This window comes from Pinus tabuliformis, chromosome 7 (genome assembly GCF_031772625.1).
Source record: "Pinus tabuliformis cultivar Carrire ecotype Pingquan chromosome 7, CPIR1, whole genome shotgun sequence".
NCBI classification, from domain to species: domain Eukaryota; kingdom Viridiplantae; phylum Streptophyta; class Pinopsida; order Pinales; family Pinaceae; genus Pinus; species Pinus tabuliformis.
Window position 1 is genome coordinate 106,106,144 of NC_142293.1, and position 144,179 is coordinate 106,250,322.

The following is a 144,179-nucleotide window of genomic DNA, read 5'->3' on the forward strand; positions in this document are numbered from 1 at the left end:
GAAAGTTTGGTTTTTAGTGCAAAATTGGCAGATTCAGAAATTCCCGTAATAGCTCTATGGTTGATATGGTTGTAGGACACTTGGGCACGAATTGAATGCATGTATGGACAGCTTGGGAACTAGGACTAAGCCATCTCTGCTTAGTTTGAACAGAACAAGCCTTATTAGGCCCATTTGGTTCTAGTCAATCATGACTAGTCATTCAGAAATCCCATAGAAATAGGGCAATTTTGAGATTCTATGGGATTGGTCATATTTCTTGGGATGGGAGTAATGAATTCGACTTAGATAGGTGGATGAGAAGTAGATGGGTTTGTTTGAGTGAATATAGATCAGTTTGTTTCATGAGACTTCTTATTTAAGGGCCAAAACTTTGATGGCTTATGTATTGACTTATTATACTTTTATGTTGTGACACCTTTGGATTGAAGAGTTAATCTGAAGACTTGTGTTGTTATTATTTTTTTGTTCAATTCTATGGATGTGTGATTGAATTTGAGCTTCTGATATCAGCTCTCAAGTGTGCAAGGCAAGGGTGGAGGCCCCCCATTCCAAGCTAAGAACACTTCCTTGTTAACTAGTTTCATTTCTTGTAATCTGGTTATTGTAGAACTGGTTTTTCAAAGCTTTATTTCAGATTGATTTATGGTTCATGCATGGTGATTGATTTCATTATTTCTTAGCTTATTCATCACTTTATTAAGTTGGAAAAACAAGTGTTCAAGTTGAGCATCCCTTCTACTAAAATGATGAATTAAAACTAGTTTCCTTTGTTTGCATGCAAGTAGTTTCTTATTGAGATTTTGATATTGAGATGAATGAATTATGATGAAATACCTTATGTGTCTCTTAAGTTAAGAGCTTCTTTCATTAATAATTTATCCATCTTAAGTTCTTGGTTTTAACCTCTGATTCATTAAGTGGTAATTGAGGCAAAAGTGGACTTCTTGAGTCAAGAACCATTTCAATGTTTTTCCTCTTTTAAACTAATTGAATTAGAGTTGTAGGATGTATTACTTTAAGCTTTTGAACAACTTATCTTGCAAGGTTTGATTACATCTGATCTTCACATATAGTGAACTTACCTCAAAGCATAAACAACCCGGATTGATAAGAAATAATTGTGTTAATTTAGGTAAACAAATTAGCTCAACATTTTGGCGTCGTTGCCGGGGATCGAACCCGGGTCACCCTTGTGACAGGCGCGAATACTCACCATTTGAGCAATGGGAACTTGACTTTGTTGGACCTATCAATCCACCATCAAATGGGAAAAGTTACATCCTAGTATGTGCAGATTATGCAACCAAATGGGCAGAGGCTAAAGAGTGAAAGAGCAACAGAAGATACAGTGGTCACCTTTCTCTTTGAAGAAATCTTTGTCAGATACAGAGTACCTAGACAAATTGTAACATATCAAGCGACGCAGTTTACATCAAAGCTAGTACAAGATCTAACATAGAAATACAAGATCAAACACAGGAAATCTACACCATATCATCCTCAAGAAAATGGGCAGGTTGAATCAACAAATAAAGTCCTAGAAAATATCATGACTAAAACAGTACAGCTGAACATAAGAGATTGGTCTGAAAAATTAAAAGATGCACTATGGGCCTATAGAATCACATGGAAGAATACAACTGCTTTTAGACCATACCAGTTAGTATATGGAAAAGAGGCCTTATTGCCTATAGAGTTTCAGATACAAACATACAGACTAGCAGCTGAACTAGGACTAGACCTGACTGAAGCACAACAGCATCGGATCATGGAACTGAATCAATTAGATGAGCATCGTCAACAAGCCATAGAACATAATACATTTGTGCAACTACAAAGAATGAGGCGACACGACAGATATATCAAAACAAAGACATTTCACAAGGGAGACTGGGCATTACTTTTTGACTCCAAATTCAAAGACTTCAAAGCAAAGTTCACAACACACTGGCTAGGCCCATATGAAATTGACGAAATCTTTGACAATGGAGCAGTAAAGATCAGGACAATTGACCAGGACTCCACTTCATTTATAGTGAATGGACATAGGCTCAAAGTTTATAATAGGCCTATCAGTAAAGAAGCATTTATGAAACAACTGATAGAAGATACAGAACTGGAAATCATGGCACACCAGGCTCATCCATCTTCCAGTCCTGTAGTTGAATAAAAAAAAAGATAAAAAAAAATATATATATATATATAAATAATTTGTTTGCTAGTGGAAACCAGGAAACTGACACTAAGCAAACACGAATTCATAGGGGAAAACCAGGGCAACTTGGACTCTATGAATTCATTATTCTTGTTCTCCTGTTCTCACATAATTTCAATGTAGGAACTCTCCACAGACAACTTGTTGGCATTATGATTCAGGTGTTGTCCTTGATGGCAACCCATTCAGGTGGTAGATCACTATTCTTGATGATCAGCTCTCTATTTTTAAGAAGGACGCAGGAAATCTGTTCAGAAAGTGCGTCCCCGCAGGTATACCATGCAGAACCCGCGTCCAGGGACGCAGGCCAGCCGTTCAGGGGGTGCGTCCACCCAGTGCACACATTTCAAGACAGAGAAAAGCACGAGGGGGTTTCTTGTGTGGTATCTAGCCGACGGTTTTGTGTTTCTATGGTGTCGGCTCGTGGTATTGTTCCATGTTTTGGGGAGGAGCTTGCCTATATAAAGCAAAGGAGTTCATTTGGATTAATGATCATCTTTGGTTGAATATCTTTTGGTGTGATCTAGTCCAGATCTATGAGGGCGAATCTTCTAGTGGACTGTGATCTCTATGGCGCATGATCAGATCTGCAGATCTGACTGTTTGGGCTAGTTCTGAAGTCTTGATATCTTTTATATCTGAAGGGACGCAGGTTCAGTGAAGTGCAAGTGCGCCGAGACGCAGTACAGTAAGGGCTCAGGTGCGTCTCTGAAGCAAAAGACGCGGCGCGATAGTATTATTGGGTGCGTCTCTGAAGCAAAAGACGCGGCGCGATAGTATTGTTGGGTGCGCCGGTACGCAGAGCAGTTTAAAGGAACAGTGCGTCGGTACGCAGAGCAGCAGAAGGTAAAACTGCGTCCAGTCGCAGGCCACAGAAAGAAAAATTGCGTCCCTGTCTTAAGATGATCTGTTGACTGTATTTTTCTGTTCATAAGGTGTTCTGGGTTAGTTCTGTGATTACTGATCTGATAACTGTAGTGGACTGTAACTGTTGTATACTTGTTGATCATTTGATTCTTCATGAAAAGAAGTAGGGGGTTGTAGCTCCCTTCCAGGAGAGACTGGAGAACGAGAGAGAGTTGTAGCTCTCTGCAGGTTGCAGCCTGCGTACTGGTAAAGGACTGCACCAGTACAAAATCATTGTAAAAGAATTTCTAAATTGAAAGAAGATAGAGACATATTGCAGCAGGTGGTTTTCTCCCACATTGGGTTTCCACCTTACATCTTGTGTTCTTTGGTGTGACTGTCTATTTTCTTTGTTCATGCTCATTATTTTATGGTACTGATATGCAAGAATAATTCAAAAGATCAAATAAGGAAGATTTGTTAAATTGCTAGATAATACTGATTCACCCCCCCTCTCAGTATTATTTCCAACAATTGGTATCAGAGCAGGTCCTTCAGAAAAGCTTGATCGCTTGAAGGTAGATCGTTCATCATGAGCAACTACGAGAGAGAAGCATCAATCAGGCCACCGGTTTTTGATGGGACAAACTTCAATTATTGGAAGGTAAGAGTTACTGCATATCTTCAATCTCTTGGTACAGAAGTTTGGGACATTGTAGAAACAGGCTATGCTTTTCCTTCAGCCACTCCTACAGATCCAGCTGAGAAAAAGAAGTATGAAACAAATGCAAAAGCAGTCAGTACTCTATTAGGAAGTATATCCCAAACAGAATTCATGAAGGTAATGCACTTCAAATCAGCAAAAGAAATATGGGACAAAATGATCACGAGCTATGAAGGAGATGAACAGGTAAAACAAGCTAAACTTCAAACTCTCAGGATTCAATATGAGACTCTCAAGATGTATAATGATGAAAGTGTGGCTAATTATTTTCTTCGGGTAGATGAGATTGTTAATTGTATGAAAAATTTGGGTGAAGAAGTAAAAGAGTCTATAGTAGTTCAAAAGATTCTAAGATCATTATCCCCCAAGTTTGAATCTAAAGTATCTGCAATAGAAGAAAAAGAAAATCTCCGTGTTCTCACTATGTCTCAGCTACATGGAATTCTAACTGCTTATGAAATGAGAAAGGGAGGTCCATCAGACAGAAGGGAGGCTGCTTTTAAGGCATCAGGCAAAGAAGATCACTATGAAGCAAGCCATGTTCCAGAAGAAGAGGAAGAAGAATCAAATTTTGTCAGAAATCTTCAAAGGGGTTCTGGAAGGTTCAGAGGTAAGCTACCCTTCAAATGCTTTGCTTGTGGAAGAGTAGGTCATTATGCTGCAAAATGTCCTTATAAGGATAAAGGAAAGGAACCAGCTAGATGGAACAAGAAACAAAGTGCAAATAAGAAAAGCTACTACACCCATGAAGATAGTGATGGCTTATCAAACAGTGATGAAGATGAACAAGGTAATAAATATAGGTTGTTAATGGCATTTGAAGATGATGATTATGAGGATGCTGTAGATGTGGATAACCTTTATGATGAAATTACTAGACTCAAGAGATGTATAGAAGAAAAGAACATGATCATTGATACTCTACAATTTCAAATTGATGAAAAGGAAAAACATCTTGAAAAATTAGAAGGTGAAATTGTTGGTCTTAGAAAAGAAATTGAGAAAACAAAAGCTATTAATCTCAAGTTTGTCAAAGGATCTGAAACTTTGGATGAGATTATCAGTGTGCAGCGGTCTCCACTAAATAAGACAGGTCTGGGCTATAATGGAGAAACTTCTCAAGCATCCACTTCAAAAAGTTATCTTGATGCAGCAAGAAGAAATGAGCAAAAGCACAATGAAGATCATCAGGTAAAGCAGGGACAAACTTCAAACAGAAACTATCAGGGGCAATCCAGCTTAAGGGTGAACAAAAGCCACAACCAGCCACAGGTAAAATCTTCCCAGTTTGGTTCAAGAATAGATGAAAATAGAAATTACAATCAGTTGGCTGGTAGATTCAATAACCGCAGAAGCTTCTTCAATGGACAATGCTTTTCTTGCCATAACTTTGGTCACAAAGCAGCTCAATGTGTTGCGTATAAAACAATCATGACTAGGGAAGCTCAAAAACAAAGAAGTATGACAGGGATTACAAAAAAGACCTATAACAGCTTTTCGGCTCTTGAAAATGAAGTTGAATGTTCTATTTGCAATAATTTTGGTCATGAAGACTTTGAATGCAGAAGCAGGTTTCAGGAAAGAAAGGAACAAGAGCGGAAAAAGGAACAAGCCTCAGGAACCAAAACATGGAGAATAAAGGAACCTCAAACAGAAAGATGTGGGATAGCATTTTATGCAGAAGGACAGGAAAATCTATGGTACATTGACAGTGGATGTTCGAAGCATATGACAGGTGATAAAGAAAAACTTGAGTCTTATTCTATTTTAGAAAAGGGAAAGAAAGTCTCTTTTGGAAATGATACTCCTGCAACTATAAAAGGAAAAGGTATTGCTCCTTTAAAAGAAGATGTTAAGGCTGGAAATGTTTTGTTTGTTGATGGATTGAAGCATAATCTACTAAGTGTCAGCCAGATGTGTGATCAAAGAACCGAGGTTATATTCAGATCAAATGGATGTCTTGTTCGTGATCTTGATACAGGAAAAACAGTTCTCAAAGGGAAAAGAACTCCAAATAATCTCTACATATTTGAAGAAGGACAACAACAATGCTATCTAAGCAAGGATGAAGAGCACTGGTTATGGCATCGAAGATTGGGACATCTAAGCTTCTCACAAATAAGGAAAGCATGCAAATATCAGGCAGTTCGCGATCTTCCAGATATCAAAATTCCTGACAACACCATATGCAGATCATGTCAGTTTGGAAAACAAACCAGGACTAACTTTCCAGAGAAAGAAGGATCAGCTAGCATGCCTCTTGAGCTAGTACATACAGATGTATGTGGACCATTCAGGAAAAGAACACCTAGAGGAGAGGAATACTTGATATTATTTATTGACGATTTCTCCAGGTTTGTTTGGTTAGGACTTATGAAGCACAAAGATGAAGCATTCGAAAAATTCAAATCCTTCAAAGCCTTGGTTGAAAATGAATCAGGTCACAAAATTAAGTGCCTCAGATCCGACAGAGGTGGGGAATTTACTTCAAATGAATTTTTCGATTTCTGTGATGAACATGGGATAAGGAGAGAATTCTCTACGGCTAGAACTCCTCAGCAAAATGGAGTTGTTGAAAGAATGAACAGAACAATCCAACAAATGGCTCGTGCTATGCTTGATGAATCAGGAACTCCCGCAACTTTCTGGGGTGAAGCTGCACATGCTGCGGTTATTATTCTCAACAAGACAAATGTCCGGGTGAACAGCACTCAAACTCCTCATGAGCTCTGGAGTGGTAAAACTCCTTCGGTAAAGCACTTCAAAATCTTTGGGAGCAAATGCTATATCAAGAATACTGAAGAGCAGCTTGGCAAACTTGATCCTAGAGCAGATGAAGGCATTCTTCTTGGCTATTCTCCACATAGCAAAGCATACAAATGCTACAATAAAAGACTTGGCAGAATTGTTGACAGCATTGATGTAGTGGTTGATGAGAAGGGATACATTCCTAGGCAAATACATCGTGAAGACATCGAAGAAGATGAAAGCTACCCTCAAAGACAGAATGATGAAGAAGAAGAACCTCAAGAAGAATCTCAAGAAGAACCTCATGAAGACGCAGAAGAACGAACAAGAATAGAAGAAAAGACTCCATCCAGATATGTTCAGAAGAACCATCCAGAATCTCAGATCATGGGACAGAAAGAAGCAGGTATACAAACTAGAAGAACAGTTGCAGAAGCTTCAAGCTATTTGGCATTACTCTCCTCTACTGAACCACAAAATGTGAAAGAGGCATGCAAAGATGAATGTTGGGTGAAAGCAATGGATGAAGAACTTGAGCAAATCGAAAAGAACAACACTTGGGAGCTGGTTCCTAGACCAAAGGATAAGAATGTTATCGGAACAAAATGGGTCTTCAAAAATAAATTGAATGAAAATGGAGAAGTAATTAGAAACAAAGCCAGACTTGTTTGTAAAGGGTATGCGCAGCAAGAAGGAATAGACTTTGAAGAAACTTTTGCTCCTGTTGCAAGACTTGAGGCCATCCGAATGTTCCTTGCTCTCTCAAGTTTTCAGAACTTCAAAGTATTTCAAATGGACGTAAAATCAGCCTTTCTGAATGGAGACTTGGAAGAAGAAGTGTACATTGAACAGCCAGATGGGTTCATTCTTGGAAATGATCCAAATCTTGTATGCCGATTGAAAAAGGCTCTCTATGGTCTCAAACAAGCCCCAAGGGCTTGGTACTACCGGTTGGACAAATATCTTCATCAACAAGGTTTTTCAAAAGGTTCAGCAGATAGCAATCTGTATATAAAAGTTGAAAATGACAAATTGCTAATACTTGTTGTGTATGTAGATGACATTATTTTTGGCAGCAATGAAGAAGCTATGAGTCAAAGCTTTGCCTCGGTCATGCAGAAAGAATTTGAAATGTCCTTACTAGGAGAACTGACATACTTCCTTGGTTTGCAAATCCAACAAAAGGAAGGAGGAATCCTTTTATCTCAAACCAAGTATCTCAAGCAGATTTTGAAGAAATATGGCATGGAAGATGCAAAACCAGTATGTACACCCATGGTCACAGGATGTAGTCTCAGTGCAAATGATGAATCTGCAGCAGTACATCAACCAACCTACAGATCTATGATTGGAAGTTTACTATATTTGACAGGTACCCGACCAGACATCATGCATGCAGTTGGAATAGTTGGAAGATTTCAGGCAAATCCGAAGGAGACTCATCTTCAGGCAGTGAAGAGAATTTTCAAATATCTTCAAGGGACTCAAAATTATGGCTTATGGTATCCTAGAGATACAGATCTCACTCTTCATGCTTATACAGATGCAGATTGGGCCGGAAGCGTGGATGACAGGAAAAGCACAAGTGGTGGTGCGTTCTTTATGGGTTCCAGACTGGTATCTTGGTTCAGCAAGAAACAGAGTTCAATTGCCTTGTCTACAGCTGAAGCGGAATATGTTGCTGCTGCATCTTGTTGCACCCAACTCCTTTGGATGATGCAGACCTTGCAGGATTATCAAATCACTTGTACACCTCCAATCCCTATCTTATGTGACAACACAAGTGCAATCAGCATCTCAAAGAATCCGGTTATGCATTCAAAAACCAAGCACATACCAATCAAGTACCATTTTCTCCGGGAACAAGTACTTGAACAGAAGGTCAAGTTGGAGTATGTTCCTTCTAAGGAACAAGTTGCTGATATTTTCACCAAACCGTTGCCCAGGGACACTTTTGAATACCTCAGGCAAAAACTGGGGGTTGTTGATGCATCATCTTGTTGAACCTCTTCTTATTGGTGGTACAGGCTCAGGGGGAGCACATAATGCATTGTTGGCATTATGAAGAAGGAGATCTTGGAAATAGCTGCAATATGTCTCTATCTCTTTCATGGTGGATTTCTGGTTATTTGCAGATCTGGAGGAGCATGAGCGTAGGGGGAGCATACCCTTTGCCCTTGATGTCAAAGGGGGAGAATGAAGCTGAAGATCATGAGGTTGCCATCAAGTCCAAAGGGGGAGATTGTTGGCATTATGATTCAGGTGTTGTCCTTGATGGCAACCGATTCAGGTGGTAGATCACTATTCTTGATGATCAGCTCTCTATTTTTAAGAAGGACGCAGGAAATCTGTTCAGAAAGTGCATCCCCGCAGGTATACCATGCAGAACCCGCGTCCAGGGACGCAGGCCAGCCGTTCAGGGGGTGCGTCCACCCAGTGCACACATTTCAAGATAGAGAAAAGCACGAGGGGGTTTCTTGTGTGGTATCTAGCCGACAGTTTTGTGTTTCTATGGTGTCGGCTCGTGGTATTGTTCCATGTTTTGGGGAGGAGCTTGCCTATATAAAGCAAAGGAGTTCATTTGGATTAATGATCATCTTTGGTTGAATATCTTTTGGTGTGATCTAGTCCAGATCTATGAGGGCGAATCTTCTAATGGACTGTGATCTCTATGGCGCATGATCAGATCTGTAGATCTGACTGTTTGGGCTAGTTCTGAAGTCTTCATATCTTTTATATCTGAAGGGACGCAGGTTCAGTGAAGTGCAAGTGTGCCGAAACGCAGTACAGTAAGGGCTCAGGTGCGTCTCTGAAGCGAAAGACGCGGCGCGATAGTATTATTGGGTGCGTCTCTGAAGCAAAAGACGCGGCGCGATAGTATTGTTGGGTGCGCCGGTACGCAGAGCAGTTTAAAGGAACAGTGCGTCGGTACGCAGAGCAGCAGAAGGTAAAACTGCGTCCAGTCGCAGGCCACAGAAAGAAAAATTGCGTCCCTGTCTTAAGATGATCTGTTGACTGTATTTTTCTGTTCATAAGGTGTTCTGGGTTAGTTCTGTGATTACTGATCTGATAACTGTAGTGGACTGTAACTGTTGTATACTTGTTGATCATTTGATTCTTCATGAAAAGAAGTAGGGGGTTGTAGCTCCCTTCCAGGAGAGACTGGAGAACGAGAGAGAGTTGTAGCTCTCTGCAGGTTGCAGCCTGCGTACTGGTAAAGGACTGCATCAGTACAAAATCATTGTAAAAGAATTTCTAAATTGAAAGAAGATAGAGACATATTGCAGCAGGTGGTTTTCTCCCACATTGGGTTTCCACCTTACATCTTGTGTTCTTTGGTGTGACTGTCTATTTTCTTTGTTCATGCTCATTATTTTATGGTACTGATATGCAAGAATAATTCAAAAGATCAAATAAGGAAGATTTGTTAAATTCCTAGATAATACTGATTCACCCCCCCTCTCAGTATTATTTCCAACACAACTGACTTCAGGACAAGTCATATCCTAAACAAGGGGGAGAATTGCATAAGATCTTTAGCTGGAAAGCTGAGGTATAAAAGGAACTTGTATTGTCAACAGAGGGACTTGAAATAAGAAATCATTGTAGAGGGACTTGAAAGACCTGCCAATGTCAAAACAACATGTACATATTCCATAAGCATTGCAGAGGGACCTGAAATAAGAAATCATTACAGAGGGACCTGAAAAACAATTCAAGAATGAGAGCATGAAGAACAAGGAGAAGCAATAAAGTTTACTTTTCAATCCATCTACAACATTTGATCAATTGATTTCATCCCACTTGTACAGACATCATCCAGGGGAGTATATGTATAGTCATTTTGTGCTTGAAAATTCAATTTTTTCTTAGAAATTTTTAGTCTTTGTTAAGTTGAAATTAGTACCTGAGGATATTCATTATCATTCCCTATACATACCCTATAATCCTTATACATCATATTCCATTACATTTCCATACATATTCCCTATTTATTTCATGATCATTAACCCCTAAGTATTTTTATTTAGAAGCATAAAAAGACCAAACTGGGACAACTTTTCAACCTGCACATACAACTCAAGAATTAGTAATGGTGATAATTTTAAATATGACCCAAGATTGTCATTTTGAAATTATAAAGATGTGCATATAATCAAAACAAAAAAATCATGCGCTATATGAAAATCAAAGCAAATATATGCCATATGAAAATATATGCCATAGTCCAAATGGTTTGCATGCGCTATAGTCATACATATATCATAACCCAAAGCGCATGTATATGATATAAATCAAAGCATATATATATATATATATATATATATATATATATATATATATATATATATATATATATATATATATATATATATATATATATATATATATATATATATATATATATATATATATATATATATATTATATATATATGGTATAAACTAAAGGCATGTAAGGAAGGGCGCATATAATATAAGGTATGGTGTATAAAGGGAAGGCCGCGTGCAAACCATATGGCACGACTGCATATATAAGTTAGGAGTATTGCATATGTGGCAGCGGGGTATTGTTTAAATGATAACTGCACATCAAACTCATTGCAATACGAATGCATTGTTGAACATCATTGCATATGAGAATGCATGAGGAGCACGGGTATGAATACATGACGGTGGAAATCATATTGTATGCAGCCACAGGTTAAGCACTGAATGACACAACATCAACAAAACGACAAATCCCGGCCAGCACACAGGTACGGGGTAAACACTGTGGCATGGCGATTGTTTGTTATTGGACTGTGCACTTTACACGAGTTATGCGCATGACTTTCAAACTAAAAATATGATTCAACCATCCTCATGACACAGTCAGGCGACTGGTCAAACAGGACACCCATACCAACCACACACTGTAACACCAATAAACAAGAGTGCACAGTACACCCATGAAACGGTCATGAACTGACCGACGGTTCTTGCACTGTTTAACCTCATTCTTCATTGCCGAATAGCTCAGAACGATGGTGTTTGGAGCTGCAAACTAGTGAAAAGGAGATTGAAGCGGGTTTGAGAGGATTTAAGAAGGAAAATTATCCCGGCTTTAACGACAAGTGATCACTGATTTTCGGGATTCATTCAGGTAATGGAATAGTTTGTTTAAGCTCGGCAACTGTGGAGTATAGTTGTAAACTGTCTGTTATTAATGGTTAAATTATTCTGCCCTTGCCACCAGTCAGTTGAACGAATGAACAGGGATTTGGAGCGCCGTTTAACATTCCTCAGCGCTCGTTGACAACCAGGTAACGCCGAAACCACTCATTAACTCTAGCAATAAGTCGGTTGATTCACAGCATAAATTATGGCATAAAACACTAGTGAATCGCGCAGAATTTAAATGTAAACTTATTGCATGAATAACACGTTAGGGTATGGAATCGCATGTGAAGTTTTAACGGCGTGCAGTGTTGTAAATCACAACAAAGTCTATACACAGAGGAGGCACCAAAATGTGATTTTTATCGCATGTTTGTGTTGAATGGCGCTGTTGGTTGAATGGCACTATTTGTTGCATGGCACTGTTGGTTGAATGCGCACTATTGTTTGACTGCGCATTGTTTTGATTGCACATTAATATACATCCTTTGTTTTATTGCGTGTTGTCCTCATTCATATAACTGATATATCATATGCCTGTGCATGGAAACGACCGAATGGTAAACAAACTTAATGGATGTGTCTCTGTTATGAACCCTTTTTGCTGTTGTGCATCTTTGTTTTGACCAAAACAATGGATTGAAGTTTATGTGGGCCGAACGAGCTATGTCATGCTTAAAAGAAGAGCTGTGCGATTTAGTTGCTGTGTAATGTGTCTAAGACCGAGCGTTGATTGCCAAAGGGAGTAGGGCCGAGCCATTTAAAATTCATTTTAAATGCGCTATTTTTTTAAAATTTGTTTTGAGGCCGAGAGAATTTTGGCGATTTTCAAATTTTTATGATGAGGCCGAGAGCCATGTGAATGCGCTGCTAGTCAAAACACTGTTTGTTTTTAATGATTGTATATACACAGTGAAAATATGGCTTGATTTTGGTGACAGTATACACAGTGTAGGGTGATGAGCATACATGGAACAGTATGAAAAATTGTTTTCATATGTATTTTGTTTACCAGAACAGAGATTAGCATATTGACAGGGATATAGAGGTGTTTGATTACTTGAACAGGGAGTTAAAATAGTGCTGGTGCAGAGAAAGAGTAAACAGAGGCTAAAGAAATCAAAGTTAAATTGTTGTGAAGAGGAAGGTAAGCTTCTCTGCTTTCAGAATTTCATTTTGAAAAAGAACAATAGTCATAAATTTTTATTGTCAAGATGAAATTAGTAACAGCAGAAGCATACATTCACTGGTTTTCAGAAACAATGTCAGCCAGAGTAGAGCCAAAATTTCAGATAGAGAGCTGGGGGAAGGAAACTATAGAAAAACTTTACCAAGCGGGGATGATAGGCTTTTTACAAAAATTTGATGGCCACTCTGAAGAGATAACCAGGGACTTTATAAATAATTTCAGTCAGGACCAGACACGGGTAGGAGATGTTATTATTCCTGTGACTCAGGAATATCTTTCCCAAGCTTTAGATCTACCAATGATAGGTGAGAAATATTACAAAGGCCTGCACTTCAAGGAGAAAGCATGGACTTTCTTTCTTGAGAAGAACCGGAAAGGGACTTTTGATAGAACAAAGGGGATACCAAGGGAATGGTTCAATGAACCATGGGGTGAGTTGGTTTTGGTCATCCAGAAGTTTTTGACTTGTGATAGAGGATATAGTGTTGCCCACTTGTATCATGTCAGGCTTCTACAACATATTAAGGGAGAGGATAGGATTAACTTGCCATATTTCCTATATAGGAGCCTCTTGAGAATGATTGAAACAGTGAGACATGAACACAGGCCTAAAGCAGGACAGATTTACCACCAAGGATTGATCAAAATCCTAGTTGAGTATCAGGTGAGGTCACAAGGCATAGTATGGAGAGAGTTCATGTCTAAAAATCAGTTCATTGAACATATTAATGAAGTACAGGATAAAATAGAGCAGGAAAATAGAGGATTGATGAATTCACCCTTGTATCCTAGAACAAGAGCTAAACAACAAAATAACATGTCCATGTAGGAAAATGAAACATTTGTTATGTCTATTCCTAGAAGATTTAGGAATAAAAGTCCCATTGACTTAGACAAGGAAGTAGAAACATATTCTCCAAGAAAACAAGAAGAAAATGACATTGCACAAGAAGTATTTGAGATGGATTCTTCATATGATGATGCAGCAACAGCATCATTAATGTAAACAACACAAGATTTTGAAAAAGAAATCAATTTGGGAAGAATCGGGGACTTAACTCACCAATTGGAAATTAGCAAAATCCTGGAAAAACAATTAAAAGAGGAAAAAAAGGAAAATAAGAAAGATAATGCTAGGTTGGTCAAGGAAAATGAAAAGTTAAATGAAGAGTTAGGGAGACTGAACGGAAAAATGATCTACTTTCTAAGCAAGCATTTAAATGGTTAAAGGAAAAGAATATGTGGCAGGCAAAGTATGAAAAACAGAAGGTAAAAGCAGCTTTGTTTAGGGAAAGACATGACACAGGTTTGGATTGTTTGGTCAGGGCAGCACAATAGCAAGCATCTACAAGTACAACATCTACTACAGAGAGAAGAAGATCAAAGAGGAGTAAGCAAGCATGGGGACATGCTTGATGATAAGCAAGGGAGAGATGTTGGGCCTTAGTTTTGGTCTTATTTTTGCTCTAAGAAACTTACTAATCCATCTATTTGCCATCCATTTTCCCTTCATTCATCCCATTTTGATGTATATTTGATATCCATTCAGGTATTTAATTTTAATTTTTCAATTTCTAAAGTTTTTATGAAAGTTTGGTTTTTAGTGCAAAATTGGCAGATTCAGAAATTCCCGTAATAGCTCTATGGTTGATATGGTTGCAGGAAACTTGGGCACGAATTGAATGCATGGATGGATAGCTTGGGAACTAGGACTAAGCTAGATATTCTTAGTTTGAACAGAACAAGCCTTATTAGGCCCATTTGGTGCTAGTCAATCATGACTAGTCACTCAGAAATCCCATAGAAATAGGGCAATTTTGAGATTCTATGGGATTGGTCATATTTCTTGGGATGGGAGTAATGAATTTGACTTAGATAGGTGGATGAGAAGTAGATGGGTTTGTTTGAGTGAATATAGATCAGTTTGTTTCATGAGACTTCTTATTTAAGGGCCAAAACTTTGATGGCTTATGTATTGACTTATTATACTTTTATGTTGTGACACCTTTGGATTGAAGAGTTAATCTGAAGACTTGTGTTGTTATTATTTTGCTGTTCAATTATATGGATGTGTGATTTAATTTGAGCTTCTGATATCACCTCTCAAGTGTGCAAGGCAAGGGTGGAGGACCCCCATTCCAAGCTAAGTACACTTCCTTGTTAACTAGTTTCATTTCTTGTAATCTGGTTACTGTAGAACTGGTTTTTCAAAGCTTTATTTCAGATTGCTCTATGGTTCATGCATGGTGATTGATTTCATTAGTTCTTATCTTATTCATCACTTTATTTAGTTGGAAAAACAAGTGTTCAAGTTGAGCATCCCTTCTACTAAAATGATGAATTAAAACTAGTTTCATTTGTTTGCATGCAAGTAGTTTCTTATTGAGATTTTGATATTGAGATGAATGAATTATGATGAAATACCTTATGTGTATCTTAAGTTAAGAGCTTCTTTCATTAATAATTTATCCATCTTATGTTCTTGGTTTTAACCTCTGATTCATTAAGTGGTAATTGAGGCAAAAGTGGACTTCTTGAGTCAAGGACCATTTCAATGTTTTTCCTCTTTTAAACTAATTGAATTAGAGTTGTAGGATGTATTACTTTAAGCTTTTGAACAACTTATCTTTAAAGGTTTAATTACATCTGATCTTCACATATAGTGAACTTGCCTCAAAGCATAAACAACCCGGATTGATAAGAAATAATTGTGTTGATTTAGGTAAACAAATTAGCTCAATAGATGGAATAAAACAACCAAGGATCATCTAGAAGAAAGCAACTGATTAATATGGCAATAACGAGATGTAAATCAGGAATGGGTTCATTTTTACAGAAGCTTGAACCATGGAGAAGTTTGCATGGATTTAGTTTCATGTTTACACAAGCTTGAAACGAAAAACTATGCTTGAGATAAGTTTGCATGCCCCGGACATAATGACTCAATTCGAGGTACATGCCCCCCAAGCTTCATTTCATTCAAGTAGGTGAATTGAATGAAGGTTCACTTTTGATATCCAAGAAAGACTCGACCGAGATTTTATGAGATCTTAATCAAACACTCAATTTGGAAAATGGAGGTGCTTCATTTTTTAATGAGGTTGACACAGTAAAAGAACTATCCTCGAGACCCTTGTTTCATTTTTTTTAACGAGCTTGACACAAGACAAGGAACTATCCTCATGACTCCTTGTTTCGTTTTTTAACAAGATTGACACAAGACGAGGAACTATCCTCACCCCTTCTTCCATTTTTTAACGAGGTTGACACAAGACCAGGAACCATCCTCGTGACATTGGTTCATGGACCATATGAGAACATGGCCCCCAAGAGGTACTCAATGGACAAGAGAACTATGCTCTAGGAGGAACACGTGTCAACTGGTACAAATGAAAAATTAGGTTCCAATGCCCCCAATACATAATGTACTATACCATTTGTGTGATCATCAAGAGATGTGGAGATAGAATGGGTATCCACATAATTGACCTGTGGCGGGGAAGGTACTTCTTGAAAACAAGAACCAATAGGGGATGATGGTTGCATAGGAGGTACTTGGTAACCAATGAATGACAATTGATCAATGGTAACTATTCTCCCTTTGTGTGGAAAACAAACCACATGGAAAAATGAAGAAATAATAGCTCCCATGAGATCAACATAATCGTGTCCAAGGAGAAGATTGAAATATAAGGGACCTTGGGCTACCATCATGTCTATATAGACGGTCTTTCCTCCTAAGGTAATAGGGAACTTCAGAAGGATCCCTAAGGGCTAATTAGTTCCTCCATTGAAATCCAACAGATTCTGGGAGACAAGCACAAGATGTGGGGAACCTAAAGCTTCTCAAGTAGTACAATACATGATTCTAACATATGCACCTTCATCTAATATAGTCCCATGTACTACTATATTATAGGCATGTATTGTGATCTGGAAAGGCACATAAGAGGAAAGGCCAAATGCACTCAATTGACTCCAATCAAAATAAACGAAAGAATTGCTTGGTGGGGGTATCATATGATTGCCCCCATGCTCTACAGAAATGGGAGAAGGACTCTCCTGAAAAGCCAGGATGAGAGGGTCACCCTTTGATTGATGAGAATCTGAGGAGATGAGAAGAACATGAGAAGTATGATCACCACTGAAGGCGGAGCCAAGTCGACACTCTTTTTGACCAATGGTTGGTTGAGAATAGACACAAGAGAGTCATGCTGAAGAAGAGTAGGATGTGAAAGAGATGAATCCAGGTTAATCTCTTTACCATCGAGGAGAGGGTTAGATGAAAGTCTTTGATAACCAATAGGAAGTTGGGGTTGAGGAGTTGTAAGGTTTTCCAAAATTTTGGAAGCTTTACCCATAAGTGGACAAAGGTTAAGAAGATGCTTCCCTTCACATAATCTATAGGGGAATCTAATATTTCTCTTCTTATTACCATCATTAGCTGATGGAGTAGCATCGACATGATCTCAGGAGGTCGACAGGGATGGTCGATTCTAGTCTTGAGACCATACCTCTAAGGTTCTAGGAATACAAGGACAATCTAGAAGGAGATGGTCAGACTTACATAGCCTGCAAGGGAATTTTACCTTTCATGCAGGATTAGAAGCTTTGTCTATGGGAGGTGCATTTGGAGTAACACTTGCAAGGTTGGCCTCTCGCTTATCTTTCTTCTTCTTCTTCGTCTTCTTATTCTTCTTCTTAACCTCCTGTTTACTGGATTTCAAACTTTCACTAGGAAAAGTAGAAGAGGAAGGTGAAGAAATATGTGAAGAAGGTGAGAGGTCAACCTTAGAATCAACATGATGTGGTTCAAATCAAGGAGATGGCTGGGAAGGGGTCGAGACACTCGGGACCATCGAGGTCGAAAATAACCAAATAAATAAACCAATGGTTAACCTAGGGAGGGATAACGTTGCCATATAAGGATCACCAGGGTTTCCAAATGAAGGAAAAGGACTAGGATTCCAATCCGAGGGGAATCCTTGACTAGTATACTCTTGAAATGTTGCCATTGGAATTGACCCTAAAGAATTACTAAGGAAGATAACTTTAACCAAGAATATTTCATGGGAAGTTAATTTTAAAACACTGAAACAAAACTTTGTCTTTTCATGTTTTAAGAGTCGAGAAAAGGGAAAAAGGAGACTCTAGTCTCTTTTAGTTTGAATGAGCTTAAAAGGACAAGTGCTCGATGATCTTTTAAATTCAAAAAGTTAAAAATACCAAAACAACTGCTCGGGATCATCTAGGCAAAAGGATTAACAGGTAACCGTGAACTGTAGAATACTTCATGGCGAACTGAGAAGTATGGGCAGGGAATCTCCCCAAATGTTGTGTTCGGTGTATCATGTTTACAAGGAGGCAGACTTGGATTCCTACGGATAAAGGATTGTAGAACTAGTGGGGTCCACCTTTATATACATGATGGTATCGGGAGCACAGGTCCGTACTAGCGCTGTCTAGTGCCAAAGAGAATGAAAACTACTAGGTTTTAAGATGTTGGAACACGTCTCTAGCCTAGAAATATAAATGTAAGCGTTAAGTTTCAATGATTCCTTATGTTAATTCAATAAATTTTAACATTTGATCTTGAATTAGGTTTCAATTACAAGGCTCTATTGCTGTCATCTGACAAAAATCCTACATGTAGCTATATGAAAAAATATGTTTGTCTTCGATGAAATTTAACACTAATTGAGAGATAGGGAACACACAATCAATGCAACAATCAAAGAATAAAATCTTTCACTAATAGATCTCCAAAATGCACTAAATATTCTTATGGAATGCACTTCAACTAGTTCTTTTAACAATAAAGAGAATTCATTTCTTTTTGAATACAAATGATGATGTGACTCTAGTCTTCAATGATGCTAATTAATGTAACATATTTATTCAAAAAACTAGAATCATGTATTTTTCAATGGAATGATAACATGAATCTTTCACAAAGAATTCAATGAAATTTTTTCAAAACAATCAACATCAATCAAATGGAAAGCACGAAAAGAGAAGTCCTTCCAAACCAATGATACAACTATTTGATCAAGAACAAGACGAGCAATGTAATCTATGCCCGAAAAGAGATGCTTAATCAAGAGAAGAACAAACGCATATTTCCGAACTTGTTTAATTGAAACCAAAGCGATAAAAGGACTAAAAAATGAAAATGCATGGAGCAGCTAACCAACAACTTGACTTGCTGAGCACACAAACCACTGAATGGATGATGACCTAGATGCCATATGGCCACAAACCATCCAAAGACTCCAAAAATCAAGTAACAGAAGGCAAACCAAATGAGCACACAAACCAAGCCAATGAAGCTTTCTAGTCAGGGAGAACAAAGGAAAAACGAGCTAAGAGGCAGAAATCAAAAGGGCAAGACACACTGGTTATGATCTAGGGGAAACCATGATGTTCGCCTATAGGAATCGACATGACTGCCTAACTGACAACAAGTGTTGATCGGCATGATCGAAGTGACCGCCTAACTGACAAGAAGCGATGATTGGCCTGATTGGTGTGATTGTTAGAAAAATAAATGCATTGATCGGGGATTCAGGGAAAAAAATAAAAATTTTCAAAGGCTAAAACTAGACTTGCCGCTCTAAATTTTAGGCTCAGAGAAGTAATGGAGGCAAAGTGGAGAAAAATAAAGCGAAATGTTGATACTAGAAAAGTTCACACAAAACCATAAAATGAGAATCAATCAAAAAGAAGGGTTGGCTACCCAGTGGAGTCACCAATTTGTGGTGCAAGTAAATTCTGAGTGTGGACACAAACAATTCCTCTAGCCCAAGAGAGCCAGTCTAGCCACAAACAAACAATCTATGGAAAATCTCCTCAAGCTAGAATCGGCCTACCTCTTAGAACGCTATTCTGCTTGATGATGATCCTACTTCCTCACTGCAATTATCTCGTGTTTCCTTCCTTCGAATACCTGAAATAAGAAAACAACAACAACAACAACAAAAAATGTGATATCATACAATATTGTATTCATCCTACTTAATAGATCAAGGAACATTAAGCCATAAAGATTTAAAATGACACTTGATATAGGAAATCAATCAATAATTCCGTTTATATAAACCAAAAAGAGATTACAATCGGTGGCTTGACATTGTTGGTCTCCTCCGACGTATCTGGGTTCCCACTCTTCTGGTAGCACTTCATGGATAACCTCAACAATGAACGTTTTATGGCCTCTTTCCCTCTAGTCTCAAACCAAACCAAAATCACACTATTCTCCCTCAGACATAAACTAGAAAGCTACAAGCTATAGATGACTTGTTGCTTATTCAAACTTGCTCCAAAACTCCAATTATCTTTTTCTTGGGAAAAGGAGAGGTTTTTATAGCTTGGATGGATGGGAGATGGTTCCTCTCATAATGGGAGAAGGTCTTATCTCTTGAGGTTGTTCCATCCTAATAGGGGAAAGGAGCCCAAACTCAGTTCCTCAGCTCTATCTAGCCCAACCATCTACCAGACTTATGTTACAAAGCTTCTAGACATGGAAGCTTCATCTCGTTATCTAAAAAAAACTTCCAAAAGAGTATCAATGCAACTGCAAAAGGGCTCAGTCACTTCATATGGTGTGAGGGCTAGTTCTAATCTCTGCAATCGGCACGACGATGAAACTGGTCAGTAGCATCGGTATTGTAAACTGGGATAAAAGGAAGATTCTTTGGAAATGATGCAAAGGGGAATTATTCTTCTCATGAAGAGGGACATATTGGGAGTTTCTTCATGATGGGAAAGCATATCGGGTACATTGTAGAGGTCCTCCAGGACCGTAGACGGGGAGTACGGGGACAGTGACAAAATGTTGTGTAACAGGGGTTGAACAGTGATTGTTGTCCACTATAGTTATATTTAAATTTCCAGGCACCAGTATAGTTTATTTTATCTTGGTGATTGGTATGTTTCTTCCTTCATTTACATGGAGAGTGAAATATCTGGCATGATATTTAAATTCCTTGTAGCAGACACACCTAAGAATTGATGATTTGTGTGTTCATAACTTTGGGATTCTGTGGCTCTTATTTTTCCATTACAATTTTTATTGTAAATTTTTTATTATGTATAAATTTGGTTGGAGCCATATAATACTCATATTTAGTTTGAATTTGTTTGTTTGTTGTGATCCCCAAGGAAAACTAATCATTTTGCAGTTGACAAAATGGGAATTTATTAAGCAACTGGAAACTAGATGTTGTTGCTAGTCATTTTTTTAACTCTTTTCCATTTGGGTTATGGATAGACTCATCTATAAAATTATTGAATTTTTAAATTTTAACAAAATACACATGAAGATTATCGACCATTTCTGCAAAGACACAATGTACTAATTGTATCATTTGTCTGTTGCCATCTTTATAGGACCTTGTATTTTGCTGGTGTAGATGTATGTGAAAATTTAGAAGCATCTGTCAGTATTCATAGGTATAATCATATGATATTTCTTTGGTATTCCAACATCACTTTCCAGACTTAATGTATATGTAGAATGATTCAATTTGGTTTTAGAGTGCTTCTGGTCCATGGCTGTGAAGGAATATTGTGGTCACTCATCCTCAAGTGATGCTCCAAATATTTACAGGTTAATATAGAATCTATATTTCCTATTGGGTCTCTGTGCTCGTTGAGCACGCTACCTACATTTGTTTCTTCATTACTATAACAAAGTATACAATCATATGTTCTAATTAGTATACAATATCTAAACATTGCTTGTAATCTTCTTACAGTTTGGTCTCTGCCTTGTTTGCAGGTTGTGTATTGTGTTTCTCACATTTAGTTGTATAGGTTATGCCATGCCATTCATTTTGTGTGCGACAGTATGTTGCTGCCTACGCTGTATAATACATATTCTTGGGTTTCGAGAGGACCAGAGTCAGACAAGAGGAGCTTCACCTAAAGTGATTAATACTTTGCTAACTTACAAGCTCAAAGTAAAAGGAACAACCGAAAGTAATGGAAATAAAGACAGGTGCAATAAGTTCTTGATTCTGCACAATTGGATAAAACCATGTATACATAAGCATGTATACATTCAATTGGCATTTGGTCTAGCCCACACCCAAATTTGTATTTGGAGTGTTATGGCTTGAATGTATGTTGAAGGGTAGATATATGGCTGAACCGGATCAGGTGTTGTGATTGAAAATTCAAGCTAGAACATAGTGCTTAATGTTGACACAAAATAATTGAAATCGTTTTTCAATTGTTTGAGTTTCAACTCGTCACAAAATTGTAACATGTAGAGTGTATTTGGCATTGTAAGAAAGAATAGTATTTCTTTTAGGCAACAATTTGTAAAACAAGAGTAGGCATCACTTTCTTAGAGTTTTTCCCCATAATTGGGAATTGGTCTTGACACCATAAACAAAGAATCCAAGCCCTACATAGAGTTTGGAAACATAGCTCGTTCATGCTTGCTGGAGAATAGCCCAAAGAGAATCATGAACTCAACATAACTTAGTATTGCACTAATATAAATACAATGATATAAGGTGGCTAAAGAGTTGTCACAATATCTAAAAATCCCACTTTTCATTTAGGAACAAACTGTTTGGATGGTTTTTGCTTGGTAACAACTTAGTAGTTAAAGATAAGCTTCAACATTGTCTACTAGAGGGTTGTTGTGTCATTTTCATGAGATAAACGCAGTAGATCAATGCATTTTGTTTGAATTCCATCACATTAAATTGATGGGTTAAGGAACTGAATGGTTGACTTTGCCATGCTATGGGTGTATGATAGAGCACTTTAATTTTTTTTTTTTGAGAAACAAGTACTCAAATTTCTTGTCTGTTAATGACATTGCAACATGCTCTTTGAGCAAAGGAAGACCATTAAACCGTTCTTAACCATCCTTAAAAAATTCACTAATGTATGTCAGATCATGATTTTTTTTCATATAGAAATGTTACTTAATATCATATTTCAATGAAATTTTATACACAAATATATCACATCTCATGTCTTGTACATTATTCTGTGCAAATGGTTCTTATTTGAATTTTTTTTGTTCGATGCAACACAATTCATTTGATTTCTGATATAGTGTAGGTTTTGGTTTTGTTTTGAATTTAGATTTTTAATATTGATGTTACCTTTGGATAATGTAATGCTTAGAAATGAAGTCATAGAAAAAATCAGAAAGACTTGTTTTAAATTCCTTTAATAAGGGAAGAAAGAAAATGAAGGACTCCCACTGGTAAAAGAGGATATATCAGATCGAGTGATGAAATGGACACTCTTGAATAGGTTAATAACAAGCACAGCGAAAAAATATACATCTCACCTTGAATGCAAAGCTTTGTTTTTTTATAGAATTTCAACAGGCAACCTGGAGGTGGACACATATCTAGCAATGAAAATCCCCCAAGAAGACTCATCTTTTTATGGTCAACATTGATAAATAGGGAATTGGGATTGGAATTCATGTAGAGGCGGTGTAGATAGGGACCACATATTTGAATTTGTGTAGAGAGTAGGAGCATAATATATTACACTAGTTAACAAAATGTCCTTATGCTCACAAATCTCGAAAGAGTGAGAGAAGATCTTGGGTATCTCAAATGTTGGAAAGAGAAGACAATGTAGTAAATTTTGAAGAAGTGATATATCAAAAAATAGTTGAAAGAATTTATAGCCTTGACATGCCTAATCATTTGGGAATCTAGATGGCTAGGAAGAGTCAAATCTTTGAAGATAAATACATTCCTCACCTTTCGAGTCTTCTCGCAATTCAGATTTAATTCTGACAAATCAGATCAATGGTTTCAAATGTTAGAATGCCTTTCAAGCAAGATGCTCCTCATCAGTTGAAGGAGCTGGGACTAGATAATATTCAAGCTTGGGGGATAAACACATTCCCCACCTCTCAATTTTTCTCACCAGTCAGACCTAATTCTGACAAATCAAATCAATGGTTTCAAATGTTGGAAGCAAGATGCTCTTCATCAATTGAAAGAACTGAGACTAGACAAAATTCAAGCTTGGAGTCTTTCTGATGTAGCTAGGCAGGGTCCACTAGAGTTTAGCAATGCTAGAGGAGTTCCGTTTGTATATGATTCTCATCATGTCACATTTAAAGCAGGCATTGAGGCAGGATCCAATAACTATGTAGAGCTTATGACTTTGAGGTTATTGCTTTAGTGTGCACTAGAAAGTAGAGTCAAACATATTCATAATGTTGATATGCCTCGTTTGTCATACACTGGATGAAGGGAAGTGTTGAGTTCCATAATATCCTGCTTAGACTTAAAAGAGATCAATTACATGAGATAGAAACCACCTTCGACATAATTTTGTTTACTCAGATGTTCACAAAAATAAATGAGGAAGTGCACACATATCGAAATAGGGTTAGCAATTAGCAGTGGGGTCCATGGCTATGGAGAAAATAAGAATGGATTCTTTGTTGTTGCCCTAATTTATGAACTATTTATAATGCTTATGTTTCATTTATTTTTCTGAAGATGAAGGGTTTTGTAAGTCTTGCATCTGATGTTTAGCTAGAACGAGTCTCTGAAGGCAATGTTGGAATTGATATTTTTCGTTATTTTGTGATTGTTTATGATGTAAAAGCCTGAAACTATAAAAGGACTATTGACAGATATGTTTGATGGTATATAACAGCTTTATGTTGGGAGACAAATTTTGGGTTTAAGGGACCTAGTTTTTGCTAGGCACCGTTCTTGTTTTCACATGCACCTAGACAATGAGGATGGCAATGTACTGCTTAGAAATATTCTAGATAATCACAAAGCTAAAGAGTTTAGTGATGTCAGTGATGAATATGGACATGCAATTACATAAATATATTGAGACCATGAGCCTATACTTTTAATTTATGATTTCAAATGTCTCTAATTGATATCATGTTGCTTCATTTGTTCTTTCATGTTAAAAACTTGTGTATTGATTTATTTTTTTAACACTAAGGATTCTCGTAAGATTAGTGAGGGAATCAAGATGATGAGATCATATATGTCACATTGGTATGTGTTATGTTATATTTCAACTTGGTTTTCAATGAAGAAAGACTGTTAGTTTAAAATCTTAGATGCTTTATGTATATTTTTTAATTTTCTAAAAATTTGGGGATGCATGTTTTCATATCTATAAAGATGTCTACTTCGAAGTTTTAACCACCTTGAATTTTTTGTTGTTTCATATTATCTCCAATGTTCCACGGGGACCTGTCCCCCATGTATCTCATGCTATGCGTGGGACCAAGGGAAACATTTCCCAATGTGGGGGACACATTTCCCCAAAATGGGTGTATCTAGGCACCCCCTCCCCATCTCCCCACCAACTCTAGGAGGGGATGCCTAGCAGCCTGGGTGCCATGACCCCCAATTTTTTTGTTCAACAACCCTTTAAGACAAAAAGAAAATATGGGATAGAAATTTGAGGAGTTTGTGTAGTATACCTAGGGGGGATAGTATGGGGTATAGAGGGAGGTACCCAAGGGAATAATGTAATAATGGGATGGACCATAGTAACTATTGGGCCTCCAAAATGTCTTCAAAATGACATCCACTTTCACCTTTATCACCACCATTTCACTCACATGTCACATCTCCATAACCATATAACCTTTCATTAGCTACCATTTTCATAAATATATGGGTTAGGATCCTTATTTACCAAAGTTATTTATTTTATGTGTTTAAAGTGAACTTATGATTAAAAACTAGGAGATTAACATGATTTCATGTATCTATATATGTGGCTTGAGTTTTATGACATGTGTAGGTCATTTGGAAGCTCCCAAGGCACCCTTATGTGGCCTCCAATGCTCAAATTCGAATTCCCTTCAAAGGAGATTTGGATATGTGTCCTATTTGGATTGTAACTCTATGAGGTGTCTCATCATTTCCTAATTGGATTAGAACTCTATGATACACCTAGGGGATATGTCTCTCATTATGAGCTATTTGGCTGTAACTATATGATATTTTAGTGGAACTTCATTAAATAGGGTAGCTTCTTATGTTTTTGTATAAATAGGAGAGCCTTTTCCTTTGAAAGGCATGTGTAAAGTTGGGGAAATGCTCATGTTTTGAATATGGAATTTGGATTTGGAACCATGCTCATGAGTAATGTTCACTTTGATTTGGTTATGCTTGTATATGGAGCTTCTTCACTTTCTATCCTCATACACCATTGGAATGGCCATCTAATGATTGTGAGATTTAATTTCTTTTATAGATTAAACTTCATTTGATTTCTTAGTATTAGCTTTAGCATAACTATGAAGCTTTCTAAAAACATCTCAATAGGGAAGATTCATGTATTTCCTAATTGGATTATGTTTGAGGTAATGGATCATAGTTATTTAGTTTCCTTTCATGTTCTGTTATTTAATTTCTTAGATAAAACCATCAATTCATTATATAATTGAATTAAAGATCAAGACAAGAAGGTGACTTCAAATTGGGTGATTGAATGTTCAAATTGTGCAATCATTGAGCTTTACTTTTTCATTCCTTTATATTTTTCTTTCAAGATCCTCATTTAGTTGCATTAAGTCATATTCCTAAAGATCATTTCAAGAAATTGATTTAATCATATTTCAATATTGAATGGTTGAATATTGAACACATGCAATTACTAAGTTATTTTCTGCACACTTTACTTGTTTTTCTAGGACATTAGAATTTAATGTATAAATAATTGCTTACACCTCATCTCAAGAAGGTAACACTTCATAATTGGATGTTGGAGTAACTAAGTATACATTAGTTGTTTTTGATTTCATAGGTTAGTTGAATTTCATTTTTATTATTTGATTTCATAGATTAGATGAATTGGTTTTCATTATTTTGTATTTAGATTGATCTAAACTAAAAGATAATTTCTAGCACATATAGTTCACGCATGCTTCATAAGTTTACGAAACCCCCGGGTTAACAAATTAAATGATAGGCAATCACTTTGCCCCAACAGTATCAAATAAAGTGGTTAACCCGTATCATCTAGGGGACCTAAAGTAGTTAGAAATAATGTAATAAGCCCATTAGATAGATGGTATTGAGGGAACCATGGTAATGACACATGGTATTGTATGTATGAGGTCTATATAGAGGCTAGAGACTCCCCATTGAGAGGTGTGAAGGAATATTATATTGTCAAGAATATGGCTTGTGGAGTGTTCTCCTTCCTTAAGGAGTGAACGTATGGTGATACCATACCTTAAGGGTTTGATCAATAAAGAAGAATTTATATCTATATTCAGATCGATTACAACTGGTATCAGAACACTTTCTGGGGCAAAGCAGAATTTTTTATTTTTTATTTCTGCAAGAACTTTTTGGGGTGATGAGTTTGCATATCAGATATATATGTTCTAGCGAACAATTTGCAGAATATAATTGCTCATATGGGTTTTTCACAAGAAAATACCCAATTTGAAAAAAAAATCGGCCAAATCGGAGTCCGGATGAGGGAGATATCGTTGATTTAAAAATCAGCTGTGTTATAGACATTTTTCAGGGCGGAGAGTTTGTAGATCAGATTAGTATGCTCTATTGCAATATTTGCAGAATATAATTTCAGATATTTGTTGCCTGTGAAAAAATACCCAATTTCAGTAAAAACATCGGTCGAATCGGAGTTTGGATGAGAGAGGTATTGTTGATTTAAAATCAGCTATTCTTTTTTAGAAATTTTTGCGATGGTCAAACAACTGCAGCACGAAATGGAAATTGCAGTGCCTTGATGAGGATTTCAATCATAAGGGTAGATGCAAAATCATCATTCCATTTCTAAAAATAGCTCATAGTAAGGAATCTAAGCAATATTGACTGAACTGTGGCCATTTTAAATTTTCGCCAACAATATGTTTTAAGGAAAAAATGATGGGTCGACTATTGAAAAATTTATACAAGAGAAGAAGGTTGACTTTGCAGGGTATTGGAAGGAAAAAATAGGGTATTATTTGGAAGATGAGGCAGCTATATGGTGGAAATCACTTAACAGTGAGTTTATGAAGTTATGTAGTGTTGATGAAATTGAAAAACTATTGTTGGACAAATGGTCTCATACTGGAAAGAAGAAAACCAAAAAAACTAGATTTTATTTTTACAGGAAAAGATAATGGTCTTACAATTGAAGAATTCAAAAGAGATCTTAAGAAGAACCATCTGGAAAATTGGACAAGTTTGCTATGGCTTAATTTGAAAGAAGAGGTTGCCATATGGTGGAACTCACTCGACACCCAGTAGTTCAAATTTTTAGATCAAGAATTTTAAAAACTCCTTGTGGACAAATGGCCTCATGATAGAAAACAGGGGAATGAGACATGTAAGGAGTCATTTTCTATTGGTATCTCCTTATTACGGGTCCATGGATATATTCAGAAGGAGAAGATCATTGTGTCTATAAATCCTAGTTTCAAGAAAAATCTTATAAATGTCAATTTGACAAAAAATTTGCAAGTTCGAGCAAAGCAAATGGAGCACACACACGTTAATAATGAAGAGGTGCAAGTTTATAAAGGTTTGAAGATTTCTATGGACAAATATGTATTGCATTCTGATTTTTATGCCTCACATATGGCTAATGTGGATGTTGTTTTAGGATACCCTTGGATGGAATCTGTGGGTACTATCAATATTAATGTACAAAATATATTCCTGAAGCTCTAGTATAAAAAGAAGAAAATTACATTAGAGTTTATTTCTATCAATAAACATGTAGAGTCCAAGGAGGTTGAAGTAGAAGATGTTCCAAGGACTGACACATCAAATGATGGGCCCTTGATGGTCAACAACCAAACGCAAGCATCAAACCAGGTACAAGAAAAACAGGTAGAGTCCAAGGAAGTTGAAGAAGAAAATGTTATAGGTAGGGAATCCATGGTTGAAGTAATATTGGAAGATAAGCAACAACAACAGACACCACAAGATGCACCAAATACCAATCAGGCTCCATTGGATGGTGAATTAAAGAAAAATACACCATTGGTTAAAACTTCAGCATATCACCACCCACATCACCCTGCAAGAAAATAACCAACACGATGGCAACAAATTAGCCACAAGGACAACAACCCCCGCATGACAGATAGAGAGAGGTGACATTCCACCTACTTCACATCAACATAGAAGAGCCACCAGGGTCAACTTCCATCTCAAGTGAGCGAGGCACTAGCTAGATCGAGGGTTTACCTTTCTCTTAGATGGCTAGATGCATGTGCATGGTACCAGTGGACTACTCTTTTGAGTAGATCTTATTATTTGTGTTCTTCTTATGTTTAGGGGACGATACATGTTTAAGGGGGAGTATACCTAGGGGGGATAGTATGGGGTATAGAGGGAGGTACCCAAGGGAATAATGTAATAATGGGATGAGCCATAATAATAAATAAAGTGGTTAACCCATATCATGTAAGGGACCATAACTAGTTAGCAATAATGTAATGAGCCCATTAGATAGATGGTATTGAGGGAACAATGGTAATGACCCATGGTATTGTATGTATGAGGCCTATATAGAGGCTAGAGACTCCCCATTGAGAGGTGTGAAGAAATATTGTATGGACAAGCATATGGCTTGTGGAGTGTTCTCCTTCCTTAAGGAGTGAATGTATGGTGTTGCTCCACCTAAAGGGTTTCATCAATAAAGAAACATTTATATTTATATTTAGATCTATTACAATTTGTGACCTTGAAAATTAAGGGAAATATAAAACTCTTAAAATAAAAGTGACATTCTCCAAACGTTCTCAAATGAGACATTCTCATTTATTTCTACTTTTTCTATTGAAACAGTCTCATTTATGACTGTTTGGAGAATGTCCAAAGAATGCCACTTTTTTAACATTACCATTAATTGTTTTTGGGTGTTTGAGAGTGTTTCCAACCTCATTGGACTTATATGGAGAAAGTGGAATTTCATATCCCATCCAGGATAATTGATTATGAGATTGACTGGCTATCAAGACTTTCAAAAGAACACCAACAATAATTCCTTGTCAGATTTGCATAACAATGGGCACCATAATTTCAAATTTTTATGTCCATGGCATACATAATGATCAGGATTGACACAGATGGAAGCTTTCTCGTGTTCAAATAATATATATTGGTAGTTTACAAAATGCATCAACGATTGTTGTAAGAAAGGACATTAATGAAAGGTCAGTTTAAATTTTCATAAAGTTTCAAGAAAAAAATTAAATGGACATTAGAGCCATTAGCTTGGAGAATGATGCAGGAGCATTCAGCTCAGAAGAATAATTGTATTTTGGTAGGCATAGGGGGGTCTTGCATTTTAAGGAGTTGGTTTCCTAAGTGTTGAATTAATGTAATTATTAAGGTTTTGAGTGACTTTAAAGAGAGAAGCTAGAATAGGGATTTAATTAAGTATAGTGAGGCATATTTGTTAATGTTCTCGAATGTTGGAGAACATGAGAGATTTAAGATAGTTGAGAGATTTGAGAATCAGTTGTAAATCTTAGATTAGGAGTTGGTTTCATGATTTGTGGATTAAAGAGGATCCTTAGGGATAAATATGAGATTTTAGGATTTTGTTGAGAAGTTTATGGATCTAAACCAGGAATTGGTTATAGAATCCTTTTGTATAAATGTAAGTGAAAAAGACAATGAAAAATTTAGTCAAGTTAGATAGTTAGTTGGTTAGCTAGTTAGAGGTTTGATTGTAAGCCTACGAGAAGTTAGGAAAACAAAGGCCACTGATACAGAAGATCAGGCCAAGGAGAGAGTAATTGTGTAAATACCTATTTATTAATACAAACAACTCAATTTTGAGTTTGTGTGTGTATGGAGTAATTTAGTTGTAATCTGTGTGTGAGCTAGGGTAAGTTCTGTGTAACAGAGGTTGCAGGTGGAGTTCGAGCATAACAAAGAGACGAAGAATGATATGAAGGATCGTGATGGGACCTTGAATCCATTCGAAGGATCACAGTCAAGATCCAAGAGTGACTATGTTATGAGCATGCAGATTTAATCTCGGGAGGAAGTTGTGATGCAGGACGTCTAAAGACCGAAGCCTTGGAATAAACTCGAACCAATAGAAGAACACTGAAGAAGTGACATAAAAAATGAAGTAAAGGGAAGAATGAAGAAGTGAAGTGTCGATGCATAGGAGAAATTGGATCAGTTAGATCAATGGACGAGATTGTTTGTGATAAGCTGCCAAGATTAAGTCGCGTAGAATGGAGTCAAGTAACGAAGGTTGGAGATCAAACCCAAGTTCTTGCGGAAGGTGAATCGTGGAAATTGATCTGGATCATCAGATCAATAGATCAATTAGATCAACGGATATTAATGGTGGAAGAAGAATTGTGGAGGAATAGATATAGATCATCAGATTGATAGATCTGTTAGATCGACGGTGATCAACAACCGCAGGGGTAGGATAGTACAAATTTCCTTGATCGTGGCTGAAATCCCGCACTCACTCTTAGCCTTCAATATCATATTCAACTCTTAGATCACATTCAAATGTGGGGGTTAAGGCCATTTTAATCAGTGTGCTAGTTGAACTCCTGCAAACCATAGATTGATGTCCTCTTATATCTAATGGATATTGGGTCATAAAGTGATCAGAGGTTAATTTCTAAACCAGACCCGAACATTTATAGGTCAAGGATTTATATTCCTTATCGGCTCCGTAAGGGTGGGTAATCCTCATGCAAGTGCCTCAACCGATACCGTTGTTAACCATTGGATCAAGTGTGCTTTGATCAATGGTGGAGGATCATCGATTAGTTTCACATCGCAATATTTCATGAGTAGATGAACCTTGGCCTTAAGAAAATGCAATTTGCGATGTGCGATGCTCAGGTGTATCATCAACTGTCGGATTGAAGGGTGATATCAACGGTAGAGATTGAAGCTGATAAGACTTTTTCCTCAGCAGATCCGTGAAGTTTATCAACGTGAGTTAAGTGATTTGAGGCTGAATGCGATAAAGGTGAGCGTCAGAAAGAAGTGCAAGGTCGTGGAATGGAGGAAAGAGAAATCGCATATTGCAAATCGGGAGTTCTAAATGCCATATTCTTAAGAGTCCTTTGAATCTCTGTGATTATGATAAATGATGAGTTGGCACATAGATTTGGGGAATTTCTAACTTAAAACATGTTTTCCGCTAGATAGGTTGACTAAAGTTCAGACTATTGAATAGTCGAATAAACGGTTCCGTATGAGATTTAATTAAGGACCTTAAACCTTTATTTGAGAAGGTTTTCACCATGGATCAGGTGATTAAGGCTTGGGACCAGTGACACACAATTTTATTTGCATAATGTGGGTATTGTCGGCTTAGGCTAGCATCAAGTGGTATTAAAGCAGCATAAAGAAATTCTATGTGAAAATTTCTTTGAGAATAGTTAGAACATAATTATGTTTCGAAGGTGTGTATATAGGTGAATGGTGATGAAAGAAGGCAAGGGGGATTAGATTCTAATCTGACAAACAGTAGGAACACAGAGATAATGTGTAGTAGAACATGCAGATGCAAGGGAACAAAGGACAATCCATTCAAAGTGCAGGTGAATGGTAGAATAAGATCATGCAGAGATATTGAAGGTGAGATGATATGTTTTTAGTTTAATTTGATTTGAATATTGGAGAGCGTATGGTCTTTGCATTGATGCACAAGTAGCAGCATAATAAGGTTGGAAGATTGCAACAACCTAGAGCAAGGAGTGCTCAATTGGATCTAGAGGAAAGAACCAGAGAGATGGAAAAAGACTGAGCTCAGAGGAGAGAAGCTTAGTGAGGCATATGCAGCAAGAAGGAGACTTGTTACTGCAGAGGTATTGATGTAGCTCACAAATTCCATAGAGGATGTGAGTACGATTTCTAAGTAATAAAGGAAGCTAATAAGACTTTCTAAGTAAAAGATGAGGTGGTCAGAACCAATTATTTCATTGTGATTGAAATACAATATGACAATTGTGTTCTTAGAAGATGCAGATGAGTTGAAGCCTAGAAGGAGTAGAGAGAAGTGCTCAAAAGAGGATCCAGAGATAGAGAACCAAGGGCTTGCCAAAAGACCAAGTATATAGGAAGGTTGGTGAGGTAAGTGGCAGTAGGGAGGACTTGCTATTGTAGAGGCTGTAGTGCAGCTCATAGTAAGTGTGTAAGGAGCTCATGAAGATAAAGAAGGAGGAAATAACTACTGATAGTCATAGTAGAGGTTCTAAAGAAAACCATAGTAGAAGGAAAGTGAAGAAGGAGGATGCCAAGGAAAATGACAAGATAATGAGTCAAGAGGAAATTGACAAACAAATTGTTGAGATGAAAGAACAACTCAATGTATTGAGGATGATACTTGAGGAAAGCCAAAGACTAGGTCGGGTATTACAGAAGAAGCCACTGAAGTGGTCTAAGTTACAGAGAAGGCTACAACAGAAGCAAGTAAAGTGGATGATGGAAAAAATCAAAGAAGATGTGTTGGAAATGGAAGTTTCCATTTGTGAAGTGGAGCAGGGTGAAGTTCTGAGTGAAGAAGAAGGAATTATTGATGATTTTCTGAACTGTTGGAAAAATGCAGACCAACAGGGGAATGTAAAACCTTATATTGTTGAATCTAATAATTTTGATGTGATTACAGGTTTTGCAGAGGATGAGCAATCTTTTGAAGCCGTCAAAAGTATGGAAGAGTATCTTTCAGAAGATAAAAACTCTGAAGTAAAGAATGATGGAGAATGTCTCTTGAATGAGAAAAGCAATGAATTATTGCAGCAGAAAGAATTTAGTAATACATTGATTTTTGAAGCTCTGACAACACAAGAAAAATTTCTTGTGAAAGGAGATGCAATTCAGTCTAAAGAACTGATATGTGAAGAAACAGTTGAGACTATTGAACCTTGTAATTTCCAAAATGATAATTTGCATATAAATGCAAGAATCATAAGTAATGATGAAGTACTTATGAAATATCACAGAGAAATTCAATTGCTGGAGTATTTGCTGGGAAATTTAGAGTATGATAGTGTGATTATAGAGGAAGGAGTTCACTACAGTGGACAAGAGCAGAAATACATCATTAGAGCAGATGATGTGGAGGGGAGTCTAATTGATAGTCTTGAGAGTACTTTAGAGAACTCTTTAGAGAATTCTTTAAAGAGGTTGAATCAGCATAGTGATGAGCTGATAGAAGAGGAGAAATTAGAGTAGCATACTGAAGTGTTGCCAAAGGAAGAAGAGGTATTAAGGCCTTATCTCTTTTATTCTAATAATTGTTTTGTGAGTGCAGGTTTAGTTGCAGATGTTGGAGCAAATTTGGCACAGATGACAAGCCAAATAAATGTGGAAGAAGTAGATTTTGTGGAAGAATTTAATCCATGGAACAGATATGTTCAATTGCTGGAGATAATGCTCAAAATTCAGGATTCAATGCAGAAAGAGATAACCATGAAAGAGGGTAAGGATGAAAGGAAGGTAGAAAAAGTAAGAGTAAGAGTAATAATTCGACAACTTGAAAGAGAAGAACAACAGTTTGAAGAGTTAGTGAATAGTAGCAACAACCTGAAACAAAGATAAAGGGGTAACAGTAAGTGGTAGAGTATGGACCAGCCCAAGGATCTGCTGGAGATGGAGAATAAAGAATTATGGTAGTCGATGATGAAGCAATCCAAGATGAGGGAAATGACAACAGGAAGGATGATAAATTAGAACTTGAACCTGATTGACAAGGAGAGGAATATGAAATAGAAGACAACAGACATACAACAGCAGCAAATGTGCAGAGCATTAAGATAACTACAAACTAAAGTTTGGGACCTTGGAGGTTTTCTACCAACATATGAAGACACATGATTAGGAGATCATGAATGTTTTCTACTTTGGGAGTCTAATGCAGGAGAATTCAGCTCAAAAGAATCATTGTAGTTTAGTAGGCATAGGGGGGTCCTGTGTTTTAAGGATGTTGGTTTCCTATGTGTTGAATTAATGTAATTATTAAGTTTTTGAGTGATTTTAATGAGAGAAGCTAGAATACGGATTTAATTAAGTATAGTGAGGCATATTTGTAAATGTTCTCGAATGTTGGAGAACATGAGAGACTTAAGATAGTTGAGATATTTGAGAATTAGTTGTAAATATTAGATTAGGAGTTGGTTTCATGATTTGTGGATTAAAGAGGATCCTTAGGGATAAATATGAGATTTTAGGATTTTGTTGAGAAGTTTATGGATCTAAACGAGGAATGGGTTATAGAATCCTTTTGTATAAATGTAAGCCAAAAAGACAGAGAAAAAGTTAGTCAAGTTAGATAGTTAGCTTGTTAGGTAGTTAGAGGTTGTGAGTTAGAGGTTTGATTATAAGCCTACGGGCAGTTAGGAAAACATACGCCACTGATAAAGAAGATTAGGTCAAGGAGAGAGTTCCTGTGTAAATACCTATTTATTAATACAAACAACTCGATTCTGAGTTTGTGTGTGTGTATGGAGTAATTCAGTTATAATTTGTGTGTGAACTAGAATAAGTTTTGTGTAAGAGAGGTTGCAGGTGGAGTTCGAGCATAACACATAGAAGAATAATGATATGAAGGATCGTGATGGGTCGCTTGAATCCATTCGAAGGATCACAGTTGAGATTTAGGAGTGACTGTGTTAAGAGCATGTGGAGTTAAGCTCAAGAGGAAGTTTTGATGTGGGACGTGTAAATATTGAAACCTTGGAAGAAACCCAAACCCATAGAATAACATTGAAAAAACGACATAAAATACGAAGTAAAGGGAAGAATGAAGAAGTGAAGTGTTGATGCATAAGAGTCGTTAGATCAACTAGATCAGCGGATGAGATTGTTTGCAATAAGCAGCCAACATTAAGTCGCATAGAATGGAGTCAAGAAATGAATGGTGGAGATAAAATCCAAGTGCTTGCAGAAGGTGAATCGCGGAAATTGATTTGGATCGTTAGATCAACAGATCCGTTAGATTGACGAATATAAATGGTGGAAGAAGAATGGAGGAGGAATATATCTAGATCGTTAGATCGACAAATCTATTAGATCGACAGTGATCAACAACTGTGGGGGTAGGAGAGTACCAATTTCCTTGATCATGGCTGAAATCTCACACTCGATCCTAGCCATTGATCTCATATTCAACTCTTATGCTGCGGGGGTTAAGGCCATTTTAATCAGTGTGCTATTTGAAGTCCCGCAAGCCATAGATTGATGGACTCTTATATCCAATGGATATCGGGTCATAAAGTGATCGGACATTAATTTCAAAACTGGACCTAAACATTTATAGATCAAGGATTTATATTCCTTATCGGCTCCGTAAGGGAGGGTAATCCTCCTGCAAGAGCCTCATCCGATATCGCTGTTAACTGTTGGATCAAGTGTGCTTTGATCAATGGTGGAGGATCGTCGATTAGTTTTGCATTGCAATATTTAATCAGTGGATGAACCCTAGCCTTAAGAAAGTGCGATTTGCAATGTGTGGTGCTCGGGTGTATTATCAATTGTCAGATTATAGGGTGAGATCAACAATGGAGATTGAATCCGATAAGACTTGGGCCTGAGCGGACCCGAGAAGTTTATCAACATGAGTTAAGTGACTTGAGGCTGAATGCGATAAAGGTGAGTGTCGAAAAAGTGTGCAAGGTCGTCGAATGGCGGAAAGAGAAATCGCATATCGAAATCGGGATTTCTGATGTCATATTCTTAAGAGTCCTTTTAATATCTATGATTGTGATAAATTATGAGTTGGCACATAGAGTTAGGGAATTTCTAACTTAAAACATGTTTTTCGCTGGAAAGGTTGACTAAAGTTCAGATTATTGAATAGTCAAATAAATGGTTCCGCATGAGATTTAATTAAGGGCATTAAACCTTTATTTGAGAAGGTTTTCACCATGGATCAGGTGATTAAGGCCTGCGACCAGTGACATGCAATTTTATTTGCATAATGTGGGTATTTTCGGCTTAGGTTGGCATAAGAGAACATCAAAGAGAGCCTATTCCAAAGTAAGTATGTGGAAAGAAACGGCTGAGCTCATGTAATAGATAAAGCTTGAAAGGACTCTCTAGTAGTGTAGGCTAGCATGAAGAAACCTATCTAGCATGCTTTGATCTTTTGAGTGACAAAATGATAAAGGAAAAATAGGGTGTCGACAAGAGGTATGAATTTTCCTAAGAGAAGGCATTTAAATTCCATCAAAATGGAAAACTTCTATCCAAATTCAAAGAATAACCCATTCTACCCAGCAAAATGTCATTAAGATTATACAAAGTATAACAAAATCACAAGTATTAATGATAGAAGTAAGATTTTGCTGACTGTTTTGTTTCATAATAAATCTGCACACTAATGGATTTTTCAAACTTTCCAACAACTTTTGCATTTAACTGGCTATTGAAATATTATTGTGAGAAGTCAGAAGAAGTATATGAGAAAACTAGGAAGGATTGATGATCAATATGCCATATGCAGTAGATGACCTCATATCGAGTGCCTCAAGTGTAGGACATGGAATATGCATGGTGAAGAAAAAATTTCATGACTTTTATATCAAGATGCGAATAAAACAAGAATACTCATCTCTATAATCAAGCTATATGTGTCACAAACAAAAAATAGTAAATCAACGGTGGCCACCTAAATGGTGTTAAGTATGAAAATGATTAATTGTCTACAATCAATGAAACAATACAAGAAAAAGTAGTTACACATCAGCTGACTTTAACAATTAGTTCCATATTTGTACGATTTAGTCACTAGAATGGTCCGCTTGATGGTAACTAGTCAAGCTGGTCTAGTTCACCAACAATGTTGTTAATTTATTTTACAGTTTCTTCTTGAATACCCTCTAGGTGCGAAGATACTGCAACATCCCTTGTATTTCTTAGCGATTCACCATTTTGTACTAGTGATTCACTATGATTTTACAAGATAATATAATTTGGTGAGAAATTTGCCAAAAAAAATATATTTACATATTATATTATTAATAAAATCGCCTTCCATTTTTCCTAAGCCCTATGATGAATTGGTGTAGAAACCATTTAACTTATTTTCTGTGTCAAAGTGCTTTATAGTAGCTAAGAAGGATGAGGCCCCAAGCCAAAGCCAAAATATCCTCTTGATCTCCTACCAACCAGTAAAATGATTCTCAATGATTAGAAGAGGATTTATTCAAGCACAAAGACTAATTTTCGAGAGGTTTCTATTCAAGGGTTCTGGATATGTATGATCCAAAAGAATTTTCCTTGTGGTTTTGTGAGTACAAATACAACGATGAAAATGCAGTTTCATTTGTCACATTGAACAAAGTCACAATATTCTTGAAACGAAGCAATTGTTAGCATACATAGGGTAGTATGGGAAAGAAAATGTACATTATTCTGATATCTGAGTCAATAAAATGAAGGTCAAAACAATTTTAAATGATGGGATGGGTGCTCAATGCCCCTGCGAGTCGATAAAACAATCAACCGTTCAAAACAATCAATGCTTCATCTAACGGTATCCAATGGCACATTGCTTAAACAAATTTAATGGCTTATGTGATTTCAAGAGGTAGTTTTCTCAAACTACCCTTCAAAGAGATCGATGACCAGGATTTGTTCCCACACCACCATCCTCATATCCAGAAACCACCAGGGGTGTTCCAAAGGGCAGTTTATAGTTTTCAATGACTGCACATATGGTTTTGAACACGTGGATACCAACACCTGGGACCCTCAATTCTATTTTTGTGAGATCTAGGACACCTCCAACTTGGCTTCAGGTGGCATCAAATAATAACCAGAGACCCGAACATTTTTAGTGCTCGCTTCAAAATTATTACTTATATTATAATTGTTTTGAAACTCGTAATGTTTATAATAGTGTTGATGTTTGCGCCCTTACAAAATGTATACATATGATGTGTATTGATATTTTATTCTTGAATAGAACAAAGAGATGGAACTAGCATGGGCATGATCAACATGTTAAACACTTCGCTATGCCTAACAACTTTCACTCCCAATTAGTTTTCCATTTAGATTACAAACAATTTTTCTGATTTTTTTAATTTTTACTCTGTATGATATAAAGAATAGACATCATTAGTGCACACATGAGCTATGGAGGTGTCAATTGTACTTACATACCTTTCCTATAAAGTATTGTATTATTATAATATTATTGTTATCGATATGTAAGATGTTTGTAATGAAATTTAATGCTAATGTTAATGATTAATTATTAATCTTGATGTTAAAATAGGGAATTAAGGCTATTAATTTATTTTATTAATTTTGAAATATAATGCTAACAAGTAAAAGATAAATGTAAGGGTAATTATTGAATAGAATAACCATGTTAAAATTCTAGTGTTAAATGCTAATGTTATTTGGTAAATAATATAATTCATTTTAAAGGTGAATAATTAATGAATAAGGAATGAAGAATTTGATTTCATATAATTAGGAACATCTAATTAGAGATAGGGTTGGTGAACTAAAGGTAGTAATTGGACAAAGATGGATAACTTGGTGATGATATTTTTTTTTCTTGGGATAGGCCTTAGAGAGGAGGGAGGTGGAAGAAAGGATTTAAAGGGGGATGAGATGGGTGGAGACAATGGATTTTGTATTTGGATTTTATGGATTAACTTGATTATCATTGGGAGGAGGAATGAAACAAAAGGGTAGGACTAAAGTGGTTTGTCACAAGATAGAGTGTGAATTCAAATACTTATTTGAGAGTTGTTATGTTACACATAGTAGGTTGTGTAACATACCCCCTTACTTTACCTATGTAATACATTCATTAATGGTGAATCTGATCCCCATTTCTCGGTGATGGAAATAGGATTAGGAGGGTCACACCCTCAGTTTATCTCTTTTTTGTTTTTTTTTTCTTTTCCTTTTATTCATTATTATATCTTTCCTCAAGGAATGGAGGTCACCAATCTCAGGCTGCCTATGGTGGTTGACGACACGCTCGTCCAAACGACAAGTGAGCAGATGGTTGGGACGTGAACATTTCCTATTTCACTGCATTGTCTCATATCCCAACCTCCCACACTTTGACATAGTCGAACTCAAACTAATATGTTCCACAGAATTACACTTTTTGATATTGGGTGATAGCTACATTGATGGGTTCCTACCCCATGGGCCTTCCCTGCCTTTAGGTAGGGAATTCCTTGCATAGCGGCGTAGGTGCTCCTGAGTTTATTAAATTCTAGATGCTTGACGCAAGCTTCCAGTAGGCTCCCCCATCTCCTGCTACACGCCAACTATTCTACAAATAATTTCCCATCACCTTGTCATACTTATGATCTGAGGAAGTATTGCATGAGACCCATGTCCTTCATTTCAGTCTCTCTTGCAAGGTACTCCTTGTAAGATCTTATCAACTTCTCATTACCAATTAAAATCAAATCATCAACATATAAGACAATAATCAACAATTTACCTTTTACCAATATATGATAGATATTTGCATCAACTTCACTTTTAGTGAAGACAAAATCAGTGAGACAAATATTGATCCTAGTGTAACAAGCACAGAGTGCCTTCTTGAGACCATACAATACTTGCTTGAGTCTACATAGATGAGGCTCTTGATTAAAAGTCTCAAAACCTTCGATATACACCCGCTCCTTAATAAATCCATTTAGGAATGTTGTTTTTACATCCATCTAGGGGATCTTCCACACCATATGTGCAGCGAGAGCAAGAATTGATCTAATGGATGAACGCCTTGCTACAGGTACAAAGGTCTCCTCATAGTTAGTCCCCTCAACTTGAGAGTAACCCTTGGCAACAAATATGGCCTTGCATTTTTCTATGATTTTGTCTGTTGCATGCTTTACCTTGAAGATCCATCTCAAACCCACAACTCATTTATCTGATAGTCTTGGGACCACTTCCCAAACACTATTCTTTACAATGGATTTATATTCCTCCACCATTGCATCAACCCATATAGGTTGCATCAACACATTTGAATTTCTCCTCGAGAAAGCCTCAATTGATGTAATCATGCCCATAATCTGATGAGAACTCTGGATCTTCAAATAGACCATTGTGTTGCATGCCTTAACCCACAAATTCATAGGTAGGCCTTGATCATGCAACATCGCCCTTGTTCCTCCTAGAATGTCATAGTTATTTCTCTCAACCACCCCATTCTGCTGTGGGTTGTGGGGTGCTAAAAACTCTCATCAGATGCCCTCTTTTGCTCGTAAATTTTTAAATTCATTTGACACATAATCACCTCCATTATTTCTCCTAATAGCCTTCACCTTCACTCTTATTTCTTTCTCAATGAGTGCTTGAATTCTCCGAAGTTGGAGAATGTCTCATCCTTCTTCTGCATGAAGAATATCAGACACTTTTGTGAAAAGTCATAAATGAAAATGAAAAAGTATTTGTGCCTGACAATAGAGCATGTCAAGAAAAGTCCATAGACATGAGAGTGGATCATTTCCAAGACTGCAAGTGCTTTGTTGTCCTAGTCATGGAATATGGATTTTTTGTACATCCTAAAAGTAAATCCTTTGCATACATCATGTTTCTCAAGTGCTCCTTTTGGGATGCCTATGGTTATATGTTGCATGATCTTTATATGTTGCATGATCTTTAAAGCACTTTCATGTAAATGGAAAATTCTTATATGCCAAATTTCAACGACATCGCGGCTCTGCACCTCCTCTGCCTTTGTGCTCAATGCATCACAATCCTGCACATCTAACTTGTATAGGTTCTTCACATGAACCCTAATCTACTTCACCTTTCCCATGGATATGTGTCTCAGGAATTCCTTTCCTTTGTTGAAGATCACATGATAACCACAGTCTTCCATAACTTTAGCAGACATTATATTTTTCTTTAGGTTCGAAACAGGGTGCTTGCTTGAGACCATACAATACTTGCTTGAGTCTACACACATGAGACTCTTGATCAAAAGTCTCGAAACCTTCTGGTTGCTTGATATACACCCCCTCCTTAATAAATCCATTTAGGAATGTTGTTTTTACATCCATCTAGTGGATCATCCACACCATATGTGTAACCAGAGCAAGAATTGATCTAATGGATGAGTACCTTGCTATAGGTGCAAAGGTCTCCTCATAGTCAGTCCCCTAAGCTTGAGAGTAACCCTTGGCCACAAATATGGCCTTGCATTTTTCTATGCTTTTGTCTCCTGCATGCTTTACCTTGAAGATCCATCTCGAACCCACAACTCATTTATCTACTAGAATTGGGACCACTTCCCAAAAACTATTATTTACAATGGATTCATACTCCTCCACCATTGCATCAACCCATATAGGTTGCATCAACACATTTGAATATTTCACCAAGAAAGCCTCCACTGGTGTAATCATGCCCATAATCTGATGAGAACTCTCGTTCTTCAAATAGACCATCATGTTTCATGCCTCAACCCACAAATTCAAAGGTAGGCCTTGATCATGCAACATCGCCCTTGTTCATCCCAAAATGTCATAGTTATTTCTCTTAGCCACCCCATTATGGTGTGGGTTGTTGTGTGCTATCAACTCTCGTCAAACGCCTTCTTTTGCACCTAAATTTTTAAATTCATTTGACACGTAATCACCTCCATTATTTCTCCTAATAACCTTCACCTCCACTCTTGTTTCTTCCTCAATGAGTGCCTTGAATTCTCCAAAGTTGGAGAATGTCTCATCCTTCTTGTGCATGAAGAAGATCCAACACTTTTGTGACAAGTCATCAATGAAAATGAAAAAATATTTGTGCCTAGCAATAGAGTATATCAAGAAAGTTCCATAGACATCAGAGTGGATCGTTTCCAGGACTGCAAGTGCTTTGTTGTCTCGATCATGGAATATGGATTTTGCATACTTCTTAAGAGAAAATCCTTTGCATACATCATGTTTCTCAAGTTCCCCTTTGGGGATGCCTGTGGTTATATGTTACATGATCTTTAAAGCACCTTCATGTAAATGGAAACGCCAAAGTTCAATGACATCGCGGCTCTGCACCTTCTCTGCCTTTGTGCTCAATGCATCACAATCCTGCAGATCTAACTTGTACAGGTTCTTCACATGAACCTTGATATTCTTCACCTATCCCGTGGCTATGTGTCTGAGGAATTCCTTTCCTTTGCTGAAGATTTCATGATAACCATGGTCTTCCAAAACTGTAGTAGAGATGATATTTTTCTTTAGGTTTGGCACAAATATGACATCCTTGAGCCTGAGGGGGGAGCTTGACTCCCTTTGAATGGTGGCGGTACCAATCTCACTCATGTTATACCTTCCATCATCCTCCATATCGATGTGCATATGTAAATATTTCTCTTCTAAGTGACTGAAAAAGTCTCTATTCCCCATCATGTGGAACGATGCACTTGAGTCCAAGTACCACACGCTCCCCATCATTGTGTTGGTCATGCATGCAATGAGGCTAAAGTCAAGCTTGAACTTTGAAGCCAAAGCTTCACTTGGTGCTCGTCCTAGGTTCTTATTTCTTGTCTTCTTTTTTGCACACTTCGTGGTATAGTGCGTGACTTCATGACAAAGGAAGGATTATTTTTTGACAAATATTTCTTCTATCCCCCTTGATAGGATTCTGGTTTGGATTGGGATTTCTTCCCTTTTTCCTTATTTTACTTTTTAGCCAGTGAAAATTTTTCTTCATCCTCACCTTTGGACGAATTCCCATCTCTCGTATTCTCCCTTATTTCCTCTTGTACCAAATCAAATCATAAGCGCTCCCAAATCGGTAGTTTCTTCCTCCCAATCATCGAATACTGATAACTATGTCACGTTTTAGGAAGGCCTAGAAGGGGAAGGATTATCGGGTCATCCTTAGTGATAGTGACACTGACCTCACCAATTTCATCATAACATTGTGTGAACCTTCTCAGATATTGTGGTATACTGTCATTCTGTTGCATCTAGATACTTCAAAATTTATCCTTGAATGCCAACTTCTTGTGGTCACTACTATTCTCGAACAATTCTGTCAATGCTTTCCACACCGCGAACAAAGATCCCGTTCCATGGATATTCGGGACAATATGATCCCATACTCCCTCCAATATTATTCTCCTTGTTCTTGCTACATCTTTCTTCCACTAAGCAAGGTCCTAGACATCAGTTGTTCGTTGTCTTGGAATATTTGTCTTGACATATTCAAGAAATCCATTGTTCCTTCCCTACAATAAAATTTGAGGTTCCTTCGAAGGAATATTCTAGCCTTAGTTCATTGAAGGTCATCTTCTTAGCTCTAAACAAATCCCACTACACTCATCTTCAAATTCAAACTTCTCATAAACAACTTCGAATTTCCTACTCTAATGTGAATCATCTCCAATACCATGTAGAAATTATGGTATATATTTTCAATTCTCATGAAGTTCTAATAAAAATCACGAGACATAAACCTACTCTACTACCTCATGGAGATTAATTAACAATTTACAACAAAACTCTAAGAGATGCAGAATAAATATCACACATGCAACAAGTATTTTTATCTAGGGAAATAAATCTACTAAAAACCCCAATGCCTCCTTCCATTAATCAAATGAATAGAGATGTATTGAAATTTCTTTTCTCAATTGAGCACATCCTGAAAGTGCATAACCTATCTCTCTTCTCACTAAAAGCGTCTAACCCAGACTTAGTAAAATTTTTCCTTTGCTTCATATCTTATTTCCTTGCATTTTTCCTTGAGGAATTAACTCCTATTATTTAGGAAATTACTCTAATTGAATTGCACAATTCCTTAGGTTGATCATATGACTACATGCAACAACTGTACACTTAGGACTAGTCTAAAAGTGATGTTACACTACCTTCGAATCTCCACCTCAACTTGGTAACTCGAATTCTCTGCATACACTAGTTATTTTGGGATGATTGATAAGTTAATTGGATGATCATTTAGTTTGACTGAAGTCCCACTGCTTAACTGAGCTTGCACTAGTTCCTCCAAAAGTTAGAACTAGTTTAACTGAAAACAACCTCAGATAACTCACCTTGATTACTACAAATTAGCAATCATAGATGTTGAAGTCAACTCTAACTCCTCAAAATTGAATTTACTGAGTAAACTTGGCAGCACAATCCATGTCACACAAGTTAACATCATCCAAGTTTTATGTTGATGTGGAAATTCAAATTTTATGAATTTAATCAAGGAAAAATAAAATTGAGAATTTATTGGTGCATTTTTCAACATAAATGGGGAGGCCAAGGTAATACACATGATGAATGAATACTTCTTGAAAGATAAGACCATGTGCATAAAGCTAGACCATAATAGAGAAGTTGGAGTTCGACTAGTGTGTCGCCAAGCGTTGTTGTTGCTACAAAACCCTCCAAATTGTTTCCTATACTAGAAATGTGGAGCCTTCCTTTAATCATGGAAACTTTAATTTCTAGTTCTTAGAGTCATTCCATACTTGTTTTCTAAGATTCCAAGTCTCTTTGTCAATAAATTCCAGGTATCATTATTTGTCACACATTTTGAAAGGGAGGTATATTACATATTTAAGTGAAAATTTTAGTGTTTTCTCTTGTATTAATGGGTTTTATCTATCATAGATCTATGCATTAGAATTATTTCCAAAGTACCATGCACTTTCTTACTGTACATGACATTAGTGTCGCATGATGTATCTTAAGTGTTACACTTAGAGGTATCCATCATTTATTGTTTTTTAATTATTTCATATTGATTTTGGGCGTTAGGTGTCTTCTTTTCATGTGTTTTATCATTTCTAAGTGTCTCATATTGCTCTCCTCAACTGTGCAGTCCATAGTCTCAGGCCCTAGTTAGCTATCCTTGCCTCCTAAAACTATGCAGTATGCAGTCATTTCATTCCAAAACTATGCATTGTGTAATCCTAGTGCCCAGTCCCTACCTCTTTCACTTGCTAACTACACCATATTTGTTTAGTCGGGCCTCCATTATGCATTTCATATTCCTAGCCAGCAGTCTGGCCTTATCCTAGTCCTTGACTTGCTCATTTGCACAGTCAACTGTCTTAGTCCTTCAAGAGTTATGCACTATGCAATCAAAGTGATAAAGCCTACCTCAATGCATCTCTAACTCCCTTAACTTCATTATCTTTCCTCCCTATCCCTTAGTCACCATGCACTATGCATTCCTAGTGATTATACCTTCATCATTGCCTTCTATTTTTGGGCACTACACAATCCCTCCTCCTCAACTATGTACAATGTACTGGTTCAATCAATGTGTTGCATAAGAAATAATATATATTAGGATATTTGGAGACTAATGTCGTCTTTTCATGACCAAATTCCATTTGCACGTGTTGTTATCTTGACATGATAGGATGATGCTCAAGGAGGATGACAATGAGATTATGTAACAAGACACTTGTAAATATGTAGCTACAACGAGATCATGAAGTGAAGAAACAAAGGGGAACCACATTATGAGAAAAGAATGAATACTAAGATCACATTGAAGACTCCCTATCAATCAACCCCTTGGAGGATGAAGATGGATTACATGCAAGAACCACCATGGAGATACAACGATGGAAAAAAGGAGAAAATCTTGGCCTTGAGACATCACAATGAAGTTCCATGTCATCAATACCAAGTCATAGTTTGTCTAAGTCTCACCATAAGAGTCTAATTTTTCCATAGCATTTGTGGATGTAATTATGTAATTTATGAAAAAGGATAAAATGTAAACATGTGGAAGCCTAATGGTCACATATAGAATGTGAAGAGTCATATAGAAGCTCAAGGGTCCCATAGGAATTTGAAATGTCACATAGTAGCTCAAAAGTCACAAGGGAGGTGGTGAGTCACCTAATTTGTTATATATACACCCTCATAGTTCAAGAAAATGACTTTTCATCTTGGCTTCTCAAACTAGGTATAGGCGAGAAGATTAAGATTTTGAGAAGCAAGTATTTTCTTAACATTCCACTATTGGAACTAGTTGTTTATCATTGTAATAGTGTACCTTGGGACTTCAAATTCATAATTCAAATCTCTTGGAGTCGACACACTTTTCATACATATGTCGTGAATTATCATGATTCTATTATTTCATTGTTTGTGATGTATGTTTATATTTATAGATAATAATGAAAAAGAAATACTTTGTTTCCTTTAATATTCATCTTTGAATCATCTATCTTTTTATTTCATGATCGTTATTTATTTGTGAACTATATCACAACTTTATTAATGATTCTTTTAGATATATGTATGTTCTTTTATTAGGATAATATTATTACTTTTCTCTTAGAGGCTCACATTCTTTTCCTTTTCATGAAAGAATCGTTACACAATTTACAATTGAATACATTACAACGTTAACTTAATTGTTTATCTGGAAAGCATATGCATTTCTCTTTTTTCGTTTATTACAACCAAGGGAAATCTTTTTTTTTTTGTAAGTGTAGGTAGTGCCTTTCTTTTAAATTTATAATAACCCAAGAGACCAGATACATCGTGCTCGCGGCCTCAACTTGCCCCAAAGGGAAACCAGGTCTGTTGGCCACCTTAGTTTGTTGTATGCATTCCAAAAACAAAATTTAACAAGTCTTTCCATCCTGGCTATATGCACTATACAACTGAAACTACTTAATAAGCTACTAGCATGCATAAAACTGTGAAAGCAAAAAGGTTCTCTGAAGCACATAAGTAATTCGAAAGGATAATTCCTTTCTGATACCAGTACTCAGGTCCATATCCATGGAAGTATCCATTGGTTCTGCCTGCCTTGGAGCTGTATGAGTCATCCGGGACAGCTGCTGATGCATTTCCTCTAGCTTTTTATTCTGCCTTATCATGATCTCATGGAAATTTTTCATTTCCTTTTGCAGGGTTGGCAGGCCATTTGCAATTTCAGCTATTTCCTTCGCCACCTGCTCCAGAGCCTTTGTAAGAAGGCGTTTTAACACCTGGTAGATATAAAGAGTCTGCCTATACAACGTCAACCTTCCTCGCGTATTCCTCGGGTCCCTGATCTCTTCAGCACGCCCTTCTATCTTGGAGTCAGACTGTTGTTCCATCACACTGGCTTCCATACCTTGAATGATTCGATGAATTTCTTCACTCGCGCCTTCCCTATAAGCTCTGGGAGCATCCTGGACTGCTGTCAAAGTGGATCTTCTCCCTCTGCCTTGGTTACTTGGGGCATTTGCTGGCCGGTCCTCTTGATTGAAACAGGCTCCCACGCCCTCTGCCGCGACCCAGGTGCACCATCCTGCTTTTTACTTTAACTTGTTGACAATTTTCATTCACAGAGGTCAGTTTTTGAAGTTTAGCATCACTGTCTTCCTCCTTAGTTTTCTTTGTGGTTATTCCTCTTCTCCTGCTACATTCACCGCCATTTGTTTGGGTGTTGCCATGCTTGTCGTTTTTGGGATGCAATATTTTAAGAAGGCCTTCAGTCATTCGGATCAACTTTTGGGTTGGGGACAAGATTTTCGTATCCCTTCCTTCAGTCTCCCCCTTTACCTTTGCATTGGATTGGTAGATACGACCCCCCAAGTTTCTTCCCAAACTATTGTCATGGCAACAATTCCTCCACTCATCAGGAATCCCTCCCTGATTCTGACCCAGTTGACCCTCCCAAAACATTGCTGAGTGAAAAGTGGACTCACACCAGCCCTTTTCTCCCTCAGAGGCTTCAAATGTAATAAATTTATCCATTATACCAATTATGACAGAGGAAAGGATTGAATGGGTCTCAGAGATAACATACCCGGAATCGCTAACCTCCTTGGAAACTCCTTCCGTTTGCGCTTCGCCCTGCTCTTCTTCCTCCCCGCTTAGTTTACCCTTCCTTCTAAACTTCACCACCTTCATAAAATACCACTCATCTGTCCCTCTCCCTCTTCCACTACCGCCGCCACTACTGCTAATCTCCTTCATTCCACCTCCCCTACTCCAGTTTTTTGAGAATTGCATTGACATGCAACTCATTGCTTTGGCTGGAAGGACGGCTTCGTACGTATGGGTTAGTCCTGCTGTCCTGTCATGATCATAATCCCATCTGCCACCCTCACCTACTTTTTTCCACATCTCGATCGGGGGCCATCTGTGTCTATTTTCTTTGAATCGTGTCTTCGTGATTATCATGGTTTAGAATCATTTTTAACTGCTCTAATTCTGAGTCCTCTGAATGCATAGTCCATATGTTATCCACTGTTCTTCCTTGTTCCTGGCAGCCCCAGTTCGCAAGAAAATCCGATGCTCTGTTACCCTCTCTTCTAACATGCTTAATAATCATGTATTCAAATCTTTTTAGGATAACTTCCAACTCTTGGATTATACTAGTTTCTCTACAACTCTGCGTAACTTTATCCCATGAGGTCCCATTATTAAGTTTTTTTATTACGTGTATGAACATTTCAGACTCCCCTTCCACTTCCAGGTTATTGTATCTGTTTTTTATTTTTATCTTTAGTCCTCGATGTGCTGCCATCAATTCCACTTCATTGTATCTCATGATGGCCCCATTGTCTGAGTAAATCCATTTTGTTCTACCTTTGTCATCCCGAAAGAGACCCCCAATTCCTGTTAGGCCTAGATTTCCTTTGGATGCTCCATCAAAACTTAACTTTATGAATCCAGCCATGGGGCGAGAGAAGTGCATGGTACTGTTTTATCCTATCTTAGGTTCTTTCCACATCTGTGGAGCCACCATCCCTTGATGCAGGTTTAGCCTCTTTAAGATCTAATCTTCTTCCAACATCATTTCCCAGTCTTCTAACATCCAGGTATCTGCAAGAATGGTCTCGTGAATATGACTCAAATTTTTTCCCCAGATTTGGTCTTTTGTCATCTCTTTGTTGTGGAAGGTTCTTCTATTTCTTTCTTTCCAGATCATCCACATATTCATCCCTACTGCTAGACTCCAGGCTCGTCTTACCACCGGGCTAGTGAATTGTCTGCCACCCCATATTTTAATTATTTTCTTAATGCTCTGTTGATCTCTGTGAGTCCTTCCAAAGAGTTTCCTAACCTCTTCCCATTGTTGTTGAGCTTCTTTACATGAGTTCAGGAGGTGTTCCTACGTTTCCTATTCTTGTTTGCATAGATTTCATCTTGGGGGGCCATGTATGCCTCACTTTTGGAGTTGATCCCAAGTCAAGATGCGTCCTTTTCTTACCATCCATAAGAAGTGGGCCACCTTCGGCCACCAATTACTAGTCCATATTTGTTTCCAGTTCACAGTCATATCCTCTGGTTCTCTAGGAGTTAAGAGATGATATGCCTCTTTGATTGAAAAATTTCCTTTTACTGTGTGACCCCATCTCAGTATGTCTGGTCTAGGTCTTATAGGTATTCTCCTTGTTTGCATTTCCTTCTGATATAATTCCCTTTGTTCTCCAGCAACTTGATCCATCCATTCTTCCGGACTCTTCCAGCTTCTCCATACTTCATCTTGGCTCCCTTCCTTCCAGAAGTCCCTTACAAGATTCATTCCATCCTCAACTGCCTTTTGGCATATCTCCCTTAAAGCTTGAAGTCTGCTCAGTCTTTCTCTTTGCTGCTAGGCTTCCTCCCAAAACCTGGTAGAGATTCCATCCCTAATTTCCCAAAAAGCATGTTTGGTTATTATTTCTTTGTTTAGACTGGCTAGATTCCAAATTTTCGACACTTTCGGGGTATCCCTTATTCTTAATATTTCCTCTGTTGTTGTTGGCATATTATATTTTTTTGTTGATATTCTTTTCCATAGGTCATTTCCTCCATTCATCCAGCACCACATAAGTTTAGCACCCATTGCTTGATTCTGAATATAAGGATCTCTAAGGCCTAATCCTCCCTCATTCTTTCTTTTCACCAAGTCCTTCCAAGATACTAGAGACCATTTCCTTTGATCCTTCTGTCCTCCCCAAATAAATTTTTTAAAAATCTCTACCATCTTTGTGCACGCTCCTTTAGGGGCTACCATTGTCGATAGTTGGTATATAGGGATCGATTGAAGGACTGTCTTAACTAAAACAACTTTACCAGCAAAATTCAAAGTTCTGAAAACCAAGTGGCTAGCTTTCTAGCAATATTCTCAATGGTTTGTTGCCAATTCGACAACCTTAGTGGGTTCAGGGCTAACAACGTTCCTATATATCTTGTTGGGAGATCTCCTAATCGAAATCCAAGTGTTCTTGTTAAAAAAAATTGATATTTTCAGCAGTGTTGAAAAAATAAGTACAGGACTTGTCATTGTTAATTTGCATGCCAGAAGCTGTCATAAAAAGTTCTAGAATTTCTTTGATTCTGCGGGTTTCTCTAAGGGACATAGAACAAAATAGCATAATGTCATCTACGAATTGTTGGTGAGAAATAGTAAGGTTGTTACCCCATATTTGGATTCCTTTTAGCTTTCTTTCTCTTACTTCTTTTTTGATGTACCTTCCTAGGCCTTCTACAGCTATAATGAATAGGAAAGGGGACAATGGATCACCCTGTCTAAGTCCTCTAGACACTTTAAAAGGCTGGGAAGGGGTTCCATTCAAAAGGATGGAGAAAATGGTTGAGGAGATTATAGTAGAGATAAATTCAATCCATCTATTGCAAAAACCGAAGGCCCTTAAAACTTCTTTCAGATAATTCCAATTTAGATGGTCATAGGCTTTGGAGAGGTCAAGTTTAATCGTCATACCTACTTCCTTTTTGACTTTCAGAGAATGCACTACTTCTTGGGAGACCACCAGTCCATCCAGGATTTTCCGGACTTCAATGAAACCTGTTTGTTCCGAGGAGATACTGCTAGACAAAATAGGCTTAAGTCTTTTAGCCATTAAAGTAGCTATTATCTTATATATAACATTACAAAGGGAAATGGGTCTAAAGCCATGGGGAACTTCAGACTTAGTTACTTTAGTAATCATAGATAAGAGGGTTGATTTTAATCCTGTACTTACCTTCTGGTTTCTTCTTGATTCTTCCACCACGTCCAGTATGGCTTGAACCAAGAAATCCCATCCTGCTTGATAGAATTCCACTGTGAATCCGTCAGGACTAGGGGCATTATTCTTTTTCATCCCTTTTACTACCTCTTCTACTTCCTCCAAGGTGGCTACCCTCATCAGGGCTAGGTTTTGGTCTCTAGTAATCCTACTTGGGATCTCTTTACATATTCTTTCAGTAGCTTCTCCACGGTCTACATTGGGTTCCGTGAGGAGATCTTTGAAATGATTCACCAAAACTTTTTCTATTTCCTCATGCTATGTAACTCGTGTCCCTGCTTCATCTTTTGTAGAAAAGATTCTCTTTCGATGCCTTCTATGGATCATTGCTTGGTGGAAGAACTTTGTATTCCTTTCCCCTTATCTTAACCAATTTACTCTAGATTTCTACCTCCACAAGATCTCTTCTTGTTTCCACCTTTCTTCCATTTGTCCTATCTAGATCCCTTCCTCTCTGGCTAGGTCATCACTTCTACCCAGTGTAATGATTTCTTGTTGGATTTGCTTCATCTTCTATTCTATAAGCTACTGATCTTTAAGTATGTGTCTGATTCCTCTTTGCTCCATTTCTTGATATTTCGTTTCATTTCTTTTAGTTTCAGCTGAAATGTCTACATTCTGTTTCTTCCTTTTTGTTGACTTTGCTTCCACCATTCTTCTACTTTCTTCATGAAATTTTTATCCCTGAGCCAGAAGGCTTCGAACCTAAAGGCCTTTCTCTTGGGACTGGCTATAATGTCAAGTTATGCTTTGATCGACCAATGGTCTGATCCCATTGCAGGAAGAATTGTTTCTTCGATGAAAATATCCCAATTTATAATATGTTCTGACATTAAGAATCTATCTAGTTTGGAAGCAATCTGGTGTCTACCTCCCCTTCTGTTGTTCCATGTATAGATTCCATTTTTTGTATGTATGTCTACTAGCCTTTGATCTACTATCCAATCTCCAAAGGCTTCCATGTCTGCCTCTATTCTTCTGAGCCCACCCTTTTTTTCATTTGTTGATTTTATCATATTAAAATCACCTCCCACTATCCAAGGAGAGGTTGGATGGAAGGACCGGATAATTGCTAGGTTCTGAAGGAAAATGCTATGATCACTTTGTATATGAGGTCCATATACATTGGATAAGAGGATCCATTCTTGAGAACCTATAATTCTAAATCCTCCTGAGAGGATGCGAGGTATATTGATCCAGTCTTCAAATTGGACTTCCTCTGGGTTCCATAGGATTGCTACTCCTCCTGCACTACCTGCGACATCTTGACCAATGATCTTGTAATGCGGCTTGAAATTGCTCATAACTTCTTTTAGTTTTCTTTCCTGTGATTTTGTTTCTTGGATTAGAATTATATTTGGTTTATCTCTTTTGAGTCTCTCTTTTAGATATCTTTGTTTTCCCTTACTGTTCAGCCCTATGATATTCCAGGTTGTGATGATCACTTCAATAGTTTGAGCGGTTGTTGGAATACCTCTGACAATGGCACAACTCTTCCTAAATTCACAAGCATGTCTCCCACCATTTGGATTGTCTCACTCATAAGTCTCCCACCTATTTTCCTTCCTCCCTTCCCTATGGGTCCTGTTTCTAAGTTTTGATTTCCTTGTGTTCCAAGTTGCTCTAGTTGCTTTGCTATCACTGTCCCTCGTATTTCTTTGTATCTTTGGAACATATCTTTATAGAGTTGTTTCTGGTCATCTGGTATGAACCTTTCATCTAGATGCTTCCATTCTTGTAAGAGTTTCTTCATGACCTGTTCCTCTTCTCCTTCTTGTTCCTGCTAAGGATCTATTTCCATTTGAATATGTTCTTGAGACCGATCTCACTTCTCTCCCTCTTTTTCCAATTCCATATTATTTGGATCCTTATTTTCCTTTTTATTTTCTTTCAGGATCTCCCCTATTTCATCTTCCCCTTCTTCACCTTCCGCTTCCATTTCTAATTCACGTAGAACCTCAAATTTGTTTTGGCTTCTCTGAGTTCTTTCTGGGTGAGAGGGGTTTAGTTTGGTTTTTCCCTTTTGGGGTCTTCTTCTTCTTAGTACTTTTGTAAACCCTACCCTATTTCCTTCGTTAGTCCTCCTCTCCTGCTCTGTACTTCCCTTTCCATCCCCCTGATATGTTGGTGTATTAACTTCATTCATCGGGCAATATTTAAATAGATGGCCATATTCATGGTACCATCTACATCTGAAAGGGATGTTTTCGTAATCGACTGGCTGTTGCCAGACCTCGTCATGATATTCTATTTCAATATGATCCGGTAGCGGTTATGTGATATTCATGTAGACACAAATCCTGGCATACGATGTATATCTGCCTCTCTTGATGGTTTCGGCTACCTTCGCAAAGGTGCCTATTGAATTCCCAATTCCTTCTAGAATCTTTGGATCCCAGAACTCTATCAGGAGCCCAAATAATTTGACCCAAACTGGTGCAGCTAGCATTTTTTCTTTTTTCGGATTATAGCATTCTTCCCATTGCCTCATAAAGAGCCCTGCGTTGTTGAAGAAGTATGGACCCTCTTCGAAGATCCTCTCTTTATCCTTTAGGTTTGCAAATATTACTGTGAAGAAACCTTTTTCCCCCAATTTAAGATCTATATGCCCTTTGGGCTTCCACCTCTATTGTATCCATTTCATCAGATCTTTCTCAGATGGCCATGTTCCTAAAAACTTGAAAATGTGTGCATGGTCTTTCATATATCCCCTGTACTCCTCTAATTTATTATGTGGAATGAAAAACCTGGGTTTTTTTGCTGCCCGCGGTAGACATTTGTTCCCTGTCCTAGCTTGCCCTACCGCTCCCATTACCAGTGCGTCCTTGCTGTGGTTCCCAGATCTTCCATTTTCTCTGTTTCGGCTTGATTCTCCTACTGTAATCTCCTTGTAGGAGGGGATCTCTCCACCCCCCCTCGTATCAGTCATTTTCCTCCGAGATAATCCTGTTCTCATATCCTTCTTCCCTTAGTTAATTTGTTGTTGTGTTGATCTGTGATTCTGCAGGTGGGTACGGGATCCCCTGCACCCTCACCAGGAGTAGGTCTTCCCGGGGTCTTATGATCCCAAACCCTAACCCTAATCTCCCATCGCCTTTCTCAGCCCATCTCCGCTTCCAACCATCCCATAATCCACAACCAAGGAAAATATTTAAGATTATGACAACCGACCTTATTTTCTGGTTAGGGCTCCTACTACAAAATGTGTGAGGTTTAATTACAACTACATATCGAGGAGACCCCTTTATTTTTCGTGGAATCCAAAAATGTCAACATATCCTTATAAGGACAACAAATTAAGTAATAGTTTAAAATTGAATTCGCAAAAAGGTTAATCACTTGATTGTAGAGATTAATAATTTTGAACAAATGAAAGAAAAATAATAATGATGAAAGGATACACACACACATAGAACCGCAACTGGGCGAGTCTCATACTCGCTGCTACCACTATAATTCCTAGGTAAACAAGGTCACCCTAAGCACGTGGCCAAAACCATGGGTAAAATTAGGGGATTTGAACTTAGAATATCAAGGTACATAACACTTCATTATTACTAAAATCATCAATTGAGTTATCCTAAAGCGTTGAAGGAAGGAACTATATTAATATAATGTTTATAATCATACACATCTAAAATGAAAACTATAAATTTGTATTTTTTTTGTTGTGATATTCTTGAAAGTTGTAAGAAACAAGTCCTACCCATTGTAAAATATTTGATAGTTAGTAATTAAATGTAAAAAAAAATTTCTACCTTTTTTAAACGAGTAATTTCTTTTTAGTTTTTTATAAGTATTAATATATTAGATATTTTATATAATGAGGTGTTAGATATATCTATGTAGATAGGCATGTCATTTCATAATAGGCCTTCCAAAATTTAGTTTAATTATTAGTAATTATAAAGTGGATGGTGGAGATTTAACTTCCATGGAATATGTGTGAATATTCATAGTAGTATACACTAATCAACAATTAAGATTTATCTCCAATATATTTGTGCTCTTCTAATTAATTTATCTAATATTAATTAATTAAGGAAAATGTCATATCAACACATGTCATATTTGTTATGTAGTATTGATAATCCTTGGTATTGGCCCATGTTATTGTAACAAAATCTATTTACAGGTTTTCAATTTCCATGCTAAAGTGGGGGTGAATCTCCACCACTAAGAACATTATTTAAATCAAATACTATTCATTCTTATAATTTATAATAATAATAATAATTTAAAATAACCCTTAATTGGGGTGTTGGAACTTGTGTCAATGGATCCTACCACTTCAACTCCTCACATAACATTTACGGGGGTTTGGCATGGCCATCCCACCCCATGAATTCACACATGAAAATGGATATTCATTCCTTTCACAAGCATATGGAAACACATTCTCCACTTGAGGGGTTGGCATGGCCATTCAACCCCATGTATTCACACAGGCAAATGGATATTCATTCCTTTCACAAGCATATGAAAACACATTCTCCACTTGAGCACTCTAGGTGACACATTTATCTGGTGTCCCTCTGACATCCCTTTGCCACATGGCGGACAATTCCCCCATAGAGCATGCTTTGTGGGGTTTCACCTCAACTAGCACAAATCATTGTTGTGTGGTATGTTAAGTGTTTCATCTTTAGTTTAGAGGATGGATTATTCCCATGACAAAGGTTTTATTCAAATGGTAATTAAGGGAGGTCCTAACCACAGGGACCGTGACCTCCAACGCATGCATCAATTATCGAGTAGTTGTGACGGGATAATGAAAAGGAAAAAAAGTGGAGGTGACCTCGCGGACACTCATGGAAACTAGGGTGGTTGTTCAAGCAGGGAGAGTGGCAGCATGCAATAGTTGACCCTTGTTATGAGGCTTATGATGCAAATTTAAGCTCGGTGGGCTGACCAAGCTCGTTATGACTCACATGTTTTTATTATGACACCTCCAAAAAAAAATGTGAGGTTTGACCAGCATGACTTAATTTCTGAAAGATTGGCCTGGTTTCTAGACAGACCAAAGAGTGAACAAATTTTTCTATGTAACCCTAGTGACATAAAAAAAATGATTTTGATAGTATTGAAAAGCATAGTAAAAGCACATTTGGTCCAGGTGACATGCGAACAAGATTGGCACTAACATAAGGCTTTTTGAGGAACTATATTCTACTAAAATGCAACAACTAATAAACGTTCTAAGCTAAAGAAAAATATAAATACAGAAAGGGTACCTAAGCTACTGGGGTTGGGCCCAAACCCAAGCACCTCAGCCCTCTGAACTAACTCAGTGATGGATCAATAAGAAACTTTACATTATCATTGCAGAAATGTCAAATACATCACATAATAAGTCAAAAATAACAGTCACGGGTTGTTGAGCTTAATAGCTTCTTAGCTGCATTGGCACTAACATAAGGCCTTTTGAGGAATTATATTCTACTAAAATGCAACAACTAATAAACGTTCTAAGCTAAAGAAAATATCAATACAAAAAGGGGACCTAAGCTACTGGGGTTGGGCCCAAACCCAAGCACCTCAGCCCTCTGAACTAACTCAGTGATGGATCAATGAAAAACTTTTCATTATCATTGCAGAAATGTCAAATACATCACATAACAAGTCAAAAATAACAGTCACAGGTTGTTGAGCTTAATAGCTTCTTAGCTGCAACCGGAATTCAAATCCTAATGAGTTCCTTGGATTTTTATTTATACAAAATCATAGATACCAACAAATCCATAGAAAATAGAGGTGTTTGTCTCCCAAAACTCTAGAAAGGTAGATCTAGATCCTTCTTGAACTGCACTGGTTTTACTGCCAATGTCCTCGTCTTACTTGGCTGCCAATGACTCCGAGTTGATGAGAGACAAATTGGTGATATTGGTTGATTGAAGGAGTTATTAAGATAGACAACCTCATAGAATATCTCCATGTTATCTACTCTGAGCTCTTGCATTGAAATTATCTCAAAATTGTCCCAGTTCCTGCATTTAAACTATGTTAGGCCACATGACATAATAACACATCTTGTATCCTCCTCACTAAGCATAATATAACAAAAATTGTAAATAAATGTGAGAAAGATATAATTGTAAAGATGGAGGATGGAATTATGACACTTTTGAATCAAGCTTCAATTTTGGTGAATCCCAAATCAGTGAGACAACTATCGATCCTAGTGTACCAATCACGGGGTTGTTTCTTAAGACTCTACACTGCTCACTTGAGTCTACAAACATGAGTCTCCTAATAAAAATTCTTGAAGCCTTCGGGTTCATATATATACACATCCTCCTCAATAACTCCATTGAGGAATGTTGTTTTTACATCCATCTGGTGGATCTTCCACCCCATATGTGCAACCAGAGCAAGAATTGATCTAACGCATGAGCACCTTGCTAGAGGAGAAAAGGTCCCCTCATAGACAATCCCCTCAACTTGAGAGTACCCTTCTCCACCAATATGGCCTTGTACTTCTCTATGATTATGTCTCCTTCATGCTTTACCTTGAACATTCACCTCAAACCCACAACTGATTTATGTACTAGTCTTGGTACCACTTCACAAAAATTGTTCTTTTCAATGGATTCATATTTCTCAACCATTGCATCAACCCATACAGGTTTCTCTACTACTTTGATGAAAGATGATGGCTCAGTCTCCACAAGATCATTCATTATAGACATGTAGCCAGTGTACTAATGTGGTGACCCTCTCTACCTACATTGATTTGAAGGAGCACACACATTCTCCCTCGCATGCTGCACAAGTCTCTCAGCTTGCCTAGTCCTTTTTCTGCATTCTCTAGAAGGTTCTTCTTGAGTGGTTATTTTCTCTCTTTTATCCTCAACCTACGACTACTCCACAACTTCTTGAGGTTCCTCCTCTGAAGCTAAAATATCCTCTTCGAGTTCGATCTAAAGCTCCCTCTCAAGAGAACATTGCATCAGTTTATCTTCATTAAATTTTACATCCCTTCTCACAACTATCATTCTGAGGGATGGAAAGTACACACTATTGTTGTGGGGAGTTTATGTGTCAAACACAAATACCACTAATTCTGCTATCAACTCTAGCTTCTTCCTATATTCTTTGGAGATATGGCAGTAAATAGAGGCTCCAAAAATCCTGAAGTATGACACATCTGACTTTCTCTCTGAGAACACCTCCTCTGGTGTAATCATGCCCAAAACCCGATGAGGACTCTAGTTCTACAAATATACCGCTCTCTTGCATGCCTCATCCCACAAATGTATAAGTAGGCCTTGATCATGCAATATCGCCCTTGTTGCTCCCATAATGTTACAATTATTTATCTCAGCCACACTATTTTTTTGTCGATTGTGGGGCGATATCAACTCTCATCGAATACCTTGTTTTGCACATAAATTTTTAAATTCAGTTGACACGTAATAACCTCCATTTTTACTCCTAAGAACCTTCACCTTCTTTCTTGTTTCGTTCTCAACAAGTTCCTTGAATTCTGTGAACTTGGAGAATGTCTCATCCTTCTTTCGCATGAAGAAGATCCAACACTTTCGTGGGAAGTCATCAATACAAATGAAAATATATTTGTGCTTGGAAATAGAGTATGTCAAGAAAGGTCCATAGACATCGTAGTGGATCCTTTCTAGCATTGTATGTGCTTTTTTATCCCGACCATGGAATGTGGATTTTGTGTGCTTCTCGTTAGTACATCCTTTGCATACATCATGCTGCTAAATTTATCCTTTTGGGGAGGGTTGTGATTATATGTTGCATGATATTCAAAGCACCATGATGTAAATGGTCGAGTCTTATATGCCAAATTTCATTTACATCATGACTCTACAACTTCTCTACATTTGTGTTCAATGTAGCAAAATCATGTACATCTAGTTTGTATAGGTTCTTCACATGAAGCTAAAGCTTCACCTGATGCTCCTTCTAAGATATTCTTTCTTGTATTCTTGTGTGGACACATCGTGGAATATTTCTAGAATTCAAGGAAATGGAAGCATTTAATTTTTGACAAATATTTATTCTTTCCCACTTGAATGGATTCTCATTTAGATTGGGATTTCTTCCATTTTCCCTTATTTTGTTGTCTAGCCAATGTAAAGTTTTCTTCATCCTCACCCTTGGATGAATTCCCATCTTTGGTATTCTGCCTTATTTCCTCCTCTACCAAATTAGACTATAAGCACTCCCAATTCGGTAGTTTCTCCCGCTCATTCACCGAATCTTGATAGCTATGCAAAATCTTGGGAAGGCCTAGAAGGGCTAGGATTACCAAGTCATCTTCAGGGACAGTGACATCGACCTCTCCCAGATCATCATAAAATGGTGTGGACCTAATCAGATATTGTTGTATAGTGTCATTCTTTTACATCTTGCTACTTCCAAGTTTATCCTTGAACGCGAGCTTCTTATGGTCACTACTATTCTCAACCAATTCTATCATTTCTTTCCACATCGCGAACAAAGTTTATTTTCCTTGGAGATTCGAGACAATATGACCCTGTACGCCTTACAATATTATTCTCCTCGCCTTGGCTACATCTTTCTTCCACTGTACAAGGTCCTGGAAATCGGTTGTTGGTGGTCTTAGAATATCTCTCTTGAAGTATTCAAGCAATCCCTTGTCATCCAATACTTCTTCCATGCAGACCTTTCAAGAAACAAAATTTGCGGTTCGTTCCAAGGCATATTCTAGCCTCAGTCTATTGAAGGTCATATTCTCATTTATGATGAAATCCTACTACACTGATCTTCAAATTCAAACCTCTGAGAAACAACTTCAAATTTCCTACTCTAATGTGAATCCATCTCTGATACCATGTATAAATTATGGTGTAGATTTGCAACTTCTCATGAAGCATTTATTAAAATCATAAGTCATAAACCTACTCTACTAGTCCATGGAAATTAATTTGCATTTTAGAGAAAAACTTCTGAGACATGCAAGAATGAATATGGCACATGCAACAAGTACTTTTATCTTGGGAAATCAATCTGCAAAAAAACCCAATTCCTTCTTGCATTAATCAAATGAATAGAGATGTATTACAATTTATTTTCTCAACTGAGCACATCCTGCAAGTGCATAACCTATCTCTGTTCTCACTAAAGGCCTCTAACCCAAAATTACTAAAATTTCCCCTCTTCTTGAGCTCTTATTTCCTTGCATTGTTCATTGAGGAATTAGCCCCTATTATTTACAAAATTACTCTAATTTAATTTGCAATTCGTTAGGATGATCATTTGAATGCATGCAACACTTATAGACTCAAGAGTGGTCTACAACTGCTAGTAAACTACGTTGGAATATCTACCTCAACTGGGTAGCTTAAATTCTCTACATGCACTAGCAATTTTTAGATGATTGATCAGGTAACTGGATGATCACTAAGTTTGACTGAAGTCCCACTCCTTCACTGACCCTCCAAAAGTTGCTCCAAAAGTTGGAACTAGTTTAACTGGAAAGAACATGAGACAACTAGCCTTGACTGGTACAATTTAGCAATCACACATGTTGAACTGAACTCTAACTCCTTCAAATCAAATTTACTAAGCAAAATCGGTGACACAAGCCATGTCACACAAGTTAACATCATCCAAGTTGTCTGTTGATGTGGAAATTCGAATTGTATCAATTTAATCAACGAAAAATAAAATTCAAGATTTATTGGTGCATTTTTCAACATAAATGGGGAATCCAAGGTAATCCACATGATGAAAGAATACTTCTTGAAGGACTATACCCTATGTATAAAGCTAGACTAGAAGAGAGAGGATGGAGTTCTACTAGTGTGTCGCCAATTGTTGTCGCTGCTACAACACCCTCCAAATTTTGTCCTATAATTGAAATTTGGAGCCTTTATTTAATCATGGGAACTATCATTCTTAGTTCTTAGAGTCATTCCATACTTGTGTTCTAAGATTCCAAGTCTCTTTGTGAAGAAATTCCAAGTATCTTCATTTGTTAAGGGAAGTGTCACATTTTGTGAAAGGGAGTTATAGTGCATCTTTAAGTGACAAATTTGGTGTTTTTTCTTGTACTAATGGGTTTTATCTGTCATAGGGATATGCCTTATACTTATTCCCAAAGTACTATGCACATTCTTATTACAGTGGACGCTAGTGTCACATGATGTATATTAAGTGTTACACTTAGAGGTAAGTGTTATTTTGTTTTGTTTCAATGATTTCATATTGATTTTGGCTGTTAGGTGTCTTATTTTCATATGGTTTATCATTTTTAAGTGTGTGATCATGTTCAAGTCATGTTACATATCCAACCGATCCCTCACTTAGTCAAATTCTAAAGCTTTCTTGTATTCGCAACTTGTTTGAACAACAACTCATCTTTCCCTCCTGAACTGCGCATTGCATAGTCTCAAACCCTAGTTAGTTACCCTTGCCTCCTGGAACTATGCATTATGCAGTCATTTCCTTCCAAAACTATGCATTGTGTAATGTCAATGCTCAGTCCCTACCTCTTGCACTTGCTAACTATGCAATATTTTCCCAATCGGGCCTCCATTATGCACTACACATTTTGAGTCAACAGTCATGCCTTATCTTAGTCATTGATTTTCTCAACTGCACAATCAATTAACTTACTTGTTTATCTCAAAAGTATATGCATTTCTCTTTTGTCGTTTATTGCAGCCAAAGAAAATCTTTAAGACCATGGCAATCGACCTTATTTCCTCATTACTTCTCATACTCCAAAATGTGTGAGGTCTAATTAGGAGTTCATATCGGGGAGACCCCTTTATTGTTGATGGCATCCAACAACATCAACATATCCTTATAAGGATAACAAATTAAGTTATAGTTTAAAATTAAATTTTCAAAAACATTAATCACATGATTGTAGAGATTAATAATTGTGATGAAATGAAAGAAAAATAATGTATATATATATATATATATATATATATATATATATATATATATATATATATATATATATATATATATATATATATATATATATATATATATATATATCCGCAACTTGGCCAGTCTCATACTCGCTTGACATGGCATCAATTATGATATATACTACTATAATCCCTAGGTAAACCACGTCATGAGCACGACCACAACCATGGGTAAAATTAGGGGATTTGGACGTAGAATCTCATGGTACATAACACTTCATTATCAGTAAAATCAGCAATTGAGCTATCTTAAGCGCTAATGGAAGGAACTATATTAATACAATATTTATAATTATACACATGTAAAATGAAAAGTATAAATTTATCAATTTTCTTTCGCGATATTCTTGAAAGTTGTAAGGAACAATTCCTAGCCATTGTAAAATATTGTAAAATATTTGATAGTTAGTAATTTAATGTAAAAATAATTTCTACCTTTTTTAAAAGAATAATTTCTTTTTAGTTTTTTATAAGTATTAATATATTAGATATTTTATATAAGGAGGTGTTTGATAGCCATTTCACAGTAGGCCTTCCAAAATTTAATTTATATATATATATATATATATATATATATATATATATAATAATTATTAGGTGGATGGTGGAGATTCAACCTCGAGAATATGTCTCAATATTCATAGTAGTATACATTAATCAATCGTTAAGATTTATCTCCAAGATATTTATAATCTTTTAATTAATTTACATCATATTTATTAATTACGGAAAATGTCATAGTTGGTATTCCTATAAAATCATGTTTCCACATGTGGGAAAATTACCTGAGAGAGCATGCTTTGTGGGGCTTCACGTCACCTAGCATAGATTTTTTTTTGTCTATTATATTAAGTATTTCACGTCAAGTAGGACAGATTATTCTCATTACAAAGTTTTTATGAAAATTGTAATTCAAGGAGGTCATAACCCCACAGATCATGACCTCCAATGCATGCATCGATTGTCTCATTGCTGTGAATGGAGAAGGAAAAGAAAAAAATGGAGCTTACCTCTAGGACACTCGTGGAAACATCCAATTGTTCACCCTTGTTATGATGCAAATTAAAGGCTAGGTTATTCATACCATGTTCAATACCTACGGTTTTATCAACTCTTTCAATTGTCTAGCTTCTATTTTGGGGTTGTTTGCATATAGTTTTCATAGTGCAGTGGTTGTGTTACTAGTTTTTGTATTATTGTTTCTTTGTGCATATGAGACCCTCTAGAGTCATTTCCTCTTTTTCCATATGATCTTCAACCTCTCAAGAAGCTACTTTGGACTCCCATGGTAAATAATGTTTTCTTTGGCTTTACTTTTATTCTATTCTCTATTTTCAGACCTGATCAGTTTAGTTTTTCTTAGGGGGTGTCTTCACTTTGTTTCCTACTACTTGGAATATCATTCCCCAACAAAGGATATTTTTTCATTGAGGGTTTGGTCAGAATCCCAAGGAGAAAATGCAGAGGAAATTGGTTAACATGAAACCGTGAACACTAACCACCACAAATCCTACTTTGAGTCTGAAATTCAAGCTGAAGTAGCCAACTAGGTTTTTGATCCTAGACATACTATGGGAAGACAAAGTTATTATATGAACACCATTACCCTCGAGTGGTAAATGAAGACACTCTTGAACAAGGTCGTTAAGAAAAAAGGGAAGACCATAATGACATTCTTTTGCTGAATGAAATTCAAAGAGTTTAATGCCATGAGTATTCTTGTCCTGCTAGTTACCTCACATAAAAGACGATCTCTAATGTGGTTTTAAACTTCCAAATCCAACCATTTCTATGCTTAAGATTTCGCCCTAATCACTTCACCAAATAGTTGATGTCATATCTAGCATTCCAACTTATGGTTTTTACTTTTAGTGGTTCATTTTTTTTTTAATTTTCTTGAACATAACAACTATAGTTGTTGGAATTTTGATAGACTGAGACTATTGCACATCATCAACAATACGAGTTTCACTTGTGGAAAATTCTAACTGGACTCAACTCAAACATTGATATCGAGTTTTGTATCAAGCCATTTTGAGGAAATATAATTTCAAATTAGCAAACAAAACAAATAAAATAAGGTTTAGTTCAATTTTGTTATTTTTTTAAATGTGGACAATATGAGAAGTATCTTAGAGTAAGTGTTTTTTTATGTTTATCATGGATTGATGCCTATATGTATTTACCAGCCATATAATTTATATGGATTTGCTAGGTTATCCATATTTTAAAATTTGATTATATATTTTTGGGATGATATATTATTTTTTGAATAATTTATAGGTTTTATATTCATGCTTTTGATATCTACCTTATGCATTTTGAAGATCTAACTTTAGATTTCTAAATTCTTCTTTTGTACATTTAAATATACTTTTATCAAAGAGAAGCCCAATATGGGGGAGAAGTTGTAGATGTTTACACTCGTTTACTAACACTACAACATTTCCCTAGTACTAGGTTGTAGAGAGCAACTCAACCCATAAATTGTAAACATTTGAATGTTGACTTCATATGTGAGAGATGTTGTAGTTGCCTTAAAATGAATTATTAGATATATAACTATATAGGTTACCTTGACTTTAATAAAATTATAAAAAAAATAAAAATATTTCTAGGGATATGAAATTTATATAATAGAAATACTATTATTAAGAACTAATTTAATAAAGTATTAGTTTTGATACTTATTATAAATTATTACCTATACAATTGATAATTAAATTAAAATTTTAAAAATAATATTCTAAAATAGATGATATGTAAAATAATTATTGATCATAAATAATTTTGTGCACCAGTCAAAATTTCTTACAATTACATCCATACAGTATGGTGATCCCTGTTATTTTAAACTTTTAATCAATTATATTTTTTAAATAAAAAATGCATTAATTCATCTCTCGTTATAGGGTGATATATTTGATAAAATGCCTCTATATCTTGTTGAATACGCAAAACATTTAATATCTATTGTAGTGAAGATTAAAGTGTCCGGCATGTATAATGACATGTCCCTCGTCGGCTTAAAAAAATCACAACGTAACCCAATTGCAACACTATTTAGACATGTGGCTAATGCGATTTCGAAATAAATACTCATTTCTGTCAAAGATTTCACATGCAAGGTATTTCATCCAGAAAAGGGTAAAGCCAGATTCGAGAGTGCGGCAAATCCTTGGAAGCAATGGAAGGAAATTCTCATAACGAGTTTCCCAGAGAACTGATTCTCGATGTTATGCGATCTGTGGAAGCAGAAGCCCGCGAGGAAAATGCAGGCATTATTCCTGCTGCTCCACAAACCTCAATAGTCGCTACAACCAGAATTGAAAATGACCATTTGGTGTCGATTGTGAGGTTTCATAAGGTGATGTCGACATATGTCGAACACCAACTTCCGGGGGAGAGTTCATCAGAGAATATTGGTATAGGCGAATTAAATGACCAACTGCATCAAGAGAATAGAATCAGAATCGAGAGTTTATCAGAGAATATTGATATACGTGAATTAGATGATGAATGGCATGAAACGATTGTTACTCGTGTCAGAATCAATGACGAGAGGGAAGACTATCTCACAACATTTACATTTCCAGAGAATACTATTGTTTTTCGATGCATATGTGATTATGGCCAGCCTAACCGAGGACTGGATTTGGATTTTCAAATTATATGGAATTCCAGATTCACATGGAGTCAGATCAAACAACATTTGGAGGACTATACGTATAACTTCGATTTGAGATGTGAAATGATCCATATTTACATGGGTGACATTACAGAGGGAGGAGAAAGTCCAGCGGAGGAAGAAGGGCCTAATAGCCTAATTAGTAGTCCCGCGGAGGAAGAAGTGCCTAATAGCCTAATTAGTAGTCCCGCGGGGGGAGAACTGCCTAATAGACTTCGTGTAGCAGTGGATGCGTTGCCATCATTAGCTGTGGTTAGCGAAGAAAGTGAAAGCAGTGATGGAAACATGTGCTCAATTTGTCACGAAACGTTTTCCAGTGAAGAGCCTGCAAAAGAATTGACATGCAAACACCTCTATCATTCGAAGTGCATTCTCTTATGGCTTCACCGCAGAAACTCTTGTCCAATGTGCAGATGTGAGCCTGTGTTGGTTTGCTTGAACGGCGTAGATTAAATATTGACTGCATAGTTTGGTTTTTGTTTTTATTTTCATTTCATTTAATTCGCATTTCCCTCCACAAGATCATTATGGACTAATTAAAGAGTGTATGAATATGGCATGTTTCAAGCATTTATTTATAGGAAAGATATTTTTCTTAACTATTTAAATATCAACCTTCTATTTAAATTAATTTTTTATATTAAAATTAAAGTTAAATATCAATTGTTTCTGAAATTTGAAATTACATTTTTATATTATTATTTACGTAATAATTATAGATAAGTAAATTACAATTATAAACTTATTTTAATGACATATTTAATCATTGAGTTATTTTTTTACTCTCGTACGAGTACTTCTAATGTTGCGAGATCGAGGACACTTCCAACTTGGCCTGGTATCACATAATTCCTATAAATTATTATCCTATAGTTTTATAATAGTTCCCTATCATCACTTATTCCCTATCATCACTTATTAACTTCATAGTTTTTCCTCATAAAGTGATGAAAATATTTTAATAGAAAACATTTAAGTGATGAAATTATTTTAATAAAAAACACTTTGCGTGCAAAAGCTCCTTTAAGTCATTCCCAACTTCCAAAGCACATGCATAATAAACTCAACCATTTGTGGGGCTACCTCTCACATAATCTTCTCTCCCCTTTACCTGAAAGGTGTATCTAGTGAGGATCATAACATCTAGTGAGCTCCCCATACCCTTCTAGCACAAATGTTTTCTTGCAGGAATAGCGTCCATCCTCTCAGCATGCATGAGGGATGGATCTTGACTTCTTAGGAGGATTTGATACAACAAGGTTATGAACAAAACCAACTACATAGGACAAGGTTTTGAACAACAAACTCAACTAGCTAGACATTGGCAGAAACAACAAACACAACAATTTAGATATTGACAAAACCTGATAAACTTGTTATCAAACCCTCCCTTGTCTCATATACCCATCCTTCTCACCTAGCTATATTGTTGAAATTTGGTACCGGAGGACAAGTGGTTCCCTTAGGCTTTGATCTTTGGCCTAGGGAAAAGTGTCCAAAAGAATTTAATTTTTCTCCTAAATTGACTTTATAATTTTATAAAGTTAAACCTAATTTAAAAGTGACTTTAAGTGATAAAGTTACTAAGTCTAATTTTAAAGTGACTTTTACAAAGTCAATGAAAAATTACAAAGGAAAAGTGACTTTGGAAATAAATGTCTAAGTGGGTCTTTATTAAAGTGGGGTGAATTAAAAAATAAAAAGTGAGATTTAAATGAGCATTTAATCTTAGCCATTGGATTTAGAGATCACCCAAAAGTCACTTGGATCACCCAAAAGTCACTTGGAGTTATATTAAGGGAGGAAAAGGAGGAAAAGATCACATTCGATTCAATTCTTTCATGAGCTCATTGAGAGAAGGAGAGCAAGAGAGCAAGGGAGATTTGGGCGGTGTATCAGCAACAACTGCGGTGTATCAGCAGTTGTGTATCAGCAACCGCTGCGGTGTATCAGCAACGATGTATCAGCAACAGCAGCGGTGTATCAGCAACAGCTGCGGTGTATCAGCAACAACTGCGGTGTATCAGCAGCTGTGTATCAGCAACAGCAGCGGTGTATCAGCAACAGCGGCAGTGTATTAGCAACAGCAGTGGTGTATCAGCAACAACAGCTGTGTACCAGCAGCTGTGTATCAGTAGCGGAGTAACAACAGGCTGAGTTTCAGCAAGGCTGAGATAAGTTGTAAAAGTCTGTTTGCTGGTTTTTTGCTGAACATTTCTCCTACTGTAAAAAGGCATTTTCCAGAAATAAAGAAGAGCTCTCAAACTGGTTTTCCCTAAGAGTTGTAGGGGGTTTTTCCAGGGTCACATTGACCAAAAATCTCAGTGTTTAAATGTGTTTTAATGGCTGTTTATTACTACTGATTTTTATTTTTGCAATTTCCAGCATTCTGTAAAATTTCCAGAATTTGTGTTTTCAGCAAATTTATTTTTTTCGGCTTGTTAAATGTATGGTTATGGGAAAGGGCATTTAACTATATGGGAGAAATAAGGAGAAACTGAAAACCGGGGTGGGAAATGAGAAATTTCTACATGGTAGCAAGCTCCCCGAGCTTGGTACTCCAGGATAGATACATATTTGCAGGGAATGGGTTTCACAAAGAGTGAGGCAGATCCGAACCTTTACTTTATTGTGATTGGTGAGGAGCCTCTTGTTATAGACATTTTTGTGCCTTACAGATCTAAGCATGAAATGTCCATAAACCAAGGGCTCCTAAGTCCCTAAAAGTGTTGTTCTAACTCCTAAAGGAACAAGGTCAACAAATTACAGCTTCTCCCAGAAGTTCTCCACCAGAAATTGCTCAGAACTAGTCAAATCAGGATCATTTCAGCTGCTCCACTGGCTAACTACGTTGCATAGCACCCAAATACACTAGCTAGGTGCATTGCAACGCACCTAAATGCACTACCAGGGTGCGTTGAGCGAGAAATGACAAGTGGCAGAGTCATTCCACGAGGTGGAGAGACAATGGAAGCTTCCAGAACCTTCTCCAATGACACTTTCCTCACTGAATTCGACCAGAGATGAGTAAGAGGCTCTCAGCCTTCAAGTGGAAGCAAGAACTGACAGAGAGAAGCCACTAATCAATTCATGAGCTGACTCATCCTCTTTGCATACATCTATATATGGATCCCTCATCCAAGAGATCCAGAGGCTGGAATATTGTACATTGCAGAGAATTGCTGTTGGTTTTGAGATAGATATCAGAATATTTGGGTGATTTATGCTTTGTTGGAGGTGAAGAGGGGTTTCTTTGCTAGGAAGTTGATGCTGGATCGGGAACCATCGGTTGTAACTCCTCCTGGATCTTCTTGTTATATCAATAAAACTATTTGAGTTTCTCCTACATGCTTGTGTATCATTGATGTTTGTTACATTTGTATGTTTAGCTTAAATCTGATCCTAAGCTATTTATGAATATAAATCCATGTCTTTGTGTAGTTTTCTTCTTCTGTGATCTTACAGGAACTTGGTGAAGCTGGGCAAGTAAGGAAGCAGGTAGCTGGAAGTTGTCAAAGGAGAGAGAGATTGGATCAAAGGACTAACGCAAGAAACAGATTGGTTCATCCTATTCCTCTTTGTTTATAGTTCATAAAGAATAATACAAAGTAGTTTTCTTTGTTTGTTTCTAAGGTCACTGTCACACCTTAGTGGGATAGGGTCGTTCTGAATAAACACTTTTCCCATTAACAAAATGGCGACTCCACTGGAGACGATTGTCTAGTTGGTTTGTTTGTGTTTCTCTTGTTGTTTGTTTCATAAACTAAGAAGTAGCGAATCGAACTGCATTTGCCATTAACAAATGCAAAGTAGACATCTGCTACTTCAATCCATTCATTGGATATGTTTATGATTTGAACAACTGATTCACAAATGATCTGATTGCCCTTTGTGATAGCTCTTAAACCTTCTTTAAATCTACCCTCTGATTGTGCATGACTAATTGCTTTTACTCGGCCAAAAACCATAGATTAAACTGCAAACCCTGACCTAGAACCCGGATAGAATTCTTGTTTCTGCCCCAGCGCAGCTACTGTGAAGAGTTCCTACATTTCAGCGCAGTTCCCGAGAGGGCAACCTGTGTTGCAATCCAGTTTCTCTGTGTAACAGGTGCGCTGATTAGCCTAGCCCTGTGCAGCTGAAGTTCTTTGTTTCATTTTTTCAGTTTTGCCTCTTATTTTTGCAGCCTGTGATCAGTGTATGTGTCTGTTTAAAAACCCCTTTTCTTTGCTGTAATTTCGCCTCAGTTGTATAAAAGAAAATGTAGATCTTTTTTTGTGTGTTTGTTACGTCATTTACAGTTTGCAATTGCAAAAGTAGAATAGTCGTACTGTCGTCCTTTGATTTAGATCTGTCACAAGTGTCGATTTTGATCATAGAAGAAAGTTTATTTGCTGTTGATAGTCGATTATCCTTTTACTTTTGCCTTTGGCTTGAATTTGTCACTTTCTAGTGTCGAAACGAGTATTTATTTCAAAATCATAAAGTGTTGTAATCATCTCTACCTTTTGATTTTGAAAAGAAGCTTGTTTGTGTTTTCCACTTGAAAGCGAATTCAGATTTGTACAACAACTTTCTTTTTAGGCATCAATATTAAGAAAGTGAAAAAACAAAACACATGCATGTGCATTTGCATATTGGCAGTCTGTTTGGCTTGATTTAGGAAAAGTGAATTTACAGTGTGCTCTTTGCTCTTTGTGAAAAGATTGTGTCTTTCTTTTCCCTTAGTAGCTAGGATTTTCATTGCTGAAAAGAGATAAAAGCTTGTTTATCATCTTTAGATTGCATTTTAGGAATTACATATACATCTCGTGGTGATCCCAAAAGGCAAACTTCATAAGAAAGATCAACCTAAAATAAATTCAATGAACTTAACAACGCTTTGTAACTTAACGCACAACATTTAGAGGTCTAGGCTAGAGATGTATTCCGGCGTCGTAAAGCCTGATAACTGTTGTCCTCACTGATGGTTGGGTGATTCCTCCACTTTGAGACGATAAGTGCCAGTACGGACTTGTGCTCCCACGTACCGTCGAGTATATATTGGGAGACCACTATAGGCATAAAACCTTTATCCATAGGAAGCCGTGTCGGCCGCCCTACTGATCACAATGCACCGAACATAGCAATCGGGAAGATTGATTGCCGTACCGTAAAAAGTATTCTGCAGTTTTGCGATTGGTTTGGTACTCACTCTACCTAGACCTCCAGAGCAGTCCATTTCGTTCTTTTTCAGACTCCTTAACGGAAAAGGTCCATCTGAGCACTTGTCACTTCAGGCTCATTAAAAACCGAAGGAGACTAGAGTCATATTTTGTTTTTTCTCGACTCTTAAAAATCGAAAAAACAAGTTGTGTCAAAACCGTCTAAAATTCATTTAATTTGGAAACATACCTTTCCTTTATTTTAGTTGATCGAGTAATCCGCAATCGTGGAAGAAAGTCAATTGAAACCCCGTCATTTGCGTAGGCTTACGAGTCAACCGTCTTTGTCTCCGGAAGCGAAACCAGTACGGACAAAGCGAACTCATTTAACCGGTTCCAAGTCTCCTATCAAAGTTAGAACAAGTGTTCCAACGACATCTGAGACTCCAGTTACTCCAAACATTTCTGGAATCCCTGCCTCAACAAAAGAAGTTCAACAGCCACAGAAGGACAGTGGTACTGATCCTAGTTTGGGAATAAACACTTGTGTTACTGAACTAGTTCCATCTATAACCGGTTCAGAGAGTCTTACTCTTAAAACATCTGTCGCTGCCTCTTCGGCACCAGAGATATTTTACGGACGTGACGGTCTTCCCCTTCCACCTGGTCTGATTGCGATAGAAGAAATTGTAGAAGATCCTCAAACAAGTACTCCAACGCACTTTGGAGTCGGGATCACTCTATATCCTTCGACATCAGAAGTTAGTCTACCACCAGTGAAAGTTCCTGTAGAATCGCTAGGTAATCTTTTGGATAAACTACAAATGTCTGAACAACCGTCAACATCTAGGACTGTGTCTTCTGACACAGCGACAACAGAACTCCCTGCTGTCACTCCGACAATGTTCGCCGGCATACCATCTGTCCCGACTAGCTCACAACCGCTAGAAGGAGCCCACCCAGGGTCTATTTCGACAGTCTGGTCCGTTCCTGTTTGTTCATTCGGAATTATATCTGGAAACTCTTATGTTGAGTCTCAACAAATTGATCCATTTGGAGGTCAATTTAGGCAGTCCGGTCCCCAAGGGCAAACAATTCCCTTGAGTTCTGGATTACCAACGTATGGGGGGCAGTATGCCCTATCATTATCCCCTCCGGGAGGATATCCATACGGGAGTTCACAACAACATTCAGGTTATACTGGAATTACTTCAAGTGGTTGGGTACCTATACTACCTCAACAACCAAGAGTTGTGTATTCAATGCAACAATGCGTACCTATGTCAAACATACCGACTACGCCAGCTATTGTGACGGTGTCACAAGTTCAAGCGCTACCTGTTGTATGCCAACCTCAAGTTTCTCAGGTTGTAATGCAACAGCCCCTTGACCTTGCAACTCAACCACAATCACTGACTAGTGGGTCGACACAGGTCCAGACGGGTACAATTACCCCTCACCTTGGTCAAACGGTTAGTATCGGGCAACAGCACATGACTTCACAACCGTGGCTGGTGCAATACCAACAACCACAATTCCAACAAGTATACCAAGGTGCTGAGAAGCAGATCTTTGCGAACAGTGGACAGCCGTACATTCAAAACGGTCAAAATCAACCATTTTATAATGGTCAAGTCCACCAACCTTACCAAACATACCAGCATCAAATGCATTATGTCGGTATGCAAAGACCAACTGCTCAGGTGATTCCATCGTATCCTGGGTATGCTTCACCTAACCTGAATCAACAGTTACCATTCATGGCAACTTTAGAGTTACCTGATTTAAACCGGTTAACAAACGATCCAATTGCTTACGCCCCTTGGTGGCCAGCGATTCCGCATAAACTTCCATCAGATATTCCTAAATTTAATGAAATCCGGGTGAAGATTCATCGAGTCATGTGATGACCTTTCATCTATGGTGTTCATCAAACACCCTAAATGATGATTCGATAAGACTTCACCTCTTTCAGAGGACGTTAATGGGTCCAGCGGCAAAATGGTACATTGAATTGCCTAGAGCTTCGTTCGACAACTTCAGTACCTTAGCCACAACCTTTTTAACCCATTTTCAATTACCAATAAGGTATGAAACGGGAACAGAACTGCTTACCAACTTCAAACAGACGACGGCCACTCACATATCTGATCATATACATGAGTGGCGATGTCGTCGTAGGATGGTAAAAACGTACATTCCCGATCAGCTATTAGCTGAATGGTTTATCAAGTCATTACTGCCTTCCATCACGGAAGATGTGGCAAAGGGGGGAGTCGTAACGGAAGAGCAAGTGATCGCTCGTGCACAATATCTGGACTTGATTTACACTCAGTCCGGCATGCTCTACGACAAAATACCTGACGCCCCTAGACCGGAATTCTCAATTCCTCCTCCTCCTAAATCGAACAATGACTCTCATGCCGGCGATGGCATGATTGGCGCAATAGACACGAAATCGACAAAGGCTACATCCAAGAAGGCCCGTAAGATTTCAGGTCAAAATGCAAAAGACGAACTTCTTGCTTCGAGAGTAAATGTCGTATCGACAGATAAGGGAAAAGAAACCAAACAACCAGGAAGCAAGAAGAAAGGCAAAGGGAAGAAGAAGAAACAAGATGAGTCATCTCCTAAAAAACCTTCTGCAAACCCTTCTGGGCAAAGGAAACCCCCTGCAGGGTGTCATATATGCGATGAGGATCATTGGACAAAATAATGTCCATACAAAGCTGAGCTTAAGAGATTCTTTAAAGGTTCGAAAACCTCAGCAGTGTTAACTGATCCGTTTCCAAACCCAGGAACGAATCTGGTTGAAAGTGGAAATGCTTCCCCATCTCAAGTGCTAATGTTGTCGATTTCAAAACAGCAGAATGATGCTTTGATTTCGACAAGGAACAAAGATTACAGGAATCCGCAGCTGTCGAACAACAAGGATAAAGGTCAACCAAGTAGTTCGACAACAACTTCGACAGAAGTTGTACCACCCACCATCCCTGAATTGACAATAAAACCGCCGAAGGCAGTAGTACACAAGTCGACATTTAATCCCTGCGCTAGAGCGGCGCAACATTATAACATAGTGGAAGATTTGGCCCAATCGCCATCCGCTATGTCAGCTATTGAAGTACTACAAAATTGCCCATCCCAAAGGTAGGCGTTATTATCGGCCATTGGTGGGATTGATCCAAAGGATTCCAACCTTGTATCCTTCGACCACAAAGGGTACGATCCTCAGTTACCAGCTCAATTAGCTTTCCTTGTTCAAGTGAAAGCCCTCAACAAAAATGTTCACCGAATGATTATTGATGAGGGAGCATCCACATGTATTATGTTGATGAGTTGCTGGAAAACTTTAGGATCTCCAACCTTGTCGCGATCTGTGACAACATTAAAAGCATTCGACGGAAGGACATATACCCGATACGGTATCCTAAATAACTTGAAAGTTGAACTAGGAGGGAAAACGGTAGAAATAGATGTTGAAGTCATCGATGGGAATCTTGATTACAACATCCTACTAGGACGACCATGGATATATGCCATGGCAGTTGTTGTGTCGACCTATTTTAGAAAGATTGCATTTCCCTTTCAAGGAGGGATTACAATCGTCGACCAGCAAAACTTCCTCCCCAATGGTTCTCAAGTTACACGAAGCATTCCCATGATCCATGGAAGCCCCCATTCGCTTCAGAATATCGGAGTAGGCCTACTAAAAGATCCTATATTAATGGGAACTTTCGCTCTTCCACCTCCAATCAATCTGGTGGAAGTAGCATCAATAGGAACCTGCAACATGATATCTTCCACAAAGATCTCAGAAAACGATATCAACATGGATCATGCAATGGTTTTGCCCCCAAGCCCAATGGAAATATTATAGAAATCAATGTTTTTGGCATGGGAGGCAAACCCAAATCAATGCTCATCAAGCGTTTGGATGGATAGGTCTAGAGAACATGGTACTCCTTCAGATCCTTGGTCGCAAGTGCATGGCACCGACGAAGGAATTCTCCAAGCTATGGTAATTGAAGGAGCACCATGGAATGATTCCCACCATCGTTCTCTTCTTCCGAATTATGAAGAAGATACTCAAAATTACCTTTACCATCCTTCAGTAGTTGATGTCAGGCCAGGGTAACTCCAAAATGGGCAGAAGAAAACTGACATACTATTTCATTAGATAACTATTGTTTATATACATAAAATGGGACGGATCAGTTCATCTTCTTGATGACTGTTTACGTTCCAGTTTACCCAACCATTGAAGATTAGGTGTGAACATTCCCCCCTTAATCTGAAGGGATGTTGGTGAGTCCAAGCATCGTTCTGAATCTTTCAAGCTTTTCTCTTCCAAGTGCTTTGGTGAAGATGTCTACAATTTGTTCATTTGTGGAACAATGACGGAGATGGATTGTTTTGGCCTCAACATGATGTCGGATCAGATGATATTTAGTATTGATGTGCTTAGTACGATCATGGAACTTTGGGTTCATGACCAACTTTATTGCAGAGGTGTTATCAATCATGAGTGGAGTTGATTGTACTTGTTTTACCTGCAAATCTTCAAGAATTTTCCTGAGCCACACAATTTCTTTCGTTGCTTCAGCTGCTGCCACGTATTCTGCTTCTGTTTTGGAATCTGCTGGAATTGATTGTTTGCGTGATCTCCAGGAGACAGCTCCTGATCCAAGACTCATAGCATATCCTGAAGTAGATACCCCAGTTTCTTTGTCTCCATCGAAGTCTGAATCAGAGTATCCAATCAAGCTGAAGTCGTCCACCTGTGTATACTTGATTCCAAGGTCTTGAGTTCCCTTCAAGTACCTTAGAACTCTTTTTTGCAGCAGACCAATGTCCCTCTCAAGGCTTTTGCATAAACCTGGAGAGGATTCCAACAGCAAATGAAATGTCCGGTCTGGTAGTAGTGAGGTAGATGAGACTTCCTACAAGCTGTCTATACTTTGTTGCATCCTCAAATTCCTTTCCTTCAATAGATGTGAGCTTCTAGTTTTGTTCCATTGGAGTAGAAAGAGGATTGCACTCTGTCATGCCAAATCTGTTTAACAAATCTCCAATGTATTTCTTTTGAGAAAGAAATATGGATTTTGGATGTTGGGTTACTTCAATGCCAAGATAGTAATGAACATAGCCCAAATCAGTCATTTCAAATCTTTTTCCTAATTCTTTCTTTATGGATGCAATATATCTTTCATTGTTCCCTGTCATTAAAAGATCATCTACATATACCACAAGATATACAACTATTTTGCCAACTTTCTTGACAAATAAAGTTGCATCATCAAGATCAAAATGTTTGAAGTTGAGTTTCAGAAGATGCTGAGTTAGTTTTTCATACCAGGCTCGTGGTGCTTGTTTGAGGCCATACAAGGACTTCACAAGTTTGCATACTTTGTGTTCATGTCCTTTCACAGCAAATCCTTCAGGTTGGGACATAAAAACATTCTCTTTTAGATCTCCATTCAAGAATGCAGTTTTTACATCCATTTGATGGACTTTCCAACCGTTCTGAGCAGCTAGTGCAAAGAGTGTCCGGATGGTGGCCCATTTTGCTGTGGGGACAAAAGTTTCCTCATAATCGACCCCTTCCTTCTGTGCAAAACCTTTTGCCACAAGCCTAGCTTTGTGCTTGTCAAGTGAGCCATCAACTTTGTACTTGTTCTTGTAGACCCACTTGCAGCCAATTGGTTTGGTTCCAAATGGAGGATCAACCAGCTTCCAAGTGCCATTCTTTATGAGGGCATCATACTCCTTCTGTATTGCTTCTTTCCATTCATCATGAGAAGCAGCTTCTTTGAAGGAAGTTGGTTCAAAATCTGTAGACAAGTTCATTTCACAATCATAAGTAGCATCCATATCAACAGGTGAATTAGAGTTATCTACATCACCTCCATCTTGTCGGTTTGTATTTCTAGTTCCTGTTTTTCCGATTTCATTAGGATGAACACTTTCAAGTGTCTTTGTCAGCCACTTTGGGGGACCTTTCTGAGATGGTCCAGGCTACTCTGTTGATTGAGTTGGGACTGAATCAAGATTGAGTCTCCCAATTCTATCAATTACATCACTTAAAGGATCATCCGGTGTTGGAGTTTCATGCAAGGGAGATTGTTCTTCAGAAGAAGATTCCACATGTTGATCTAGTATAGGAATCCCCCCTTCAAGATGTGGAATCTGATTATCAAACTCTTGAAATGATTTCGTTTTTGTGAATCTATCCAAGCGATCAAGTTGCCGCTCAACAACACTGTCAGATTTGGATGATTCAAGAAAAATGACATCTCTAGATACAACAAACATTTTATTTACTTCATCATAGAGACGGTATGCTTTAGAGGTGTTTGAATACCCCAGGAAGATACACTTACGACTTCTAGCACCAAGTTTGTTTCTATGTACCTTTGGTATTAAAGCATAACAGGTGGAACCAAAAATCCTGAGATGTTTTACCGAAGGAACATGTCCATACCACAATTCATAAGGAGTCTTGTTTCTTATAGCACTAGATGGACATCTATTCTTTATATATGCAGCACATAGAACAACATCAGCCCAAAACATTATCTTTACATTTTTGAAGAAAAGCATGGATCGTACCATATTCAAAATTGTTCTATTCATTCTTTCTGCTACACCATTCTGTTGGGGATTATAAGGTACAGTTGTTTAATGTTTGATACCATGTTGGCGAAGATAGTTTTCAAATTCATTTGATGTATATTCTTTTCCATTATCAGTGCGAATAGACCCAATATGAGATTGTGCATCATTTTCAATCCACTTATGAAAATTCTTGAATGTTTGAAAAGCATCAGATTTGTTCTTCAATAAATAAACCCAACACATTCTGGTGTAATCATCAATAAATGTCATGATATATTTATTTCCATTTGCAGAAGGAACAGGCATTGGACCACATAAATCTCAATGAATGAGTTCAAGCTTCCTATGTGCTCTTGAAGGTGAATCATGAAAAGACTGTTTGCTATGCTTTCCTAGAATGCAAGCATCACATTGCTTATGTTTTCTAGGAATTGTAGGCAAACCAGCAACACCATTTTTCTTTAATAAGTGGAGACTGTCATAGTTTAAATGTCCAAATCTAGCATGCCATAATAAACTTGATGGAAGTGTACCTTCTTCATGATGAGAAATATATGAGAAATGTTGTGCATGAGCAGAGGTTCCTTGCAGTTTAAGAAGTCTTTCTTCTTCTATTCCCCTCATGACAAGTGAGTGGTCAGATGCATTTCTTACCTCAAGCTTTCCATGAAACATATGAATGGAGTGACCTTGCTGGTGGATGTGGACCAAGGACAACAAGTTTCTCTTGAGCTGTGGGAGATATAGAACATGATCCAGAAGAAAGTCTGGAAGACCATGCAGTTTAAGCCTGATTGTGCCAAGCCCTGATGGCTTGATTTTTGACTGATCTGCAAAGTATACTGCTCCATCAACATTGTCAGTGAAATCTTCAAAAAAATCTTTCCTATGAGTCATATGACAGGTTGCTCCTGAATCAAGCAACCAATCATTTTTCGAAGAAGTAAGTGAAGCATTAAACAAATCTTCATTTAATCCAATGTTACATTGTGCCTCAATATAGTGAGCGGATTCAGGTGCTTTACCTTTTTCTGTATCATCAGTTTTACCTTTCTGTTGATTTCTTCTCTGCTCAATTTTGTCCCATGGAAGCTTGCATGTAGCAGCATCATGTGATCCATTTTGTTTGCAGCGAATGCAATGCAGATCTGCTTTTTCTGCTTGAGAGTGTCTGCCCCCCCTGCCTCTGAAGTATCTTCCTCTTCCTCTTCGTCCACCTCTTCGTCTTGTAGAATCTTGAGCAGGATGCTTTTCTTTATGAGCAAGGCAAACAGTCTCTTCAGAAGATTCAGGGACTGTTTTCTTTCCAAAGGCTTTCTCTCTTTCAGCAAACTTTTTCACAAGAGAGTCAAAGGTTATGTCTTTAAGATTTCCATTTGCTTGTAAAGACTCAAGATAATTGGAGTAGGTAGGATAGAGTGCTTTGAGAAAGGAAATAAGAGAGATATCCAGCTCAACCTTAGTGGACTTAATATCATGCATTATAGACTTTATTTCAGATGTAAGAGCAAGAGGATAATTATTTTTCAGTTCAAGAGTGAAGAGTTTAATCATGAGCTGAACAACTTCAAGTGCAGAATGTGAGTCATAGAGTTCTTTCAGCTTTTGTAAAGCTTCAAAGGCAGTGGAATAAGATGAAATATGACGACTTACTTCTTCATTTACAGATGCTGCGATTAATGCATAGGCTTTGCTGTTCTTATTTTCCCAAATGGCGAGTTCTTTGTCTGATGTAGGCTGCACAGGGTCTTTGTCTTCTTCTCCGACACACACTCCTTTCCACAACTCATTGTAGATGAGGGTGTGTTTTACCATCCGGGACCATTCAGGATAGTTCTCCTTGCCAGTGAGAACTATTCCTACCATAGAGATGATTGAATGCATTCTGTAAAAAATACTTCTGCTAAAAAAAAAACTTTTGCTGATAGAAAGAACTTCTGCTGATAAAAAACTTTCTGCTGATATACAGTGAAATTGTACTCAAAAGGGTAACAGATTTCAAAATCTTTATGCACTAAGTTTTCTTCAAATGTCTCCAAAATTTTATAAAATATCCTCCACAAAATATTCAAACAGCTTCCAAAACTTATTGAAACAGCGTCCAAAACGCATTCAAAAACTTATTCAAACAGCTTACAGCGCATTCAAAAACTTATTCAAACAGCTGGTCAATATATATATGCTGGTTAATCATCAACAAGGCATATACATGCGGTTTAATACCAAACTTTATGGAAACATATACCACTCGGACGGTGCCAATAGTTCTCTGACAGGAGCTTTCAGGCCTTCGAATAGTTGTAACCTTCGATGGATTGAATCGCTATGTGCCTTCCAAGAGTTTGGCATTGAGCACAGGTCGTTGGCTCCAAAAACAAGCCTAAACCCCACTATTTTTACAGCAGAAAGCGCAAACACCCTCAGAACTTACTGAAGGTTACCAATGGATATAACATAGAGGTGAGGTTGGCAACATTCGCATGCAGGTCACAACGAGGGATTCTCATTCTCAGTGGGAGCGGGATTGTTACCAATGTTACCCTCCAGCAGTCGGTCGCTCCTAGCTCGATCCTAACCTTCCACGGACGCCGCGAGATCTATGACCATAAATGAAGGGGCATTGTGATAAGCTCGGTCCACAGCGTAATTCTCCACAACTTCCAGATAGGCGACGTTGCAGAAAGCGATACAGTTCATATATACAAGGGGGTGACCAAGGTGTGGATCGATCACTTGACCTCCTTCAATGGGAAACTGGGCCTCGTCACAGTAATTCAGGGCTCCACCGATGTGACCATCTCCAACTCTCTGCTTTCCAATACGAATTTCAACATGCTCTTGGGTGGTTCGGACATGGATACAGTCGATCACAAGCTCAGGGTTACAGTTTATCGAAACTGGTTCTTGAATGCTTCATGGACGCGGAGACTATGACCATAAATGCGAAGGCAAATCATACACAGTCACCCTTGATTGGACTCTGTGCTATTCAAAACCTACGAGTGTGAAGACCAGAGCCGAGGCGCAGAGCGGATTGGTAGAAGGTGTCTTGCGAAAAGATTTGAATCTGATACGCCGTTTCCTTTGAAATCTCCTCAACGGAAGGATTTCAGAGCCGGTGCATCAGGTGTGGACAGAGGCAATCAATGCGCAGAGAATCAATGACTTTTAATGGATGCGCATAGAGTCAAACGTTCAGGCATGGCGTTATGGACAGGCCAGGCAAATGTTTCAGGCAGAGGCGTTATGGACAGATGCAGCGCTCATGACAGAGCAGCGCTCAGGACAGAGGAGCTCTCAGGATAGAGATAAGGGAGTTACAAGGAATCTGGAACCTGGCTTTGATGCCATGTCAGGCCAGGGTAACTCCAAAATGGGCAGAATAAAATTGACATATTATTTCATTAGATAACTATTGTTTATATACATAAAATGGGATGGATCAGTTCATCTTCTTGATGACTGTTTACGTTCCAGTTTACCCAACCGTTGAAGATTAGGTGTGAACAGTTGATTTTCTATCAAATACTGTAAATACGGTGGATTCCGAGCGAAACTTGTCCAACATTGAAGAAACTATAGCCATAAATATCTCGACCAAAACAGATGTTGTAGAGAATATTTATGTCGGCAAATGTTGTTCTCCTTTAGAGCTGGAAATATATGACGCTCTTTTTCGCGAATTCAGAGATGTCTTTGCTTGGCCATACAGTGAAATGCCAGGCATCGACTCGAGTATCGTTGAACACGAAGTTAAGATGTATCCAGATGTAAAACCAGTGCGACAACGACTAAGGCAGGTGCACCCCAAGAAAGCCGCTGCCATTAAGGCAGAAGTTGAAAAACTTCTCCATGGTGGTTTCATCTACCCGGTTCCGCTAACCGATTGGGTATCGAATATTGTCCCTGTTATGAAAAAACAAGGAACAATTAGAGTGTGCGTCGATTATAGGGATGTAAATCAAGCTTGTCCAAAAGACAACTACCCTACACCCTTCATTGACCAGATAATTGATGAATGCGCCGGATGCGAAATCTTTTCATTCATGGATGGATTCTCCGGGTATAATCAAATAAATATCTGCCCACAAGACTAGTCAAAGGCTGCATTCATTTGTCCGTGGGCCACATTCGCATATCGAAAATTAGCCTTTGGTTTAAAGAACCCCAGGGGCTCAGAAAAGCAGGGAATAAAGCACAGAATGCAAAAAGGAAACCATGAAATGAAAGAGCTCAGGTTTAGCTCCTACCTGGTCCGGACGGCACCGAGAATCGTCCATAGAATCTCCCAAAATGAACTGATGAAAATCGAGGGGGAAAGCACCTCCAAAGCTCCAACAAACCAAGTTCAAACGAAATGGTAAAATGAGAGGTAAAAAACACTTTTTATTCACTTTTACGTAGTTCAAAGTAAAGTATTAGCATTTTAATCTCGTTCTCAAGCAAATATTGTTCATTTCTAACTAGTTTGATGAAGCAGTTGAAAATACAGTACGATCTTTGGAAGGACAAAGCTATCTATGGTAAAAATCAAAACAAGACCATCTGATCGAGCAGTTTTAGCACATAGTTCAAGCTCGTTAAAAAATAAACATAAGACCAAGCAAACGTTTCCACCCGCGTTTAAGCTCATTAAAAAATGAACTATCCCCCCGGTAAATAACCACCGTGAATGAAACATTTCAGCCATTAAAGCCTTGGTCATGTTTGCAACGTCACCTCCACTTTTCCATTGGCCGATCATTCACCTCCATTTGATTGTTTACCCATTTTGAGGAACAGCTACGAAGAGTGATTTCACTAGCCATCCTTGTGACACTGCCGTGATTGGAAAATTCCAAACCTTACCTGGAATCGGCTGCTACCCATTTTATCACTCGTTCCTCAAAAGATGAGTCTTCTTTAAGCTCTTTTCAACTGACTCGTAAAATATGAAAAGATTTCCGAGTTTTGGCCTTCCAGCTTGTTAAAGCGACCGGAAGTGCTATCCCTCCTCTAGATTTTAATCTTTTTGGACCTGAGGGATTATTGCACAAAAAGATTGAGCGCTTGTTTGTTAGGCTCGTTAAAACGATCGAAAATTCATCCCTTCTGTATTGTTTTATACTTTTTCGGACTTAAGGGATTAGATGACGAAAAAGGAATTTCGGAGTTACCTTTACGTACCTTTTCAGACTCTCTAAAAATGAAAAGGACCGAGTTATCTTTGTCGTTAGACTCGTTAAAAAGATTAATAGCGACAAACTTGTCTTTAGACGAGAACGAGTTTCACTATTACTAGGCTCGTTAAAACATAGCGATGGGTTTGCCCGAAGGGCAAATTATAGAACAAGCATATGTTATCCTCCTCAGGCTTGACAAAAATAAAGAGGTACTGGTCAGCAATGACTAGGGAAAAATTGGGAAGAAAACTCAAAGAAACTTTATTGGTAGCAAGTCGCTCTTGAACATGACACTTCCACTCCGTGCCTGAGTCGGGTTGGGTTGTTTCATTCACCGGTCACATCGCCATGGTCTCGCCATACCATCCACATTTGGGGTAAATGCTACCAATCCATCACATAAGTGTCGCCGACATGTTCAAGAGAAGTCATCCAGAGAAGTCACCTGTGTCCCATCCACTACCCTACATCATACTTCATTCTTTCATGACCGCCACCCTGAACCATATATCATCAGATCGTTTTCATCTCCATCAAAATCATTTGCTCCGTTCCGTGTCATTGATGTGGGATTCATTAAGGCCCTCCTTTGACGGATCACTTCTTGTCGACATCAGCTCATTATCCAAGAAGTTGATCTAGGAACACCCCATTCAGTACTTTGAAGCTTGCATGCCTCAATGGCAAGTTTCTCACTTCCGGCGACAGGTATACATCAATGACCTTCGACCGAAAGATTTTGCGTGGTGTTCGACGCCAAGTCCTTTATTCACACCACGTGAATTGTACTGCAGTAACTTGAGGGTCATTATCATTATCGGTGATTCCTCTCATGCTTGTTAACAGTTTACATCATTGACTGGTAATCAAGCGATGTCTTTCCATGTTCGACTTCAAAACATTTCTCACATGGATCGACTTGTACTTTGAATGAAGATCGGACGAGATTGAAGACCCCGGATCTAGTTTCATCCATCCGGGCTGCGACATATATTCAGGAAAATAAAGACATTGAAATGTACAACATTGCAGCACAGATAATCATCCTACCAAAAGGATGATGGCTCTATCAGAATCATCAGTCTACCATCAGACGATTGTCTGTCCTATGTACATGAAAATGAATTTATAAAAGCTGAGCATGGGAATGCCCGCCTCCGCTAGATCATGAAAACAGTATGAAGATAATGTATTGTATTGTATCTTATTACAGGTCTCCTCCCAGCATTGAAAGAACTTCGGATCCTCCTAATAAAGCATTTCACCCGATAAACGGCCTCATACTTTAGGGGGCAACTGTTATAGACATTTTTGTGCCTTACAGCTCTAAGCATGAAATGTCCATAAACCAAGGGCTCCTAAGTCCCTAAAAGTGTTGTTCTAACTCCTAAAGGAACAAGGTCAACAAATTACAGCTTCTCCCAGAAGTTCTCCACCAGAAACTACTCAGAACTAGTCAAATCAAGATCATTTCAGCTGCTCCACTGGCTAACTGCATTGAATAGCACCCAAATACACTAGCTAGGTGCGTTGCAACGCACCTAAATGCACTACCAGGGTGCATTGATCGGGAAATGACAAGTGGCAGAGTCATTCCACGAGGTGGAGAGACAATGGAAGCTTCCAGAACCTTCTCCAATGATACTTGCCTCACTGAATTCAACCAGAGATGAGTAAGAGGCTCTCAGCCTCCAAGTGGAAGCAAGAACTGATAGAGAGAAGCCACTAATCAATTCATGAGTTGACTCATCCTCTTTGCATACATCTATATATGGATCCCTCATCCAAGAGATCCAGAGGCTCGAATATTGTACATTGCAGAGAATTGTTGTTGGTTTTGAGATAGATATCAGAGTATTGGGTGATTTATGCTTTGTTGGAGGTGAAGAGGGGTTTCTTTGCTAGGAGGTTGATGCTGGATCGGGAACCATCGGTTGTAACTCCTCCTGGATCTTCTTGTTATATCAATAAAACTATTTGAGTTTCTCCTACATGCTTGTGTATCATTGATGTTTGTTACATTTGTATGTTTAGCTTAAATCTGATCCTAATCTATTTATGAATATAAATCCATGTCTTTGTGTAGTTTTCTTCTTCTGTGATCTTACAGGAACTTGGTGAAGCTGGGCAAGTAAGGAAGCAGGTAGCTGGAAGCTGTCAAAGGAGATAGAGATTGGATCAAAGGACTAATGCAAGACACAGGTTGGTTCATCCTATTCCTCTTTGTTTATTGTTCATAAAGAAGAATACAAAAGTAGTTTTCTCTGTTTGTTTCTAAGGTCACTGTCACACCTTAGTGGGATAGGGTCGTTCTGAATAGACACTTTTCCCATTAACACCTCTCATTCTGGTGCTGTATGTGGATGACTTGATCATTACAGGTGCAGAGAGACTCATAGAGCACTGCAAGAGAGATCTTGCGACGGAGTTTGAGATGAAGGACATCGACTTGATGCATTACTTTTTGGGTTTGGAGGTATGGCAGAAGGAGGGGCATTTCTTCCTGGGGCAGGGGAAGTATATTATGGACATCCTTAGTAGATTCCACATGGAGGATTGTAGACCCATGTCGACATCGATGATCACCAACTGGAAAAAGCTTCATGCTTCGGATTCTGAGTTGGTGGATCCCACATTGTACAGGCAGCTGATTGGTTCCTTGATGTATTTGGTCAACACTAGACCAGATATCTGTTTTGCAGTCAACACGATGAGTCAATTTATGTTTCAGCCTAGGAAGGTTCACTGGGTGGCTGCAAAACACATTTTGCGATACTTGCAGGGGATAGTGGATTATGGCCTGGACTACAGGCAGGGAGATGGAGTGAGATTGGCAAGATACACTAATTCTGATTGGGCAGGTTGTGCTTCTGATAGGAAGAGCACTTCAGGGTGTTGTTTTGGGTTGGGTTCAGCAGTAGTGTCATGGTTCAGCCGGAAGCAGTAGTCAGTAGCACTGAGTTCAGTGGAAGCAGAGTATATGGCAGCCAGTCTAGCTAGTTGTGAGGCTATCTGGCTTCGCAAGATGTTGTTTGGATTATTTGGTCAGCCGTTGAGACCTTCAGTGATTTACTGTGATAATCAGAGTTGCATTAAACTCACGGAGAATCCAGTATTTCATGACAGGTCAAAGCATATCGGGATCAGATATCATTTCATCAGAGACTATGTTCAGAAGGGAGCTGTGAAGCTTGAGTATATTTCCATTGATGAGCAGGTTGCAGATATTCTTACCAAAGCCTTACCACGGGGCAAACATGTCTACTTCAGAGACAAGATGGGTGTGGTGAGGAACACCTTCCTCGGTAAGAGGGAGTGTTGAAAGTTGGTACCGGAGGACAGGTGGTTCCCTTAGGCTTTGATCTTTGGCCTAGGGAAAAGTGTCCAAAAGAATTTAATTTTTCTCCTAAACTGACTTTATAATTTTATAAAGTTAAATCTAATTCAAAAGTGACTTTAAGTGATAAAGTTACTAAGTCTAATTTTAAAGTGACTTTTATAAAGTCAATGAAAAATTAGAAAGGAAAAGTGACTTTGGAAATAAATGACTAAGTGGGTCTTTATTAAAGTGGGGTGAATTAAAAAATAAAAAGTGAGATTTAAATGAGCATTTAATCTCAGCCATTGATCTAAATCTATTTCAGCCATTGGATTTAGAGATCACCCAAAAGTCACTTGGAGTTATATTAAGGGAGGAAAAGGAGGAAAAGATCACATTCGATTCAATTCTTTCATGAGCTGATTGAGAGAAGGAGAGCAAGAGAGCAAGGGAGATTTCTGGGCGGTGTATCAGCAACAACTGCGGTGTATCAGCAGCTGTGTATCAGCAACCGCTGCGGTGTATCAGCAACAGCTACGGTGTATCAACGGCGATGTATCAGTAACAGCTGCGGTGTATCAGCAGTTGTGTATCAGCAACAGCAGCGGTGTATCAACAACAGCAGTGGTGTATCAACAGTAGAGTAAATGCAGGCTGAGTTTCAACAAGGCTGAGATAAGTTGTAAAAGTTTGTTTACTGATTTTTTGCTGAACATTTCTCCTACTGTAAAAAGGCATTTTCCAGAAATAAAGAAGAGCTCTCAAAATGGTTTTCCCCAAGAGTTGTAGGGGGTTTTTCCAGGGTCACATTGACCAAAAATCTGAGTGTTTAAATGTGTTTTAATGGCTGTTTATTACTGCTGATTTTTATTTCTGCAATTTCCAACATTCTGTAAAATTTCGAGAATTTGTGTTTTTAGCAAATTTATTTTTTTCAGCTTGTTAAATGTATGGTTATGGGAAAGGGCATTTAACTATATGGGAGAAATAAGGAGAAACTGAAAACTGGGGTGGGAAATGAGAAATTTCTACATATACCACGTAAATTATAATTACCCATAGAAATTAGAATGGGTTTATCATGTAACTGAAAGCAAATTCATGGAAACAATGAGATTTTTATCCATAATTGAAAAGTTGGAGGTTGTTCGTGGAAATCAATTTCAATAAAAATACCTAACATCAAAAACTTCTCGAGAAGGAAAGGTGTCAAATGCATTAATTGGCTCATCTACAAGGTGACAACACGTGTATTCCCATGCAAAAATCAAAGTGGTCACTTTTCAACTAAAGACAACTCCCCGACCCATATAATCCCTGACCCATATTATATGAAAAATAGAAATCAAATTCATATCGTTGATTTATTTATAATTTTATTTACAACTTTTATTGTCTACAAATGTATTTACCAAGTGTTCATTTATTATACCTTGTTGTTATGGGAATGTGAATATATGATCACCAATTATTGAAGCGAAAAGGTCATTTAGAGATTTCCATTTGGGAAAGTTTAAGAACCATATTATAGGCAAGACCAATTCCTAACATATTCTAATATCAAAATCCTAAGGGTAAGGAGCATGAGACACATATAATGAACCAACTTTGACCCATACACTTTTATATTTGTGAAGTATTCCCCTAAAAAATAATGCACACCTTCCTATGCTCAATGCTCACTTGAACTTAGAGCTTAATATCTTGGGGCATCCTTCTTGGTTATGTGGTAGTCAATTCATGCGAGGAAAAAATAATGAGGATCTTGAGTGAGATTCATAAAATATGGCACTAAGTCTCTAATTGGTTCAGTGCCTTACACATAAGGACTATTTTATTAAGGCTTTTGATATTATATGATAAAAAATTATAATTTTCTTTTGAGAAAAAAATTATGTTCGGCCTTTCGCCAAAAGTATGTTGGGCTTAATATTGGGTCTGAACCTCATATCTAAGTCACAAGTCTAATATCATATTTATCAATTGATGATCAAAGTAGGTTGATTGATCCATGCCAACTCACTCACAAGGCATTGAGAAGTGGAGCCACCGAGGAATGTTGTTACATAATGTGGGGTGTCTGAAGGGTATAAATTATTTGATCTTTGATAGAGTTTTTTTATGAATGCATACATATATATAAAATGATTAGGGCATTGGGGCATGAATGTGAACAAATGGTATTTCAATAAGACTAGACTATGTTGAATGGTAGTGTAGAATTACATTCCTAAAGAATTGAGAATCTATATAATAGCTACAGTGAGATCCACTTGTTTCAAAGTTTATAGAGAGACAAAGACATTAGAGAAATCCCTCTATTTCCTTATATTATCCTGTTGCTACTATTATAAATTGAATATTTCTCATAGTTATTTATGAGGATTAAATATTAGAATCTATATAATAGCTACATTGAGACCAGCTTGTTTTAAAGTTCATAGTGAGCCAAAGACATTAGAGAAATCTCTCTATTTCCTTATAGTATGGTGTTGCTACTATTATAAATGGAAGATTTCTCATAGTTATTTATGAGGATTAGATCTTAGATGGAGAGTCACCTTGTTGGCTTCTCATTTAACTATAAAACATATTGGCATATGACACATGATAGTCACATGGTATAAGTGAAGCTCATGTTCTTGTGCGAGAATGAAATGATTATAATACCTAAATGTGCTTAATTAGTATTAAATGTGCTTAATTAATATTCAACGGTATCTCCATACTCATGGCAATTGTTTGACAGAGTGGCTCTCTCATTGTACAACTTTCTTTGTGGAAGCAAATGATCACTACAACTACATTTTTCATAAATTCATCAAACATGATCTTGTTTCGGACAATGGAAGGAAGAAGCATATGAGAAACCATTTAATGGAGGTGATTCTTAATGAGGTATCGTTTTTTTTACATTGAAATCTAGATTCCAGGGTGAGAAAAATTAACACAAGTGTTGTTGAGAAATTAGCCCATGCTGGCAACTATGATTCCACTTCTAGAAATTGTGTTGTGCCGCACATTCTTCATCTGGAAAATTTCTCAAGTGGTATAGGGATATTCAAGTGATAATGCCCATCTCAAATAAAGATCCCGATGTTGGGTTCTGTAATTTTGCAAATCATTTTCAACTATCCAAGTGACTTTATTTAGTAGTTTTGCTCAAGCTTTGCATCCATGAAAAGCGATGATATTCTTGAAGTTACAAAACATCCTGGTGGTAGTCGATTAATCGAAGCTTTCCATTACATTATTAATGTATGACTTAAGCCCTAGGATAAATGATGTAGAAACCATTTAACTTATTTTTTGTGTCAAAGTGCTTTGTAGAAGTTAAGAAGGATGAGGCCTCCAAGCCAAAGCCAAAATATCCTCTTGATCTCCCGCCAACCAGTAAAATGATTCTCAATGATTAGAAGAGGATTTATTCAAGCGCAAAGACTAATTTTCAAGACGTTTCTATTCAAAGGTATTAGGATATGTATGATCAAGAAGAATTTTCCTTATGGTTTTGTGAGTACAAATACAACGATGAAAATGCAGTTTCATTTGTCACATTGAACAAAGTCACAATATTCTTGAAACGGAGGAATTTTTAGCGTACATGGGGCAGTATGGGTAGGCAAATGCACATTATTCTGATATCCGAGTCAATAAAATGAAAGTCAAAACAATTTTTTTTTTGTAAACTGCGGCGGTATTCTATTACTGAAAATAAAAGATATTACATACATAGGCAGGTCTCAACCCGCCCTTAAGGGAAACCGGGTGACCATCGAAGGTTTTTAACAACCATCCAAAAAAAGTATATGACCAGTCTATCTAACCATGCAAAAAGCCCAGCTATTGTTTCTACAATCAAACTGTTTTTTCTTTGAAGCATTACCATCCAAGATTACAAAAAAACAAAAAGAAATAGATAAAAACCTCCTTGCAGCAATTCCATATCCTACTGATTCATTGTATCTGGCTTGGGTCCGCTCTCTGCCTTGATCTCCATTCCACTCGCTTTAAACATCTACATAATCTTGTCCATCTTTCTGTCTTGCATAAGAAGAGTAACCTGGATATTCTTCAGCTCCCTTTTGAGGGTGGGGAATCCTTGAGCCAATTCCACCATCTCCATGGCCACCTGTTCCATAGCTTTGGCCAATAATCTCTTCATTCCCCAATAAACATGTAATGACTGCTTGTACAAAGACATTCTTCCTCTTGTGTGCCCCGGGTCAGGGATAAACCGCTCCCAATCCTCCATTTCAGGGTCTGAAATTTCCTGCATGGCCTCTTCCTCTAAGTGGTCAATAATTCTTCTGATATTCGGGTTTGTTTCAAGAAGATATGCTTCCTGTGCCTCTTGCAATTTTTTCCTAATATCTTTCTTCCCTCTTTTTCTGCCTCTGACCTCACTAGCTGATCCCTCCTCATATTCAGATCTTTGAGCCCTGCTCCCTCTACCTCTGCATCCTCCAGTCCTCCCTCTACCCCTCTGTTTCCCACGTCCTCGCATTCCTCTGCTTCTTCCGCGTCTTCCACCCGCTCCCTCTTCATCATCTTCCTGACCCTCATTCTTATCTTCCCTTTCTTCCGTTTCATTGCTATTCTGCTTCCACTTACCTACTTTCCCACCTGTTGCCCGACGCGGCTCCTCATCTGCAAAGTAGTCTCGTATATCAAACTCCTCCTCCGACTCGTCCGGGATGTCAAGATAAATCCTCTGTAAGGATTCCTCTGCAAGACTCTTTCCTTTCTTGTCTAAATTCGCCCCCTTGCTTCGCGTCCACCGGCCTTCTCCCTGATCTTGGTTCACGGCCATTCTGCTTGTCTTCGTCTGCTGCAAACTCGTAACTCTCCTCCTCTCTTTGCTGCAATTCACTTCTGGTTTCTTCCTTTTCTCCGTTCGACCGCATGCAAACAGTAATGACTCCCTGCTCGGCCACCTTTTCTTCTTGAAAGCCAAAACAATTTTAAATGATGGGATGGGTGCTGAATGCTCGTGCAAGTCGATAAAGCAATCAACTATTCAAAACAATCAGCGTTTCATCTAAGGGTATCCAATGGCACACTGATTAAAGGAATTTAATGGCCTATGTGATGTCGAGAGGCAGTTTTCTCAAACTACCCATCAAAGAGATCGATGACCAAGATTTGTTCCCACAACACAATCCTCATATCCAAAAACCACCAGGGCTGCCCCAAATTATAGTTTTCAATGACTGCACATATGGTTTTGAACACATGGATACCAACACCTCGGACCCTCACTTCTACTGTTGTGAGATCTATGACACCTCCAACTTGGCTTCACGTGGCATCAAATAATAACCATGAACCCCAACATTTTTAATGCTCACTTCAAAATTATTACTTATGTTATAATTGTGTTGAAACTTGTAATTTTTATAACAGCGTTGATGTTTGCGCCCTTAGAAAATGTATACATATGATGTTTATTGATATTTTATGCTTGAATAGAACAAAGAGATGGAACTAGCATGGGCATGATCAACGTGTTAAACACCTCACTATGCCTACCACCTTTCACTCCCAATTAGTTTTCCATTTAGATTACAAACAACTCTTTTGATTTCTTCAGATTTTTACTCTGTATGATATAAATAATAGACATCATTAGTGCACAAATGAGCTATGGAGGTGTCAATTGTACTTACATACCTTTCCTATAAAGTATTGTATTATTATAATATTATTTTTATGGATATGTAAGATGTTTGTAATGAAATTTAATGCTAATGTTAATGATTAATTATTAATCTTGATGTTAAAATAGGGAATTAAGTCTATTTTAGGGTTAATGTTAATTTATTTTATTAATTTTGAAATATAATGCTAATGAGTAAAAGATAAATGTAAGGGTAATCATTGAATAGAATAACCATGTTAAGATTCTACTATTAAATGTTAATGTTATTTGGTAAATAATATAATTCATTTTAAAGGTGAATAATTAATGAATAAGGAATGAAGAATTTGATTTCATATAATTTCATATAATTAGGAACATCTAATTAGAGATAGGGTTGGTGAATTGAGGGTAGTAATTGGACAAAAATGGATGACTTGGTGATGATATTCTTCTTTCTTATGATAGGCCTTAGAGGGGAGGGAGGTGGAATAAAGGATTTAAAGGGGGATGAGATGGGTGGACACAATGGATTTTGTATTTGATTTTTAGGGATTAACGTGATTACCATTGCGAGGAGGAATGAAGAAAAAGGGCAGGACTAAACTAGTTTGTCACAAGATAGAATGTGAATTCAAATACTTATTTGAGAGTTGTTATGTTACACATAGTAGGTTGCGTAACATACCCCCTTACTTTACCTATGTAAGACATTCATTAATGGTGAATCTGATCCCCATTGCTCGGTCATGGAAACAGGATTAGGAGGTTCGCACCCTCGCTTTATCTCTTTTTTGTTTTTGTTTTTCTTTTCATTTTATTCATTATTATATATTTCCTCACACAAGGAATGGATGTCACCAATTTGAGGCTGCCACGTGGTGGTTGACAACACATTCATCCAAATAACAAGTAAGCAGATGGTTAGGACACGCACATTTCCTATTTCACTACATTGTCTCACATCCCAACTTCCCAAACTCTGATATAGCCGATGTCAGACTAAGATGTTCCATGGCATTACCCTTTTTGATATTGGATGATAACTACATTGAGGGGTTCCTACCCCGTGGGCCTTCCGTGCCTTCAGGTAGGGAATTCCGTGCATAGCGGCATAGGTGCTTCTGCATTTATTAACTTCTAGAAGCTTGATGCAAGCTTCCAGTAGGCTTCCCCATCTCCTACTGCACGCCAAATATTCTACAAATAATTTCCCATCTCCTTGTCATACTTATAATTTGAGGAATTATTGCATGAGACCCATGTCCTTCATTTCAATCTCTCTTGCAAGGTCCTCCTTGTAAGATATTATCAACTTCTCATTACCAATTTAAAATCAAATCATCAACATATAAGACAATAATCAACAATTTACCTTTGACCAATATATGATAGATATTTGCATCAACTTCACTTTTAGTGAAGCCAAAATCACTAAGACAACTATTGATCCTAGTGTAACAAGCACAGGGTGCTTGCTTGAGACCATACAATACTTGCTTGAGTCTAAACACATGAGAATATTGATCAAAAGTCTTGAAACGTTCGAGATACACCCCCTCCTTAATAAATCCATTTAGGAATGTTGTTCTTACATCCATCTAGTGGATCTTCCACCCCATATGTGCAGCCAAACCAAAAATTGATCTAATGGATGAATGGCTTGCTACAGGTGCAAAGGTCTCCTAATAGTTAGTCCCCTCAACTTGAGAGTACCCATTGGCCACAAATATGCCCTTGCATTTTTCTATGCTTTTGTCTGCTGCATGCTTTACCTTGAAGATCCATCTCGAACCCATGACTCATTTATCTGCTAGTATTGCAACAAATTCCCAAACACTATTCCTTACAATGGATTTGTATTCCTCCACCATTACATCAACACATTTGAATTTCTCCCCGAGAAAGCCTCCACTGGTGTAATCATGCCCATAATATGATGAGAAATCTGGCTCTTCAAATAGACCATTGTGTTACATGCCTTAACCCACAAATTCAGAGGTAGGCCTTGATCATGCAACATCACCCTTGTTCCTCCTATAATGTCACAATTCTTTCTCTCAACCACCCCATTCTGCTATGGGTTGTGGGATGCTATCAACTCTCATCAAATGCATTCTTTTGCTCCTAAATTTTTAAATTCACTTGACATGTAATCACCTCCATTATTTCTCCTAATAGCCTTCACCTTCACTTTTATGTCTTGCTCAATAAGTGCCTTGAATTCTCAGAAGTTGGATAATATCTTATCCTTCTTCCGCATGAAGAAGATCCAACACTTTTGTGAGAAGCCATAAATGAAAATGAAAAAATATTTGTGCTTGACAATAGAGGATGTCAAGAAAGGTCCACAGACATCAAAGTGGATTGTTTCCAAGACTGCAAGTGCTTTGTTTTCCTGGTCATGGAATGTGGATTTTGCGTACTTCCTGAAAGTAAATCCATTGCATACATCATGTTTCTCAAGTGCTCCTTTCAGGACGCCTCTAGCTATATGTTGCATGATCTTTAAGGCACCTTCATGTAAATGGAATATTCTTATATTGCAAATTTCAATGACATTGCGGCTCTACACCTTCTTTGTCTTTGTGCTCAATGCATCATAGCCTTGCACGTCTAACTTGTACAGGTTCTTCACATGAACCCTGATCTACTTCACCTTTCCTATTGCTATGTGTCTAAGGAATTCCTTTCCTTTGCTAAAGATCACATGATAACCACGATCTTCCAAAACTGCAGCAAATATAATATTTTTCTTTAGGCTTGGAACAGGGTGCTTGCTTGAGACCGTACAATATTTGCTTCAGTCTACACACATGAGAATCTTGATCAAAAGTCTTGAAACCTTCAGGTTGCTTGATATACAACCCCTCCTTAATAAATCCATTAAGGAATGTTGTTTTAAATCCATCTAGTCGAGCTTCCACCCCATATGTCTAGCCAGAGCAAGAATTGATCTAATGGATGAATACCTTGCTATAGGTGCAAAGGTCTCCTCATAGTTAGTCCCTGCAGCTTCAGATTACCCCTTGGCCACAAATATGGCCTTGCATTTTTCTATGTTTTTTTCTGCTGCATGCTTTACCTTGAATATCCATCTGGAACCCACAACTCATTTATCAACTAGTCTTGGGACCACTTCCCAAAAACTATTCTTTACAATGGATTCGTATTCCTCCACCATTGCATCAACCCGTATAGGTTGCATTAACAAATTTGGATTTCTCCCCGAGAAAGCCTCCACTGGTGTAATCATGCCCATAATCTTATGAGAACCCTCGTTCTTCAAATAGACCATTGTGTTGCATGCCTCAACCCACAAATTTAGAGGTAGGCCTTGACCATGCAACATCGCCCTTGTTCCTCCCAGAAAGTCAAGGTTCTTCCTCTCCCATTCTGCTGTGGGTTGTGGGGTGCTATCAAATCTCATCAAATGCCTTCTTTTGCACCTAAATTTTGAAATTCATTTCACACGTAATCACCTCTATTATTTCTCCTAATAGCCTTCACATTCACTCTTGTTTCTTTCTCAATGAGTGCCTTGAATTCTCCTAAGTTGGAGAATGTCTCATCCTTCTTTTGCATGAAGAAGATCCAACACTTTTTTGAAAAGTCATCAATGAAATTGAAAAAATATTTGTGCCTAGCAATAGAGGATGTGAAGGAAGTTTCGTAGACATCAGAGTTGATCCTTTCCAAGACTACAGGTGCTTTGTTGTCCTGTCCTTTGGATGTGGATTTTGCATACTTCTTGGAAGTAAATCCTTTGCATACATCATGTTTCTCAAGTGCTCCTTTGGGGACACCTACGGTTAGATGTTGCATGATATTTAAAGCACCTTCATGTAAATGGAAAATTTTTATATGCCAAAGTTAAACGACATTGCGGCTCTGCACCTTCCCTTCCTTTGAGCTCAATGCATCACAATCCTGCACATCTAACTTGTATAGGTTTTTCACATCAACCCTGATATGCTTCACCTATCTCGTGGCTATGTGTATCAGGAATTCCTTTCCTTTGCTGAAGATCGCATGATAACCACAGTCTTCCAAAACTGTAGCGGAGATGATATTTTCTTTAGGGTTGGCACAAATATGACATCCTTGAGCCTGAGCGGGGAGCTTGACTCCCTCTGAATGGAGACAGTACCAATCTCAGTCATGCTATACCTTCCATCATCCTCCATATTGATGTGCATATGCAAATATTTCTCTTCTAAGTGACTGAAAAAGTCTCTATTCCCCATCATGTCGAACGATACACTTGAGTCCAAGTACCACACGGTCCCCATCATTCTGTTGGTCATGCATGTAATGACGCTAAAGTCAAGCTTGAACTTTGAAGCCAAAGCTTCACTTGGTGCTCATCCTAGGGTCTCATTTCTTATCTCTTGTGTGCACACTTCATGGTATATTGCATGACTTCATGACAAAGGAAGGATTTATTTTTTGACAAATCTTTCTTCTGTCTGCCTTGACAAGATTCTGGTTCGGATTGGGATTTATTCCCTTTTCCCTTCATTTCCTTTCTAGCCAGTGTAAATTTTTCTTCATCCTCACCCTTGGATGAATTCCCATCTCTCGTATTCTCCCTTATTTCCTCCTCTACCAAATTAGATCATAAATTCTCCCAATTCGGTAGTTTCTTCCTCCCAATCACTGAATATTGATAACTATGTCAGGTATTAGGAAGGCCGAGAAGGGGTAGGAGTACCAGCTCATATTTAGGGATAGTGACACCGACCTCACTAAGTTCATCATAACATTTTTTGAACTTGCTCAGATATTGTGGTATAGTGTCATTCTGTTGCATCTCGATACTTCAAAATTTATCCTTAAATGCCAACTTCCTATGGTTACTACTATTCTTGAAAAATTCTGTCAATGCTTTCCACACCGTGAGAAAAGATTCCTTTCCATGGATATTCGAGACAATATGATCCCATACTCCCTACAATATTATTCTCCTTGTTCTTGCTATATATTTCTTCCATTATGCAAGGTCCTAGACATCAATTGTTGGTGGCCTTGGAATATTTGTCTTGACATATTCAGGCAATCCATTGTTCCTTCCATGCAATAAAATTTGAGGTTCCTTCGAAGGCATATTATAGCCTTAGTCCATTGAAGGTCATCTTCTTAGCTCTGAACAAATCCCACTACAGTTATCTTCAAATTCAAACTTCTCGTAAATTACTTCAAATTTCCTACTCTAATGTGAATCCATCTCCGATACAATGTAGAAATTATGGTATATATTTTCAATTGTCATGAAGTTCAAATAAAAATCATGAGACATAAACCTACTCTACTACTTCATGGAGATGAATTATCAATTTAGAACAAAACTCTCAGATATGCAAGAAGAAATATCGCACATGGAACAACTATTTTTATGTGGGTAAATAAAGATGCTAAAACCCCAATGCCTCCTTGCATTAATGAAATTAATAGAGATGTATTGAAATTTCTTTTCTCAATTGAGCACATTCTGAAAGTACATAACGTATCTCTCTTCTCACTAAAGTTATCTAACCCAGAATTAGTAAAAATTTTCCTCTGCTTCAGATCTTATTTCCTTGCATTGTTCCTTGAGGAATTAGCTCCTATTATTTAGGAAATTACACCAATTGAATTGCACAATTCCTTAGGTTGATCATCTCACTACATGCAACAATTGTACACTCAAGACTAGTATACAAGTGATGTTACACTACCTTACATCTCCACCTCAACTGGGTAACTCGAACTCTCTACATGCAATAGTAATTTTGGGATGATTGATAAGTTAATTGGATGATTGCTGAGTTTGACTGAGGGCCCACTACTTAACTTACCTTGCACTAGTTCCTCCAAAAGTTAGAACTAGTTTGACTGAAAACAACCTAAGATAACACACCTTGATTGCTAAAAATTAGCAATCATAGATGTTGAAGTAAAATCTAACTCCTCCAAATTGAATTTACTCATTAAACTTGGCGACACAATCCATGTCACACAAATTAACATCATCCAAGTTCTATGTTGATGTGGAAATTCAAATTTTATGAATTTAATCAAGGAAAAATAAAATTGAGAATTTATTGGTGCATTTTTCAACATAAATGGTTAAGCCAAGGTAATCCACATGATGATTGAATACTTCTTGAAAGACGAGACCATGTCCATAAAGCTAGACCATAATAGAGAAGTTGGAGTTCGACTAGTGTGTCGCCAAGTGTTGTCGTTGCTACAACACCCTCCAAATTGTTTCCTATAATAGAAATGTGGAGCCTTCCTCTAATCATGGGAAATTTAATTTCTAGCTCTTAGAGTCATTCTATACTTTTGTTCTAAGATTTGAAGTCTCTTTTTCAATAAATTCGAAGTATCGTTATTTGTTAAGGGAAGTGTCAGACTTTCTGAAAGGGAGGTATATTGCATCTTTAAGTGAAAATTTTAGTGTTTTATCTTGTACTAATGGGTTTTATCTGTCATATATATATGCATTAGAATTATTTCCAAAGTAGTGTGCACTTTCTTATTGTACACGATATTAGTGTCGCATGATGTATCTTAAATGTTACACTTGGAGGTATGTTTCATTTGTTGTTTTTTAATTATCTCATATTGATTTTGGGTGTTAGGTGTCTTATTTTCATGTGGTTGATCATTTCTAAGTGTCTCATAATTCTCTCCTCAACTGTGCACTCCATAGTCTCAAGCCCTAGTTAGCTATCCTTGCCTCCTAGAACTATGCACTATGCAGTCATTTCATTCCAAAACTATGCATTCTGTAATCCTAGTGCCCAATCCCTACCTCTTGCACTTGCTAACTATAACATATTTTTTTAATCTAGCCTCCATTATGCATTGCATATTCCTAGCCAATAGTGAGGCCTTATCTTAGTCTTTGACTTGCTCATTTGCACAATCAATTGTCTTAGTCCTTCCAGAGTTTGGCACTATGCAATCAAAGTGAGAAAGCTTACCTTAATGCATCTCTAACTCCCTTAACTTCATTATCTTGTCTCCCTATCCTTCAGTCACCATGCACTATGCATTCCTAGTGATTATACCTTCTTCAGTGCCTTATGTTTTTGCTCACTACACAATCCCTTCTCCTAAACTGTGTACAATGTCCCAGTTCAATCAATTTGTTGCATAAGAAACAATATAGATTAGGATATTTTGGGACTAACGTCGTATTTTCATGACCAAATTCCATTTGCACGTGTTGTTATCTTGACATTATAGGATGATCCTCAAGGAGGATGACAATGAGATCATGTAAGAAGACACTTGTAAATCTGGAGCTACAACGAGATCGTGAAGTGAAGAAACAAATGGGAACCACATTACGAGAAATGAATGAAGACTAAGATCACATTGAAGACTCCCTATCAAGCAAACCCTTGGAGGATGAAGATGGAGTACATGCAAGAACCACCATGGAGATACAACAATGGAAACAAGGAGAAAATCTTGGCCTTGAGACGTCACAATGAAGTTCCATGTCATCAATACCAAGTCATGGTTTGTCTAAGTGTCACCATAAGAGTCTAATTTTTTTATAGTGTTTTTGGATATAATTATGTAATTTATGAAAAAGGATAAAATGTAAACATTTGGAAGCCCTCTGGTCACATATAGAATGTGAAGAGTCATATAAAAGCTCAAGGGTCCCATAGGAATTTGAAATGTCACATAGCAGCTCACAAGTCACAAGGGAGGTGGTGAGTCACCTTATTTGTTATATATACACCCTCATAGCTCAAGAAAATGTCTTTTCATCTTGGCTTCTCAAACTAGGTATAGGCGAGAAGATTAAGCTTTTGAGAAGCAAGTATTTTCTTGATGTTACACTATTGGAACTAGTTGATTATCATTGTAGTAGTGCACCTTGGGACTTCAAATTCATAATTCAAATCTCTTGGAGTTGACACACTTTTCATATATATGTCGTGAATTATCATGATTCTATTATTTCATTGTTTGTGATGTATGTTTATGTTTATACATAATAATGAAAAATAACTACTTCGTTGCCTTTAGCATTCATCTTTGAATCATCTATCTCTTTATTTCATGATGGTTATTTCTTTGTGAACTATATTACAAGTTTATTAATGATTCTTTTAGATATATGTATGTGATTTTATTAGGATAATATTATTACTTTTCTCTTAAAGGTGTTGGGTCGCGTTATATTCTTTCCACGACTAACCCACGTAGTGAACTTGGGGGTTAGAGCGGGGGCGGAGCCCCCCCTTCGTTGCGCTGATTGCGCAGCGGGGGGTCACAGGGGGGGTGGCAGCCCCCCCTGTCCGGGGGGTTTGTGGCTCAGGGAAAAGAAAGTTTTGGACCCTATATTAGGTTGGGCGAACCTACCTATGGTATTTCAGTCCATGGTTTTGGATGCGATGGTTTTCGGTCCATGGTATTGGATGATTCGACATGTATAAATATGTATTGTAACATTGAAATGAATATAATGAAAAATCAAGCTGGTAGTCACGGTTTTGGGATCCAGGGGAAAATCTCTATATATATATGTGTTTTATGTGTTATGCTCTCACATTGTTTATTTTCTGTGTTTTAGAATTCATATGCAGGTAATTTCTGTACAGGGTTAAAACCTACATTTGGTTTCAGAGCTGTTTTGGCTTCAAGGGGACACCTTTGTTGCTGAGGGGTTTTGCTCGGGCTTATGGTAGACCCTGTTCAGTGGGAGATCTGGGGGATCGATTCTGGTGGTGAAGGAAGATGGCGAGCAACGGAAGGATAGAGATCGAGAAGTTCAATGGTTAGAGTTTTGAGTTGTTGAAACTCTAGATGGAGGATCTGTTGGTGGATAAATATCAGTGGATCACGGTAGATCCAGGTACTAAACCAACAGGAGTGATCGATGAAGAATGGAAGAAGTTGGATCAGAAGGCAAAGAGCACAATAAGATTGTGTGTCTCAGATTTAGTATTGTTGAATGTATGAGGGGAAGCTATGACGAAGGCTTTGTGGGACAAGTTAGGGACTTTGTACCAATCTAAGTATCTGGTGAATAAACTATTCCTGTGGAAAAATCTGTATAACCTGAGTATGAAATATGGAGACTCAGTGACAGAGCATCTGAATGCATTTAATATTGTGGTAAGTCAGTTAGGGTCTATTGATATTAAAATTTCAGATGAAGATAAGTGCATCAGTTTGTTGTGTTCTCAACCAGATTCGCGGATAATCTGGTTATTGCAATAGGTAGCAATGCAACTGCTTTGCAGTTTGATGAAATAGTCTCAGCCTTGCTGACAGAGGAGATGAGATGGAAAAATATGGAGAACCAAAATGGTGATGCCTTGTCTGTACGAGGATGGTCCTAGAATAGAAACAAAAATAAGTCATCGAGTGGGAGACCTAAATCTAGAGGGAGATCTAAATCTCCAGGAAAACCTGTAAAGGTGATGTGCTAGAAATGCAGAAAGGAAGGGCACTTCAAAAGGGACTGTAAATCTAAAGCTCCTGATAAAGGAAAGGGATCTGATGATGCTCCTTCTGCAGAGGCGATAACCACCTCAGATGAAGGTGGGGATGTGTACTTGGATTCTTCAAGTACACATGTAGATCATGAGGCATGGTTGATTGACTCAGGTGCATCCTTTCACTTCACTCCCCATAGAGAGTGGTTCTGCGAGTATCAGAAATACGATGGTGGTGATGTCTTCTTAGGAGATGATAGGAAGGATAGAACCATTGGTCGCAGAAAAGTAAAGTTGAAGTTGTAAGTTGGAAGGGTTAGAACACTTCCGGGTGTTCTTCATATTCCTGCATTGGCCAGAAATCTGATTTCTATAAGCAAGTTGGATGATGCAGGTGTAAAAACAGTGTTTGAGAAGGATACCTGCAAGATGGTTCGGGGAGCACTGGTATTAATGCGGGGAGTTCAGACTGGAACTTTGTACAAGCTGCAAGGTAGCATTATTGTTGATGGGTGCAATAGTTCTGTGATTCCTAAAAGTGGAGCTAAAAATCTAGTGGTCTCTGGAGAGAAGACCATGTTATGGCATCAAAGGCTTGGACATATTGGAGAGAAGGGCCTTCTAATACTTCATGGTAAAGGTATGGTAGAAGGTATGAGCAATAGCTCTCTGGATTTTGATTTCTGTGAAAATTGTGTATATGGGAAGCAGAATTGGGTGAGTTTCCCCTCTGGTGCTAAGAGGGCGAAACAAATATTAGAGCTTATGCACAGTGATGTGTTTGGACCTGTGAAAGTTCCATCACTGGGTAAGTCTATGTACTATGTATCATTTATAGATGACTTCTCAAGGAATACATGGATATATTTCCTTAAGAAGAAATCCGAAGTCTTTGATAGGTTTAAAGAATTTAAGGCTCTGGTGGAAAATCAGACAGAGAAGAAGATAAAGGTGTTGAGGACAGATAATGGTTGAGAGTTTTGCAGAAAGGAATTTGAAGAATTCTGTAAGAAGTGTGGTATAGCACGGCAGAAGACTACTCCATATACACCTCAGGAAAATGGAATCGCAGAAAGAGTGAACAAGACGTTGATGGAAAGGGCAAGAAGCATGCTCAGAGGTGCTAGGTTAGGACAGGAATTCTGGGCAGAGGTGGTGGATACTGCATGTTACTTGGTCAATAGGTTACCTTCATCAGCGTTGGAGGATAAGACTCCACAAGAAGTATGGACCGGTAAGAAACCCTCTCTTTCACATCTAAGGGTATTTAGATGTGATGCATATGTACATGTTCCAAAAGAGAAACGAACCAAGTTGGATAGTAAATCTAAAAAGTGCATCTTTATTGGGAATAAGGATGGTTTAAAAGGTTATAAGCTTTGGAACCCAGTCACAAGGAAGGTTGTGTATAGCCGAGATGTGGTGTTCAGAGAGGTGAAAGATGTTATTAAACATGAAGTCCAACCAAAGGAACCTGAGAAGATAGAGTTTGAGCTAAAGAAGGAAGAATCAGACTCTACAATAGAGGAGGAATCAGAAGATGAAGAGCCACAAACTCCGGCTCTGAGAAGATCAATTCGAGAAAGAAGGCAGCCAGAAAGGTATATTCCATCTGTTTTCTATTCAAATTTTGCTTTGTCTGTTACTGATGATGATCCCAGAACTGTGAAGGAAGCAGTGGATTCAGAGGGTGGAAAACTTTGGAAAGAGGCCATGGTTGATGAAATGTCATCTTTGCACAAAAAGGAGGCTTGGGATCTGGTGGAGATGCCGGCTGGAAGGAAACCCATTGGCAGCAAATGGGTGTTCAAAAAGAAGACAAATGCAGAAGGGAAGGTGGAGAAATACAAAGGTCGGTTGGTAGCAAAAGGTTATGCCCATGTGCCGGGAATTGATTTTGGTGATATTTTTTCTCCTGTTTCCAAGGTAACTTCTATTAGGTTACTTTTATCTGTTTCTGCTACTTTTGATTTTGAGGTAGAACAGATGGATGTGAAGACAACATTTCTTCACAGGGATTTGGAAGAGGAAATCTACATGAAGCAACCTGAAGGCTTTGTGGTGAAGGGTAAGAAAGAACTAGTACGCAAGTTAAAGAAGTCTCTTTATGGGTTAAAACAGTCACCAAGGATGTGGTATTAGAAATTTGATACATTTATACGGGGACTTGGCTTCACTAGAAGCAAAGAAGATTACTGTGTGTATTTTAAATTAATTGGTGACCGTGTTAGTTATCTGCTCTTGTATGTGGATGATATGTTGCTGGTTGGAAATGACAAAGAAATTATCCAGGATTTGAAGACCCAACTGTCCTCCAAATTCGACATGAAAGATCTTGGTGCTGCAAACTATATTTTGGGCATGGAAATTAAAAGAGATCGGGCAAAGAGGAAGCTCTGGTTAAACCAGTGGAAGTATGTCGAGACAATACTGCAGAGGTTTAATATGCCAGATAGTCAACTGGTGAAGGTTCCTATTCCTGCAGGTGTGAGGTTATATGCTGAACAATGTCTCAAGACACAAGAAGAGGAAGAGGACATGTCCGTTTTCCATATGTGAGTGCAGTCAGTAGCCTGATGTATGCAATGGTCTGTACTAGACCAGACATTGCACATGCAGTGGGAGTATTGAGCAGGTTTATGGCAAAACCAGGGAAGGAGCAGTAGACATCAGTGAAGCGGGTTTTCATGTATTTGCGTGGCACTAGTGATTATGGTTTGTGCTACCAAGGAAGACCAGGATTGGATAGAGTATTGGATATTCATGGCTTTTTTGTTGCAGACTGGGCTGGAGATCTCGATCAGAGAAGATCTACAAGTGGGTATGTGTTTAACCTATTTGGACGTGCAGTCAGTTGGATGAGTAAGAAACAATCTGTAGTGGCACTATCAACTACAGAGGCAAAATACATGGAAGCCACTCATGCATGCAAGGAAGCAGTTTGGTTGCAGAGATTGTGTTCAAGTATGGGGTTAGTACAGGGAGCTATAAGACTAGACTGTGACAGCCAAAGTGCAATTTTCTTGGCAAAGAAACTTGCTTATCATTCAAAGACAAAGCACATTGATGTTCAATATGACTTTGTGAGGGATATGATAGAAGACAAAAAGGTGTTGCTGGTAAAGGTGGACACTTTGAAGAATACTGCAGATGCATTGACAAAATCTGTGAGCTCTGAGAAGTTCTCTTGGTGTAGAGAAACAATGGGCATTTTAGGGCTGGAAAAATGACTAAGCTCTCATGTGGCCCCCTGTGGAAAGAAAACAACAAGTGGGAGATTGTTGGGTTGTGTTATATTCTTTCCACGAGTAACCCACGTAGTGAACTGGGGGGTTAGAGGGGGGGCGGCAGCCCCCCCTGTCCAGGGGGTTTGAGGGGGGCAGGTAGCCCCCATCTATGGGGTCTGGGGTAGCGCCCTGTGAAATTTTTTTTTTGGACCCTATATTAGGTTTGGTGAACCTACCTATGGTATTTCGGTCCATGGTTTTGGATGCGATGGTTTTCGGTCCATGGTATTGGATGCTTCAGCATGTATAAATATGTATTGTAACATTGGAAGGAATATAATGAAAAATCAAGCTGGTAGTCCCCGTTTTGGGATCCAGGGGAAAATCTCTATGTATTTGTGTTTTATGTGTTATGCTCTCTAATTGTTTGTTTTCTGTGTTTTAGAATTCGTATGCAGGTAATTTCTGTACAGGGTTAAAACGTTCAAGAGGCTCACATTCTTTTCTTTTTCATGAAATAATCGTTACACACCTTAAAATTGAATACATCACAAAGTTAACTTACCTGCTTATCTTGAAAGCATATGCATTTTTCTTTTGTCGTTTATTACAACCAAGGAAATTCATTAATATTATGACAACCGACCTTATTTTCTCATTAGGGCTCCTACTACAAAATGTGTGAGGTCTAATTATGACTTCATATCGAGGAGACCCCTTTATTTTTCGTGGAATCCAACAACATCAACATATCCCTATAAGGAAAACAAATTAAATAATAGTTTAAAATTGAATTCACAAAAATGTTAATCACTTGATAGTAAAGATTAATAATTTTGAACAAATGAAAGAAAAATAATAATGATGAAAGGATACACACACACACATAGAACCGCAACTGGGTGAGTCTCATACTCACCTTTACATGGGGTCCATTCTTGTCAGTACCACCATAATCCCTAGGTAAACAACGTCACCCTAAGAACGTGGGAAAAAACATGGGTAGAATTAGGGGATTTGAACTTAGAATCTCAAGGTACATAACACTCCATTATTACTAAAATTGCTAATTGAGTTATCCTAAAGCATTGAAGGAAGGAACTATATTAATATAATATTTATAATCATACACATCTAAAATAAAAACTATAAATCTGTAATTTTTTTGTTGTGATATTCTTGAAAGTTGTAAGAAACAAGTCCTACCCATTGTAAAATATTTGATCGTTAGTAATTAAATGTAAAAGATAATTTCTACATTTTTTAAAAGAGTAATTTCTTTTTAGTTTTTTATAAGCATTAATATATTAGATATTTTATATAATGAGGTGTTAGATATATCTATGTAGATAGGCATGCCATTTCATAATAGGCCTTCCAAAATTTAATTTAATTATTAGTAATTATAAAGTGGATGGTACAGTGATGTGTGGTTTAACGGTAAGACACATGGGCGAAGCCCGGGAGGTCTGAAGTTCAAATCTCATTGAGTACAGTGACCTGCTGTGGTGGCGGCTAGAGGGGCGGACCCCCTTACCGTGGGTGTGCTCTTGCTAAAACCATAGGATCTTAGTATACCCGACTTGCAGGTGGTTGGTTATGCTCTTGGTGTTATAGTGGCAGCAATGAGGTTTGATCCTGGGTCTCCCGTGGATTAAACTTGATAGTTACCGATTCACCATGTGGTTAAAAAAAAAAAAAAATTATAAAGTGGATGGTGGAGATTTAACTTCCATGGAATATGTGTGAATATTCATAGTAGTATACACTAATTAGCAATTAGGATTTATCTCCAATATATTTATGCTATTTTAATTAATTTATCTAATATTAATGAATTAAGGAAAATGTCATATCAACACATGTCAAATTTGTTATGTAGTATTGATAATCCTTGGTATTGGCCCATGTTATTGTAACAAATTCTATTTACAAGTTAACAATTTCCATGCTAAAGTGGGGGTGAATCTTGACCATTAAGAATATTATTGAAATCAAATACTATTTAATCTTATAATTTATAATAATAAGAATAACTTAAAATAACCCTTAATTTAGGTGTTGGAACTTGTGTCAATGGATCCTACCACTTCAACTCCTCACATCACATTTACCAGGGGTTGGCATGGCCATCCCACCCCATGCATTCTCACATGCAAATGAATATTCATTCCTTTCACAAGCATATGAAAACACTTTGTCCACTTGAGCATTCATGGTGCCGCATTTATCTCGTATGCCTATGACACCCCTTTGCCACATGTGGGACAATTTTCCCACACAACATGCTTTGTGGGGCTTCACCTCAACTAGCACAAATATTTGTTGTGTGGTATGTTAAGTGTTTCATCTCTAGTTTAGAGGATGGATTATTCCCATGACAAAGGTTTTATGCAAATGGTAATTAAGGGAGGTCCTAACAAGAGGGATCTTGACCTCAAATGCATGTATCAATTATGGAGTAGATGTGATGGGAGAAGGAAAAGGAAAAAAGTGGAGGTGACTTCGGTGACACTCATGGAAACCTGGGTGGTTGTTCAAGGAGGGAGAGTGGAAACATGCAATAGTTGACCCTGGTTATGAGGCTTATGATGCAAATTTAAGCTTGGTGGGCCCACCAAGGTTGGTTTATTCATCTTAGGTTCAATAACTCCACTTTTATCAACTCCTTTAATTGTTTAGCTTATATTTGGTGGTTGTTCACATATATTTTTTAGAGTGCAATGGTTGTGTTACTAGTTTTTGTATTCTTATTTCTTCATGGGTGCGAGACCCTCCAGAGTCATTTCCTCTATTTTCATGTGATCCTCAATCTCTCAAGAAACTTCTTTAGACTCCTTTATTAAATCATGTTTTTTTCTGGCTTTATCTTTATTCTATTCTCTATTTTACCACCTCATAAGTTTCTTTATTCTTTGGGGAGTTTCCTCAATTTTTTCTTTCTACCTCACAGACAATCCCAATCCCAAGCACAAAATGAAAATACCATATTTCACTCCTCCACTCTTGAAATTAAAGAGGAAATTTATTAACTTGATGCCTTGACCACTAACCACCAGAAAGACTACTTTGAGTCTAAAATTCATGTTGAAGTAGCCAATTGGGTTTTTTATCCTAGACATTCTAGGGGAAGATGGAGCTAATATATGAACTCCCTTACCCTCCACTGGTAAATGAAGACACACTCATGAACACGGTCCTTAAGAAAAAAATCAAGATCATAACTACTTTCTCTTTCCTCAATTAAATTCAACAAGTTTAATGTCATGAGTATTCTTGTCTTGCCTATTTTGATGCTTATATACCTCACATAAAATACCATCTCTAGTGTGGTTTTAAACTTCCAACTCGAGTTATTACTAGTGGCTACCATCTAGCCTAAATCACTTCACCAAATACTTGATGCCATAATCATCCATCCAACTTATGGTTTTTACTTTTAGGGGTTCATTTTTCTTGGAGTTGTGTTTAACATAACAACTATAGTTGTTGGAATTTTGATAGACCTAGACTATTGTATATCATCACCAATACTAGTTTCCCTTGTGGCAAATTCTAACACTACTCAACTCAAACATTGATATCTAGTTTTGTATGAAGTCATTTTGTGGAAATATAATTTCAAATTAACAAAGAAAACAAATAAAATATATTTAGTTCATTTTTGTGATTTTTTTTAAGTGTGGGCAATGTGACAAGTATCTTGGAGTAAGTGTTTTTTTTATGTTTATCATGGTTTTATGCCTATATGTTTTTAGCAAACATTTAATTTATATGGTTGTGTTAGTTTATAGATATTTTAAAATTTGATTATATGTTTTTTGGATCATATATTATTTTTTGAATAATTTACAGATTTTATATATATGCTTTTGATATCTACCTTATGCATTTTGAATATCTTACTTTAGATTTCTAAATTCTACTTTTGTATTTTTAAATATACTTTTGTTGGACAAAAGCCTAATATGGGGAAGACTTTGTAGATACTCATTTGCTAACACTACAACATCTCCTCCATACTAGGTTGTAGAGAGCCTCTCAATCCATAGATTGTAAAAATTTGAATGTTACTTTATATGTGAGAGATGTAGTAGTTTCCATAAAATGAAGCATTAAATAAGAATTTAATAATAATAAAACATATAATAATGACTCAATCAAAATATCAATAAAAAGTAATAATCAATAAAAACAATAAATCTATTCCATTTAATTTTTTATTGATTTTTTATTTATTAATAAAATCATAGACATTTTATTCTAAGAAGAAATTATAATACACATATTAGATTAAAATAAATTTAAATATCTCCCATGGGGCCTAGAATAGAAGGTGATGGAGTGTATTGTTAGGTCACTTGTTGATTGGTTTGAAAGTCAGCTGGAAAAAATCTAGTCATGTTAAGGGCTCATGTGATTTCAACTGCTTAGAAGCCACTAAGTCCTGATTTCTCAAATGAAATGAGACCACTTAGACAAAAAATATAATAAAAATTCATATTGTCAGATAATATTCTACAACATATAAATAATAAACATATAAAAAAATAAACCTAATTAATAAAATTATGATTTTCAAAAATATATTTTAATTCTAGAAATGTGAAATATATATTTAATATAAACGATAGTTATAAATTAATATCCATTTGGCCATTTAGATTAAAATAAGTATTCAAATTCTTAAGTATTATATTTCATAAATTTATATTTAAATATAATTATCAAGCATATAAAAATTTAGTATTAATAGTACTTTTTCATATATATATATATATATATATATATATTTGAAATTGGAAACGGTATTTATTTTATATAATTATGTGTTGGTTCATAGAAATTACATTAAGCATTACAAAGCTAATTCATCAAAAAAATTCGAATTGTTTTCTCCTTTCCAATAGGAATACATGATTTTGACGAGGAGAATATATTTTGGTAACAAAAAGAAGGGTTTTGTTGGTGAATACCTTATAAAATTGCCCTAACAAAACTGAAAATTCACAACACATAAAGCTACTAGGGAATTTTATTAATAGAATTTATCTACAATTAGGAATTACAATATAGAGAATATGGCCATTAGCATGTAATTCAAATATCTTCAATTTACACCACTGATTAGCATACTTGTTTGCTTCTTTGGTGAAGTCTCTTAAGAGAAGGAAATATACTTTCGATGAAATATCTTCCACAAATTTGATGATTCTTTTCATGATGATTTACATAGATTTCTCCTTTGGTAATGAGTCTTTGACTAGATGATGAAGGATTTAGAGTGAATATCACATAACCTTTAGTGTGTTATGATGTTCTTTGGTTAACAAAAGACCTATAAAATATGTGAAAATTATGCCCCATATATGTAACTATATGCATTTAATCAATTAAAATATATATATATATTTCTAAGAATGTGAAATTTATATAATATAAACAATATTATTTAAAACTAGCCTGATAAAATATTGGCTTTGATACTTATTATGGATTTATATTTAATTTTATTTCTCAGCTATATCATGAATAATTAAATTAAAATATTGCAAATATATAATAGGCCAAATAATTATTAATGATAAATAATACACATCTAAATCAAAATTTCTTACAATTACATCCATTCATAATGGTGACACTGGTTATTTTAAACTTTTAATCAATTAGATTTCTTAGATAAAAATGCATTAATTTATAGGTTTTATAAAATGCCTCTATATGTTTTAGGTTTGAAAGCCCAAAACATATATAACATGTATGATGACATGCACCACCATCGGCTTAAAAAACCATCACAACCTTAAGCCAATGGCAACACGATTTAGCCATGTTACTAATCCTTGGATATTTGAATTAGTTCATTTGGAAACCATGAAAGGAGAAAATCGAAACAGGTATACAAATTCCCATAACGAGTATCTCACTGTTTTCTATGTTATGCTAACTGTGGAAGCAGAAGCTGTGGCAAATGGAGGTATTATTCCTTCTGTTCTATAAACCTTAACAGTCGCTACAACAAGCCAAACTAATACACTCCGTAAACCCCAAACCCCATACTTAAAATACTATTGTTTTTCGATACATACATGATTTTCTTTGGTGGTCAAATTATATGGAATTCCAGATTCACATGACGTCAGATCGAATAACATTTGGAGTACTATACGTATAACTTCGATTTCAGATGTGAAATTATCCATATTGACATGGGTGACATTACAGAGGGAGGAAGAAGTACCTAATAACCTTCGTATAGCAGTGGATAGGTTGCCATTAGCTGTGGTTAGTGAAGAAAGTGAAAGCAGTAATGGAGTGATGTGCCCAATTTGTCAAGAAACGTTTTCTAGTGAGTTGCCATGCAAACACTTCTATCATTCGAATCCTCACAGATATTCCTGTACCGTTGGTTTGATTGAACGACGTGGATTAAATATTGGCCTGAGTTTGGTTTTTATTTTCATTTCATTTAATTAGCACTTCGCTCCACATTAGGATAAAGTTGAATGAGGTTCAGCTACGAGAGGTTAAGATTTCATAGGTTAAAACCATAAAAATGAGAAGTATCAATACATAATAACCAGTATTAAAATATTTGTTTTTATGGAGATTGTTACAAGAATACGTGACAGGTTTCAAGCACTTATTTATATGATAATTTTTTAGTAAAACAGATATAATTAAGTTAAATAAATATCAAACTTTTATTCGAATTAAGTTTTTATTATTTACAAATTAAGTTGAAATGATAAAAAGTTTATTTTAAAAAAATAAACAATACACTTAATCGTTGAGTTATTTTTCCCATAAATAAAATTAATTCTTATAAATTATTTTCACCATACCCCTCATAGCTTTATAATAGTTTTTCCTTTCATAATACACCTCATAGTTTTATAGCTTTGTTAATTTTTTCGGGTTTTATTCTATATGAAAAAGTAGACGTCATTAATACACAAATAATATATGTAGGTGTTAATTGTACTTACATACCATGCATATAAAACATTGCATTATTATAATATTATTTTTATGGCTATGGAATATGTTTGTAATGAAATTTAATGTAATTGTTAATATTAAAATAAGAATTAAGGTCATTCTAGTATTAATGTTCACTTATTTTAGTAAAAATTATGTTCACTTATTTTATTAATTTTTACTGGAGTATCAATGTTAAAATGTAAATTTTAGTGTTAGTATTGGAATGTAAGGTTGATTTTCAGGCTAACATTATTTGTTAATATAATTTATTTTAAAGTTGAATAATTAATGAACAAGGAATGAAGAATTTGATTTCATAGAATTAGGGTCATCTAATTAGAGATAGACTTGGTGAATTGAGGTAGTAATTAGACAAAAATGGATTAGTAGTCATGATAGTTTTGGTTCCTAGGATTGACCTTAGAGGGAGCGAAGTGGAAGAAAGGGTTTAAAGGGGATGTGATCGGTGGAGACAATGAATTTTTAGTTGATTTTTATGGATTACATTGATTACAATTTAGAGGAGGAAAGAGACAAAAGGGAACGACTCGAGAGGTTTGTTACAAGATAAAGTTTGAATTGAAATACTTATTTGAGAGTTGTTGTGTTACACATACTAGCTTGGTTGTACTTTTGAGGGGTTGAATTAATGTAATTATTAAGTTTTTGAGTGATTTTAATGAGAGAAGCTAGAATACGGATTTAATTAGGTATAGTGAGGCATATTTGTAAATGTTCCTGAATGTTGGAGAACATGAGAGATTTAAGATAGTTGAGATATTTGAGAATCAGTTGTAAATATTAGATTAGGAGTTGATTTCATGATTTGTGGATTAAAGAGGATCCTTAGGGATAAATATGAGATTTTAGGATTTTGTTGAGAAGTTTATGGATCTAATCCAAGAATTGGTTATAGAATCCTTTTATATAAATGTAAGCCAAAAAGACAGAGAAAAGGTTAGTCAAGTTAGATAGTTAGCTTGTTAGCTAGTTAGCGGTTGTGAGTTAGAGGTTTGATTATAAGTCTACGGGAGTTAGGAAAACATAGGCCACTGATAAAGAAGATCAGGTCAAGGAGAGAGTTCCTTTGTAAATACCTGTTTATTAATACAAACAACTCGATTCTAAGTTTGTGTGTGTGTATGAAGTAATTTAGTTATAATCTCTATGTGAACTAGAATAAATTTTGTGTAAGAGACGTTGCAGGTGGAGTTCGAGCATAACACAGAGAAGAATAATGATATGAAGGATCGTGATGGGTCGCTTGAATCCATTCGAAGGATCACAGTTGAGATTCAGGAGTGACTGTGTTAAGAGCATGTGGAGTTAAGCTCAGGAGGAAGTTTTGATGTGGGACGTGTAAATATTGAAACCTTGGAAGAAACCCAAACCCATAGAAGAACATTGAAAAAACGACATAAAAGACGAAGTAAAGGGAAGAATAAAGAAGTGAAGTCTTGATGCATAGGAGTCGTTAGATCAACTAGATCAGCGGATGATATTGTTTGTGATAAGCAACCAGGATTAAGTCGCATAGAATGGAGTCAAGAAATGAACGACGGAGATAAAATCCAAGTGCTTGCGGAAGGTGAATCACAAAAATTGGTTTGGATCGTCAGATCAACAGATCCGTTAGATTGATGAAATTTAATGGTGGAAGAAGAATGGAGGAGGAATATATCTAGATCGTTAGATCGACAGATCTGTTAGATCGACTGTGATCAACAAGTGTGGGGGTAGGAGAGTACCAATTTCCTTGATCATGGCTGAAATCTCACACTCGATCCTAGCCGTCGATCTCATATTCAACTCTTAGGTCACAGTCAACTGCGGGGGTTAAGGCCATTTTAATCAGTGTGATATTTGAAGTCCCGCAAACCATAGATTGATGGACTCTTATATCCAATGGATATCGGGTCATAAAGTGATCAGACATTAATTTCAAAACAAGACCTAAACATTTATAGATCAAGGATTTATATTCCTTATTGGCTCTGTAAGGGAGGGTAATCCTCGTGCAAGAGCCTCACCCGATATCGATATTAACCGTTGGATCAAGTGTGCTTTGACCAATGGTGGAGGATAGTCGATTAGTTTTGCATCGCAATATTTCATGAGTGGATGAACCCTGGCCTTAAGAAAGTGTGATTTGCAATGTGGGGTGCTCAGGTGTATTATCAACCGTCAGATTATAGGGTGAGATCAACAATGGAGATTGAAGCCGATAAGACTTGGGCCTCAACAGACCCAAGAAGTTTATCAACATGAGTTAAGTGACTTGAGGATGAATGCGATAAAGGTGAGTGTCGAAAAAGTGTGCAAGGTCGTCGAATGGTAGAAAGAGCAATCGCATATCCAAATCAGGAGTTCTGAATGCCATATTCTTAAGAGTTCGTTGAATATATGTGATTGTGATAAATGATGAGTTGGAACATAGAGTTAGGGAATTTCTAACTCAAAACATGTTTTCCGCTGGAAAGGTTGACTAAAGTTCAGATTATTGAATAGTCAAATAAATGGTTCTGCATGAGATTTAATTAAGGGCATTAAACCTTTATTTGAGAATGTTTTCACCATGGATCAGGTGATTAAGGCCTGCAACCAGTGACATGCAATTTTATTTTCATAATGTGGGTATTGTCGGGTTAGGTTGGCATAAGAGAACATCAAAGAGAGCCTATACCAGAGATAATTATGTGGAAAGAAACGGCTGAGCTCATGTAATAGATAAAGCTTGAAAGGGATCTCCAGTAGTGTAGGCTAGCATGAAGAAACCTGTCTAGCATGCTTTGATCTTTTGAGTGACAAAATGATAAAGGAAAAATAGGGTGTTGACAAGAGGTATGAATTTTTCTAAGAGAAGGCATTTAAATTCCACCAAAAGGGAAAACTTCTATCCAAAGTCAAAGAATAACCCATTCTACCCAGCAAAATGTCATTAAGATTATACAAAGTATAACCAAATCACAAGTATTAGTGATAGAAGTAAGATTTTGCTGACTGTTTTGTTTCATAATAAATCTGCACACTAATGGATTTTTCAAACTTTCCTATAACTTCTGCATTTAACTGGCTATTGAAATATTATTGTGAGAAGTCAGAAGAAGTATATGAGAAAACTAGGAAGGATTGATGATCAATATGCCCTCTGCAGTAGATGACCTCATATCGAGTGCCTCAAGTGTAGGACATGGAATATGCATGGTGAAGAAAAAATTTCACGACTTGTATATCAAGATGCAAATAAAACAAGAATACTCATCTCTATAATCAAGCTAGATGTGTCACAAAGACAAAATAGTAAATCAACGGTGACCACCTAAATGGTGTTAAGTATGTCAATGATTAATTGTCTACAATCAATGAAACAATACAAGAAAAAGCAATTACACATCAGCTGACTTTAACAATTAGTTCCATATTTGTATGATTTAGTCACTAAAATGGTGCGCTTGATGGTAACTAGTCAAGCTCATCTAATTCACCAACAATTTTGTCAATTTATTTTAAAGTTTCTTCTTGAATACCCTCTTGGTGCGAAGATACTGCAACATCCCTTGTATTTCTTAGCGATTCACCATTTTGTACTAGTGATTCACTGTGATTTTACAAGATAATATAATTTGGTGAGAAATTCGCCAAAAAAAATATATTTATATATTATATTATTAATAAAATCGCCTTCCATTTTTCCTAAGCCCTATGATGAATTGGTGTAGAAACCATTTAACTTATTTTCTGTGTCAAAGTGCTTTGTAGTAGCTAAGAAGGATGAGGCCCCCAAGCCAAAGCCAAAATATCCTCTTGATCTCCTACCAACTAGTAAAATGATTCTCAATGATTAGAAGAGGATTTATTCAAGCACAAAGACTAATTTTCGAGAGGTTTCTATTCAAGGGTTCTGGATATGTATGATCCAAAAGAATTTTCCTTGTGGTTTTGTGAGTACAAATACAATGATGAAAATGCAGTTTCATTTGTCACATTGAACAAAGTCACAATATTCTTGAAACGCAGCAATTCTTAGCATACATAGGGTAGTATGGGCAAGAAAATGCACATTATTCTCATATCTGAGTCAATAAAATGAAAGTCAAAACAATTTTAAATAATGGGATGGGTGCTCAACGCTCCTATGAGTCGATAAAACAATCAACCGTTCAAAACAATCAATGTTTCATCTAACTGTATCCAATGGCACATTGCTTAAAGGAATTTAATGGCTTATGTGATTTCAAGAGGTAGTTTTCTCAAACTACCCTTCAAAGAGATCGATGACCAGGATTTGTTCCCACACCACCATCCTCATATCCAGAAACCACCAGGGGTGCTCCAAAGGGCAGTTTATAGTTTTCAATTACTGCACATATGGTTTTGAACACATGGATACCAACACCTGGGACCCTCGATTCTATTGTTGTGAGATCCAGGACACTTCCAACTTGGCTTCAAGTGGCATCAAATAATAACCAGAGAACCGAACATTTTTAGTGCTCGCTTCAAAATTATTACTTATATTATAATTGTTTTGAAACTCGTAATGTTTATAATAGCGTTGATGTTTGCGCCCTTACAAAATGTATACATATGATGTGTATTGATATTTTATGATTGAATAGAACAAAGAGATGGAACTAGAATGGGCATGATCAACATGTTAAACACTTCGCTATGCCTAACACCTTTCACTCCCAATTAGTTTTCCATTTAGATTACAAACAATTTTTCTGATTTTTTTAATTTTTACTCTGTATGATATAAATAATAGACATCATTAGTGCACACATGAGCTATGGAGATGTCAATTGTACTTACATACCTTTCCTATAAAGTATTGTATTATTATAATACTATTGTTATCGATATGTAAGATTTTTGTAATGAAATTTAATGCTAATGTTAAAGATTAATTATTAATCTTGATGTTAAAATAGGGAATTAATACTATTTTAGGGTTAATGTTAATTTATTTTATTAATTTTGAAAAAGAATGCTAACGAGTAAAAGATAAATGTAAGGGTAATTATTAAATAGAATAACCATGTTAAAATTCTAGTGTTAAATGCTAATGTTATTTGGTAAATAATATAATTGATTTTAAAGGTGAATAATTAATGAATAAGGAATGAAGAATTTGATTTCATATAATTAGGAACATCTAATTAGAGATAGGGTTGGTGAACTGAGGGTAGTAATTCGACAAAGATGGATGACTTGGTGATGATATTTTTTTTTCTTGGGATAGGCCTTAGAGAGGAGGGAGGTGGAAGAAAGGATTTAAAGGGGGATGAGATGGGTGGAGACAATAGATTTTGTATTTGATTTTTAGGGATTAACTTGATTATCATTGGGAGGAGGAATGAAACAATAGGGTAGGACTAAAGTGGTTTGTCACAAGATAGAGTGTGAATTGAAATACATATTTGAGAGTTGTTATGTTACACATACTAGGCTATGTAACATACCCCCTTACTTTACCTATGTAAGACATTCATTAATGGTGAATCCGATCCCCATTGCTCGGTGATGGAAATAGTATTAGGAGGGTCACACCCTCGGTTTATCTCTTTTTTTTTTTTTTTCTTTTCCTTTTATTCATTATTATATCTTTCCTCACGCAAGGAATGGAGGTCACCAATCTCAAGTTGCGTGTGGTGGTTGAAGGCATGCTCGTCCAAACAACAAGTGAGCAGATGGTTGGGACATGCACATTTCCTATTTCACTGCATTGTCTCATATCCCAACCTCCCGCACTTTGACATAGTCAAAGTCAAACTAATATGTTCCAAAGAATTACACTTTTTGATATTGGGTGATAGCTACATTGAGGGGTTCCTACCCCATGGGCCTTCCTTGCCTTTAGGTAGGGAAGCGGCGTAGGTGCTCCCGAATTTATTAAATTCTACATGCTTGACGCAAGCTTCCAGTAGGCTTCCCCATCTCCTACTACACGCCAACTATTCTACAAATAATTGCGCTTCACCTTGTCATACTTATGATCCGAGGAAGTATTGCATGAGACCCGTGTCCTTCATTTCAATCTCTCTTGCAAGGTACTCCTTGTAAGATCTTATCAACTTCTCATTACCAATTAAAATCAAATCATCAACATATAAGACAATAATCAACAATTTACCTTTTACGAATATATGATAGATATTTGCATCAACTTCACTTTTAGTGAAGCCAAAATTAGTGAGACAACTACTGATCCTAGTGTAACAAGCACATAGTGCCTACTTGAGACCATACAATACTTGCTTGAGTCTACATAGATGAGACTCTTGATTAAAAGTCTCAAAACCTTCGATATACACCCACTCCTTAATAAATCCATTTAGGAATGTTGTTTTACATCCATCTAGTGGATCTTCCACACCATATGTGCAGCCAGAGAAAGAATTGATCTAATGGATGAATGCCTTGCTAGAGGTACAAAGGTCTCCTCATAGTTAGTCCCCTCAACTTGAGAGTACCCGTTGGCAACAAATATGGCTTTGCATTTTTCTATGATTTTGTCTGTTCCATGCTTTACCTTGAAGATCCATCTCAAACCCACAACTCATTTATTTGATAGTCTTGGGACCACTTCCCAAACACTATTCTTTACAATGGATTTATATTCCTCCACCATTGCATCAACCCATATATGTTGCATCAACATATTTAAATTTCTCCTCGAGAAAGCCTCAACTGATGTAATCATGCCCATAATCTGATGAGAACTCTGGATCTTCAAATAGACAATTGTGTTGCATGCCTTAATCCACAAATTCATAGGTAGGCCTTGATCATGCAACATCGCCCTTGTTCTTCCTAGAATGTCATAGTTATTTCTCTCAACCACCCCATTCTTCTGTGGGTTGTGGGGTGCTAAAAACTCTCATCAGATGCTCTCTTTTGCTCGTAAATTTTTAAATTCATTTGACACGTAATCACCTCCATTATTTCTCCTAATAGCCTTCACCTTCACTCTTATTTCTTTCTCAATGAGTGCTTGAATTCTCCGAAGTTGGAGAATGTCTCATCCTTCTTCTACATGAAGAAGATCAGACACTTTTGTGAAAATTCATAAATAAAAATGAAAAAATATTTGTGCGTGACAATAGAGCATGTCAAGAAAGGTCCATAGACATGAGAGTGGATTGTTTCCAAGACTACAAGTGCTTTGTTGTCCTGTTCATGGAATGTGGATTTTCTATACATCTTAAAAGTAAATCCTTTGCATACATCATGTTTCTCAAGTGCTCCTTTTGGGATGCCTCTGGTTATATGTTGCATGATCTTTATATGTTGCATGATCTTTAAAGCACCTTCATGTAAATGGAAAATTATTATATGCCAAATTTCAATGACATCGCAGCTCTGCACCTTCTCTGCCTTTGTGCTCAATGCATCACAATCCTGCACATCTAACTTGTATAGGTTCTTCACATGAACCCTGATCTACTTCACCTTTCCCATGGCTATGTGTCTCAGGAATTCCTTTCCTTTGTTGAAGATCACATGATAACCACGGTCTTCCATAACTGCAGCAGACATTATATTTTTCTTTAGGTTCAGAACAGGGTGCTAGCTTGAGACCATACAATACTTTCTTGAGTCTACGTGCATTAGACTCTTGATCAAAAGTCTCAAAACCTTCAGGTTGCTCAATATACACCCCCTCCTTAATAAATCCATTTAGGAATGTTGTTTTTACATCCATCTAGTGGATCTTCCACACCATATGTGTAACCAGAGCAAGAATTGATCTAATGGATGAGTACCTTGCTATAGGTGCAAAGTTCTCCTCATAGTTAGTCCCCTCAACTTGAGAGTAATGATAATGCTTTTGTCTACTGCATGCTTTACCTTGAAGATCCATCTCGAACCCACAACCCATTTATCTACTAGAATTGGGACCACTTCCCAAAAACTATTCTTTACAATGGATTCGTACTCCTCCACCATTGCATCAACCAATATAGGTTGCATCAACACATTTGAATATTTCACCGAGAAAGCCTCCACTAGTGTAATCATGCCCATAATCTGATGAGAACTCTCATTCTTTAAATAGACCATTGTGTTGCATGCCTCAACCCACAAATTCAAAGGTAGGCCTTGATCATTCAACATTGCCCTTGTTTGTCCCAAAATGTCACAGTTCTTTCTCTTAGCCACCCCATTATGGTGTGGGTTGTTGTGTGCTATCAACTCTCGTCAAGTGCCTTGAATTCTCTGAAGTTGGAGAATGTCTCATCCGTCTTGTGCATGAAGAAGATCCAACACTTTTGTGACGAGTCATCAATGAAAATGAAAAGATATTTGTGCCTAGCAATAGAGTATATCAAGAAAGTTCCATAGACATCAGAGTGGATCATTTCCAGGATTGCAAGTGCTTTGTTCTCCCGGTCATGGAATATGGATTTTGCGTACTTCTTGAAAGAAAATCCTTTGCATACATCATGTTTGTCAAGTTCTCCTTTGGGGATGCCTGTGGTTATATGTTGCATGATCTTTAAAGCACCTTCATGTAAATGGAAATGCCAAAGTTCAATGACATCGAGGCTCTGCACCTTCTCTGCCTTTGTGCTCAATGCATCACAATCCTGCAGATCTAACTTGTACAGGTTCTTCACATGAACCTTGATATTCTTCACCTATCCCGTGGCTATGTGTCTAAGGAATTCCTTTCCTTTGCTCAATATTGCATGATAACCACGGTCTTCCAAAACTATAGCAGAGATGATATTTTTCTTTAGGTTTGGCACAAATATGACATCCTTGAGCCTGAGGGGGGAGCTTGACTCCCTTTGAATGGTGACGGTACCAATCTCACTCACGCTATACCTTCCATCATCCTCCATATTGATGCGCATATGCTATTTCTCTTCTAAGTGACTGAAAAAGTCTCTATTCCCCATCATGTGGAACGATGCACTTGAGTCCAAGTACCACACGCTCCCCATCATTGTGTTGTTCATGCATACAATGAGGCTAAAGTCAAGCTTGAACTTTTAAGCCAAAGCTTCACCTGGTGCTCATCCTAGGGTCTTCTTTCTTGTCTTCTTGTGTGACATTACAAAGGGAGGAAGAAGTGCCTAATATCCTAATTAGTAGTCCCGCGGAGGAAGAAGTACCTAATAACCTTCATATAGCAGTGGATAGGTTGCCATTAGCTGTGGTTAGTGAAGAAAGTGAAAGCAGTAATGGAGTGATGTGCCCAATTTGTCAAGAAACGTTTTCTAGTGATTTGCCATGCAAACACTTCTATCATTCGAAGTGTATTATCTTATGGCTTCCTCACAGATATTCCTATACCGTTGGTTTGATTGAACGACGTGGATTAAATATTGGTCTGAGTTTGGTTTTTATTTTCATTTCATTTAATTAGCACTTCGCTCCACATTAGGATAACGTTGAATGAGGTTCAGCTACGAGAGGTTAAGATTTCATAGGTTAAAACAATAAAAATGAGAAGTATCAATACATAATAACCAGTATTAAAATATTTGTTTTTATGGAGATTGTTACAAGAATACTTGACAGGTTTCAAGCACTTATTTATATGATAATTTTTTTAGTTAAACAGATGATGGACTCACTTCGTAGTCCGAAACATTGGGTTCACAAAACTCTTCAACAGGTCATTCCTCCTCTATCTAAAACCATTCTCACCTGTATGGATTCTCTATTTAGATATAATTAAGTTAAATAAATATCAAACTTTTATTCGAATTAAGTTTTTATTATTTACAAATTAAGTTGAAATTATAAAAAGTTTATTTAAAAAAAATAAAAAATACACTTAATCATTGAGTTATTTTTCCCATAAATAAAATTAATTCTTATAAATTATTTTCACCATACCCCTCATAGCTTTATAATAGTTTTTCCTTTCATAATACACCTCATAGCTTTATAGCTTTGTTAATTTTTTCGGGTTTTATTCTATATGAAAAAGTAGACGTCATTAATACACAAATAATATATGTAGGTGTTAATTGTACTTACATACCATGAATATAAAACATTGCATTATTATAATATTATTTCTATGGCTATGGAATATGTTTGTAATGAAATTTAATTTAATTGTTAATATTAAAATAAGAATCAAGGTAATTCTAGTATTAATGTTCACTTATTTTAGTAAAAATTATGTTCACTTATTTTATTAATTTTTACTAAAGTATCAATATTAAAATGTAAATTTTAGTGTTAGTATTGGAATGTAAGGTTGATTTTCAGGTTAATGTTATTTGTTAATATAATTTATTTTAAAGGTGAATAATTAGTGAACAAGGAATGAAGAATTTGATTTCATAGAATTAGGGTCATCTAATTAGAGATAGACTTGGTGAATTGAGGTAGTAATTAGACAAAAATGGATTAATAGTCATGATAGTTTTGGTTCCTAGGATTGACCTTAGAGGGAGCAAAGTGGAAGAAAGGATTTAAAGGAGATGTGATCCGTGGAGACAATGAATTTTTAGTTGATTTTTATGGATTAAATTGATTACAATTTAGAGGAGGAAAGAGACAAAAGGGAAGGACTCAAGAGGTTTGTTACAAGAAAAAGTTTGAATTGAAATACTTATTTGAGAGTTGTTGTGTTACACATACTAGCTTGGTTGTACTTTTGAGGGGTTTTTGGCTTGAAGGGCTAAACAACCTCTAGAGTTTTCATGGAGATAAGGAGTTAGAAGGGTTGTTCCTAGTTGGCTAGGAGAAAAATATGTAGTTGCACAATTCAAAGAGAGAGTCTTCTACAAAACTAAATTATATAGAAATTGAGGTCATTTTTATGTTTATTCCTTTATTAATCCTCTCTTAAATTTCTAGATTAATTTTTAATTTTGTGCAATAAATTACTATGATTTGATTTGCATAATTCAATAAAAACCAAATCCTTCTATCATGACAAATGAAACCAAACATATGTTAACCAATGTCCCTTTTTGATGGTAGAAAATTCCTATCGTGGGATTTAAAGGACATCAATAGACACTCATCTCGTTTATGTTTTAATAGAGGAATTAGATCAATTTACTTTGACTATGTCTACCTTTGATTGAACTCTTGTAATGAATTTTTTAGATATGATTTTTCCTTTTGAAACGGATATCATAGAGGCTTTGGTTCTTATTGAGAGGCCATGAGAGGATATGCATAATCTCCCATGCTTTCTTTCTAAATTAAGTATAGTGGAGAGTAGAGATTGTTTGAAAAAAATAAAATTTCTTTGGTGTTAAAAATAGGGGAGACTTAATTAGAAACAAAGAAAAGTGTTTTCATTGTCAAAACTAAATTAGAAGAAGAAAGGAAAATTAAAAAAAATGGTAATAATCTAGCTAGAAGAAAAGGAAGGACATCATAAGAAACTAGAGTTTTCCATTATTTCCCTAAGAAATGATCTTGTAAAAGAAAATGATTTAATGAAGTTTAGAAGGAGCTATGAAATCTTGGATAATATATTTAGTAGCCAAAGATCCCCATTTATTAAGACATGAATAGGTTATCATGAATTTGAAGGGAGAATCATGTGCAAACACATTAAGATAGAATAACCTAAGAGATATGTTAGTTTGGTTAAGACAACCAACAATCAATCTAATTGAGTGAAAAAAAAAGACAATTATAATGAGAATATTGAATCAAGCTAACCACACAAACAATGGTAGTGAGGATCAGTTAATGTAAAAATCAAATTAGCATGAAAAGTAATGATGTAGTAAGAAAGAGAAATCTAAGTTTCCTCAAGTAAACATCCAAAAGTATATAATTCCTCCAAAAGGATTAACTCCTCCAAGAATACCATTCACATCAAAGTACTCAACTTTATTTAATGGATATTGTTTTATTTTTCTTAACTTTAGCCACAAATTAGACTATTGTAGATTGAGAAACAATAAACATCTTTATCATATCTCCGTCAGAAGATATATTAGAGACAGACTTTGTTGTGGCTTTGGCTACAAAAATATTCGTCTAATAATGGAATCATAGACGTCATTTCATTTTATCCCTTATTGAATCATATTAAATGCTTCAAGTGCAACAATTTTGGACATTTATAGAAGTAGTATATTAAGGTCTCAAGATCAAAGAATAAAATAGTACATCATTATCCATTGAAATAAAAGTATGAAGATATGGAGAAGAATTCAAGAGCAATGTGGAAATGCAATCTAGATCTATGTGTTCAAGAAAATCAAAGCCAATGGTGTATATATATGTGTTAAATAAAATAAAATCCAATGGAGTATATAGTGGATCCTCAAATAATATGTCACATGATAAAATAAAATTTCTATCTCTTAAGGAAGTTAAAGAAAATATTGTCTATTGAAAATTTCAAATGTGGTTGTCATTCATGTCAACCCAAAAAACACTAAAATATGCCTCACCTTTATTGACTAAAACGACATAGAAAATCATATTCTTTACATAGATAACCACCTTACCACCTTTATTGGATTCTCATTATTTTTCCAACTCCAAGTACCTATATTCTCATTATTTTTCCAAGCACTGTACATCTATATCACATCCACAAAATCCTTGACAATTGAGAATACTAATTGATGATGTGACAACTTCTCTTTAGGTAACATAAACTCCAAAATCATAACGTCTTTTGTTGTGAATTAAAGTAAAATTTAATCATGGGAAAAACCTCTTTGGGGTGGTTTAAAAAAAAAAAAAAAATCTTAAAATCAGTTTCATGTTGGGGTTTTGGGACACCAAAACTTTTAGCTCGAAACAAATTTAAAATTTGAGTTTTGTTTTAGTTTCCATCAACTATAAAACGGCTTCATCAATAATGTATTCTATAAACTATATAGAGGCTTCATTTCTTCTCATCAAAGTATAATGTTCAGAGATCCGTATGGCCAGGAGTAATCGAAGTATATCTTAAGGACTCGTCGAAGTTCTGATGGGTATAAGCTCGGTGGAATTCACTCTGCTATGGGGATATGATTGTTGGCTTCCTGAAGCTGTTGTTACAGTGAATCATTGTTCCACGGCTCTATAGTTTTTGGATAAAATTTACATTTTCTTGTGGTCTCATTTTGTCCTCCGATCCGACCCTGTCCTGTAACGTCTCACCTTCATTTGGGCCAGGACAAGAGCCCTAATCGCAATATAAATTTCATTGGCGCCATTGTAATTGGCATTGTGTCCTGAGATAGCTTCTCATTTACCTGCAGCTGCTTCTATTTCAAGCTACCTTATATCACAACGAAATTTGTTTGATTGCAAACTCTTGTAGTTTCCAACGTGCAAAAGATTGACATTCATAGTTGCTGCCTCACCTAAATTTTATTTGTGGTTTCTTTGATGCACATTAGTGGCTGAAGCATTTGTGGATTCTGGAAATATATGAAGGAAACACCTTACAATTTGGTGAGAATTTGTAAGGCACAACCACCAGTACTAAGGAGTTTGGAGGTTTCCCACTCAAGAAACTAGGAGAGAAAATGAAAATAAAAATAAAAAATGTAGAGTTAGTTTCAATTTTCAATATAGTTTCAACTAAATTTCCAACCCAAATTTTATTAAAAAACTAAATAATTTGAATACCAAACTGATGCTTAGCAAATTGACTATTAAATATATACATTCTTATGCATTTTGGGCCTTCCTCTCATTTTTTTTTTTTTCCGAAGGTGGTAAAACCTATCAACTCAGGTGTCAAACCAACAGTGAGGACAGCCATCTCTGGCTGCTATCCGCGAATGCTGGGTTTGACTCATCACTGTTAAATAGGAAAACCACGCCACCTGGCATAACCCTGCTGGTGGTCCGTAATCGGGAGCAGGCTCTCACTCCTGCCAGATGCCTCTGGGTCTTGGGCCGTTAACGTGTTTACTTAGGAAGACGAGCTCTTAGCCAAGCAGATGCCTCTGGGTCTTAGCCTTCCTCTCATTAATGTTTCCTTAAAAAAAATCCAAATAATATATTATATATATATATAAACAATAAATAGAATTTGCAATTAAATGTGAACTTCTTGAGCCATATATAGAATAATGTTTAAATTATGAATTTTAACAATATACATGTTAAAGGAAAACAAATCAACTAAAAAAAGACAATACTACAAAAGTGATCAACTCTCTTTATACTTGACATAGGCCTCTAGGTTATTGAATGAATACATGTATAAAATCTACAATAAAAAGTGAAAATATAAAATTGAAAAACAAAATAGCCAACTACTACCGGTAAAAGATTTCCCGTAAAATATATGCACCCGTCTCGTTTCTTACACGTTTTTTACGGGAACGGTGGCAACCGTCCCGTTTCTGATAACATAGCTATGAAGCATTCGACCTCCGATATAGTTCCTATAAAAATGGGCATTTCCCAACCTTGTAACCAACATCAAATCGTACTTGACTGGAGGAATATCTCCGCTCCGGCAAGAGATACTTTAAACATTATTCTACAGGCCTGTGTGTTGGAAATTTTGAAGCATTTAAACCCAGAACATTTTCAACATTTTCATGCTGAAGCATATTTATCAAAAGTCCTCAGCATATTACATATCAACGATTAGTTTGTTCTTACATATCATTGTTAATTTCATTTTTGGAAGAATATTTGTAGCCCTAGGTAATGTATGACTGCGTCTCCTTCAATGAGAATGCTCTAAAGATTACAAGGTCTGTTTAAGCTCAGTAGTATGGATCTTTTGATGGTATGAGATAAAAACCTGGAACTAATTCTTGACAATTGCATCAAACAACAAACCAAGACTGGTTTTGAAGCATGATCAGTGGTTCTAATAGCTGTAACAGAGGTTTTTGAACTGAAGCAAATCTCTGGCACTCTTGGGCAGTTCATTGAAATTGGATACACTGCTTTATTCTTCATTTAAGAACTCTATCCAATTTGAAAGAAAGATGTTCCTATGTATTTGTGAGCCTGGTATATGTAGTCAAAGGAAGAAGTAGAAGCATCAAGTTATTATTCATCAACATTACATCAAGCCAAGTGCATCAACTGATTTGAAGGTGCACTTGTTCAGTTTGAAGTAGTGTGTTTGCATTATTCTTCAATAGTTAGAGTAGTGCAGTTGTCACGTTTTATCATTTGTTTAATATTAAGGGTTTCATTGTATCATTGTACATAGCAAGTATATTTGCATTAAGGGTCTCATCATTGTACAACTATCATACAGTGGAAGTTATCATATATTTGAAGTTTATTAGTTGTAAGGGTTTTGTTGAAAATGGGTCATTATCCTTGGTATTTGAGCAATTGTTTATTTGTTCTACTATCATTTGCATGGTGATTAGGTGGTGCGAGGGTAAGTTGGAGCTTGCAAAGGTGCTAGAGTATCCTATCATAGTAACTGATAAAATCAAGGCTTTGGAGGGTCCTTCTAGTTGGATATGGAATATTGAAAGTTTTTCTTGAGTACTAGAGAGTTCGAGCTTTCTTTTTAGTTCCACATTAAACATATGATGTAATCATAAAATTATTAGAGAATTCTTTAGTGGTTTTCCTCCCTAAAGAGTTTCCACCTAAAATATGTAATCTATTATCTCATGATGTTGTGTGTACAGTTGCTTTAAGTTTAACTTGATGTTATAGCTAATTAACTAATTGTAAGTGAAATATTGATTGAACCCCCTCTCAATATTGCCAACAATGTAATCCCTAGAAATAATTATATAGGAAGGATTATCAGAGAAGGGAATAATTTCTCTTTATGATGGAATGAAAAAAATTTCAAAAGCTCTCTTAGTTGAATAACTGAAGCACAATCTACTCACTGTAGGTCAAATTGTAGTAGCAAATGAAATCATATCTCCAAACAATGACATGTTCTCAATGAAATTAAAAGAAAGAAAAACTCCTATATGGGAATAATATCCCTAACAACTCATGATTAAAAATGAGTATAGTTCCAAGTGAAGTAGGAGGTTACAACCCTCATCAAAAAGATGGAAGTGTTAGAACACAAGATGCAAGGGAAGAATGATAAGTATGTGGATGTAGATGGTAAATGACTTGTGATGAAAGTAAAGTAAATGGTGTATTTCAATTAATATCAATGCATCAAGTGGAGAAAAATATTTCCCTTTACATCAACAAATGAGGAGAACATGTATACATATGTGAAATAGAAGATAGGGGCAGTAGTTGTAATCACTAAGAAAAGTTGCATATAGAAGAAAATTTATAGATGAGGAGAAACAAAAGCTCAAGGGGAGCATCCTTTTGATATTGATGTAAAAGGGGGAAGTTCTACAATATTATTACATAATTGATTAAGGGATGACATCAATAAGTGAGTATTTCAAATATTGCTCTCATTGGCTTAAAAGACATGGGGATACTACTTATGTCCAAGATAAATATTGGGAAATGAATATTGTTTGAAATAGTTGTTTGGAATTTCGATCTTGTATTTGGATAAACTATAACTCAAGGACTTTTTACTCTAATTTCTCACCTCAAATGAGAGTATAGAATATATAGTGGGAACTTTTATTCCCATAGGTTTCCAATGATATATGATGCTTTCTCTAACTCTATAGTAATGAGGAGATATGAAACATTTCATCAATATGACCCCACCAAAGTACAAGTAAGCCAAACCAACCTATTTTACACCTCAACATACTAAATGAATGTACTAACACTATAAATAAAGGGAAAATGAGATAATTTGAACACCATCAAGGCAAGAAGAAATATGAATTTGTAAGAGGATCTATGGAATAAGGTGATTTTGAGAGTCCAAAGGTGGAAGAAAAAATGTGATATATAAGGTGAATGGGTCATCAAATTTTCCTCTAGGATTTTCTGAACATGAAATTTGGAGGATATATGTAGAATATCTTCATGTACCTATGGTTCAAATTTCATATGTATATTCACAATAATGTTTTATATATGGTCTAAGGAGGTTATGCTTCCTCAATTCTCCTCAAATATTATTCAAATAGGACACCATGGAATTTTATCCATAAATTTTATTCTACATGATGAGGCTCATCAATAGGTATATTATATGGGTCATAGTGCCATCCTCTAACTTATTAAATTATCCTTTTCTCACATTTATCTACAAATTTTGTTATATTATGCTTAGTGTGAGGAATAAAGATGGGTTAGTATGTCATGTGGAGTAATGTGTGTTAAATGCATAGATTGGATCACTTTTGAGATTATTTGAGTGTAGGTACTCGGAGTAGACAGGCAAGAGAGATTCTAGGAGGTGGTCCACCTCATTAATTACTCAAATGAGTGGAAGATCCCCCACTCTATCTCATCAATTCAGTGTTATTGGAAACAGACCGAGTTCATTGGCAGTCAAGCAAGCGAGTGCAAGTTAAGGAAGAGTTAGATTCACTTATTCTTGAGTTAAGGAGGAACATATACCTATTTTCTAGGGAGATGTGGGTAGCTCAATTTTTTTATAAATAAACCAGCTAAGGGACTCATTAAGATTCAAATTTTTATAGTAGCCAAGAGACCACTAAGGTGAAGCACATTTGGATGTTATTGTAATGATGTATTTGCCACGTTTTGAATGATAATGAGAAGTTTTGTTTTGATTGAGAACTGAGGGTTGAAGCTCTTCCGTTAGGGCCCAACCCTAGCAGTAGAAGTTCCTCTATTGTATTTGTATTCTTAGGCTACAATGTTGATTAGTTGGTGCAGTTTATTCATGACTCTTTTATCTTAAAAGATTGATTAAATTTTTGGTTTATTCATGCTTCCATTAGCTTAGAGGATAAATTAGTTGTTGTAGTGCAATAGAGTAAAATACCACAAAAATATTATGACAGTGACCCTTATCTCATCTCCCTCATGGGATCATGAATAGAGGACCCCACTCTCACAGCCCAAAAATAGAGCTTGATTTCTTCTCGACTGCATAGATCAAGTTTTAGCATTTGTTAGATAGCTTTTGTGATTTCTTGGAAAGTGTTAGACTTGTTATTTTTCTTCTCCGAATTGTTGTAGCTTAGAAGATATTTTCGTTCATAAATCAAGTTCTTAACATCAGCTAGATTATATTTTTTGAATTGAATTCATCTTTTCCATATTGACATGAAAGAATTTATAAATGAAAAGTAATAAGTGCAAGTGTTATGTCAAGATTTTTGATCTCCAAGAAAGGAACCTTTCCACCAACTCCATTTAGGTCCTCTTCCCATTCTCTTGATGCATCCCAACACATGTTCTAAACCTCTGTTTTGAGGTCACCGCATGTAAGCCATCTTAGCCAAACCCGACCTTTTTGAAGTATTGGGCTTAGCCAAGGGGGAAGATCACCTTCCCCACACTTTCCAAAGCTGTCATACACCCTTCCAACACTTCATATCACCATTTTTTTACTGTTGAAACCCTCTCAGCCAACTTCCTGTAGCATTTCATGATATCGTGTAGTAGTACAAGACATCCTATAGCAACATCCTATAGCTCACATATAACATATTGTTTTGACCCTACTTTGACCTCTAGTGATATCCTAGCCTAGTTTAGGAGAAGTTTCACCCCTCAGCTTGGACTCCATGACTAGAAGTGGCACCTAAATGATACCTTTCACTCCTTTTTCCCTTCCTCCAAGACTTAATAGCATAAGTCCCTTTTCTTCCAAACTTAATAATTAGAACTTCCTTTCTTTACAAGAGTGAATTAGGTAGACAATGAATACACATTTGATTTATGAAATCATAGAGTAATATGATGCTTTGAGGCAACCCTAATAGATACATGATTGAGTGCAAGATAGCATAGTTTCCTTTCTGCAACCTAGCATAGTATTGTATCCTTTCATGGCATTTACAAGTGGACAACTCTCATCTTTTGAGTATAAAATCATTTGATTTCTCTTTATTAGGAGTAGACTTCACATTCTTCTTTTAGTAGTTAGACTCGTTTGAGTTCAATAGATTAATGGTCGAGAACCCTAATGATCAATTGACTGAGTTGAGGGTGGAATGAGTAGAATAATGCATCTACTGTGTATACATCAGTGTCACCTCTAAGCTTGTACGAAACCCTGGGTTGATAAAGTAAAGTTTGTATCCTCAAGATTTGCAACATTATTATTGCAATACTTGGACTCATCACTAGTATGTTTCAAAATTTAAAACTTGGATAATACATATATAAGACTATCATGTATTTGTGGTTTAAATTTCAAACCATGGAATGAGATAGTTTCATATATATTCTCTAAGGAATTTAGGCTTCTTTGATTGCTCCTCAAATCTTATCCAAATATGCCAGCTTTCTATTTTCACTAAATATTTCTTTTTGTGACCTTTCAAAATATAAAATATTGATGCGACAAAGAAGATCTCTCAAGGTACTTGTGATGGAAATTTCATACCTTGTTTCATTATAATTTTGGAGATATGATATGAGGAAGTTAGTCATCCTCAATGCTCCTCAAATGTGCTTCAAATAATTAAACATGGAATTTTTGCTATAACTTTACTTTTGAGATGTTTCAAAATGTGAAATTTGGACGAGATAGAGAAAATATCTCTGGGTACCTATGGTATAAATTTTAGAACTAGCTTTACAAAATTGGATACATGGCATGATGTACAAATTCATCCTTTAGAAGAAACCAAAAGCAACAAGTTTTTGGAGAAGTAGACTTTGTGAAGGTAGAAAAACTAATAGAGGTAGTAAATTCAGAAGAAAAAAGTAGACTTGTTGAAAGAAGAATATTGAAAACACTTCAAAAGAAACAATAGAGACCTTGCTTGAAAGAGAGTCCAATCAATTATTTTTATTACCTAAGAAACACATTTGGTAGCTCAAGGTGGGTGTGTTAGGCATTACATGCTTATGCCTCTCCCTTTTTATAAATAATAGTTGGTGACCTACGTACTATGGTTTTATTAGGAGTATTGGCTCACACATGGTTGGAATCCCTATGATATGTTGGATAAGTACTAGTAGAATAAATTTTGGTGTTCCCTTCGCTACTCCCTGGGTTCAATCCTAGATTTGAAAATTAACTAGTGGTAGCAACTTATTGGATATGGGTACACCCCTATTAAAGCATCTAGTTACAAAATTGTAAGCCTTAATTGAGTGGGGTGAGGTATATGAGTGAGAATGTTGGGATATTAAACAACTAACAACCATTATGGACATGTAAGAAAACTCAATGAAGTAGGATGGTGACTACAAATATTTGTAAAAGCAACAAGTTTTTGGATAAGTAGACTTGGTGAAAGTAGAAAAACTAATAGAGTTAGTAAATTCAGAAGTAAAAAGTAGACTTGGTGAAAGAAGAATCTCGAAAACACATCGAAAGAAATGATAGAGACCTTGCTTGAAGGAGATTCAAGTCAATTAGTTTTATTACTTGAGAGACACATGTGGTAGGTCAAGGTGGGTGTGTTAGGCATTACATGCTTATGCTTCTCCCTATTTATCAGTAATAGTTAGTGACCTACATACTATGGTTTTCTTAGGATTATTGGCTCACAAGTGGTTGGAATCCCTATGATATGATGGATAAGTACTAGTAGAATAAATTTTTGTGTTCCCTTCATTACTCCCTGGGTTTAGTCTTGGATTTGAAAATTAACTAGTGGTAGAAACTTATTGGATATGAGTACACCCCTACTAAACCATTTAGTTACAAAATTTTGAGCCTTAATTGAGTGAGGAGAGGTATACGAGTGATGAATGTTGGGATATTAAACAACTAACAAACATTATGGACATGTAAGAAAACTCAGTGAAGTAGGATGGTGCCTACAAATATTTGTAATAGCAGGTATTGGTGTCCCTTGTAGGTTGGTTCCTACAAAGAAGTGTATGGCATTGGTGTCTCCTATAGGTTATTCCCTACAAGGTAGCAGAGGGGATTGGTCTGCCCCTTAGGTTAGTGTGTAAAAGGAAACAAAGGGTAGTTGTGTAGGTTGGTTCCTACAAAGAAATGTAGGGGATTGATGTCTCTTGTACATTGGTTCTTTCAAATTTATCTAACAATAGGTTGGTTCATGTTATCCACCACGAGTGGGTCACCCCCATAAAAGAAATGTTTCTCCTAGATTTGTCTCCATCTAGTAGCCAACAACCCCTTGCAACCATCATAGAGCTAAATATGCCACCATATGATCATATGTTCGAAGGTGGGCCTTCCAAACCCAAAGGTATGGATTTTCATTATGTAATTTGGTAGTTTTTCTTGCTTATCATGGACACATCTAGACATGGATTAGAGGGGCAATTTAGCAGAAACAATGCACCTAGTATGTATTGTTGTCCCCTTGTCCAACTTGGTGCTTAGTCTTATATCTTAGTCCTGTAAGATCCCCTTTATTGTTTACTAACTTTAGGAGTGGCACAACATGGGAAACCCTGATTTTGTTTGTGTGGTACCACTTACTAAAAACATATACATCAGTCCCCTCCACTCATTATAACCCATTTTCACTATATTCCCATTCAGGTTCACATTTGTCCATTAGGTCCACAAGGAGATAGCTTCCCCCTCCCCTTATCTATGATTTGGGTTTGTCTTGGAACGATGCCAAGGAGGTTTATGAAACTAAAAATAAAGTTAAAAGAATAATTTGTCCACTTACAATAGGAAATGTACCATAATATGGAAAAAATGGCTAGGATATAAAACTTTAGCACATGGGAAAAATCCAAACATGTGCTCCACCAATTATAATTATGCCCATCACCCTCTCTCCTAGGGCCCTCTATATGACCCCCCTACATCAGTAAGGAAACCATGATTCTTCCAAAGCCTGGTGGGTAATGAACTGCCAAACCATAAGGGGGTAATCACTTCTATATCATACACATCATGCTCTCATTCCCTCGAGCCCTCAACAGCTAAGTGCAAGAAAAAGCATTGAAAGGAAAAGGGGATATGAAGAAGAGTGGAAAAATAAAGGCTGAGGTAAATCATACACCATGATTTATCCCTCCTACATATATACACTCATGTGTGGTATTCCCTCATTTTAGCTACCCTTGTACCATTACATGTGGCTTGGAGCCTTCCTTGTTTCCCCACATAGTCCCATAATTATTTCACATGACACCTATCATTTGAAAAATGTACCATGGATCTTTAAGTCCCTTAAAGGTTGAAATTACCTAATAGAGTCCTTTATTAACCTCCCTCTTGAGCCTTAGAACACCTTTACACTCCAAAGTCCATTTAGAAGGACGTGCTACTATGAAGTCTCCACTTGGGCCTTTGATTTGTAAGTTCATTTACTCAATTATAGTAATGACTTATTGTACTACAAGGTGAGGAGACTCATTGGATCTTATACAAGATTACATGTGGGTCCTTTCCTTGGGTTCTACATCCCTATATGAAATCTGAGCCCTTTAGAGGGTCATGATCGAACTTGTAGGGTGAGCATTGAGAGCAATGGGCCTCCTCCATAGTAGAGAATCAATTTCTAGGTCATGGAATGCTTAAGCACCACATTCTGCTTGCTCATTCCCCACCTATGCAATGATGGTGATGCACTTGGACCACATTGCCCAGGTGACCACATACTTGTACCAGACACTTAGAATTTGATCCAAGGCCCATATGGTGGTTTGTCTCACCTAGCGAGATATGGGAGACCATGTATCATCATCCCAACCCTCATGGATGGACTATTGACGTGTTTGATCTAGTTGGAGACACATGAGACTATTCATTGTGCCCCACAACCAGTTGGGAGCACAAAAAATGTTTTATTTGGAAACCAATGGGACACCCCCTTGGTCATCATCATGAGAGCCCTCCTCTTTGATTTGGAACATGGAGGAATTATCTAGGCCTTCCAACATCCCTATTTCACCACTTCTCTATCATTTTAGCCTTATAAGGAAGGCTTGTTGAGTACTTTTAAGATATTTGGTGGGCTTGTCACAAATTGTATTGTTATTTTTCACATTAGAGTCATGCTTAGGGGCTCATTAGGCTAATTTGACCCATTCAACTTATTGGGTAGTCATATAAATACAAGTGAGGCCTAATTTGTAAAATATGACTATTTAGATTGGGTTTCTCTTGTCAAAAGAATTCACAGCTCCAATTGATCGACATAATTGGTTCTTCTTGATGAATTTTGATGTTTGCATCTTTGCTATGTTATTTGAAAACATGATGGATGGCAATATTTTTTTATATTGTAAGTTCTACATTGATGGTACTTATTTACTTTTTTCAGATGATTAATGTATGGAATATATTGTCATTATGTTATTGTGTATTAATTTGTTGTGAAATTCATAAAACATCGAGATTGTGAAGTATTGCATGAACTACATGTTAAATATAGTGAATGAATGTTCTTGGAGGCTTTTGTTGACTTGAAAACCTTGAAACCCCATTATCTTTCCAAGCAAAGTGTAAATTCCTTTATTGTTGGATTGTTTCCTCATTCGAGTTAGTGAAAAGTTGCATAGGATTCCTTGATAGAGAAAAATTCCTTCATCAAGGTCAATATCAACTCCATTTCTCATATTTTCTAAGGGAATGGGTCCTAATAGTTTTTTATCACCTTAAACGCCTTTTCTTTCACCTTTCCCATCTATCTGCCCTAATCCTAGAAGTCTCCTAGGGCCTATTGCGAAATGTGTTAGGCTAGTCCATATGAAGAGCGATTTTCTCTACTACTGTATTGGGGTCTCCTCCAAGGTTCAACAAATTCCCATGGCTAGATTTCTAGGCCTAGGTTTGTTTGGTTAGTGGCTTCCCATAGGTCAACTATACTTGAAAAATCATTGGAATTTAACTATTCATTGGCCTATCCTACCTTTTTGTCTTCGAGCATATTATCCTTCATTTATCTTTCAAACCATAAGCCTAGTTTAGGTGCCCCTAGGTCTCTCTTGTCGTCCCAATAATTATATGATCTCTACCTCACAAATCCCCATGGGAGACCCTTTTCTTCCATTAGGAAGCCTTGATTTAGGTATCTCCTTTTGAGTTGAATAACCCCACTCCTGGGTCTAGGCATACTCATCGTTAGCCTTTCTTAGAGAGCCATTAGCTTCTCTTGGAAGCAATTGAACCTTGATTTGAGCCTCTTCTTTGAATGGGCTTAGGAAATCACATTACACCTTGCTATTTACATTATGTCCTTGCTGATTCCCTTTATACCAGGACACCTCCCATCTACAAAAATTTGTAAATAGCATGGGACATTAACTGAGGTGATAGTGTATCATTGTCCCATTGTTTCCATTTGGTCTAGTAGTTGTCCCTTAGGTACACCTCCTAGTACCCCTACTACATTGTGTGGTAACAGTGCATACAATATTTTTCGTATAAAGAAGTTTTTGGGTTTTATCCCATGTGGGTTTCCATGTTTATCTTATGTTACTTGTTCAATTTTTTAAATTGATTTTTTATGATGTCTCATTTGAATCGAATAAGTAAAAATTTTCATTATAATGATTCACCCCCATCTTAGTATAATTGTGAAATCCAAAAAATATTTTAGTGGCACCATGCATGGATATACTAGTTGGTGTGTGAAAACACCAGTGACATGACTTGTATACCATGCCTATTAACATCTTCAATAAATTGATGTTGTGAAAGATATGTGTATGAGGGTAGATTATTTTCTAAAAGAGACTAATACTTATATTTCCATATTCAAATACTTATAAGATGTTTTCTCTTAGACTTATGAGGAAATGTATGGCATTGACCCAATAATTTTTAAACATGGGATAAAAATGTATGAAAAGGAAAAGCCTATTTGGAAAAAGTTAAACCAAATAACACTATAAAGGATGCTTCGATCAAGTTAGAGGTGGCGACATTGGTTATGGTTAGCTTCATTTACTTAGTTAGGCTTAGTTGAGTGGGTTTTCAACGTTGTTCCTATTAACAATAAATAGGGAACCATTTTTATATGTATTTATATTTTGGATCTGAACAAGGCTTGTAACAAAGACAACTATCCCACTTGTTTCTTCAATTATATTATTAATGAATACACTAGAAGTGAAATATTCTCATTCTTAGATGGATTTTTTTTCTACAACAATCTAGCCTCAAGATCAATATAATATTTAATTCATTTGTCATGATGGTACTTCTTGTCACCAGAAAATCCCATTCGTCCCTAAGAATGTTAGAGCTACCTTCAAATGGACCATGTCATATACCTTTCATTATAATAAACACATGATTGAGGCATGTATTGATGACTTCTCCACTCTCTCTTATAATAGGGAATATCATCCTATCAAACTCCTTTTAGTGTCCAATTGGTGCCATTAGAATAAGATTCATTTCAATACACAAAAGTGAAACCCTTGTTTCATGTCAGAAACTGTTGGACACCTAATCCTCAATGGGTTGGTGTGGAAGCTGAATAGAAAAAAGAAGTCCAAGAGACCTTGGGATGTGAAACCCAACAGTCAAACAATGTACTATAAATGTATATCAGTTGTTAATAAAAGATGTATTCTCGTCTTTTATCTTTCCTATTTGTTGTTGCCCATGTGTGTTTAACATGGAATCAGAGCAGGTGTATTCCTGCCTTGCATAATTTCTTTGAGCCATTTGTTTTATGGTCTTTATGAGCAGGTCCTATTTTTAGTATTCCTGCCTTTGTAACTCCTTGTAGTAGTTTTTATGCCATATTTTCTCTCTGCTCCCTCCGCTCTCCCTTGGCTGTCCATAACTTTCCTTTCTGTGTTTTGGTCTCTCTGCCATAATAATTTTTTGTGCCCTTTTCTTTAACCAATCTGCCTTCTCCCCAGCATGTGTGTTGCATTTACCTTAGATCGAATCTTGTCGGCTATATTTTAGCTATATTTTTTGTCAGCTATATTTTAGCTATATTGTTCTTGATAGAAGATTCGAATGTAACCTCCAATTCTAAATACGTTACATCCACCACTCAAGCCATAGGCTATCAATCCAATTTATGTCGATATCCCTCCATAAAGATTTCAGAAAACTTGAGACACGGTCAAAGACATCGACAGCGGATTTGCCCTCTAGAAATCGGTAAAAAAAAGAAACTGAATCTTTCTCCAGTTTTCTTAATGATATTCATCCCCTTCTCTTCTTAAAAAATTGTTGAAGTCCTGCTCTCTGAGACAAAATGGAGGTTCTACAGTGATGAGAAATTATTGAAGCAACGTTGGTCCAACCTGCATATATTTTGTAGATAAAAATCAATACGTGCCTATGTTTTGTGGTCTGTTACTGGTTTGAATGTTGGTCAGAGCAATATTTGTATGTTTAATGTCTCTTCGTAATTGAAGGTTGGATAAAACTGGTAGAGTCGAAGCCCAAGGAAGCTCTCTCCATGTAATACTTTTTGTTGATTGACTTGAAGGAGTATTCAACATAACTGGCATATCAGAGCATTGAAATATGGCTCTTCAACTTCAAGATCTTCAAATGTTGAAGCTGAGATCTCTGAAAATCTAGCCGGTGCCCATCCTTTTTGTTGGAGAACTGCAACTGCGTTGTTTATATGAAAATTGCAGATCTGATGGACCAACTTCTGCACCATTGGCTGCGATGCACAATGCGACACTAAGAAAAAAGAGTGTTGTACCTAGAAAGATTCATTAGTTTAGCCAACTCCAAACAGATTCTAAGAAAATTTCAAACAATATTTGCATTGGCTAACTAATGATTTTACAGCAATTGGGTGTAAAGTCTTTGCGTTGTCCCCGTGCAGAGTCCATGGTCATATTTCTGTTTTGGCATTGACTAAACTCCTATGCATTGGAACTGTGAATTTTGGTTAAAGTTGCAAAATAACCATTTGCCAAAGACCGTAGAGCCATTCCCTTAACGTATTGAACTAGAGCTGCGAAACAAGTTGGGAAAGATCTCGGCGTCCGGATGTTCTTTTGCATGTGCGTTGATTTTATTATCAATCATTGATTTAAAAGGAGGATATATTTTTGAAGGTCGTGGGCATGAATGGTTGGTAATGTTTCACATATATGATGGGCATATAATATATTAAGGAGAAATATGAAATGCGTTGAATGCCGCGAGCCATTCCTTACGATTGCTGATGCGTTTGGAGGTACAACAACATAAAACTGAGCCATTTCTGAATAGAGATCAACATCTGGAGAGGAGAACTGAACTGGTAGGATAGTTGTGCTTTGCTTTATATTCATCGTGGCTCCTATTGCCTATATATAGGTGCAGCAAGAGCTTTACAAACCCCATGAGCTGAGCGTGTATTTTCTGTCCCCTCCTTCGTCCTCCACCTGCTCTCATTTACTTTGGTTTATGATTCCATGCCCTTCCAATCATATTGATTTAATATATATACATATTTGTGCATTTTGTGAGTTAGTTGAAAACTGTGAACCCATAGCTTCTGTTGAGTGGACCCTCCTTTTTGGGTTTGGATTTTTTCTTCCATAAACAAGATTGGAACCTTCACTTTTAACAGGCGCATACATTTGTTTTGTCTTACAATTTAGCATTGAAGGCGTCACAGCGACGTGGTCTCCAACCGGCCTGCAAACTCTTGGACGAACAGTTTGGCAAGTTTCAAGTGGATTGCATATTCCTGATACATTGTTTTGAATCCATGCATCTTCCTACGATCCAGGGCAATAGAACCATTGACGGAACTTGAAACATCAACAATATAGAGGTTGAAAGCTCTATCAGAGATGTGATTGCATTTCCAAATATAACTACAACATAATGTTCTTTGACAAAAGCACTATCAAGATTTGTTCCAAAGTAGCTTCGAGAACTTTCCTATTCCATTGAGAAGTTTACTGACTAGTGAAGTAGGTCAAGTTGGTTGCATAATTTACATTTTTGTTCTTAATGGTACAAATCGGTATTTTTGGCAGATCATTGTGCTGGGCTTGGTAGCGACAATCCACACATCCACGTATAATGTTTGTTAGTGAGATTTATCTTACAATGGCATAGGGAGGATTTTATAATGGAAGAGTTCTAGTCCATATTCATCCTTGCATTTTGGCAGAGATATATTGGCTTGTGTTCTATGTACATTGAAGCTAACTTGTGACAAAAGAGTTCCTGTGAAGAGAATATATGCCTCCTATATGTTGTATTATATGATTGGATAGCATGAATGTACAGTAGTTCATGTGTTGGTTATATGGTTTGTGTCTCCCCACTCTTTACATGTTCATTGAAGGTGCTCTTCACATAGAGCATTGAAGGTTATACGTTGAAATCATGTCTTTTGGATTGGTATAGTATTGTTATTGAATTATGTTCATGGTTGAGTGCTACACTGAGCCTTTGAAGCTGATATTGGTTATACATGCTCCTTGGAATGATGGGTCTCTCATTTTTAACATGTTTATGAAGATAAATTAGAATTTTGTTGCAAGCATTGTGATTATTTAGGGTACATTTTCACCTCAACTCATACTAAAACAAGCTTTTAGTGGTGCATTTCTAATTGTTGAGGAAAATGGCTACAATTACTAAAGTATTAGAGTTCATGAAAACTCTTATACAATCTACTGTTGATGAAACATTCCAAATCAGCAAAGGCTCTCTCTCAGAAATTCAGACATGTCTACAATATGCACAAGAACAGATTGAATTTTTGCAGCTTGAATCTCGACTACAGCAGGAAGAATTACAATAGTGGAGTCATCATTCTAAACCTGATTCTGTTCAGAATATTGAAGCAAACTCCCATAAATAGCAATACAAGAATGTTGCAAATTCAGATTCAGTGCCTAATACAACAAGAGATTTGCATGCAAAAGTTGAAATTTAGTCTGCACTTCCCAAGCCCATCATCAGACCTTGGGAAGAGCTTCTCCACAACAAGCACAAAACTGCTCTTGGATATGACAAGAACATGTCCTTTCTTATTCCACACTACTCCAAGCCGATTCAGTTTCAGAGTGCTAGATTCATTCATGACAGTTCACTTGCTCCTCATGAGAGTTCACCTTCAGCTATTTCAGATTTTGGTTATCTTCCACAGTAGCCACAATAGATTGTGAAATGCCAACACTATGACCAAGTTGGCCATTTGAAAGATCACTATTTTGATCTTCATGCATGTAAGCACTATCATAAAACCACCCATTCTTCACACAAATGCTTCAGAAACAAACGTCCTGCAAGAACAAAGATTCATCTTGGATGGATTGCTTCTTGGCAATGGGCATCAACAGCCAAGAAGATATTGCAATCACATGTCAAAACTTGTTCTAGAGTATTGAATAGTCCTGCAGTTGAGTTTTCACCATCATCTTACCTTGTATCTGACATGGGAGAAATGATGGTCATCTACAAACATCAAAGACACATCAAGAAAGCCTGAGCCACAACCTACCACACCAGTTTTAGAGTTGTAGCCAGAAAAAAAGATGCCCCTGAGCATGCCTTCAATTGGTAATCTGGGACACTTGCTCTAGCCAAAGACTTCAGCTTCTTGTCAGTTTCGGGAGAATTCCAGCAATAGAGTTGAGAACACTTCCTCTAGCAGAAGACTTCACCTTCTTGCTAGTTTTGGAAGAGTTCCAGGAATTGCATTAAGCATTTTGGATTTTTTGGTCGTCCTTAAACCATCACAGATTGAGACTTCCCTTTTTAGGTTGAAGTTCTCCCTTTTATGCGGGGTGAAACCTCCCTTTCATGGTTGAAGGGTTCCCTCTTCAAAACATCAGGAGCACTTCCTCTAGCAGAAGACTTGAGCTTCATGCCAGACTTGGAAGAGTTCTAGGAACCGCACTAAGCATTCCAGTGTCGGTGGTCATCCTTAAACCACCGCCCTTTATACCAACATTTCAGAGAGCACATTCAGTTTAGTGTTGCCATGCATTTTTTGCACATTTTGGATTACATCTCTCTTCTTGGACTCATACATAACCCTTTGGATTAAGGGGGGGAATCTTGGACACCTAATCCTCAATGGGTTAGTGTGTAAGCCGAATAGACAAAAAGAAGTCCAAGAGTCCTTGGGATGTGAAACCCAATGATCAAACAATGTACTATAAATGTATATCAGTTGTTAATAAAAGATGTATTCTCATGTTTTTTCTCTCCTATTTTTTGTTGCCCATGTGTGTTTAACAGAAACATTGCTAGGTTTATTATGTCTAATTAGAGGTATTGGGCGTGGGATCCCCCAATGGAAATTTTGGGGCTTATAGCCCAGATTTTGGTCAAAAATTGTAATTCCGATGTAAAGACTCCACATTTTGTGGGCGCGGAGCGCGTAGCTTGTAAAAGAGTCATAGGGTTGTCTGCCCTTAATTTTTTTATTGTAAACTCGGCTGTAGAGATCTACCCATGGTTCACAGACCATGGTATTATATAAATAGAGTGAGGCTCTAAGTAGTTAAGAAAGAGAATCTAATCACAATGAGGATGAATAATTGAGTCATATCTATGGAGTAAAGTCTAGTTTTGGGTCGTAGAGTAGGAGAAGGCTCTACAACTGAGTGCACAGAGGCCTAGTAGTCCACAGTTGAGTGTGTGGACCCCTGCAGCTAGGTGCATAGGGCGAGTTGAGTTTGTAACAGTTGGAAGCATTAATAAAGAGAAGTTCATAACATTTATGTGTATTTATTTCTTGTTTTATGCATATGTTACATTGGATATACATTGCACTTTTAATGCTTATATGATATGCGAATGTGTATAAATGTGTTGATTAAGTAAATGCAAGATAGAATATTTGTTTATGCGAAGTTAAGTAGGGTCTGTTAAGAAGATAAGTAAGATATGTGGTGTAGTTTGGGGAAATAGCACAGGTCGCTGCCATAACAGCGTGAAAGCATCCTGGTCCCTAGTTAGGTCTGTGCAAAAGACGATTATAACAGATCATGAATATATCAAAGGTTAGAACAGTACGTAAAGCGACCTATGCAAAGGTAGGCACACTTGGACTAAATCGACACCACAGATATCTCAAGGGTGCGGAAACTTAGTTCCAACATCCCCCCATACTGCTTCAGGTGAGACTTCAGTCTGTGCTCTGTGGGCTGATGTCGAAAGGGCTAGTAGTGTATGGATTTGTTTGGCTAAATAACTCTGAACCTGGATCAGGCCCCCATAACCCAACAAATTGTTCCGTTGTTGGGATCGGAATCTGAATAAATATGTATGATGTCGTATCATTGGAAGCCAACTAAGAAAGAAATTGAAGGTTGGTTGGCCTAAAAAATTCATGAGTTCAGAACACAGGAGAACAGGAACCCGCGACTATCAAAAGAAGAGTGATTAGACTGCTACATATACACAGAGATCCATGAAATCTTCGTCGCATCCTTCCCTACTGAGCTACACGAGTGGATCGTGAAGCTAGTAGATAGCCAAGGAAGGTGGAAACTTGACAATACTATTGTGTGGACCCCAGAGTTAGTGTGAATATTGGAAGCATTAAAGAATAAGATCACATGCGCCAATGATCATTTTCTTGATCAAATTATAGGAGTATTCATTACTGAATTCGCAGTAGACACCTCAGTCAGCTATATTGAGGCAGAAAGACACTTTATCAAAGGACCATGAGGTAAGTACATAAAATCTTTAAATACTTAGATTAAAATGCTATTGTGCAAAAACAGGTTTATGCAGTCACCTTGAGGTTCGTGGCTACGCAAAGTGGAAAAGCTTATAGGAATGAAGGGAATAAGGGACCATAAAATAGCCCCTTGATTTCACCTCTACGAGGGGATAAGGTGTTGGAAATAATATTGGGGGGGGGGGTGAATTAGTATTTTGAAATAAATAATTTTATTTCCCAACTAGATTTATATATGCTACATCAGCTAAGTGAACTAGCGTGTACACACAATTTTACTTAAAGCAACCAGCGTATATGCAGAGAACTTTTGATTTAGACAATTTATAATGTATTGAGCTTTAACCAGTATATCATAGATTTATTAGACAGTGCAGTAAAAGCATAATAAAGCATCACACATAAGAAACACACATTAACGCCAAGATATATGGTGGAAAGCCAATGTGGGTAAAAACCACCTGCTCTTTTCATCTTTGTCTTCTTTTAATAATAAGAAAATCTGTTTACAATTTTTTACTGGTGCAAAATCATACCAGTATGCAGACACTCACCTACAAAAGGTTACAACCTTCTCTCATTCTCCCGCTACTACTAGAAGGGAGCTACAACCCCCTAGCTCTTGTACTAGGCAGTATGTTTACTAGTACGTAGGTGCTAGCCTACAAAAAACTCCACTCATCTACCAGGGACCATGTTTCATGAATATTCAAACTAGAT